The 107,970-nt window shown below is 45.7% G+C and overlaps 2 protein-coding genes across 2 annotated transcripts; both read left to right on the forward strand.

Moving 5' to 3' along the window:
- The first annotated feature begins 3,172 nt into the window (after positions 1-3,172).
- Positions 3,173-51,090, forward strand: LOC118836312 (Golgi integral membrane protein 4-like). The gene is made up of 16 exons (XM_036743642.1): positions 3,173-3,340; positions 31,001-31,121; positions 31,436-31,918; positions 37,823-37,897; positions 38,268-38,317; positions 39,413-39,466; positions 39,930-40,080; positions 40,613-40,695; positions 41,275-41,427; positions 44,077-44,313; positions 44,845-44,999; positions 45,930-46,114; positions 48,416-48,483; positions 48,573-48,713; positions 48,828-48,893; positions 49,576-51,090. The coding sequence occupies exons 1-16, from the start codon at positions 3,173-3,175 to the stop codon at positions 49,654-49,656; spliced, it is 2,271 nt and encodes a 756-aa protein (XP_036599537.1). The 3' UTR covers positions 49,657-51,090.
- A 4,252-nt stretch (positions 51,091-55,342) lies between these two features.
- FNDC10 (fibronectin type III domain containing 10) lies at positions 55,343-60,417 on the forward strand. The gene has a single exon (XM_036742881.1). It carries the CDS (start codon positions 55,685-55,687, stop codon positions 56,462-56,464), a length of 780 nt encoding a protein of 259 aa, XP_036598776.1. The 5' UTR covers positions 55,343-55,684; the 3' UTR covers positions 56,465-60,417.
- Positions 60,418-107,970: the final 47,553 nt, after the last annotated feature.

A 107,970-nucleotide genomic window follows, 5' to 3' on the forward strand; every position in this document is an offset into this window, starting at 1 on the left:
GTGGAATATTGCATACATTGTCACATCCTGCCCTCCACCCCAGTGTATTGATTAGTTTTGCCAAAAAAAATTTCATCTTCCTCTTTTTCTTTTCTTTTTTTAAAAAAATTATTTGTTCTTGGGGATGACTTTCTCTAAGGGAAAAGGGGATACAGGAGGAAATTTGAATGATATAAAACCGAAAGATAGCAATAAAAACTCATTTTAAAAAGAAAGAAGTACAAGTAGATACTCAGAAAAAAAATGACTTGGCCACAAGAACTCCAAGAATGACTGGGAAAAATGGAGTAAAAGACAAAAAATGGAATCATAAGTGATATAGGAGCTTTGGAGGAAAGAATTGAAAGGAGTATAGCTTAGACTTAGACTAAAAGTTGGAAAACTTTTTCCAGGTAGAAGACTCACTGAAAATTAGACTGGAACAATCAGAAGTCAGAGAGTCTAGGCAAGAACAAGAAATATTCCAACAAAATCAAGACTGAGAAAACACAAGAAAATGTAAGGTGTCTACTATCTAATTAACCTAGAAAATGGGTGAGAAAAAGGAGAATTTAGAAATCCTTAGCCTTGCCATCAGCCCTCCTGCACCACACTAAGGACCTACAGGCCTTTCCACCTGCCTCGAAGCTGACACTTTCTGCCCCGGATCATTCTAGGTTGGAGAGCATCAGTCTTCAGCCCTGCCTACCCCATCCCCCACCAATGTCCTCAGAATACTTCAGGCCCCCCTGGAACATCTTTGACATGAAGCTGTAGATTTCCACACCCTCCCGCCCCCTTGGATGGATTTCTATTGTGGTCAGGTCTCTGCCAACTTCTAGCTCCCCTGGAGCTTCCCCTTGAGAGCTGATTGGATGTCAGGGGTGAGAGAGGCTTCAAGTCTCTCTGGAGGGTCTTTCCCTAGACTGCCAATGGGCTCTTGGTTCCTGTTTTCTTTCTTGGTTGTCTTTTTGCACAGTCCTGGGCTGGATGAAGGCATTTAGTATTATTTTACTTTGACTGTCTTCCTTTCTAGTGTTCTTTTTATACCTTCCCTGGGGAAGTAACTTTTATGGAGAAGGAACCAGCTACCTCACCAACTACCACATATAGAGCAGGCAAATGAGCTTAGCTGAAGCAAGCACCTTGAAGGAGAGACAGGATGTTCCAGGCAAGTCAGACCATCCTCACCACCACCTTGACAACCATCTCCCTTAGCAGCCTGGTAGAGATAGCCCAGATCTAAACTTTCCCATTTGGATGGGGTCTGAACAAGACTGAGGAGAAAGATTGAAGAGGGTCATTATTACATCTATTCTTCAGATGTTGATTTGACCTAGTAGAGAATGAGGAAATAGGAAGGGAAAAAACTTTAGTACTAATTCAATAATTGGTTATTAATATAAGGCAGAAATAATAATTTCTCTCAGGTCTTGGGCACCATACCCCGAAGGTCATCCTGCCACTCAACATTCATTGCTATGGACTTGCTTTTACCCTCTATCAATCTAGGTTATGATTGGATAATGCATTTCTCATTAATAAACTTGCAATCTTGAGCCACTACTCCAGTTCATTAAATATTAATTATTTAATGAAATGGAGAAAACTTTCCCAGCAGTAAATATTCATCAACAATTAAATATTAAAATTGCTGAATAGATACAATTTATTTAACAGATATAGACACATATAACTCCACAACATTTGGGCCATGGCCAATATCACAACCTGCCTACCCTTGAACCCTCAATATCACAGAAGGTGACTCCTCTTCATTTACCTATAAACTCAGTCTCAAATATTCTGCTCACTCTAGACAGTAGTTCAAGTCTCAAGCCTCCTGTTTCTTCTCAGAATTAATCCTTTCTTTTTGAATTCACTGTAATGACTGCAGGGGGAAGAATTTCCAAAATATCCTATACTTGCCTCAGAGCCTTTTCAGAAAATTCAATTTGTTAGGTTTCTTTCTAACAGCATGTCAGTTACAACCATTCTGATGAAGATTACCTTCTGCCTCTCTGTGTCTTCCACAGACTTTTCAAGGAGCCTTGTGGATCACAGATAAAACACACACACACACACACACACACACACACACACACACACACACACCCTCTCCCTGACTCTAGAGGGGGAATTTCTTCATATCAAATCATTTTCCTACTGATTTTTTTTAAACTGCCATCATAAACTGCTTTTTGTGACATTCTATTTTTAGCTCTCATCTGGCTCTTAAAGCTACAATAGCAGTCTCTGAAGTCTCTGAGATAGACGCTAGAAGCAGGGGTCACATCAGTGCTTGGCACAGTGCATATAGTAAGGGCTTAATAAATGCTTTTCCGTTATGTTCCAGCCCACTCTCCTCCTGTTCATTTCTAGGTCCGGCTCATCCATAGGTGCCTTTATAGATGGGCCAGTTCAGTGGACTGTCCCTCAAGCTGTATAATCACAGTCTGGATGACGGGTATTTCGTACACTTGGTTTTTTGTGGGTGGATGATAGATCCAACTCCTTGGAGTCAAGTCAATAAGCATTTATTAAGTGCTTACTGTGTGCGGGGCCCTGTGCTATAAATTTGGGTAATTATGAATCACATTTAGGAGGTTCTCTAACATCGACACAGTTGGGCAGATGCCAGCCAAACAGCTGGCGTTTACCCGGAACTTTTAAGATTTACAAAGCCCTGTATAGACATTATCAGCTTGGACGATTAATTGATGGTCATTGCTGTTCTTTAGACATTTTATCTGCTCTCTAGCTCTTCGGAGGAGGGAAGATAAACCTGAATTGGACTCTTACGAATCTCTACATCTTAGACTCAGAGCTGGAAGAAATCCTTAGAGGCCGCCGCGCTTAAGACCCTCATTTTACACGGAAGGAAACTGAGGCACAGAGATTAAGAGACTTGCTCAGAGTCACACAGTGTTTGAAGTAGGATTTGAACCTCCGTCGAAGCTGCCTCTCACTGTGGGGTGAGTGAGGGTGGGGAGAAATGGAAAAACTGAGGTAGGGGGTGGCTTCTCCTACTCCACCGCGCCCCGCCCCATGGGCGGAGTCTAGAGCAATTCCCTGTAGGCTTCAGCGGGAACGCTTTTCTAGCTAAACCCCGCCCCCTGAGGCCTTTGGCCAATCATCCTCCAGGGGCCGGATACCATCCGGTGACGTCATCACAACGCTCTACTCCGCGGCGATGGTCTTTATTCCTGGCAGCCGGTATTTGAGGCCTGCGACGGTCCTTATGCATGAGTTGCTGTGCACGCAGCATGCCCAGCTCCGGCAGGGGACACCGTCCCCAATGCGAAAGACTATGGGAGCAAGCGGAGGGACGGTGGCGCAAGAGAACGCCCCGGAAGTGGGCGTACCGCCCAATTGAGGGGTGGGGCCAAGAGGCTGTTTACGACCGGCTGGTCGTTTTGCGCAGACTCTGTTTTGTTCTGGCGCATGCGTACTTAAGGCTTTCTAAGTCCCAACTCCGGGAGGGGGCGGGGACGTTGCTATGGTGACGGATGCGCTCTAAATTCCCTGGCGATCCGTGTGCTGGTCCCTGATGAAGCTCGTGGGCTCGACATTCAGGGAAGGATGGGCACAGGTAAGACAAATAAACGGACCGAGGAAAGTCAGGAAAGGAATAGGAAGCTCCCTCCCACCTGCCGGGAGTGGGTCGGATCCATCTGCATTAAAGTCCCCGGCTTATTTGCATATCATTTACATAGCGTTGGAAGTATTCCCAGGCTGCTGCGTGCGGGGGCTGCTCAGGCAGCGAGCTAGTGGGGACTGGCTTTGAGCCAGAATGCCCCTTTCCGCCTCGCCTAGCCTTGCACTGGCGTCGGTCTACATATAGTAGCTACTTAATCACCAGGCATTAATTAAGCGCTTACTGGTGCCTTGCATCATGCTAGGCACACAAAGAAACAAGAGAAAGGGAATGTGCGCATATGCAGTTCAGTTTGGGGAGGGGAGGTACTAGCTAGCCACTGAGGGCATCATGAAAGGCTTTGGGAAGAAACTTATTTGGGCTGAACTAGGGATTCTAAGAGGTAGGAATGATAAGAGAGAACATCGCAGGCATAGGGGCAAGCCAGTGCAAAGGTATGAAGACCTGAGATAGAATGTTGTATGTAACAGGCCGATTTGGAATATACAGCGTTTAAAGAGAAATAATGTATATAATAAGCCTGGAAAGGAAAGTTGGAGCCAGGTTGTAAAGAGTTTTAAATGCCAAACAAAGGAGTTTATATTTGATCCAAGAGGTAATAGGGTAATCAGAGGTAATGGTTTGTTGTTAAGATTCTGTGTGACCCCATTTGGGGTTTTCTTGGTAAAGATACTAGAGTGGTTTGCCATTTCCTTCTCCAGCTCATTTTACAGATGGGGAAACTGAGGCAAACTGGGTTAAGTGACTTGCTTAGGGACACATAGCTAGTAAGTATCTGAGGCTGGGTTTGATCTCAGATCTTCTTGACACCAGGCTCTGTGCTCTATCCACTGGACCACCTAGCTGTCCTTGAATAGGGAGCTCCTGTAATTTATTGAGGAGAGAAATGAGGCGGTCAGATCTGTGCTTTACAAATATCACTTTGGCTAGTGTGTGCAGAATGGATTGGAGAGAGTGAGAGATTTGAGGTATGGAGGCTGAGTAAGAAGTCATTGCAATAATCCACAGGAGAGAAGGTAAAAGCCTGATACATGGGGTAAAGGAGTGTGAGGGAGGAATCCACTGTGGAGAATGGGAATGACTGGAAAAATGGGAGTGTACTTGATAGAAATTGAGAGGTTGGGAGGAGGGGAAGGGTTGAGAGAAAAAGATACTAAGATCTACTTTGAATGGTCTAAATTTGGAGCAGCCCAGGCTCTGAGACTCCTCTTTCCCAATCCCGAGTGTGGCTGCTGTTAAAAGAGATCTCAAGAGAGACCCTGTGGCTGGATAGAGAGATCTTGATATCATCTCTAGAGATATTGAATCCATGGGAACTGACGAGCTCACCAAGACACTATAGAGGGAAAAGGGAAGAAGGTCCAGGACAAAGCCTTGGGGGACACCCCACGGTGGGGTAGATGATATGAGGAAATAGAAACCACATTTGGGAGGATGATGTCAGGAAGAGCAGCTGGATCTGACCGAAGATGAGAGCCACCTGTGCTAGAAGTGACACGGCGTGAAAGGCACTCTGACTTCAAGTGTCAACATGTGCCAAAAGAGCAAAGAGAGATCAGTGTTCTAAGAAAACAGACAAAAAAATGTGACTGAGAAATCCACCCTATATGCCAACTTTACCATCTCTCTAAAACCTTTTGGAAAATGGACTGCCCATATCCTTGTTGTGAACAAGGGAGGGGAAAAGGGAGGTTTTTGCAGATGCTTCTCCATGGTAAATCATGTCTTCACAGTGGCACAATGGATTATGCTATAGAGACAAGACCCCCTGGCCTCCTCTTCCAGCTGCTGGTATCCTCTTTCCCCAGACCACCTTGTGTTCGTCTTGTATATATTCTATGTTGTTCCTCCTATTAGAATGCAAGTTCCTTGAGGGGAGGTAATGTTTTATCTTTGTTATCACCAAGCATACAGTAGGCTCTTAATAAATGCTTGATGATTAACAGACTGACTTGATAACAAAAAAGTATTTGTATCGTAGCACAGCTGCACATTTAAAGGGCTTGCCTCCAGCTGGAAGGCTCCTGTGCAGATGTTAAGATCCAGAAGGTTCCATGATAGATGCTTGGCTTTGGCAAAGGGAAGGGCCATGACTTCATCTGAGACTGGAGTGCAGGAGATGGTGGGGGACGATGCCTGAATAACATGAGATGAGGAGGGAGGGAGAAGAGAGAACTCTTGGAGAAACGCCTCTGTTTTTTTCAATGAAATTTGAGGAAAGGTTCTTGGGTAAAAGGGTCTGGGGAGGGGGTGCCTTGAGAAACTTGAGGAAAGATGAGAGGGTTTGGAACAGTCCTTGTGGGGAGTGGGATAGCAAACTGATTAGGGAAGAACAGAATGTTTGTCCACTTGAGATTGGAGAATATAAATTTGCTGTTGGCTCAATCTGTGAACATTGGCTTTGTAATCACAAAATGTAAGGCTGAAGGGAGCGAGCAATCTCACATCACAGGATTTTGGGAATATAGATTCAGACCAGATTGGGACCTTCAAAGCACTTTCCAGGTGAGGCCAGTGAGGTCTGGGGAGCTTCTATCACTTGTCCAAGGTCACGAAGGTAGTAAGTGACCGAGCCAGGATTCAAACCCATCACTGAGCTGCTTGTTACTTTGCTTGCTTCTCATCTGGCTGGATCAATTTTAAGCCATTGGAGGATAGGAACCCTGGATGCCCCAAAGGACCCAGAACAGGAGTTCACATAGTTGTCCAGTGTTGAGCATTGGTGTTTGGTAAATTCTTGCTTATATAGCAGGAGCTGGGTCGGCTTGCACCCTATGGAGCCTACGTGGGAATGAGCTGCATGGTCTATCCCCTGGAATGTGTCCTGACAACCTTTGGGGGCATGCACAGCTCCACCCTGAAAGGATTGGCACCTTGGGGGGATGAAGTGAACCCTGCGTAGTCCCTTGGTCCTGCTGCTTCCCACCAGAGCAGCAGTTGGGTGGGGACTGAATCTGGTAAAAAGCTGATACAGCAGAAAGGAGATCATAGTCTCGCACTGTGCTCTTCCCTTTTGCTCAATGTATGGTCTCTTTAAGTTTCTCCCAGGGGGCAGGGCGTCAGTCTCCTGACTTCTAGCCCAGGTGTACCTAGGGTTGGGAATTCCTCTCCTCTTCTGTTTCTTTCCTGAGTATTGATGCCTGAGCCTGTGATCCTGAGCTGGTTGTTTTCAGCTTTGAAGGTTGCTTTGTGGGTTCTAAAGTTTGGGATCCTCCAGGTTCTCTTCAGGTGCTGGGTGCCCTTTGGGAGGAGCCTCTGGCATGTCTGTCCAGCCCTCCTTGGAGATGACCACCAGTGAGAGGTTTAGCCCTTTTCTTACTGGCTTGTCAAGAGATAGGGCCCTGAGGGGTTGGTTTTGGCAGAGAAATGCTGATTCATCCCACATCCCACAAAATGCTTCATGTTTTGAGTAACAGTCTCCTTGGAGAATATAACTGTGGTTATAAGTTCCTGATTTAAGGAGTTTTTTGTTTTGTTTTGTTTCTTGTTTTTTTTTTTTTGGTTAATGCTGGTTTGTGACCTTTTTGTATTCTTTAGCATTTCCTGTGCGTGCAGGAAATAAGTAACAGGTCTCATACCTGATGTACACTGGACATTAAGTACCTTTTACAAATTTTTATTTTTGATTTATGGAATAAAACAAGCATTTCCATAACATAGTATAATAAAAAGATGATTGTACATGAAACTGCAAATCTACTATGCACAATTTGCTATCCCATTCAAATATATAACAAAATTATCATGTAAACTTCTTTTTTCCTTCTCCCCTGAGATTGCTACCATTAGATATAAATATATACATATATATATATATAAAATTATTCTATACATATTTCTATTTATCAGTTCTTTCTCTGGATGTAGTTGGTGTCTTTCCTCATAGGTCCTTTATTGTTTCCCTCCCCCATAAAACTGTCATTGAATACCTTTCTAAATTCCCCTTTTTGGGAAGACCCTTAACATGAAGCAAATTTGATCTTAAATGATTTTATTTCTTCCCCTATGGCTCTGGGGTAGGGGTGTAAATGCAAGAAGAAAAGGGCCTTGATCACTCTCTTTGGGGGCCATGTCCCTCCGCCGTGGGACTGAACCTGGTCTGTGCATGTGTGGCCAGAGCTAAGAACTCCCCCTAGTGGAGAGGGAGAGGGTAAGTGTATGTGTATTAGCCCCTCTGGGTCTAGGAGTGGGCATGGGTGTCTTATGAGTCCCTCCTGCCCTGACTCTTGTCTAGGTTTCACTGTGTTTGGTTTTATACACTCTGGCTCTTTTCCTTCAATGGAATTGGTACAGTGGGAAAAGGACCCAGTTTGGAGTCAAAGGTCCTGGGTTCTAATCCAGGCTCTGCCACTTCTGTATTTGCATAAATCATTTCGCTTTTCTGAGCCTCATCTTTCAAATGAGGCTAATAAGTGAATAAGCTAAAAGGCCTTAGCCTAAGAGGGCCGGGGTCTCCCATCGCATCTCTAGTCATCCTGATGAATACCTAGTCACTGGACCCAGATGGCTCTGGAGGAGAAAGTGAGGCTGGTGACCTTGCACAGCCCTCTTTCACTCAAATCAAAGTCAGCTGCAAGTCACGTCATCATCTCTCTGACGTCACAGTCCTCTTTGAAAATGAAGGACAAACACAACAACAACAACACACAATAATATCCACAGTATCCACTTCACAGGACTTTTACAGGGATGAAATGAGATGTCTGACGTGAAATTAATGTATATGCTGAAGCAGCATGGTTGATAGGGTGCTGGATTAGAATTCTCCTTTTTCCATCTATTAACTATGTGACCTTGGGTAAGTCACTGGTGACCTCTCTGGGTCTCAGCTTCCTAATTCATAAAAGGGGAGGGGGTATGGACTCGACAGTCTCTGCTGCCCCTCCCAGCTCTTAAATATCAGTTCCTGTCTTCCTGTGATCTGTCATAATTTTTACATTTCAGCTCTCTATCCTGTCACCAGGTAGCCTGTCTGGAAAGCTGGGGGAGGTTGAGCCACCCCTTTCCTTCCCCTTATTGAATTTTCCCTGAGAAACCCAGGAGTTATTTGTATTCTAATCCTGGGCAAATGTTTCCTTGCATGTTTGGACAGGGTCATTTATCATTTTCCTGGCTGGAGAATAGAGACAGGCAAGCTGAAACTGGGATAAAGTTCCTTACTCCTCCTCATTGTCATTCTTCCCAGAACCTGCTCTCTTCATCTCCAAGTAGAAAGACAATATATTCCCTGTCACTGATTGTGCCCAGGGCAAACTGTCTTCATCTATTTCCACATCTCTTGTGGCAGTGAGATCACAGATTGATCATCTTGCCAATAGTCTCCCACTGTGCTTCCTGCGAATTGTTCGAGTTAAGAGGTGGGGTTCGGTGGGGGTGGGGGAGAGCTAGCTGGGCCCCGGCAGCGGCACACAAAGCTGGGGAGGGAATGTTCTGAATGGGTCCCCTCAGCAGCCTGTGTGGGCTCTGTTGGAGAAGCAAAGCCTTTAAATTATGCCCCGGGAGCAGAGGCTCTGCTGAACAGAGCAGCCACAAGCAGAATGCAGATGCTTGCAGCTGGGCCCTGTTGATTGTTCCTGCGTGAGAAAGAACTAGAGTCCTGTGAGCCGCCCTTTTGAGCAGACAGGCTGCTCTGCCAGGAGGATCAGTGTTCTGTCTACATAGCACAGAAGACTATTTTCTATGGTTGAGTTAGCAGGAAACACACAGGATCCAACCTGGAAATGTGTGTTCATTTCTAAGAGAAACATAAAAGGTCAGAGGATGCTGTGTCCTGCATCCAGCATTCCCATCCAACCTGCATTTATTTATCATAATCAATACTGTAAGTCACATGAGCTGTGTGAACCTTCACCCCTGTTTGTCTCAACTGTATCATGGGGATAATAATGGCCCCTCATTCCCATATCCCTCAAATGAGATAGCATGAAAAACCCTTTGCAAATTTTCAAACACCGTATAAACGCTAGTGATGGTGATGATAATGCACAAGTCATGTCCTTGGCTCTGTGCTAGGCTGTAAGGATAATAATGATGATGATAATAATGATAATTCATAATAATAATAGAAACAGCCCCTGTCCTGAAGAAGCTTATGTTCTACTGGCAGCGAGGAGACAGAGTGGATGGAGTGCTGGTCCTGGAGGCAGGAAGATCTGAGTTCAAATCCACCCTCAGATACTTACTAGCTGTGTGACCCTGGGCAAGTCATTTAACCTCTGTGTGCCTCAGTTTCTTCCACTGTAAAATACACATAATAGCAGCACCCCTCAGGGGTTGTTTTAAGGATGAAATGAGATAATATTTATAAAGTGCTTAGTAGAATGCCTGGCACGTAGTAGGTGCTAACAAGTGCTTATTCCCTTCCTCTCTCTTCTACTTTTTAACACTTTTAGTCTGGGATTTCTAATCCCAACTCCCTTTCCACTGGCAAGTTGGGTCCCCAGAGCTTGCCTACATCTCCCCCTCAGGGTTCTAGGGGTATCCTTGAGGGGCTTGGGTATTTCTTCTAATGCTCTTGGCTCAAGCCCCCATTCTGGTGTATCCTCTTCAATATCATTGTGATTGATTAGTGATAATTTAACCCATTGATGTCTTCTTCAGATTGATAGCTCATTAACATCAATTGGCTTTTAGAGAGGGTCATTTACTGCAAAGATATACCAAGAACCAAAGTCTAACACCCCTGAAACCAGGAGCACTTTCTCCGCTCCTCCCTCAGTTCTTGGGGAGGGTGGACTCAAATTCAGAGAGGAGCCTGGAAAACATTTCCACCAAGTCCATTCCTTGATGTTTGGATTTGATAAATTATATTTTGCTTGTATGACCCAGTCAATCCCCTGCTGGGTTGGGTCAGGCAGGTGACTTCTCAGGGCTCTCTGCTGCTGGACCTCTGGGATCTCTTCTAACTTCTCAAAGCTCACAAATTCACAACCAACACTGGAATACAAGAAAAATGAAATGGCAGAGAATAGTGGTGAAACCATGGTAAGGAAGCCACCAAGACCATCGATGTAAAGTTATATTTCTTTTGTGTTCTTGGTTTTATTACCATGTAACTATGCATGGTTGGTTCTGATAATTTTTTTATTTCTTCTGTTTTTATTATGATCTCACTTGATATTTGATGTTTGTTATTTGATTTTCTGCCCTCTTTTTAATCACACTGGTACAAAGTTTATCCATTTTATTAGTCTTTTTAAGGAAAAAGCTTTTAATTTCATTTATAATTTCTAGAGATTTTGGGGTGGGGGTTAATATCTCCTCTTTTGCGATTACTTTGTTGTTGTTCAGTCATGTCTGACTCTTCATGACACCATGGACCATAGCATGTCAGACCCTTCTATCCTCCATGGTCTCTCAAAGGCTGCCCAAGCTCATGTTCATTGCTTCTATGATGCTATTTATCCATCTCACCTTCTGCCATCCCCTTTTCCTTCTGCCTTCAATCTTTCCCCACATCAGAGTCTTTTCCAGTGAGTCCCATCTTCTCATTATGTGGCCAAAGGATTTAAGCTTCAGTATTTGTGAATAGCCTTAATTAATTTCTTTAAGTATTGACCGATTTGATCTCCTTGCTGTCCAAGGGCCTCCAAATGTCTTCTCTAGCATCACAATTTGAAAGTGTTGATTCTTCAGTGCTCAGCTTTCCTTATAGGCCAGTTCTCACAGCCACACATTACTACTAGAAAAACCATAACTTTCGACTATATGAACCTTTGGCAGCAAGGCGATAGAGCTCTTTTTTTTTTAGTATGTTGTCCAGATTTGCCATAGCATTCCTTCTAAGGAACAAACGTCTTTTAATTTCATGGCTGAAGTTGCTGTCTGCTGTGATCTTTGAACCCAAGAAAATAAAATCTGACACTGCTTCCATTTTTCCTCCTCTATTTGCCAGGAAGTGGTGGGACCAGTCGCAAGATATTAGGGTTTTTTGGTTTTTTATGTTAAACTTCAGGCCAGCTTTTACACTCTATTCTTTCACTGTCATCAAGAGGCTTTTAAAGTCTTCACTTTCTACCACCAGAGTGGTATCATTTCCATGTCAGAGATTGTGGGTATTTCTCCCAGCCACCATAATCCCAGCTTTTGATTCATCCAGCTTGACATTTCCCATGATGAACTCAGCATATAAGTTAAATAAGGTGACAATATACAGCTTTGTCATTCTCCTTTTTCAAACTTAAATCAGTAGTTGTTCCATGTTCAATTCTAATTGTTGCTTCTTGGCCTACACATAGGTTCCTCAGGAGACAAATGAGATGATTTGGTACTCCATTCTCTTTAAGGACTTGACACATTTTGTTGCGATCCACAGTCAAAGGCTTTACTGTAGTCAGTGAAGAGGTTTTTCTGGAACCCCCTTGCTTTCTCCATAATCCAGCAAATGCTGGCAATTTGGTCTCTAGTTCCTGGTCCTCTTTGAAAACCAGCCTGCTCGTCTGGTAATTCTGTTTATTTGTTGCAGAAGCCTGGCTTGCAGAATCTCAAGTTCAACCTCACATCATGTGAAATGAATGCAATTGTTTGGTAATTTGAACATTCCTTGGCATTGCCCTTCTTTAGGATTGGGATGTAAACCGATCCCTTCCAATCCAGTGGCCGCTGTTGAATATTCCAGATTTGCTGGCATACTGAGTGCGGCACTTGAACAGCATCGTGTTTTAGGATTTTAAATAGTTCAGCTGGAATTCCATCACCCCCACTAATCTTACTGTTAGCAGTGCTTCCTAAGGACCACTTGACTTCACTCCCCAGGATGTCTGGCTCACACCATGGTGGTTACTGGTAATGTTAACATCTTTCTTGTGTATTGTTATATTGTATAGTTCTTGTATCTTGTACAGTTCTTTTGTGCGTTCTTACCACCTCTTCTTAATCTCTTCTGCTTCTGTTAAGTCCCTACCATTTTTGTCTTTTTTTTCCTGAAGAGATCTCTTGTCTTTTCCACGCTATTGTTTTCTTGTATCTCTTTGCATTGCTCACTTAATAAAACCTCATCTCTCCTCCTATTCTCTGGAAATCTGCATTCAGTTGGGTATTTCATTCCCTTTCTCTTTTACCTTTCACTTTCCTTAGCTATTTGTAAAGCCTCATTAGACAGCCATTTTGCTTTCTTGCTCTTCTTTGTCTTTGGAATGTTTTTTGTTATTGTCTCCTGTATAATATTGCAAACCTCTGTCCGTATTTCCTCGGGCACCCCTGGTACCAGAGCTGAAGTCTATCTATCTATCTACCTTAAGTCTATCTATCACTTCCACTTCGTATTTGAGACATACCTGTGTGGTCTGATGATTTTCCCTCCTTTCTTCAATTTAAGCTGAGCCACAGTCAACTCCAGGTCTTGTTTTAATTGAGTATATAGAGGTTCTCCACCTTTGGCTGCAAAATATACAATTAATCTTATTTCTATATTGACCATCCTGTGATATCCATGTATAGTCATCTTTCGAGTTGTTGGAAGAGTGTTTGCTATGACCAGCGAGTAATCTTGACAAAACTCCATTAGTCTCTGCCCTGCTTCATTTTTGAGATTATACCCCAGTACTGCTTTTCTCCCCTTTTATTGACCATGAGGGCTACTCCATTTCTTCTAAGGGATTTTTGCCCTTAGTAGTATATGCAATGAACTCCTGAATTAAATTCACCCATTGCCATCCATTTAAGTTCAATGATACCCCGGATGTCGATGTTTAGTCTTTCCATCTCCTGTTTGACCATAGCCAGCGAACCTTGGTTCATAGATCTTATGTTCCAGGGTCTTATGCAATATTGACCTTCACAGCATCAGACTTTCCTTCTGTCACCAGGTGCATCTGTGGCTGAGCTTCCTTTCCTTTGGCCCAGTTGCTTCATTCTTTCTGGAGATACCTGTAGTTGTCCTCTGCTCTTCCCCAGTAGCATGTTGGACACCTTCCAATCTGAGGGGCTCATCTTCCAACATCATCTCTTTTATCATTTAATACTGCCCATGGGGTTTTTTTGGCAAAGATACTGGAGTGGTTGGCCATTTCCTTCTCCAGTGAATCACCTTTTGTCAGAACTCTTAACTGTGACCTCTCTGTCTTGGGTAACCCTGCATAGCATAGCTCATAGTTTCATTGAGCTACACAAGCCCCTCCACCATGACAAGGCATTGGTCTGGGTTGGGGGTGGGTGATTACATTATTAGATATGATTTCCTCTTTGCTTGTTGCTGTAGCTGCATTTCAAGAATTTAGATATGCAATTTCCTCATTATCATTTTCTTTCACATAATTATTGTTCCTATGATTTGTTCTTTCACTTGCTTACTGTTTTGAATTTCATTCTTAAACCTCCATTTGGGTGGATTTAGAGCTGGAAGAGTCTGTAGAGGTCATCTAGTCCAACCCCCTTATTTTACAAAAGAAGAAATTGAGTTCTGGAGAGGTCAAAGGGCTTACCCAGGTGTCAGAGACAGTATTCAAGCCCAGGTCCTATAACTCCTGAGATAGTACTGTCTCCACCAAACTCCAGTACTTGATCATGGCCGGTCCAATTAAATTAACATAAAAAGATAATTAGATCATGTCAGTGTCTCTGTTTTAGCAGCACCACCTTGGGCCAGTTTACCATCTCAGTTTACCACAAGCCCCTTTGGTATCTGCCTTGGCTTTCCAACCCTAAGTCTCTTTGTCTCTCTGGTCCCTTCCCCTGGTCACTGGTCCTCTCCCCCATAGCATCAGAGAGATTGGAGTTTTCATTTGGTCCAGAAGGATCTCATTTGGGCAGTGATAGCTGCTGGGTGAAGGGGTTGCCCTCTGGAATGGTGTTCCCAATGTGGGGGAAGATCATGTGTGTGGAAAGGCTCAGCTGCCATCTTGCCTTCTTCCAGGCTCCATGCTGCAGAAGTCAGTTCAGCTTTTTCCAATCCATGTATGCTCTCTTTGCTAGGCTCCTCACACATCTTGAACCTGCAGCTTCTGTAAAACACAAACATCTGGGAGGAAGGCCACTGTTCCTCTGAGAAGACAGCTGTGCTATTACCAAAGGATACCTGAGGGCCCTGAAAGTTGGTTGCTTTCTTGCTCATTCATTCTATGCCTACTGCATAGTACAATCCTGGTTAGACCTTGCCTCCCCACAGATTCTAAGTTGAAGATCCCTAGCCTGACCAATCCCCCAGATGGCTTGCAGTGCTAAGAGAATGTGGAAATTCTCTTTTCAAAACCAAAGCGGGATTATTGATATGAAACATGAGCTCAGTGTGAACTGCCTCTGGCTGAGCCTGTTAGGGAAGCTCAGACATCTCTTGCTCCGACTATTTGATGTGAGTGTCTCCCTGGGCCTCTGGCCATGGCCTTTACCAAACTGTTCTATCCCTCTTTCTCCTCCTCAGGCCCCAGGAACTGGCAGAGAATAGTGGTGAAACCATGGTAAGGAAGCCACAAGAACCGCCCTTCCCTGGCATGTGGGCCAAGCCTCCCCCCACCCCCCCACACCATGCTTTCAGCTTCCTCCCAGGAGGTCTGACTGCCCAGCCAAGTGAGATCCTTGTGGCTGGGGTTCATTCCTTCTCCTTATATCCTGTTCTCTCTCTGAAACCCAAAGACAGGTGCTCTGTCACGTGAAAACAGACCTCTTTACAGCCTCAAAAATGTTGGAGAACTGTCACCACACACTTGGGATAGTCTCGCTATAGTCTTCAACACATGTTATCTTTCAGAGATTCTTAGTGTTTTCAATGTAATTTTGATGCTAAATTTAAAAATACAAACAATTTCTGTATCACCTGCTGCTACTGAGTGACACGCTAATTTTTGTATGAATTATGCATTATGAATAAAGTTTGTTTAGTTGGTGGGGAGGGAAAAGGCATGGAAGTAAGAAGTCTCTAAATGGCTTATTCTTGTGTGCTGGGTGAAGCCTCAGCTTATGTGCTGTGTGGGAGGGTAGTCTGGGAGAAAGCATCTTCAATTAGGGACCTTAGAGGCCATCTGGTCCACACCCCTTATTTATAGATGAGGGAGATGAGGCCCATCGAGCTTCGGTGACATGCTGAGATCACACAGGCCACACTGTGCATTCACATATGTTCAGTCACACGGCCACACTGTCTTCTGATCTGTTGTGTGCAGGATGCCATTGGGCAAATGGTTACTAACTGTTTAGCTAAGTATTTGGTGCTTTGTAGATAGATGCTGCTCTTCCTTACCTCCCATCTCAGTATGCCTCCTAAGTGTGCCCCTCATCTGAGTGGTTTTCACTAGGTATTTGGTAAGCTCATTTTTAAGTCTCAGAGATGAAACGTTACTTCCATGGTGAGGCAAGCAGATGAATTCTAGTTTGAGTGCATAATAAGTGCTCAGTGTACGCCTTGGACCCCTCACTGATTTGTATTAGGCCACTAAATAGATGGCTGCATGGATCTTATCCTGTGCCAATTGTGGTTCCCAGGATTTGGAGAGAAAAGAATCGGCCATTCAACAGATTGCTATTTTTGTTTAACAAATATATCAAGGATTAACCTGAGGCTTGTGCAATATCCAAATCTTTCTACCAGGCAGAAAATTATCAAGAAATTGTTGGTGGTTTTTTCAAAACCAATAAAGATGGGGTATACTGGAGCCAGATACCAGAGAGCCTGTTGTTAAATTTTAGTGTGAACATTAATATTCAGGGCTTGATTTATTGTTTTGTTGATTGTCTACACTTAAAAAAGTGATGAAGAAAATGTTAATAATGCAGATTCCACTTAAAAGTATGTCCTGCGCACATTCCCCCTTACTCTCTGGAGAGCCACTTGTTAAATGTTTATCAGTAAGTCACTGTTGTAAAGTTATGAGATCTGACTCAAGATCCATTTCTTGGATTCACACATGGACTTTTTTTCTCAAAAAATCAAGGTAATACCAGTTCTGAGAAGGAGGAGCACTTCCTTCAAGATATATCCACAACGAAAAAGCAATGCCAGTTCTTCAGCTGATGACATTTCCACACAGAGGATGGATGTTCCGTGGGCAAAACACAAAAGGAAATCTCAAGTTGGTACATTTTAGGTAAGTTACACGAACACAATTTTGTTTTAGTTAGAAAAAGATTAAAGGTATGATTCCTATGAAAACAATGGGTGATGGACAAAAATCTGAGGCCATATGAAATCAGCACAAGTGATATTAGTAAGGTGTGATATGAAAAAAAAAACAACAAAAAGCCCAAACACTTGTCAGGCTCTCTTAATATCATAGACTTGGAGAGTCTAGTCCAGGGGAGGGGAACCTGCTGCCTCACAGGTTCCCCAGCCCTGGTCTAGTCCAATTTACATAGGAAAGGAATCCCTGCTTTTGCATACCCAACAACCACCTTTTGAGACAGACAGCACATTCCAGTTTGGAATAGCTCTCATAGTTTGGAGGTTTTTCCTAATATTGAGCCTAAATTTGCTTCTTTGCAGCTTTCTGCCATTGCTGCTGGTTCTTTGGCCCTTTGAGGCCAAATGGAATAAGTCTCCACATGACAGCCCTCCAGAGACTTGCAGACAGCTGTGCTATGACTTTGGAGTCCTTTCGTCTCCAGGCCAAACATTCCCATTTTCTTTAGCTACTCCTCATCTGATGGGAACTCCAGGCCCTTCATCAGCCTGGCTGCTCTCCTCTGACCATTCTTTACTTCATCAATTTTTGTCTTCAGGTTTGGTTGCCCAGAAGAGAACACAGTAGTGGAGAGAAGGTCTGACAAGGGCAGAGTACATTTCTCTCTTCCTAGAAGGCTGTGCACAGCCCTTCTTAATGCAGCCCAAAGGTCATTCGCTCTTTTGACTGCTGAATCCTAATAAGCTTCCAACTCACTAAGACCCTCAGATCTTTTTCAGAACAGCTGCTGACTAACCATCTCCCCCTGCCCCACCTCCTCCATCCTTGCTTGTGAAGTTGAGTGTTTGGGCCCAAGTAGAGGACTTGACATGTATCCCAACTGAATTTGATCTTGTTAGAATCAAACCAATTCTTTGGCATATGTAGATCCTCTTGGATCCTGGCTCTTGACTGAGTGTGTAGCCCACCCCTCCCAGCTTGGGGTCCTCTGCACATTTGGTTAGTGCACTACCTTTGTCTTTATCCAAGTCATTAACCAAAATGTGAAGCCCAGAGTCCTGCAGCACTCTACTGGAGCCCTCTGGCCTCACTGACATTGAACTCTTAACATTTACTCTTCAAATCCAGTCATCCAAACCCTCCTGAATCCATCCAATTGTCTTGCTGTCTCCTCCATTTCTCTCCATCTTCTCCATAAGAATAATAGGAGATACTTTATCAAAAGCTTTGGTAAAATCTAGACAAATTATACGCACGGCATTCCCCTCATCTACCAGCTCAGTAAACTTGTCTGAAAACAAGAGAGTTAGCTGGGATGACGCGTTATTTCTTAAAGTTTATTTGTTTATTTACAAGCAATGATCTCTCTCTCTTCTGTTGTTCCCCCTACCTGCCTAACTGACCAGTGAAACCAAACTCACATAGTCCAGTGGAGCCAATTCTCACATTGGTCGTGTCCAAAAATGTTTATCTCACTCTGGATTTCAAGCTCACCTTGTGGCCAGAAGTGGGAGGCAGCGGGAGAGGGGAAGAGGGGCTCTCGAGGCCTCTGGATTTGTGGTTTCGAATTCATTAATTAGAGTTCTAAAGTCTTTCCAAGCTGTCATCGGAGTTTTCCTCCAGTCAGAATCCATTCATAGAGGTCTTCTCAGCTTCCTCGGAAACTGCTCAAGGTTTGTTTGGGCGAAACTTTTCCAGTTTCATATAAATCCCCATTGCCATGACCTCTTCTGGAAGAGGCCCTGCTGCCTCTTGCTCACCACTGCCCCTCTTTCCGGGGATTCTCCAACCCTCTCTCTAATGACCTGGTCTAGAGTTTTCTCAGCATTGAAGTTGCCCATAGTTGGCAGCCTTGGTTCATTTTCCTTCTTTGAAAAGCAGGACAGCATTTGCCCTCCTCCAGTCTCGTGGTGCCTCCCACATTTTTTCATTATTTTTTGGAGATTATTGACAGTGGTTCAATCCTCACAGCTGCTAGGTCTTTCCGGGTCCAAGAATGTAGTTCACTGGGGGCAGGACAGGGGACTGGAAGTCACCAAGGGTAGCTGGTGCTCCCTGAATATCTCCTTACTGATTAATTCCCTGTTATTCACTTTTGTCTCATCCCTTCCAAAGTAAATAAAGGTCATTCTTCTTCACAGGGACACAGAAACAAGTAAGGACTGAGTGGCCTTGTCTTCTCTTTGCTATCACCTATTCACTCATCTACCCCAAGAAAAGGTCTTACATTTTCCTTGGTCCTCCCAATATGGCTCTATTGGTGAAGGATGGGTTTTTAAAATAAATGTTTGGGTTTTTTAGTCAGTTTTATAGGTACCTTTATTTTTCTGTCAATTAGAGAAAAAAGTGCAGTGCCTAACAAATACATCTAGAAAGTCTGACATTATACTTAGTGTTCCACACCCATTGTCTCCCCCTCCCCCACAAAGAAGCTGAGAGAGGTGCTTTCTTACATCCCATTGTTGGGACCAAGCTTGGTCACTACCCTTTGACAGCATCCATTTTCAATTATTTTGTGGTTTTTCCTTCCATTTACATTGTTGTGATTGTGTCTATTGTTTTACTGGTTCTGCTGCCTTCACTTTGTATCAGTTCATATAAGGCTTCCCACGATTCTCAAAATTCACATTGACGCAGAAATAAAATATAAGATGACAAAAAGTAGCTATGGATTCCAGGAGTTTTGGGAATGAATCAGTGTTTTACTAATCAAAACTGTGTCCCCACATATTTGAAAAATCATAATTCCAGAGAGATTGTTTATTAAGGCTACAGAAGGGATTGGGGGGCAGTAGAAAGAGGGCTGGATGGGGAGTGAGAGGGCCAGACTTTGAATTCTGTCTCTGCTGTTTGCTGCCTGTATGACTTTGGGCAGGTCACTCAACCTCACTGGGCCACAGTTTCCCTATCTGCAAAATGAGAAAATTGAACTACACAATCTCCTTAACCTGGGGCTCATGAATTTTCTGAAAACATATTTTAATAACTGTATTTTGATATAATCAGTTTCCTTTGTAATACTATGTATTTTATTTTATTTTACACATTTGAAAACATCATTCTGAGAAGGAGTCTAGAGGTTTTAGCAGATTGTCAGTTGGGTGGTTCAGCAGAGAAAGTGCTGGACTTGGAATCAGGAAGATCTAGATTCAAATGCCACCTCTGACAATCTGGAGGCAATCCCCAGCTGGCTGGCAGCACCCTCCTTCACAGGGCTTTGGCAAAGCTCATGTGATCGCACATGTCAGAAGCCTATTCCAAGGTCCTAAAAAGATGCTCCATGTTTTATGTGCTGTGGTCATTTGAGCCGATTTCACAGAAAGGAATGACCTCATTCCATCCCGCTCACTCCTGACTCTTCATGCTTAGAGATAAGGCTGGGGAGCAATCTGCAGCCTGTTGGTTAAGACGTTGACAGCTTATACCATACAAAGAAAGGCTTTCAAAATAGCCTTTGCTCTCAAGATGGTCACATTTTTGTGACCCTGACAATTCTAGGTTGTTTGGGTGGCTTTTTAAAACAAGGTTTTAGCAATATCTTTTATTTATTAATTTATCGATTCATTTATTTATTTATTGCCAAATCTGTCTTATAAGACTTTATCCATTCAATCTGGGCACTCCATGGCCGTTCTTTAAGAAATGTTGGGGAAAAAAGTCGTTGTTACGTGGAATGGCTCTCTGGGGGGAGGGGTGACGAGATGGGGAGGGGGGAGATTTAGTCAATGCGAAAACAAAAGATGTCAATTAACATTTATTTTATAAAAAGAGACTTTTGCTAATAGCCCACCCAAATTCTTCCAGTTATTAGGGCTCTGCTTCTGTAAAGGAATACCTTGTATTTACTTTTCTGTGTCCATATTGTATCTTGCTAGTAAAACATAAGCTCGCTGAGGGCAGAGACAGCCTCATTTTTCGTTCCTAACATGTGACGGGTGTTTGACAGAAAGTTGCCGAATTGAATCAACCTGGTCACCAAGACATATCCCCTGTGGTCAGAGACCAAGCCTTGCGTGGTCCTCCCTCCAACCAGACCTGGCTGAGGTCTTCCCTGGTGGAGTCGGTGGAGGAAATGCAGACCAGTCCAACAAACCCCAGCCTGTCCTTTGGCTCTTTCCTAGAAAGGGATGTTGCAGGGAATTGCTCAAGGGGGCAATGGGAGTGGGGTGGGGTGGGGGCGCGACGGAGAGCAGGTTAGGAAAAACTGGTGGCTTCCTTGCTGTCCTCAGGAAGAGCAGAGGGCCAGAACCAGAAACACTGGCACCTTTCCCAAGTGCATTGCCTTCCCATTGTCTCTGCCGCTTTAGAGGCTCACAAAGACCAAGACTTGAATCTTTGGGAGCTGCTCCTCAGGCACATTTGTCTTGTGGCTCCAGTATTTCATAGGCTAAGGGAAGAGGAGTAGCCTCAGGAGCCAGGGGACCATCCTGAGAAGTACAGCGTCAAGAGGTGTCAGTGAGACCCTCCAGTTACATCCTGGTGAGGAAGCATTGGGTAGAGAAGTATAGGATCATAGATCTGACCTGGTCATGGAGTCCAGGCTTCTTCATTTTTACAGATGAGGTAACTGAGGCCCAGAATGAGGCAGGGACTCAGATTGGTTATTGACATTTGTGTTGGCCCTTGTGTTTTGAGGGGTGTCCCCTGCATGTAGCATGGGTGTGTCTGTGTGGCTCAGGGGGAGGCAGAATAGACATCTCCAGCCTCTTCTCCCCCAATGTTTTTCCAAGGGAGACTTCAGTTCCTGCCAGGAGCAGAAGCAAAGGATTGGGGCCAGAAGACTGGCCACTCTGCTCTCCTCAGAGAGAGGAGTATTAGAATTATACCTTTCTGCTCCCTTAAATATTATTTGTATAGGGGATAAGTTTTTCAGGTTCAAGCTTTGTGGTCACTGTTCATTATTGGGGGGAAGTAGGACCCCAAGCTTTGTCCCCAAGGCTTGACCCCTTTCTCACCAAATACCAGTTCTGTAATGAATATACATAGCCCTTAGCCAAGAAACCCATTTATCCAAATCAGTAGCAAAATAGAAGTCAGAGAAAGTGCACCTATGAGGATATGGGCCAGACAATATATAGTGAAGGAGCTTTCCCATTGGGAGCAAGGTTACTTGGCCCGACCAACAGATGGAGTCCCAGAGCACAGCCAAGGGGAAGTTCCCACAAACCTTTGGTGTTGCAAGCTGAGGACAGAGACATGACGGAACCTGCTCACTCCTCTCATGTCAGCATCTTCTCATCAACCTGAAGAGAGATTGGCATCTTCTGTCTTCTGTCCAGAAGCCAGAAGCACCCAAAGTCTGAATAGATTCTGCCCCTGGAAGACAATTTGAAGAAGCCTTAAAGCCTCAAGAGATATGAAGGGCTCCCAGTCTTGACTATTCCTCCCAGCCCTCACACAGGGCAGGACATTCATCTCCACCAGTGAGAAGAAACTCCCATACCAATGGACTTTGGGACTCAGGTTACAGATTTTTTTATTTTATGAAGCTTTAAGGAGAGTTTTTCAGACCAGCATGGTGCCACCATGTCTTCTTTCCTTCATTCTTTCTTTCCTTTTCTTTCTTTCTCTCTCCTCCCTCCCTCTTTTCCTCCCTCTCTTTTTCATTCCTCCCTTTTTCCTTCCCTCCTTTCCTCCCTCCCTCCCTTTTTTTCCTTTTTGACCTCCCTTCTTCCCTCTTCTATTTCTTTCCTTTTTCATGCCCTCCCTCCTCCCTGTTTCCTTTCTTCCCTCCTTTCCCCCTCCCTTCTTCTCTCCTTTGCCCTGTGCATCCTCCCTATGATCCAGGCTGGAGATGCTTCAGCCAGTTCTAATTCTGACTAGCCCAGGAGCTTTGGTCTGCTTTCCCCCTGCCCCTTAGGCAGCCTAATGGTCCCTCCCCACCCCATGCCAACACCAATAAGCTTCAGCTCTCCTACAGCTCAGAACCCCCACGTTCAGTTGATCTCTCCCCCAGCTCAGCCTTCCTGGAAGCAGGGACTGCCCAAGTGCGCCATCCTGGCCAACACCATAGTCCAAGGCCGCCGAGCAGCTGACGTCTTCCAGTAGCGCCTGTACATTCCTGACTTTAATCCAGGAGGTTATTTCTGGCTAAATATGTACAATGTTACTGGGCAGGACATAACTGTTACCTCAAAGAGGTAAGCTCAAAGACCCCTTGTGGCGCAAACAGGAGGAGCATGGGCACAATGTTTCAACTTCCAGAAGAAATCACTTGGGTTCTTCTTGAATGTCTCCTTCCTTCTCTTTGGAGCGCGCCCCCTGCTGGAAAGTTGGGGGCCCTCTCCATGCACCTCAGCGATGGTTGTGCGTGAAGAAGACATGTGTATGTGTGTGTGTGTGTATGAAGGGTATGAAGGTTCTGGGATGCCACCTAATACCAGTTTGTTTTAAAGCACTAGGAGATAAGGTATACAGTATAACTTTCGGGGTGGGGGCAGCGATGTGCTGGCAAATGTTTAACAACTGGTAGGGATGACATACTTTTAAGGTGGACCTGAATTATTAACATTTTTGCCATCACTGCCTTAGGTCTAGACAATTAACAAATCAAACCCTGATTCTTAGCATTTGTGATTTCTGAGGGGTAAATGGCCACACTAAAAATTTAACACTCCGCCCAGTTTGACCTGGCTCCAGCATACCCCTGAGCGAGGACTGAGATAATCCTACTCCATGGGAGGGATCAATCAATCAATGGACAAACAATTATTAAGCCCCTTCTGTATGCTAGGCACTGGGTTAGGTGGTGCAGAGACAGAGAAAAAGTATAATGGACCTTGTCATCGAGGAATTGACGTTCCAGTATGGAGGCAAACAACAAATACATATGTGAGTAGATACAAAATGTATACTCAGTGAGTACAAAGTAATTTGGAGGCAGGAGGGCCAAGCAGCCACAGGGATCAGGGAGAGCCTCATGGAGGAGATGGCCCCTTAGCTGAGCTTTTAAGGAAGCGAGGAATTGGGAGAGGGAGAGCAGTGCAGGAGCAGGGGGCAGGAGGGCACTGCAGCTTCCGTGCCAGGCAGGATGAGGGACTTCCCAAAGTAGGCCTGGCTCACTGCCCTTGAGGGCATGCCCCATTGCCCACAGTGGCACTGATCACAGGGCCCCCTCGACTCCCACCCATACCCAATGCATGGAACTTGGGTTGTTTCAGAATGAAGGAATGAATGAAAGAGTAAACATTGGCAGTGGTGGATGATGGTCAGGGAACTGCGGGTGGTAGCCGGTATTACTGCTCTTTGGAGCCCAGGGCAGACCCTCTTCCCTTTCACGGGCTCCTCTGTCCCCATCAGACACATTAGTGCCTACTGTGTCCCTAAGGTTACTTTTAGCCACAGGCTCAAACAGCAGAACCAATTGTTAGGCCTATCCCCAGGATCCTTTCTTCCTTTCCCTTTTTATCTCCACTGCCTAGCATAAAGTCTGATGTAAATCAACCAATCAATAAACATTTATTAAGCACCTACTATGTGCCAGGCACCATGCTAAGTTCTGGGGATACAAAGAGGCAAAAGACAGTCCCTGCCCTCGAGGAGCTTCCAATCTAATGGACTGTCATCATCAAAACGATGATATGTAATAGGGGCTTAATAAATAATTGATGATTAACTGAATCTATTCAACAAAGCAAAAGGCCCGGCACATGGTAGGTGCTTAATGTAATCATTAAACGCTTATTATGTGCCAGGCAATTTGCTGGAGATACTATGACAAAATTAAGCTTACCTTGCCCTAAAACACCTTGCATTTTATTTGGGGAGAGGAAGAACAACATGTGCCCACATAAGGAAACTCAAAGTAATGGGGAGACACCTGTCAAACATGAAGGGCAGAGGGAAAGGTGATATAGGGACAAGGGAGGCTTGGAGCTGACAGTAGACAGGAAATGGAGGCCAGAGAAGGCAGCCTTTGACCCAGAATCAGAGGGATTTGGAGGGAAGTCACAGGCCAGCAGATCATCACAAAACTGACGGTAGCAAAAGTAATGTTGATTTAATGATCGGTCCCTGAGGAAAAGGTGGAAAGTAGGAGAACAGGAAAGGTCAGGGCAGGTGTCCATTCTCTGAGCCTTCCTAAAGGTAAAGGCAGGGGTGGTCAGTGGAGCCCAGTACTAGGCCTTTTAGAGAGGAGGGAGGCATGTTGGAGGTGTTCCCCTTCAGCCAGGGTGCCTCTGCCTAGGGACAGCAGATTATCCCCCACTCAGGTGCTTAGGTGAGTCTTTTCTCCTGGACTGGTGGCCTATGTGGAAGAGGAGGCAGGGCAGGGCAGCTGTCCAGCTTGCCAGCTAGTCAAGCTGAGGGTCAGTGGTATGCTGGGGTCAGCGAGGCGAATCCTCAACCTCATCCAGGGTACAAGCAGTATTTCCTACTTTACTTCATAAGATAATAGACCTGAAGTTACAAAGGACCTTTCTTAGATAGCATCTAGTTCAACCCCTGCCCTCCAAAGGTGAGGAAACTGAGGCCCAGATTATGTGATTTGGTGAAGATCACAGAAATGAGAACAAGGGCTGAACCTTGAGCCAGAATTGCAACTCTTCCTCCAAATTTAGCGCTCTCTCTAACATTGGTATGGCCAGGCCCTGTCCTTTCTAGACTGTAGGCTGGCCAAGTATCCATGGGCTGCCCCCTTCCCTACTGGAATGAAGCCCAGGGCAAGTTCCTCTCTGGTGTTCATCTCTTCTCAACTCCTCCAAATTCTCCTCCAAGAGAGTCAGTTCTCACCTCCACCTTAATCACAGAATGTCAGAGTTGGAAGGGACCTCCTCGGCCGTCTGGCTCAACCCATACCTGACACTCGCCACTTTAAAATTCTCATCAAATGCTCACCTGATCTTTGCTTGTTGTTTGTTGTTTAGGCATTTCCAACTCTTGGTGACCCTGTATGGGCACATATGTGGGCAAAGATACTGGAGTGATTTGTCATTTCCCTCTCCAGCTCATTTTACAGATGAGGAAACTGAGGCAAACAGGCTTAAGTGACTTGTCCAGGGTCACACAACTTCTGGGTGTTTGAGGCCACATTTGAACTTGGGTCTTTCAGACTTCAGGCCCAGGACTCTGTGCACTGTGGCGCCACCTAGTGCCCTCCGTTTCTTTGCTAGATTCCTCCAATGAGGAGGAATTTGCTTGCTCCTTTAGGGGCCTGCCCCAATTACCAGTAGCTCTGATTGTGAGGAAGTTTTTTCTTTACATCCTGACTGGATGCCGGAAACCCTCACAGAAGAGGCATCATGGGGAGCTCTTTCCTACATCCTCCCTGCCAGTGTCCCTTACACTTCTCCAGCTGGTTGCTAACCCTGCGTACCCTCATTCTTATGAGAGGTAACCCAAAGCCTGTACCCCACCACAACCTTCAATCCTCCTACCCCCTCACAACAGTTTATGGGCCAGGCCCTTTCAGGTGCTCCTTTGAGTCAAGCATGGCCACTCCCACTACTTAGATGAACAAGGAGTCACCAACTGTGGTCCTTCTAGTATGATGGAGGACCACTGTATCTCATTATATGCCCTGTCCTCCATGCCCTGGGCATTGCCATCCACCCTGCCGCTGAATTTACCTATATCTGTTGTTTCTCCCAGTTAGAATGGGAGCTTCACTTAATAAATACCCTTTTGATTCATTCATCAAGGCCAAATTTTCCCTTTTTTCCCCTTTTTTTTCAGCTTCCAGCTAGGAGGTTAGGGCTGACTTGAGCAGGTAGGCCCTGTTTCTGCCAGCACCTTCTTTTCTTCTCTAGGCCACAGCTGGGGCTTCTCTCAGGCTCAGTGAAAGGCAGGGAAGCAGAGAAAAAGAGGATGTGCCATTCCAGAGGAGGAGAGAAGAGGGCAGGACAGAGGATCTTAGGAAGAGAGGGAAGAGGCAGCAGACTTCCTCACTGCTTCCCCTGTAGTTTGTGATGCAGAACACGCCTCCCTGCCCATTTCTGCTGGTGTCTCATCTCCGGTGGAATAGAACTACCCAGGGAGATGACGGCCCTGGCGATGGAGATGCTGCTTGGCAAATACACTTTATCTAGCGGATGCCTTCTGGGAGGATGCCACACAGTAGATAAAAAGCTTTGGACACAGGCATGAGAATGAGTCAGAAAGGGAAAGGAGAGGGCTGGGGAGTGAGCCCAAAGGTGAGAGAAGACCCTTAAGGTGGGGATTTGGGCACAGGAGAGAAATGAAGGGAGATAGATCAAGGATTAGAGGAGAAGGTGGCAGGGTGATCTAAACTACAGGGACTGAATGGGGGGAGGGGCCAGAGCAGTCAAAGGTATTCTGGGCCCGGAACCTGGGAATGTGATTTGCATTCCTCCTCAGGCTTTTGTGACCCTTTAGTCTCCTGCTTGTCCTACCTGGCTGACTTCTTAGTCTCCTTGGCTGAGTCATCATCTGTCCTCTGCATTCAAAGTGTGGGTTTCTCCCCCTTCCAATGTCCCTCCCTCCCCAGCAAGGCGGGGTCGGTCCTGGATTCTGAAGATCTCTCTTATAAGGTTCCCATTGCCTTGATTATCTTCTCGATGCACATAACACCCAAATCCACATAGATAGCCTTATTCTCTCTCTTCTATTGCCCTACCCCCTCCAGTTATTCTGGATATTTCAACCATATAGGAATTTCAATTTCTCGTAGTGGAAAGAGCACCAGGTTTGGATTAAGAGGACCGGGGTTCAAATTCTGAATACCACTTCCTTACTTGACCTGCCTACCCATTTCTACCCTTTCCTGTCCACCCACACTGGCCTGCTTTCTGTTCCTGATCATCTTTATGCTTTTGCACTGGCTGTCCTGAATGCCTGGGATGCTCTCCCTCCTCATCTCTGTCCTGGCTTCCTTCATGGCTCAGCTCCAACCCCATCTTTTGCAGGAGGACTTTGCTTGTCTCCCCAGCACCTTCCCCTGAGGCTCTCTTCCACTTGAGAAGTCTCATGTGTGGCCATTCACATCTGTGTTGTCTCCCCAGTTAGAATGGAAGCTCCTCAAGGACAAGGATGAGTTTTCTTTATCCTGGCATATAGTTACTACTTAATAAATTCTTGTTGATTGTGTGACTCTTGGCAGTTAATTTCTCCAGACCTCAGTTTCCTTATCTGAAAGGTCCCTTCCAGTTCTGTAACTCTGATCCTATTATCTGTGTCTGTGTTATCTTCCTTCAGCAGAATGTAAGCTCTTTGAGGTCAGGGATTTTTTTTCCCCTTGTTTGTCTTTGTAATCCTAAGTGCTTAGCACATAACAAGTTGTTTAATGTTCATTGAGTTTAATTTCATTTTAATTTCTGTATGATTTGTCTAAACTGAGTCAGTCCTTCCCCACCCTCTAGCCCGCCCTGGACACAGCTACCAGAATGAGCTTCCTAAAGGACAGTTTGGGCCACGTCATTTAATTTTAGAACCCTTAGGTGGCTGTGACTCCCTATTGCCTCTGAGCTAAAATGCAAACTCCTCAGTCTGGCTGCACCCCATATTTATAGACTTCTTTGGCAGTGCTCTTTGTCCCAGTGATGCACCCTAGCCTGAATGGTATTCTCCAAACCTGGCCTTCCCCCTCTTATCTTTTCCAAAGCTGTTCCCTCATGCCTAGAAGGACCTTCTTCCTCATCTCTGCCTCTCAGCATCCCATACATATCCTTAACCTTTTGTGCATTTTGGATCTCTGGCAAAATTGAGGTTGCTTTTTTCTTTGGTCTTCATATCAGAGGTTTGCATGTAGTAGGTGCTTAATAAATGCTATTGGCCTGTATTATACACTCTCTCCCCCAGTGGAACTTGGCACCTAATAAATGTTTGTTGAGTTTAAGGGTCTTTGAAATTGTAGAATGTCTGGACTGACCCCTTGGTCATTTAAACCGATATCTGTTTGAAACCTGACCTTCCGCTCCATTCTCTGGAAGTGTTCTGCTTAGACACCTTAGGAGACTGAATTTCTGTGATCTGTCTGTTTCTAAGGGTCCGACAAAGTGCCCTGGAGAAGAGCAGCTTCTAGGAAGGTTTATGACTACTTTGTAGTTATGCAGAAGTACCAGAAGCACACAGTAGGCTCTTCATTCGTGCATGCTGGTTGATGGCTTGTCCAAGGTCACACACTGTGTTCAGTTCAGAGCCAGGAATCCCAGCTCCCTGTCCAGTCGAGAGCCTGGAGACCCAGACAGCGCTTCTGAGAGGGAGAAACAAACACAAAGTCTGGGAATTCAGAGGTTCTCTGAGCCTTTTCCACTGTAGCAGCCGCTGCTGCCTGATCCTTCCTAGGCTATGTGTCTGGCCCAGATCCATGGCAGGAAAGGAAAACCCCAGAAGGGACTGAGTTGCTCCCTGCTGTTCCCAGGCCAGAGAAAGGGGGGGGGGCGCGGCACTTGGAAGTAGACTGCTGAGCAGAGGGCCTTGGGCTAAAGGTATACAGGGGGAGGGGGAGGAGAAGCAGCCTTAGAATGGGCACTCTCTGGCCAGCCTCCCTCCTGCCTAGAGAAGGGGAGAGGAGGCCAGAGGGCCTGGGGCTCCTGGGCTGGCAGGAGCAGGTCTGGGAACCGGATGTCATCTTTGCCTGGTGAAAAAGGAAACAACCAAGTGGGGCTCTGGGGAGTGGAGAGCAGACCTCTGTGAGGGCTGGGCGGGGGGGGGGGGGGGGGGGGGGGGGGGGGGGGGGGGGGGGGGGGAATGACAGGGAATCTGATTGGTGGGAGCGGCTGCAGGGGGAGGGGCACGGGGAGTGCATTACTACTATTCTCTCTCCCCTTCCCTTGGACAAAATCAAGCTGGGCTTAAGTTGTGAGCTTTCTCCAGAGCTCTGGAGTGGACACATCTGTCTTCCACTGGGCACAGACCTGAGTCACTCATAATCTGGCTGACCCCTGGAAAGGATAAACAAGATCTCTCCTTTCTGAGGACCCCAAAGAGATAAGGGGGGAGGGCAGCTTCCTTCCTTCTGGTGTGGAAGGATGAAGGGAGAGAGACCTTTGTGACCCAAGGAAGCAGGAGTCTGCTCCTACCCCCACCCCAGCTGCTCATTTAACAATTGATTCAGAGAGGGAGGGGGAGTCTGAATCCAGGGCAGCTGCCTTGAACTGGCCAGAGACTTAGTGGAAAGAGCACTGGATTTGGATTTAGAGGATGTGGGTTCAAATGTCACCCTTGTGGGACTACCTGGGGGACCTTGGGCGAGTCCTTAACCTTTCTGGGCCTCAGTTTCCACATATGTAAAATCAGAGGGTTAGACTTAAACAGCTCTTCTAAGTTTGCAATCCTATGAATAGGAGGCAAGAAGAGACAAGGTCAGATGGAGTCTAGATTCTGCCACAAGCTTGTTTGATCTTGGAGAGGTCACTTTTCCTTTGCTAGGCTTCAGTTTGACTCATCTGTGCAACTGAGCAAGCATTTATTAAGCTACAGCTGTGGTCATGGCATGGGGCCAGGCACTGGGGAGAAAAAAGATAAAACAGTCCCTGTCTTCTGGGAGGAGGCAACCTTTAAACAGATAAATATTGGTGTAAAAACAAACAAAAAATGGGATTTTTGTTTCAGGAAGAAGCCAGAAGTCCATGAATGGTATGTGCATAAGATATATGCCTATGTGTGTATGTAATTCTGATGTATCAAATCTAAAGGTTGTCTGTAGAACTGAACAGGAGAGGACTGGACGGCGGAGGGACTTTCCAGCTTGGAATCACTGAGTCAACTGGACTAGATAACCGAGGACATAAAGGGCAGGACTTGGAGGCACAGAAGACCTGGGTTCAAATCCAGCTTCAGACACTTGGTAGCTGTATGATCCTGGGCAAGTCACTTCACCTCTGTCTACCTCAGTTTCCCCATCTGTAAAATGAGAATAAAAGCATCTACTTCCCAGGGTTGTTGTGAGGGTCAAATGAGATAAACTTTAAAATGTTAGTAAATGACCATAATCATCATCTCATCGGAGAGCCCTAACAACTCAGGCATATCTAGGAAAGGCCTTGTGTAGGAAGAGGTGGGGAAGAAGAGGATAGCATCTCCCACAAGCCTCTGAGATCACTCCCCCTTTCCCCGCTACCCTGCCATGATCCACCTCCAAAGTCAACGATCGTGAGTCATTTTCATAGGAACATAGAACGCTGGGACAGGACCCCAGAAATCCTCCAGACCAACTCTTCCATTTTACAGTGAAGAAGCGGAGGCTCACACAGTGTAAGTGACTTACCCAAGGGTCACTGGCCGACCTAGGGTTGAACTCCGAAGCCAAGGCTCTTTGCCTAGGCCTCCTAGGGCCTGTTTCTCGTTTTCTGACCAAATGGAAAGAACCACTCCCGGCCTGCCCCCCCCCAAAGGAATGAAAACCGTGACCACATAGGCTTGCTCGTCGGAGTTTAAGGACCCAGGAGATCCAGAGGCAGCCGATCTCGAGGCGGCAGAGAACCCAGCCATAGCCCTGGGCGAGCACAGCAGCATAGCCAGACCGGGAACCCGCAGAGGTATTTGCATGCCCACGTAGGAAATCTCTGGGGATCCCGGGAAAGGGTGCTAGATGAACACCCCGGGGCCATGCCGACCCCGGAACCTGACCTTAGAAGACGCCCCGCCCCGGCCCGCCCCTCCCCCTACACATTCACTCTGGGAGTGGCAGATGAGCACCCGACTGTGACACCGTGAAGGTGCCGGTGAAGGGGGGTGGGAGAGGGGTCGTGGCACCATCCCCTGGCCAGGCCCCTCGGGGCGCAGCCTCTCCCAGGCTCCTCCTAGGACCCTCGGCTAACTCCGCCCCGTCGGTCCCTCCCGCCCGGCTGAGGGCGGGGCCGGTCCCCGGTGCATTGGTCCGCCGCCGTGTCAGTTTCTCGTGGGGGGTGGCCCTGCCGGCCGCGAGGGGGCGGGACCCCCGAGGGACAGGACCCCGGAGTGCGGCGGGGCGAGGCCGCGCCGGGACTGCGAGAAGCCGCGGCAGCGGCCAAAGTTTGGCTGGAGCGGGGGCAGCGTGCTGCCCATCCCTCGGGGCGGCCGCCGGAGCCGGAACAGCGCGGACATGCCGCGCGAGGGGCACTGAGAGCCGGCCCGGCTGGGCAGGAGGAGGGGGGGAGCCCGGGGGCCATGGGCTCGGGCGGCTGCTCGCGGCGCCACAAGGGGCTGGTGCAGACGGGCTTCCTGCTGACCGCGGCGCTCGGCCTGCTCGGCGGGCTGCTGCTTTACGGCCACCTGGAGCAGAAGGCGCGGGCCGCCCAGGCGCTGGCCGCCACCTATCGCGGCCAGCAGGAGGCACTGTCGGCGCAGTTGCAGGGTGAGCTGGGGGCGGGGATGGGGGCAGCTGGGATGGGGGTGGGGAACCTGGGGACTGGGACGGGGCTGGGGGCTGCTGGGGGACCTGGGGACTGGGACGGGACTGGAGGTTGCCGGGGGGCCTGGGGACTGGGAGGAGGCTGGGGGTACCTGGGAAGTGAGACGGGACTGGGAGGAGGCTAGGGTACCTGGGAACTGGGACGGGGCCGGAGGTTGCCGTGGGACCTGGGGACTGGGAGGAGGTTGGGGGACCTGGGGACTGGGACGGGGCTGGGGGCTGCTGGGGGCCCTGGGACCGGGACGGGAACGGGGGCTGCGTGAGACTTAGGGAGTGGGGGGATGAAATTAGGGGTAAGATTAGGGTTACTATGGAGGTCTGTGCGGGACAGGGACCTGGGGGCTGAAGAGGGGCACTGAGATGCAGCTGGGGCTGCTGGGGGACCTTGGGGACTGGGAGGGGGTGTAGGCTGCTAGGGGCCCAGGGGAGTTATGATTACTAGGGAGATCTGGGCGGGTCAGGGACCTGGGGATTGCAGAGGGAAGCACCCAGAAGACTGGAAGTGAAGGGACCTGGGGAGTAGGGGCTAAAAACAGTGCAACCCCCCGGGATGCTGAGGGCAGCTAGAGAACCAGGGCAAGGGGGTAGCCACCAGGGGCCTGGTGGCTGCAGGGAGCCAGGCAGGTGCTGCAAGGAGGCAGATGAGGGGGTAGAAGCTGCCTGGGGACCATAGGGGACCAGGAAGATGGGGGCTATAGGGAGAAACTAAGGGACTTCAGGATTCCAGCTGCGTATGTTTGCGGGGTGGGAAGCAGAACCGGGTTTGTTTGGTGAATGGGAAGGGTAGGAGTCTGGCTTCCAGAGTCCCCCGAACCAGCTCTGTTTTCTGAGAGGGACCTGGAACCCTCAGCATTTTGTCAGTCAGGAGCTAAAAAGATGTCTTGCTTCAGGTCCCATGGCTGAATTTGGAGGGGAAGGACAAAAAGAGAATGGTTGTCCCAAGGAACTTTTCCTGCCCGGCCCAGTGGGCTGGGGGAGGGATTTGCTAAACTCTGACTCAACTGTGCCAACCCCATTCCTAACACTCCCCCCCCCCCCACCAATGACTCTTCTTCCTGTCCCCTCTAGGGCCTTGGGTAGGCCTGTGTAAGAGTTAGTGTGTGTGTATGTGAGTGTAAGTGGGGGGGGGGGGGCTGGCCAGGCTGGGCCGGGGAGAATGTAGGGAGGAGCCAGTGGTTCTTAGCATCCCTTAGGCAGAAACACTGAGCCTGTTTGGGAGAGTTTAGACCAAAGGTTATTGGGAGGTAGGGTCCTTGCCAAACCCATTGGTGTCTCTGTGCTTGGGCCCAGGGAGGTCCTGTCATCGCTGGGGACAGAGAGAACCAGGAAGGGGGGAGGGGGGGAGAAGGGCCATGTGAAGGGCTCACTGCCAGCTGGAGTAGTGTTGCTGCTCTCTACCCTGGGCCTGTTGGGGTTCGTAACACCCTCTCACTCACTTTAATCTTGAAAGACTCATCCCATAGAGGTCTTCTGGGTTGGGAGCCACAAAGAATTTGCCCAAGAAGGGATCTGGATCCTTCAAAGGTAGAGAAACTGAGGCTGGAAGTGGCCCAGTTGTTTGAAAGAGATTGCAAAGTGAGCCAGGCACTAGAGACCCAGGGAAGGCTTCCGTTCTTGTGTCCCCACAGCCCTCCTGCCCTCCCTCACCTCCTCCAGCTGACTCTTCCTGGACCAGGTCATTAGATTTGTCCTAGAAAGACTCACCTGAAAGAGCCTCTCTACCTACTGGCCCTATGCCCAGAGCAAGGTTACCTGGTCAGGGCTACACCAGCCCTCTCTCCTCCGGCCCCAACTGAAACACCTGAATAGAGAAGATCCCCAAGGGTACCCAACTTCAGAGTCTGTCCAACTTCTGCTCTTTCTGAAGAGTTAGTACTTTGGGATCTCTGACCTCCAGTCAACCCTGCTCCTCCTGTGTGCCCAGGTCTGTCTTAGGCAGTGAATGAAAAGACATTCCCTTACCTCAGAGAGCTTCCACTCCATGGGGCTTCTTGTCTCCCTAACCAGAGTGCTGCCCATGCAGTGAGAAGGGAGGGGCAATGAGGCTGGCTACTTGACAAACCAGGCAAAACTCGGCTGTCCAAATGAGTGCTGTCCTTCAGATAAGACTAAGTGTCTGTCCTGTTCTTCCTACCAGGCTGCCCTGGCTCCAGCTTCCTACAGAGGAACAGCTAGCCTTGGCATAGCAAGCTGGCATAGAGCACAATTCGAAACAAGGTGAACTGGAATGTTTTCCACCATAGCAGCCTTATTGGAATAAGTGCACCACTGCCCTGGGGACTACTTTGAAGGGCAGCACTCATCTGAGATGTGCTTTATTTAGTGAGCATTCGATCTCTATCACATGGCAATGATTTTGGGTAGGTGATCTATATCCTGGTAATCAGGAGGTGGATGAATGGAGGCAGGTAAGGTCATCCCACCCCCCACCCCTGAGGAAGCTAGACCTGCAGATGGGCCCTGAATGCCCCAACAGGCACCTGTCACTCCACTAGGCACTTGAGATGCAAAGACCTTGGCCACATCCTTTCTCTTCTCAGGGTCTCACTTTCCTTACCTGTCAGAAGGGTTGGAGCCAGCATGTTGAAATGAAGAGGCTTGGATTAGGAATCAGAGCATCTGGTTTGGATGTAGCCCTGGCTCTGCCTTTTCCTCAGCTGGGTGACCTTGGGCCTTGACCCTCTCTGAACCTCAGGTCCTTCATCTGTAAAGGAGGGATTTGGGCTAGGTTCTCTTCTCAGTCTTGTCGTCCCTTGTAGGGGAGCCAAACCCCATTCACTCCTAAACCTGCACTATCTCTGAAATCAGCCCAAGCCCCAGGTGTTTGTGTGTGTATGCGTGTGCATGTGTGCGTGTGTGTGCGTGTACGTGTGTGTGTGTGGTATGTGCACGTGTGTGTACCCATGGTGTTTGTGCAGTGTGTATGTGCGTGTGGTGTGTGCGTATGCAGCGTGTTTGTGCGTGCATGTGTGTGTGTGTGTATATGTGTGTGTGTTTCCCAAGGATTTTTCCTAGGTCCCAGAGAGGGAGGTTAAAAGTCCATCCTCAATAATATCTCCCTCCTGAGTTAAATCCCACTCAGCTGGCTCTTGGAGCCAGCCCTGGCCTGTCGGGACTTCCTGGGTAGTTGTTTGGGGTCACTGAGTCCCACCCAAACCCCATCTTTGACTGCTCCTGAACCTGTTTTCCATCCACTTCTGCCTCTTTCCTTGGCAGGGTTAGCGATCTGGGGGAGGCAAGGGGTGAAGTGTGCTGCCCTCAGGCTGTCTGAGGAAGAAAGAGGTGCTTGTGTTCATTTGTGAGCACAAAAGTAATTGACATTTCTGTGATGCCTAAGGTTTACAGAGTGCTTTAAGGACATTATCTCCTCTGATCCTTTACTACAAGCCTGGGAGTATGCTGAAGGTACGACAATATATCCATTTTACAGATGGGAAAATCAAGGTTCCAAGGGGTAAGGGACTTGTCCAGGGTCACACAGCTGGAGAGGCAAGATTCCTGTAGTGGGAATCAGGAAGGACTGAGTTATCTCAGAAACTCACTAGCCGTGTGAGCCTTGGCAAATTACTCTGGGCCTTGGTTTCCTCCTCTGCCAAATGAGAATCATTATAGTACTTTAGCTCTTAGCTTAGATGTGTGCATCAAGTGAAATAATATTTGTCAAGTGTTTTCCAAAACTTAAAGCAATACAAGGTGTATTTCTGTTATTAGCATTTTTCTTACAATTACTGCCATTATTCCTCATTCCCAAATCCAGCCCTGTATCTGTACAGTATCGTGTGTGTGCTTTGTATGAGCATATTCAATGTTTTCACATGTATTAGCGTATGTGAAACACATGTATGTATGTATGCATGTATTAACAGAACACAGGATGAGGGTGTGGGGAAAAGGGGCTGGTGGCCTCATAGAGTTGCCCCTTGTTTCTGGGGCTCTGAGCATAGACTGGCTGACAGGCTAGAGGCTGGGACAGGAAGCTCTCCACAGACTCTGTGTGTGTGTGTGTGTGTGTGTGTGTGTGTGTGTGTGTGTGTGTATGAAGTGCAGAATGATAAGATTTCAAGCTGGAAGGCTCTTTAGAGATCGTAGAGTCCAACAGTCTTGTTGTATAGAGGCCCAGGAAGGTCAGGAATTCCCCCCAAGGTTCCCATGGCAGTCAGTAACACAGCTGGGATGTGGACCCAGATTGCCTGACTCCAAAGCCGTGTTCCTTCCTCTTCCCCAGGCCTCGAAAATGAGAATGTTTTTCTGCCCATGCCCTTGGGAGTCTGGGAAAGAGCAGGTGACCCAAGCAGGCTGATGAAGCCATCTGGGGTTCTTGGCTGGGGCTCACGGTCCTTGTAGGGAGAGGCCTGGGCTCCCACAGACAGCTCTGTGTGAAGGGGCACATCCTCCTCCTTGTCCTAGATTCTTTGAAGCCATTTACTCATGACGGACGCTGTGTCCTTTTTCTGAAAAGGAGGCTGTTTGGGAGGCCAGCTGCCCTGTCTGTCCTTCCTGGAGGGTCCCAGCCCAGTATGTACTTCTCCCCAACAACAGCTGCAGGGCTTCCCTTGAAGAAGAGGGATTAATTATCCTTTGGGAAGCCTTCCCTGTTGACCTCTCCCTTTCACTCAGGTTAGGGATGAGACCTCTCTTCATCTCTCACTCATGGGGCCTTCTGAAAAGGGAGGGAGCCCATGGCCAGGGTCTCAGCCAGAACTGAGAGCTGGAAGGGATCTCTGAGGTCCACTAGTACAGCCAGTGAAGAAGCTGAGACCCAGAGGGCCTGGTGATTTGGCCAAGGCTACCCAAGCAGTAAGGGATTCAAGCTCAGTGAGTCCTCTGCCTCCAAACACAGAGCTCTTTCTTCCAGCTCCCTAGGGCTGCCTCAGTGGCTTGGGAAGAAAATCCATGTCACCTAGCATGCTTCACTCCTGGCTGAGGCCTCATTTGCAGAGTTGTTTTATTTCCCTGGTGCTTGCCAGAGAGGTTGGGCTCCTGTGTCCTGCCCCTCAAAAGCTCAGAGTCATAACTTAGGGTTTCCCCATCTGGGGTTTATGACTGGATTCCGTCCTTAGAAATCAGGCAGCAGCATCAGAGCAGAGGGCAAGGGCTGTGGCTGTCCCTACACCAAGTATTTTCCTCCTTCAGTTGAAGACTAGGAAACTTTGGCCTGGGGCCTACTCAGTGAGGTTGGAGTGGGGCAGGGCCTGGGAGTTTGGGGAGTATTCTGTTTCTGCCTCCTTTTGGGGCCCTAGGGAGTCCTTTGGCTGGGGACTGGGTAGGTGAGGGCCAGCCGTGATGAGAAACAAGCTGCATTCTGTCTCTGTTGGGAGCCAGGGTCTGGAAAGAGGAGGGAGAAGCTGGCCAATGAGCCTAGGAGGCAGTGCCGGGCCTAGTGAGGGGGGGGAGCTGGCTGTAATTTTCCAGATTCAGAGGTTTCCAAGCAAGAACAGAAGCTTTTTAGAGTTAGCAGTGTCTGTTTTCAGAATGCGTTTGTGGCCTGTGACTTGGCATGGGGAGGGAAACCAAGGGGGGGGGTAGGAAGGGAGGGAAAGGGTGAAGAGGAGGAGTCCTGTAAGTCTCTGGTATGTGTGTATATTCCCTCCCCCAGAATGCTTAGCTTACTTCCCACCCCCTCCATACCTCTAACTCCCCCTGGAAAATTGTGAGGTAGGAAAAAGTGTATAGCAGTGGTATCTGATGGGTAATAGGAAGCCAGACCAAGCCCTCAGTTTATCCATCTAAAAGATGGACACACTTCTCCCTTTTCACTTGTTCATCTTCACCTGGGCCGTTGGCCCTATCCCTTGCCTGAGAGTTGGAACAGATGTTCTCCCCAACCTTCTGGCCTCTTTCTCACAGTGGTATATGAGCATCGGTCCCGCCTGGAGCGGTCCCTGCAGAAGGAACGGGGGGAACACAAGAAGACCAAGGAAGGTAAGGTGCCTGCAGTAGCTCTGGGACTCCAGGCTGGGGTTCCCACCCCAGGGACTGTGAACATCCAGATTAGGGAGAGAATGCCCTCCATCCTGTAAGGAGCCAAGCCTGGCCTTGCCTTCAGTCTCCTTGGGTCCTTGACTAATATGATCATTGGATGAGATGGGATGGGTCTGTTGTCCGTGTCCTCCATGGATGACTTCTGGGCTCCTGACTACTCCCAGGCTGGAAGCTGTGAACCTAGACCTCCTTCTTGGGAGGGATTATGGTGACTCTGTCCAGGGTGATTCCTGAAACTCAGGGGGCCAGGGTGGGAAGAGACTGTCTTGGCAGTGGGATGGGGTGCATGCCAAGGCCCTCTCCTCTCCAGATTTCCTAGTGTACAAACTGGAGGCGCAGGAGGCTCTCAACAAGGAAAAGGTCAGTGGGGCTGAGGGGGGCGGGGCATTCTGTACTCTAAGAATAGGAAGGACCCCACCACTGCTGAGCTGTAGCTGGGGAGTGGAGAATCTCTGGGGTCATGTGCCTGCTATCACAGCATAGCATAGTAAGTATGTTTTGGCATCTTCTGGGGATATAAAGTATGTCTGACGGCTCCACGACCTGGGATTGATGGGGTCGGAAAGGAGGAATTAGTGAATTACAGTATGTGAAAATAAACGCAGTTGTGTTGCTTTTGCTATGATAATGGGCAGTGCTCTGGACTGGGAATCAGAATCCCTGGATTCTAGTCTTGATTTTGCCACTGACTAGCTGTGTGACCTTGGATAAATCGCTTCCACCCCCTAGTCCTCGGTGGGGGAGGAGGGGGGAACCTCTTCCACAGAATTAGGGGAGGAGAGGATTTGGACTCAGTAATCCTTAAGATACTTAAAACTGTAATATTCTCTATTCTGAAGCCAGCCAAACATAGCCAATTTGTGGGCCTTAGAAGACCTGGCTTAATGAACAGAAGAGAATGATTTGTAATTAGCATGATCACGGTTTATATGTGAATGGTGGCTTCCACGATTCTGGAGAAGACACAGAAAGATGGAGAATGACCTCAGTTTAAGCAGGTCCTGATAGCCATCAGATTTGGATGGGGCTGGGTCCTTCACTGTGACCAGCAGGCATGCTGGGAGTTCTTGGGACCGGTCAGCTGTCTGTGGAGTGAGTTGATGCTCCCTCCAGACAGTCCATGGTATAGACTCTACAGGCACCCTGGACTGTTTAGTGTGTCCTGGACCCTTGGGCAGTGAGGCTGATGAAGTCTATGGGCTCCTTCTCAGAATCATGTTTTTAAATCCTAAAATATATAGAATTACAAAGGAAACCAATTATATTTGGAATGAAGATGTAGTTTTTTTTCCTATCCAAGTTCACAGACCCTCTGAAATCTGTCCACAGACTCCTTGGGTGTCCATGGACCCCAAGGTTAAAAGCCCCTGGTGTAGAAAGGTGTTCCTACCTCCTTACCACTGTATGTAATGAAATGTCTGTTCTCTCTTCATGGACCTGGGGCCTGGGCTACAGCAAGACTCGATGAACCGCTATGGGGCCCTGAGCTCCCAGCACAGGATCCTCAAGGCAAGGAACCAGGGGAGAAGGGAAGGGGCTAGAGAGGGGACAGTGCCTTTCCCCACTGCTCTCTGGGACCCTGGCCTTGCCCCCTCCCCAGGGCTTGGGGGATGGGCATTGGCCAGGGTGCTTGAATGCCTGGTTCTAAGATGGCCCCTTATCCTGGCCAGCAGGGCTGCACTCAGGGAGGGGCCTTGTTGTGGCAACACAGGTGGCACCTGTCTGGGTCAGTGGCTTTCTCCAATGGGATGGAAGAGCCAAGGGGGTGGGGTGGAGGTGGGGACTTGGCCCAAGCCCAGAGAAAGGAGTAGGTCCTTGGTTGTAGGGAGACTTCTGTGCTCTGTCCTTTCTCTGAATCTCTCTGGGGTTTGAGGACCCTGAAGGAGTTGGCTCTGGGGGAGAAGAAAAGCCTGGGATGGGGTGAGGGGAGCTGGTGCTGAGCCTAATGTTGGGGGCCCCTTTCAATTCCCAGAACCAGCATGAGGATGTGAAGAAGCAGCTGCTGGACCTGCAGCTACAGCACAGCGGGCTGAGGCTGGAGCATCGCAAGGCCCTGGAGAGCCACGGACAGCGCTATGCCCAGCTGCAGCGGGAGAAGGACAGCGAGGTGGCCAATCTACAGGGTGAGGTCCAGGGGGCTGCAGCTGAGCTTTGGAAAGACAGGGCCCCCTGGCCTTGGGAAGCCCCAGTCTGAGGTGGGGTGGGGCCTCTGGCCTCAGGGAGCCCCAGTCTGAGGGGGTGGTAGGGCCTTTCCCCTTATGGAGCCCTCAGAATGAGGAGGAGGTGACATTGCCCAGCTTACATAGAACCCTTGGTCAAAAGGGAAGAGTGGGTCCCTTCCACAGGGAAGCTGTTGCTGGTCAGAGGGCAGAGATTGCCCAGTTTCCAGGGGACTGCTGATCTAACATGTCCTAGCCATGAGGGAGGATTTAAGGCAGGGGGACAAAATACATACATAGAAGAAACAGACCTTTGTCTCAAAGCAGGCTTCACCAGAGCGTCCAGCGAGCCAGCCTGAAGCCGCAGCCTCTGGAGAGCCCTGAGCCTGTGATTTATCTCCTTTGGGCCTGACAGGCCGTCAGGAGTCAGCAGAGGGATGGATGCAGGGGGGCTCCCCTCCCTGGCCTACTCAGCTCTTGATTGTCATACCCACAGACACAGTGTATAAACTTCGAGAGGAAAGCAAGCTCCTGAGGAAGGCGCACCAGGATATTCACACCCAGCTGCGGAATGCCCAGGTGAGAGGCAGGCCAGCTGTGTCCACCATCCCTGCCGCCCGAGGAGGCAATATGGCCCAGTGGGGAGAGGGCTGGGTTTGGAGTACAAACACCTGGAGTAAGACTCTGCTTTCTGTTACCTTCTACCTGTGTGATCCCTGGGCGAGTCACTTAACCTCTGTTGCCTTGGTGTCCTCAGCTGTAAAACGAGGGAGTTGGACTCTCAGTAGATAGAGCCCTGGGCCTGCAGTCTGGAAGATCTGGCTTCACATTTGGCCAGAGGCACTTCCTAGCTGTGTGAGCCTAAGTGAGTCACTTAACTTCTATGTGCCTCAGTTTCTTCAGCTGTAAAATGAGGATCATAATAGCACCTACCTCCCAGGGTTGTTGTGAGGATCAAATGAGAATATTATAAAGTGCTTAGCACACAGTAGGTGCTTAACATGTGCTTGTTCCATTCTCCTCCTCCCCCTTCCCTTCTAAGGTCCCTAAATCTCTGACCTTCTGACCCTCCAATGAGGGGAGAGAAGAGCTGGTTATTTGAGCGGTGAGGACATGGGCAGGTTAACCGTATCAGCCCCACTCTGTCCCCTGTTCTAGTCCCAGATGGAGGAGTTCCGCCAGCTCAAGGAAGCCTTGCAGAAGATGCCCAGCTTCCAGGAGCCTGGGGCTGGCCGGCGGCAGCAACAGCAGCGGCAGCAGCAGGAGGTTCTCCAGGCCCCAAGGCAGCAGGCTCAGCTCAGGAAGCCTCAGGTAGAGAAAGGCCAGGGCTTCTCTGAATTCCTGGAAGGGCATGGCATAACATGAGGGTCTCCCACTGGGAAAAAGCACAGTCTAGAATTGAGAACTCAGTACTAAAGATTCCTTATGCCTTACTTTGTTCAACGGATCCCCTCAGGGACCCCCAGGGACCATAACATTTTGTTGGTTTACTGGGGTCCTAACCATGAGTCCAGTACTACCCAAGGCAGCCCACCCCATTTTGAGACAGCCTGAATTATTAGGAAATTTTTCCAGACATCAAGCCAAAATTTGCCCTTTTGTACCTCCCACCTATTGGTCCTGGTTCTGCCCTCTGAGACCAAGCAGAAGGTGGCCACTCCTTCTACATGACAACTTTTCAAGTGTGACTAGACATCTATCATATCCTGACATGAGCCTTCTCTTCTCCACTAGAAACTAACCTAATTCCTTCTGCCAAAAGGCTTTTCGACAAAATCCAATACCTGCTTGTTAAAAACACTAGAAAATATAGGAATAAGTGGACTTACTCTTTTTTTAACTTAATAATATCTTGGACTTATTGTTAATATAATAAATGTTATTTATCTAAAGCCAAGAACAACCATTATATATAATGGAGAAGAATTAGAATTCTTTCCAGTAAGATCAAGCATAAAGCAAAGATGTCCATTACCAGCACTACTGTTTAACATATTACTATCTGCTGCAATAGGCTATAGATATCTATAAACTATCTATAGCAATAAAAGAAAGAGAAGTTGAAGGAATAAGCTTAGGCAAAGAAAAAAATAAAATGATGACTTTTGTATATGATATGATGATTTAGTCAGAAAACCCTAAAGAATCAACCAAAAAATTAATCAGAACAATAAATTCAGGAAGTTGCAGTACATAAAATCTGTATAAATCATCCGCATTCCTGCATATTTTCAACCAGTTCCTTCTGCAGACCCTCCTAAGGCATGGACTCAAGGCACCCTGTGTGACCTTGGGCCTCATGCACATCAGTTATCCTCATTGTACCTCAGTTTTCTCATTCGCAAAATGAGGGGGTCGGTTGAGCTTGGGGGCTTATAAGGTTTCTTCCAGCTCCAGATATATGGTCCTGTGTCCATCCTGGTCCCCCTACCTGGGACAGTCACTCTCCAGCTGTCAGTGGCCTTTCTTAATTATGGAACCCCAAACTAAACACAGTAGTCCAAACATGTTTGTACCCAAACAGTAGACATCAGGAATATTGCCCACTTATTCCTTTTTGGGAGTCTTCTGCCTGGAAGTCATAGTTGAAGCTTGACTGTAGGAAGAAGAGAGAGCCCAAAGGAGACCTTTGTTGAACAGCCACCTTAAGGGGTCCTGAAGTTAAGGATCTTCCAAAGAAGGGAGAAAAAGAGCTCTGACATTTCAAATATGCCTCATTTGACTGCAAACTCCCTGAAGGCAAGGACTGGCTCATTTTTTTTTCTTTGCATCCTCAGCCCCTAAGGCAGTGCCTGGTGCACAGTGCTGGAGAAGTAGCTTGATGGTTGGAGTGACACTGAAGAAGAGGGTTTCCAGTAGGGAGTGGGTGGTTAACAGTGTCAAATGCTACAGGAAATTCAGGAAGGATGAGAACTGAAAAGCATCCATTGGATGGAGAGGAGTATGGGGCGGGAGAAGGGGGGAAGACCAATTGCAAAGGATTGAGGAGACGGAGGCAATAGGGGTGCATGGAGTGAGGAGACGTTTATCAGTGAAGGCAGGGAGAGAGATGAGTTGGTAGCTAGGTGAGTTAGCAAGGTCAACAGAAGGGATTTTTTGGATTGGGGAGGTGGGAAAGGGAGAGATTGAAGGTGTAAGAGGTGGGGTGGGGAAGGGAGAGAGACAGAAGAGTAAGGGTGAGGCAGAGACACAGAGAAACACATAGAGGGAAGGAGGGAAAGGAAAGGAATAAGTATTGAGTGCCTACTATGCGCCAGCCACCATGCTAAGGAGACAATGAAAATAAATGAGATCTTTGTTAAGTGGTTAGCACAGTGCCTGGAACATAGTTGGCACTTAATAAATGCTTGTTCCCATCCCCTTTCCTTCCGTCCCACTCACTGTGGGCTACAAAGAAATTCCAAACCCTTTTCTCAGACCACTGATGGTCCTTCCTATCCTCTCAGCCCCTGGAAGATTATTTGTACTTGTATATATTTGGTGTGATCTGCTCTGGGTTCACATAGTTCCCCTTTGGGAGTATGTGAACACCCTAAGGGCAGGGATTCTTTTGGGTTTGGGGCCTTGTATTACCTTCCCAGTGGTTAGCACTGTTCCTGGCACTTTATTGGCACTAAATGAATGAATGAATAAATAGAGTAAAAGTCTAGGTCATCTGTATTTGGGAGATGTTGACAGGAAGAAGAGAGGGTTTGCAGCAGTTACTTTGGGGGAAGTGATAAGGAGCCTGTCAGAGTAGAGCAGAAATATTTCTTAGCAGGGAAGGCCTGACTGAGGTTATGTACTGGATTTCGTAGTGAGTAAAATCAGTTTGGTTTTGTAACTTCTTCCTGTGAAGCTCAGCTGCTCTGGGGAATAGAGTGGAGAAACTGGACCCGAACTAGTGGTCCTGGGTCCTGAGAGCCTGTGGTGGGATATCTCAGCTGGGCCCCAGCCTGTTCCCCTACCTTTCTCCTGCAGGTGTTTGTTGCCACAGGCTCCAGAGTGGCCCTAAGCCCCCAGGAGCCAGAGTTGGCCCCCCGCTGGAACCCTCAGGCTGCCCAGGCCCCAGGGACACGGGCCTTGCCCTCAGCTGGGCCACCTTTCCCAGACCTGAAGTTGCCTTCTTCTGGGCCCCCTGCCTGGCCCCAGAAATCCATTGAGGGCCATGTTCTCCGCTTCACCAGAACTGTTAACAGCCTGCCAGTCAGGCCCCCGGTATGTCTTTCTCCACCCATTGTATGCTCTGGGTGGTTCCCCCACTTGTGGATGTGGCTGTCAGGGTTGGAAGTCATTTAGACAATCACTTCTCACCAGCTGTTTCCTCCTCTTCCTCCCCAAGGCTGGAGGTGTTTTGTCCCATGGAGGGAAGGGAAGGCCTCAGGGGGTGGAGTCACGGGAGCTAGAGCTCTATAGAGCTTTCTTGGAGTTCCTGCATCACTTTGAAATGGGTGGTCTCTCAGAGACCAGAGCCTGGGTCTCTGGTTTGTCTCTGTGACTCCTAAATGCCAGGAACCAGCTAACCAGAGTTCTGGGCTAGGCATAAAGTGTATTGCTAGAAATCCTATAACTTCCCCCACCCTTCAGCCTTAAGGGTCTACTCTGTGTCCTCCCTCACCAGCTGATAACATTGACTGTGCCCTGGAGACCAGAATGAGAGCTGCTTAGTGAATAAAGAAGAGACTTTGGGGAAAGAGGGAGGGGGAGGATCTTTGGCCAGAAATGCTGAGCTCCCTCCACTGCCCACAGGTTCAGCAAGTAGTGGTGGTGGCAGCCCCTGTTTCTACCTCCCCTGAGAGACCCAGCCCATGGGGTTGGCCCCCTCAGCAGCAGCCTCCCACAGGGCTAGACAGAGGGCCCCAGGCCCTCCCGGCCCCTGGTAGCCCACAGGTACAGATGCAGAGGTGGGTGTCTGGGCTGGGGCCAGAGGTGGGGGGAAAAGAGGGAAACAGGGGGCTGAAGGGAGGAGCATCTCCCCCAGTTCCCTTTGGTAGGCCTGACCCCCAGCAGCTGAGAAGTCCTTCCTGGTACCTAATCCCAGTCCTTCCTGGTGCCTAACCCTAGTCCTTCTGGGTACCAGGATCCAAGATCTCTGCCATCTTTCACAGAAGAGTTGGGTGCTAGCTATGGTGCCTGAACAGCCTGGTCCTTCAATGTCAGAGTAGTTTCCAAAAGATCCATATAAGGCAGAACTGGGGGCTCTTTCCAGGAGAAAATGTTGAGACTTATTTTCTCCTATTATGTAGTAAATATACTTATGTCCAAAATGTTTATCGCACATGGAAGTTTTTGAATATATGTTGGCTTAAATTTGTTCTTGTTTTCTTCCCAATTCCAAGGGCTATATGTGGAACCAAAGAACCTAGATTTGAATCCTAGGGGGCCTCAGTTTCCTCATCTGGAAAATGAGGGGGTGAGACTAGATGGCCTCAAAAGTCAGCACCAGCTCTAAACCCCTAAGGCTTTCCCCCATCCCCCATCTGGGCTACATTTCAGGGCTCTTGGATCAGTATTTGTAGTTTTAGTCAGTATATACCAAGGGTGTCACACACCCCAAAAGTGCTTGGGAAATGCTGTTGAGACTCTGGCATGGTGGAGATAGTGATAGAGGGGGTCAGAGAAACCTGAGGTCAGGTGCTGTTTAGGAACTCCATGATTATGGGCAAGTAACATTCTCTCTAAGTATGTCACTGGTTTGCTAGAGAGAGCAGATGAGATCACGCCAATGGAGTGCTTTGCAAACTTAACAACGCTAGAATAGATGTTACTAGTAGGTCTCTTAACTGACGAGCCCTCCCTGAGATGTAGCCCTATCCCCCTTTCCCATCCCCCAGCTGGCAAGACATCGTCAACAAAGTGAATGCCCAAGAGAAGAGCCAACAGTATCCCCCAAGCAGCCAGCCCCAGGTGCAGGACCAGCCTCTTCCACCCGCCAACCCGGGAGAAGGGGTAGAGCATCCAGCACCCAACAAAGAAGACCCCAGAAGAGCAGCACCTGATGAGGAGGAGATAGAGATGGGTAAGTGTGCCAGCCCCAGCGTGTCAGCAGGGTACAGAAAGAGCCGTGAACCTGGATCAAAGGGCCCTGGCTCTTACTGTCTGTGATACTCTGGGCAAGTCACCCTCCTTCTCTGCCCTCAGTGGCCTTTGATTTCCGATGGATCTCCAAGGTCTTTTCCAGCTCTGTCCTATGAATCAGTGACCCCTGGTGCTCAGGTTCTCTGGGGCCAGATGGCTTTGTTTCCTCTCCTTGGTGAAATGGAATGACTGCCCTAATGATTCTATTCTGAGCCCTTTGCTGAAGGGGACACATCGTCACTAGTCAGGGGACATACATCGTTATGTATATATTGTCGGCCATATTAGTTGTCAGCAGGGGATACGTTGTTGCATCAGGAGACAGTTATATGCCAGGAGATATTTTTAATGTAAATAGTATTTTATTTTTTCCAATGCAAGTAAAGATAGTTTTCAGCATTCATTATTTGTAAGATTTTGAATTCCAAATTTTTCTCCCTCCCTCCCCAAGACAACAAGCAATCTGATACAGGTTATACATGTACAATTACGTTAAGCATTAGTCATGTTGTAAAAGAAGAAACAGAACAAAAGGAAAAAACTATGAAAAAAAAAAACCAAAGAGAAAATAGTCTGCTTTGATCTCCATTCGGACTCCATGGCTCTTTCTGTGGATGTGGATGGCATTTTCCATCGTGAGCCTTTTGGAATCATCTGAGATTATCGTAGTACTGAGAAGAGCCAAGTCAATGTTGTACAATGTCGCCATACTTTGTACAATGTTCAGGGGATCGTGTTCTAAGTTGGGACACGGAGCTATGGGCCAGGAGATGCATTGTCACAAGCCAGTGGGCCACACTGCTACATGTTGGGCTACGTTGTTGTTACTAGCCTTTGGGGCTAGGAGAAGGCTTATCAGGCTCAAGCTCTTGTCCTTCCCATAATTCCCTTTGTCCTTTTCTTGGGGAATCACAGGAATCAGCGCTGAGATTACTTCTATTAGATTGCCCTGCTGAGCCTATCTTTCACTTCAAGTCATCAAACACTTATTAAGCACCTACTATGTGCTAGGCATCAGGGACACAAAGACAAATGTGAACTAGCTCCTACCCTCAATGAGCTTCCATTCTACTGGAGGGAAGAACAGGTACCTTGAGAGGGAGAAGGATGCAAAGTAATTTGGGGGGGGGGGTAGAGAGCACCACCAGTTGCAGAGCTCAGGCCTTGGGTAAGAGGTGACGCTCGACCTGGGCTCTGAGGGACTCTACAAGGCAGAGGTAAAGAGGGACGGCATTCCAGGCATGGGGAACAGCCTGAGTTCAGAGGCCCATTAGGCGGGAAATTGAAATTCACGTACAAGGAACACTAAGTGGGCCAGAGTGCCTTCGGCATAGAGTATGAGGGAGTTCAGTCTGGAAAGATCTTATGATCAATCACCAGGCATTTATTAAGTACCAGCTGTATACCAGGCAGCTAGATGTTGTAGTAGATAGAGAATAGGGCTTGGAAGACCCAAATTCTAATCCTGCCCCAGATACATATTAACTGTGTGATCCTGGGCAAGTCACTTAGCTGCTCTCTGCCTTAGTTTACCCATCTGAAAATGGGGATAATAGCCCTTACCTCATAGGATTGTGAGAATCAAATGCATTACCATATGTAAAGTTTGCATAGAGTGCTACATAAATGCTAGCTAGCTATATCAAGCACTTTGCTAGGCACTAGGCTTGCAAAGATAAAAAGTTGCCGCCCTCAAGGGGCTGACATTCTCTCCAAGGACAGAATAAATGTAGATGATCCAGGTGCTGGCCGTCCAGACTGTGAAGGGCTTTGAATGCCAGGCTAAGGAGTTGCATTTTATCCTAGGTGTACTAGGGGGTAAGTGATACTTCCTGAGTGGGGGGTGGGGTGGGGTGACAGGGTTAGAGCCATGAACTAGAAAAAACCAAACCTGCTATGTGGGAAGACGGATTAGAAATAGAAGAGAGAGAAGCTGGATTGGCCAGGCACTCCTGGTCAGAGATTCTTCCTCAGCCCCCCACCCCCACCCCATGACTTCATCTAAGGCCCATTAAAAAGTCAGCCACATTTGTCAAAGGTTTGGAGCCCTGAATTGATGTTCTTTCTGGCTGGGCCCCTAGCATAATGGGGGACTAGGGGGAGGTGGCATTAGCTTCTCTCATACTCTGACTCCCTTTCTAGACATTGAATGGTGCAGACTGGGGCCTTTGGCTAGGTGGCCTCCCCACCACACCCAGTTAAGGTAATGAAGCTGATCCCTCTGCCCTTCCCCCCCACCCAGATGCTGGCATGATTGAGCGGGAGGAGAACATACGGCCTAGGAAGGAGGCAGAGGCCCAGGGCCCGGTGGTGAGTACAGGATCCTAGGGGCCTGAGTGCCTGGGGGTAGATCTGGGGGGCACCTGGAAGGCTCTACCCACTCTTGCTTCTCTCTCCAGGGGCCTGATGCCCTTGCAGACCCTGCCCACGATCCCAACAATCAGGGTGAGGATGAATTTGAAGAGGCAGAGGTAGAGCAACCAAGGTTGGAATTGGGGGCCCTGAGACTCCAGGAACAAGGGCCAGAACAGCAGGGCCAGGTGATGAATCAGATGAAGCCCAGGGCAGGGGGAGGTGGGCACCAGCTGTTCTGAGGGGCTGAGGCTTTTTGAAGCCCAACCTCATGACTTTTGCCCCTTGGTTTGGGACCACAGGCTGGAGCAGGACCCCACAGGACTGGCACAGAGCTACTGAATGACTACCAGGATAACCAGGAACTGGTAAGGCCTGAAGGAATGAGGGCATTGAGGGGCTTGGGCCACATAGGGCATTGGTCTGGGGGCTAGGGCAGTGGTTGGGATGATGGTGGGCTGTGAGGTGCTCCCCTCCTCAGTCTTTTTCTGGAGCCAGAGGTCTAGAGGTCTGGAGGTCATGACCAGGGCCCAGGAGAAAGGCACTGATCTTCTTTCTCCCTAGCTTCATAAGGAAAGATGGAAACCAGAATTTCTTAGTCACTTACAATGTGCTAGGCCCTGTGTTGTGTTAGAGTACAAATACAAGCACAAGACCATAATTTGGGAGCTGAAAGGGACCTCAGGGTTCACTTAGTCTGACCCTCTCATTTTACAGAGAAGGAAACCGAGGCCCAAAAGGTCCAGTGACCTGCCCAGGGTCACAGTGCTAGTAGGGAGCACACTGGCTTTGGAGTCAGAGACCTTGGGTTCAAGTTTATCCTATGACGTTTCCTGTGACCTTTGGCAAATCACTTGGCCTCTCTGCCTCATCTGTAAAATGAGGAGGTTGGACGGATGACCTCTGAGTGCCCTGCCAGCCCTAGACCCTGAAGTCTGTGATTCTAAGTGGCAGAGCCAGGATTTGAACCCAGGTCCTCCGACTAAATTCTTTGCTCCTTCCACCATCCTCAGTGATGTCTGATGTCTGTGTATCCCTCCTCTCCCCTAGGATGAGAACCCTGACTTGGAGCTGGCACCTGAGACCAAGAATCACCCAGAGACCCCTGGCCAGAAAGACAATTACTACTGACCCTTCCCTCCCCCTTCTCTTGAACCCCTATGCTTCCTGTCCTCCTGAAGGGACCCTGGAGATTAGAGAGAGCGTAGAAGGGTCAGAGCCTAGGCTTCTACATGAGAAGAATGGAGTCTATTCCACCTTCCCTCTGCCCTCCTGCCTCAGCACACACTACAGGGTACCCCACTTTCTGCCCCAGCACACACTCTGGGGCACCCCCTTCCCTGCCCTCTTACCCCAGCACACACCCAGGGTGCCCCCTTCCCACCCTCTTGCCCCAGCACACTCTGGGGTACCCCCTTTCCAGCCCTCCTATCCCAGCACACACTCCGGGGTACCCCCCTTCCAGCCTTCCTATCCCAGCACACACTCCGGGGTACCCCCCTTTCCAGCCCTCCTATCCCAGCACACACTCCGGGGTACCCCCCTTCCAGCCCTCCTATCCCAGCACACACTCCGGGGTACCCCCTTTCCAGCCCTCCTATCCCAGCACACACTCTGGGGTACCCCCTTTCCAGCCTTCCTATCCCAGCACACACTATGGGGATTATTCTACATTCTTTGCTGATTTCCCAGGACAGTCTGAGGCTGTGTGGGCCGTACAGCCTTTAAGGAGAACAGCTGAGCTAGGAAAGAGATCCTTGTGAGCCTGGGCATCACCCTCCTTCCCTGGCCCCACCCACATCCTACAAGTCCCCAACGTTGGGATTTGGGCTGCCCGCGGCCTCAAAGTCAAAGGCTTCTTTTAGAAGTAAAATAGGGCAGTGGTGCCGTGACTCTGGCCTCCTTTGGAGAGGAGGATGGGCTGAAAACCAGGAGCCATTGAGGGGAGGGTGATGATTTCAATTTCCAGCCTGTCAGCCTTGTCTTCAGACCGGGAGAGAGAGACAGACAGACAGACAGACTGCCTCGAGCACACACATGAAACATGGGGAAAGCAGCTTCTTTCCTCAGGCAACGAAGCTCATTGAAGCCCCAGCTGGAATGGACAGAGTTCTACAGGGCCAAGTCTGAGTTCTGTGACTAAGACAAATCCAGAACTCCAATGGGTGCTGGAGGTGAGAGCCTGGGAACCAGGCCCTGGTTCAGTCCTAGGAGCTAAAGGGGAAACCAAGGTGGCTCCTGAATATTACCCCATTTCCCTTCCCTGACATCTCTCCCCTCCAGTCACATTCTGGGGATTGGAGTCTAAGGGGTGGACTATCATTCTGCCCACCTCCAGGGGCCCAGCAGGATAGAGAGAATCAGACCCTAGGTGGGGGTGTCAGACTTTTAGCTAGATTCTCTGTGGCCAAGGTCCAGTAGGGTAGCGGGTCAGGCCTTGGATGGAGGCTCAGCCCTGACGTAGGACATTCTGAAGCTAGGTGGTCCAGAGCTTCTCTGTACATAATGTATAGTCAAGCCTTAATATCCATTTTGTACACACAGAAAATAAAATTTTGAGTTAAATTCACTGTCTTTAGGTGTTGCTGACCTGGGAGAAGGAGACAAGGCAGTGTGATGTGGGCACAAACACCATGCTTAGTCTCCACCATCACTAATAGGTCCAGAGCTTTCTTGGGAAAAAGAAAAAGATGGGAATTTTCCTTGTCCCCCATCGTGTGTGTGTGTGATTTTCATATAATAGAGAGAGGGACAAAAGTTTGAGGTCAGCCATATGGCAGCTGAGTTGGATAGATGGTGTGCCCAGCCTGCTTAGTTGCAGTGACCCTGCCCCACCGCCACACTCCCCAGGCTGCCTGGAGCTCTTCTTACCCTTAGCTCGCCCAGAGCAGCAAAGTGGGGTGGGACCCATGATCCAGTGTGGTCCAGGGACTATGGAGTCAGAGGATCCAGGCTCAGATTCCAACTCTAGTGCTCACCTGTGCAACCTTGGGCAAGTAACATAAACGCCATGAGCCTGTTTCCTCCTGTCATGAGGGTGGGCTGGATCGGATGACCTCCAAGGGCCCTTTCAGCTCCAGATCTCCTGTCCGCTCGTCATCCCCCAAGTCCTTCTCTGATGCTTCCGTGGAGTGTGAAGGTGACTGATCCCAGGATCATTCTGGAATAAGCTGGATTCATTTCCCTATGAGCCCCCAGTAATAATGACAGTGACATTTGCATAGGGAAAGTCCCCTGTAAATCCTTGGTCCTGTTACGTATTCCCCAAGGTAGACTGAGGTCATTTCCTCCTCTGGGCACCTCACAGGACAACAAAGCCATAGGGCTCTAAAACTAAGACATCTAGCCTCCTGGGATTGACCCAGTTAACCCCAGAACTCTATTTTGGCCGCACTTTTCTACCAAGGTCCTCTTCTCCAAGTTGGACAAGCCAACCTGCTTCCCAGAGATTCCATGGGCACTAGGGGATGGGGGGATGGGGGCCAATAAGAGGAGCTCACATTCCACCCTCCACACCTTTCTGTTTTGGGAAACTAAGAAGTGCATCGGCAACTGAGAGGGTCACTTCCTCCCCAGGGACTTTAAGGGCCCCACCCCAAAGCTCTGCAGAATCCACATGGGGCAGTGCTGCAGAGATGGTGGGAGTGGGCTTGGAGGGGGACCAAGACTGAGATCATTCAAACAGTGGAGCTCTCTCTGGAGAGCTCAAAGGACTTTTCAGATGCTTCTCAGCACTGGCGACTGGTTCATTTATTCATTCATTGTTTCCTGAGTATAAAATTTAGAGCCAATACCTTACTCTAGGTCCTATGGAGGACAAAACTTGTGGTAAGGTTCAGTCCGACAAATTATAGTCAGTAGGCTTTCATCAGATGCCTACTGAGTGCTGGAAACTATGCTATGGGCCAGGGATACAAAGAAAAACAATCCCGGCCCTCAAAGAGCTTTTTTCTACCCAGATAAGAGATAGATCAGAATGCTCTGGGACAATTTGAGGGGGGAAAGAGGTCTAAGAACTGGGGGCATTTTTAAAGGCTCAAGGGATGGGGGTGGTGTATCCTTGAAGGACAATCAGTTTAGTAGGGGGTTGGGGGAGGGGGAGGCACTGGGATCTCACTCCAGAGCTAAGTGCCTGAAATGCCAGTCATAAAGCTGGGCTTGGTGAATGAGCTAGTTATAAGGGGTAGTTTGGAATGATGCAAAGACCTCCAGACTTGGAGTCGAGAGGCCTGAGTTCTGGATCCGGCTCTGTTCCTTACTTACTATGTGACCTTGGACAGGTTACTCCCAGTGGACCTTCAGTTCTGCATATCTGTATGAATTGCACTGTCTCTAGTTCTGATACCCTGGAATCTCATGACTATGAGTTAACAAGGGAAGGGGATCCCAGTGGGCTAGAGCAGTCAAGGAAGACTTCTCGGAGGAGGCAGGTTCTGAAAGAACCCATTTGCCCCCTCCCCAAGTGTCTGGCTGGTTCTTTCCCAGCCCAGAATGCTTTAACTCCTGCTCTTGGGGATAGCTACTGGTCCCCTCACCATCCCCACCCACACAATACCTACCACCTTGTATCTCCAACCTTCGGGAAGTTTCTCTCGATGAAGAAAATGTAGTGTAATGGAAATTCAACCCAACCAACATGTCCAGGCACTAACAATACAAAGATAACAAGACAATCCCTGCCCTCAAAGGGCTTCCATTCCTCTGGAGATGTGCAGTCTTATGTACATGTTTAAGAAAAGGCAAAGGAATCTGAAGAGGGAAGGAAAACTGAGGGGTTAAGGACAGCCTTCATGGAGGAAGTGGCACCTGGCCCAGGGCTCAGAGCAATGAGAATGCATGCTGGGCGTTAGAAACAGCCAGTGAGAATGCCTGGGGTTGAGGGGGCAGGACAAGCTCAGTTATCCAATTGGATCAAAATCATTTTTGGAGGGGAATCATATGAGAGGCAGTGTGGTAGTTCAGGAAGACTATGATGAGCCCGGGATCACACAGCCAGTATGGATCAGTGTCACTCATGTCTTCCGTAGCCTGAGGACCGCTGGAGGCCAGCTTTCTTGACATACTACTCTAGTCCTGCCTCTCTGGGGGATAATAATCCAGCCATAAAATTTTAGTATTAGTCATGAAAGGTTGGAACTGGGAGAGATCTTGGGACCTCAATCTATCCCCCAGGAACCCCTTATCTTACAGGTGAGGTTCTGAAAGATAAGGGTCATGCCCAGGCTCACACAGCTAGTGTCTATTAGGCAATATCTGTGCCGCTGGACTAGCAGTCAGGAAGACCTGGGTTCAAATTCTGCTACTTCCTAGTGGCATGACCTTGGGCAAGTCAGTTCACCTCTCTGTGCCTCAGTTCCCTCATCTGTCAAATGGAGATAAGACAACTTGTCTCTCTAACTCACAGAAGTGATTTGAGACCCAGATGAAAGTGTGTGTAAAGCTGCCTAGTTTCCTTCAAAGCTCAGCTACTGGTGGCCAGGTCACTTTCCATCCACCACATCTGCTTCATGCAGGTGGTCTTCCATGCCTGAGATGCACTCCCTCCTCGTCTTCAACTCTTAGAAGGCCTAATTTCCTTCAAGGTCCTTGACAAGGCCTCTTCCCCTCCTCCCCTTCCCTCCTTTTTGTTTTGTATCGATTTTTGTGTGTACATGTTATTTCTCCCAGTACGATGTAAGCTTCCAAAGGGGCCCGAACTATATCAGGTCAGTACTTTAGACAATTCTCAATAAGCTGCTGACCTGTGTCAACAAGTATTCATTAAGTACCTTCTGTGCCAGGCACTGTGCTAAGCACAGGGGGATACAAAGAAAGGGAAGGGAAAAAAAAAACAACAAAGAAACATGAAAACACAAAACCCGGCCCTTGCTCTCAAGGAGTTAACAGGCTAATGGAGGGGGAGGGGGGACATGAAAATAATTGTGGACAGACAACCTAGAGATAGGATAAATTGGAGATAATCTCAGGGGGTGTCACTAGCATTAAGGGGGATGGGGAAAGGGAGAGGGAGTTTCTTCACCCTTTATGCCAAAAAATCCCAAAGTCCAGTCCCTATGCCTAGCCCCAGTACTCAGCACATAGTAGGCCCAGAATAAATATTTATGGGATTGACAGTCAGTTAACTCTCCAGCATTTTACCTGGGGAAAGCACATTTAAAACATCAGGACCCTCCCTACAATCGTCAGACTTTCCCAGGGACACACAGAGATGGGGAGGGGGAAGGGGGGGGAGAGGGAGAGAGGGGGGGAGGGGGAGAGAGAGGGGGGAAGGGAGAGAGGGAGGAGGGGGAGGGGGGAGGGGGAAAGAGAGGCAGGAGTAGAGAGAGAGGGAAAGGGGAGGGGGAGGGAGAGAGAGAGAGAGAGACAGAGACAGAGACAGAAAGACAGAGACAGAGACAGAAAGATAGAGAGAGACAGAGGGAGCTGTCCTGGGCCTGGGAGGAGACCGGCGGCGCCCTCTGGAGGTGTCCCTTTCCAGGTCCCTGTCCTCAAGGCATAGGGCGATGTCGAGGCGAGGGTTAATGTAGGCTCCGCCCCCACCGCGGCGGCGCGGCTCGGAATCCCGCACTGGGCGCGGGCGCGGGCGGGGGCGGGGAAGGCCAGCAAGGGGAGAGAAGAGAAGAAAAGGGGAGACTAAGGGAAAGGAGAAGAGACTAGAGGAGGGGAGGGGAGGGGAGCGGAGGGAAGGGGAAGGGAGTGGAGAGGAACGGGGGGGGAGAGAGGGGAGGGGGCGCGGGACAGGCTCGGCGGTCTGCCCTCCCGCCTCGCCAACGCGCTTGCCTCCCTGGCTCTGGCGGCGGCGGCGGGGGGCGGAGACGCGGGGAGGAGGGAGCCGGCTGGCCGCCGCAGCCGCAGCGAGCCGAGCGGAGCGCGGGGAGAGCAAGAGGACCACTCCGCTGCGGATGCAGGACCGTTGGAGCAGGGGCATTGACTGAGCGGAGCCGCCCCCCCCCCCCCCATTCTCCCGCCTGGGAGATGCCCCGGGGGCACGGAAGCTGCTGCCGCGGACCCGGGCCCGGAGACCGGCGCTGCAGCGGCTGCCCCGGCGCCGGCTGTCGCTGTCACTGCTGCCGCCACCGCCGCCCTCGTGACCTTGGCCCAGGGCGCGAGGCGCCGCCGCCTCGGGGGTCCCCCGCCTCCAGCTGAGCCCCCAGCCGCGATGAGCGCGCCCCGCCAGCCGGTGCCTTGGCCCTGGCTGCGACGGCGGCGGCTGCAGCCACTGCTGCTGCTGCTGCTGCTCCTGGCCCCGCGCCCCCGTGTCCGCGGCGACCCCGTGCCATCGGTGCCACCGCCGCCCAGCTCGGAGCCCGAGGCGGAGCCCGGCCCGGATCCCCCGTGGTGTCCCTACAAGGTGCTGAGCGAAGGCCAGGAGGCCGGCACTGGCCGCCTGTGCTTCCGCAGCCCGGAGCCCGATTTCCGCTGCCAGCAGCGCCTGTGCAAGGCGTACCGCTCGGCGGGGCGCACGCTGGTGGCCAACGTGCTCCGCAACAGCAGCGTCCTGCTGCAGTGGCGCCCGCCGCCCGCCGCGCCTGCCCGCGAGCTGCGGGGCTTCGCGCTCAACTGCTCCTGGGACGGCAGCTACACCCGCTTCCAGTGCGACCGCGTGCAGCTCGGCGCCTCTTGTCGCGACTACCTGGTCCCCGACGTGCACGACAGCGTGCGCTACCGCCTGTGCCTGCAGCCGCTGCTGCGCCGGCCTCGTCGGGAGCCCTCCCCCCCGGGCGCCCCGCCGTCCCCGACGCCGCCGCCGCCGCCGCCAGCAGAATGCGTGGAGTTCGCGGCCGAACCGGCTGGCATGAGGGACATAGTCATCGCCATGACGGCCGTCGGGGGCTCCATATGCGTTATGCTCGTGATCATCTGCCTGCTGGTGGCCTACATCACCGAGAACCTCATGCACCCTGCTTTCGGGCGCCCCAGAGGCCGGAGACAGCCCTGAAGACCTGGCCACGGGGTTGGGCGGCTGCTGCCCTGGGGACAGCGAGCCCAGGCCCAAACATCCTGCCGGGCAGGTGGGCAGAGACTGTGATTGTACTTGGCTCCTGAAGTGGGGGGAAAGTGGGGGACTCACCCTTATGCTGTTCCTCGGACTTAGCCCTGAGGGGGGCCCCCCCACGGGACTGGACTGGACTGGACTGGGTGATGTGGGAAAGGCATTATCAGAGAGCTGGGCAGGGAAAGCCTAAAGTCCAATTCTGGTTGCTGGGAGGGGGGATGCATTTGTCTGAACCCAAATCAAGCCCCTCTCCCCTCCCCCAAATCTCTCTAGTCACACACAACCCTACCCTGCTTCAGGACTCTGACCCAGCTCTCTCATTCCAGCCCCCAGAACTGGGGACTGCACTGGAAGGTGGAGTGCAGACTACCATGGGACCTAGGAGGGTTAGATGGGAAGTCTGAAGAGGCAAGACAGGGCCCTTTCCCCCTAGCTCCAGGTGACACTGGGCATGTGGACCCTGGCTGGGGGGGCCATCTGAGCTGAGGTTCAGGGAACTTCGAAAACACCAATCCTTTCCCCACTGGCCCTTCCTTTCCTATCAGTGTTCAGTGATTTTGACTACATTTCAAGCCTGGACTGCAGCTTCCAGGGCAGTATTTGGGATTGAGGGGAACCTGCCCCGAAGAGGGAGTGGGAGGAAGGCCCACAGTGCCTCCTTGGTATTTTGCAAAGTTAGAGGCCAAATTAGGAGACTTAGTTTACTGTCCAAAGTGTGAGTAGGGCCTGGGCTCTTAGGCTAGTCAGCACCAGCACACAGCCCTTTGGATTCAGCTCTAGAGACAAGAGGTGTTTATTCCCTCTGAGGCCATCTCCTCCTCTCCCCACACCACTCATCACCACATTAGAAATACCCCTTCTGAGCTGCTTCAAATCCCTGCCCATTCCCACTTTTCCCTTCTCAAATGGTCACTTCTCTCCTCTCTTTGCATCACCTAATCCACAGACTCCCAAACACCTGGCTGGGCAATACCTCAGGAGGCCCCTTGACGAGCGTTTGAGAATCACAAACCCAAATTCATCTGAATTTTAAAAATCCAAGCTGTGCCATCTGTGGGGGAGAGAAAAAAAAACCCACCCCCCAGAGGGTGGGGCCAGGTAGCCCTGAGTGCATTTTAAGGAAAGGATTCCCTTCCTGCCTTCTGTGCTATCTGCTTCTGGGTCAATTTTCCCTAGAGGTTTGAAGACCTGTTGAGAGACCCTCCCCAAAGTTCACCATCCTTGGACCCGGACTGGCTCCTTGCATCTAAAATTGCTTCCCAGGGATAATAGGGAGCAGCTGAGAGGTTGGTCTATGAGTGTGTTCCAGGAGTGAGAAGGGTAGATGCTTCCTCTGGTGGACCTTGGGGAGAAGGGTTTTGAGCAAAAAGTTGCCTCACAACCCACGCAACTGGTTATTGCCTGTGCCCATTATAAAAGATTGAGCCCAAGAGCCATGGTACAGGAAGGTGGGGCTCACACCAAGTGCCTGTGTGGACCAACTTCTTGTTTGCTGAGGGGAAAACAGTCCTGACTAGTGGGAGGGTGGACTGAAGGACTTCCTTACCAAGGGGAAGAAGTGTGGGAAGGGAGGAGGAGGAGGCTTTTTCTAGTTCCTCATCTGAACCACAATCCCCATTGCAGCCTCTTGGATGAGTCTAGAGACTTATCTAGATAACCACAACCTTGCCCCAGGGGGCACTCTGGGAGGCTATTCAGCCCCACTGTTGCCCTTTCCTCCCTCACCCACATCCAGCCTGTAGCGAGCTTGGGCTCTTAGCTGCATCACTCCAATACCTACTATCTTGTGCCTTAGGGTGGAAAGTTTACCCCGTGGAGACCCGCCCATTTGTCCATGTTAGGAGCTGTGTCCATCCAGGAGCTGTGTTCATTTGTGTTAGGAGCCAGTTGATCCTGATGGCCTTTGCTTTTGGCTAGACTAGTATAAAGAACAGCAGATTTGGAGCTGTAGAATCTGGGTTCAAATCCCTTGGCTGCCACTTGCCATGTGACTTTGGGCAAGTTACTTCATATGTTGGGGATTCCATTCCTTGTCTATACACTGAGGAGAATTATGGTAGCTTACCTACAAAGTCCTTTCCGTCTGAGTCTGTAGATGTACGATCTAGCTGGCTTTGGCTTCCTGGGACTGGCAGGTTGTGCTCTGTGGTGTGTGTGTCTCAGTCTGGTTGTTGCATGTCCCTCCCTCCTTACCTCCTCCCTTTTCCCCAATCAGATCTTGCCTGGTAGGATTATTAGCACTCCCTTGTTGTCCTGTTTTCCCACACACACACTAACTACACTGTGGTCATCTAGCTTCCATCCCTGTTTCTGCTTTTCCCCTCCCCCACCACTAGGAAGTGTGATGATTGACCACCTTCTGGACTAAAGTTCTGGCTAAATTTCCCCCAGAGGTTTGAGGGCCTGTTGAGAGAGGCAGATGGCGACACCCTCTATAGCTTTGTGTTTTTCCCTTGCTGTGAGTATCTTGTTACTGGTATTTCCCAGCTAGAGATTGGAGCTGGTTGCCAGGGAGAAAGCCCACAGCTCTCCTGGCTGGACAGCACAGGGGTGACTTGAGATCCAGAGAACAGACAGAAGGAAAAGCTGTCTGTGGATTCAGGGGAAGAGCCAATTCCCACATCACTGCTGGTTAGGAGTAGCTTTAAATAACTCTACAGCTGTGGCCAGTGCTGCCACCGGCTGGACTTAAGGGCTCCATTCTGAGGCTCAGCTAGCAGGCTACATCTGGATACTGAAACCCCAAACATCTGCCCGTGATTCAGTAGGGCCTGGGCCATTGGGGTATGGGAATTGTCCAAGAAGTCACCTGGACCCTTAAGTGCCAGGAACATGGGTTAACTAGGGGTATCCACAACACAACAGTTGCTTCTAGGCCAAAGAGGGACCTAGGAGGCTGTAGGTTGTAGAGGAGTAGAAGGGAAAGACTGAGCCCAAGAGAAAGTAATTCTCTTGTCTTTGGGGAGGCAGTATATGTGGACAGGGGAGCCCTGGGGATTCTGGCTTCTTCCCTGGCATCCCTCAGCATCCTAGACAAACCTTGTTCCTGGACCCAATTCTCAGGGGAAGCTTTTGGCCTACCCTGTGCTGCCAAGCATCCCATACAAGTGCTTGGTCTAAGCATCAAGGCTCAAGAGGGATTGGTCTCCAGGTCACAAGTTACTGTCAATAAGCCTGTCTAGCCCTATTCCCTCTTTCCTCCATTGAGGGAGAGGGGAAGAAGGGAGAAGGCTTCAGCCTCCTCCTTACCTAGAGACTCACTCCCTACCTCTTCCTTGCTAACTGCTCTGCCCCCACAGAAGTGGCTACATCATTTACTTGTGTAATGTTTGTTATTGGAAATGATCTTTGTTTTCCTGTCTAGATAGATTGAAGGAAATATTGCTGTGTAAATATTGGGGGTGGGATACTTATTTATTAAGGGATGGTATATTTGGGTTGGTTTGGGAGGACAATTCAGCCCAAGAGGATTCCCCTTTCTCCCTAGCTCTTTCTTAGATGTTCTGTGCCTCAGCTTCCCCAACTGTGAAATGGGACTGCCTGCCCTCCAGGGTTCTTGTTAATGGGGAGTATGAACAAGGACAGCTCCTTTCCTCCCCACCCTTGCTCCCCCAAAGGGCAATGTCTGCCCATCAGTAACCTTGGTATTGGGGTTTAGCCCCTTCCTGCTTTGCACTGTGTCCATGTGTCCAACTTGTCTAGTGTCCATGTGTAACTGCAGCCCTCTGGTAGGGGAGTGGGAGAGGGAGGAAAATATGATTTCCCGGGTGTGGTCTCCCTTCTCTGTGGACTGTGGGACCTCTCCGCTTTGCTGGGAGGGAGCGGGGAGGTTAGAGGTCCACTGCTCCTGTCCACATTGAGCCAGCCTGCAAATAAACTCGTGTTCTCAGTTCTGAGTGTTGGTTCCAGGTGCATATATGCTCTTCCCCATGCCCCCCACCCCACCTGCCAACCCAATAGACCCATTCAGGGAGAGTGAGGCCTCTGGGGATTCAAGCTGAAAGCTGGGTTGGGTGCAGGGCTAGGCAGTTCTGCTTGGTGGCATTGAGGGGGGCTGGGGGAGGACAGACAGCTCAGCGCCTGCTGCAGCTAGAAATAAACCAAACGTCTCTCTAATGACCCATATGAGCATGCTGGAGAAGGAAAGGTAGCAATTAAGGGCTCCCAGAATGGAAAGGGGAGGTGGGTCCCCAGCCCCCCCGACACGGCCTTCCCACAAGCTGCAGACTGAAGCCTAGGGCAGGTCAGAGACAGACCAGAAATGTGTCGAGCAGGCTCGAGCCCTGTCCTTGGTACTGATGGGTTGGAAAATGCTCAGAGTGCTATACGGCCTTCAGCCGTGCTCTGTCTGTCCTTGCCAACCACAGCTCTTGAGTAGACCGGCTCAGTCCCTTTTCTTCTCATTGTAGCAAATGGGAACAGGTGGAGTCCAGGCCAGAACCATAATAGCAGTTTTGGCATTTAGGGCCAACAGCATCAAATTAACTTTTAATTTTAATTCAGTTGAAGGGGCCAGAGGAGACCCTGGGACACTGTCCCATGGAGGAATGAGTATCAGGGCTGGATTGGATGTGGCACTCACCCAGGGTGGGGCGCTACTGTAGTGAGGAAGGAGTCCAACATCTGGTAGCTTCATTTTTTAAATCACTTTATTTTTAATGTGCTAAAATACTATAGAAAGAATACATAGGTGCTGTTGGTGCCTGGGTCCAAGCACCAATTATTCTACCTTTCTTTTGTCAATAGTCCAAGCCCCTAGAGAACATGGGTTGGCTTCAGGAGCTGGAAGATGCCACCAGCAGAACAGAGAAATTGGGAAGGGGGTATGATCGATGCTGATTAGAATTAACCATATGAATTCCTCGACTAATGAATATGCCATTGGGCATGAGGACCTGGGATTCAAATCCCAGTGCTACCATCTACTATTCATTGGTGGTATGACTTAGGTACAGGGATGGGGAATCTCAGTTTCTCCTCTCATAAAATGAGGGTGATCTCCATCGCCCTTTCTGTCTCTAAAATGTTTATTTCTTTAAGGTCTTGTCCTGCTCTGGCAGACTGCCTCTCACCTTTAATTAGGACAGCCCTGCAGAAGAAAAAAAAAGCATGGTGCAGACAGGAGAAAGCAAGAATTTTAATTACCTGTGGTCTGGGCTCCCAGATTTACTAGCTGTGTGACCATGGATAAACACTTAACTAGGCTAAGTGTAGGTTGGGCTAAATGAACTATAAAGGTCCATTCCAGTCCCAAATGTCATTTTTTCTACAGTCCTATGATAGGAGAGCAGAGGTGTAAGCAAGCTGTAAATATGAATAAGCGGGACACAGTTTTAATAAGCCAGAATTCAGGAATAAGAAAGGGATGGACAAGTTGCATCAAGACAGAGAAACAAACAGCTTCTTTGTTCAAAAGGCTCATAGGATCACAGCTTTAGAGCTAGCAGGGATCTGAGAGGTCCTTGAATCCAACTCCACATTTGAGAGAATCAGTGGCAGCTGCCAAGATGTGGTAGAGGGGAAGTCCATCCCAGCACACAAACACAGGTGGCATATGGAGGTGAAGCTGGTATCTACCCCCAGCTACCCTCTGGGTCTTTCTCCTCCTTTTCCTCTCTATCCTCCAGCTAAAGGGCCCAGCCAGGCAGGGGAATTACTCATCTCTGGCAAGTGGCAGATAAATTACAAGGGTTGGAGGGAGGGGAGCAGAAGAGAGACTGACATTTTCAGGGCAGTCTGGCTTTCTGCCCAGATGATTAGGGAATGGTCCAAAATCAGCAGATGTGGCAGGAGATAGAGGTGGGGGATGGGCTGAGGTGGGCCTGGCTTGACTTCAATATCACCTAGTCCTAGGGTGAAGAAACAAGGGAGAGAGACTAGAGAAGCACAGGGCCCTGTAGCCAGTAAGCACTTAATAAATGTTTAAATGAATCGAGCACCAGGCCGGTCTGTGCTATACCAACCAACCAATCCACAAATATTCATTAAGTACCTGCTACATACCAAGAATGGTGCTAGGTACCAAAATGAGCCAGGCAAGTCAAGAAGCATTTATAAAGCACCTACTATGTGCTAAGCACGGGGGATAAAAAAAAAGCAAAAACAGACTCTGTACCAAAGAAAGTAATTTTCAGTTTCCGTCCTCAAGAAATTTATATTTTATCAAGGGTGATGCATATGTAACAATAATGATAGTTAATATTTGGATAGTGCTTTAATGTTTGCAGGACACTTCAGGCATATTCTCATTTTGTCTTCCAAACAGCCCTGTGGGGTAGGTGCTATTATTGGCCCCACTTTATAGATGATGAAATTGAGGCTGAAAGCAGTTGTGACTTGGACATGATCAGATAACTAGAAAGTGTCTGGGGCAGGATTTGAATTCATATATTCCTGACCCCAAACCTGGGAATTCTTTCCAGGATACCACATTGCTTCAATTACATACAGGCATATTACTTTTTGTTGTTGTTTCTCGGTTGGGTCTGACTCCTCATGACCTCATTTGGGGTTTTCTTGGCAGAGATACTGGAGTGGTTTGCCATTTCCTTCTCCAGCTCATAAGCAAGGAAACTGAGGCAGATGGGGCTAGGTGACTTGCCCAGGATCACACAGCTAATAAGTGTTTGAGGTTGGGTTTGAACTAAGGTCTTCCTGAGTCCAGGCTCAATGCTCTATGCGCTATGGCATCACCTAGTTGCCCCAGGTATATTACAGTGGTGTGCTGATAATAACAACTGTTGGGGTTGGGGGGGTAGGTAGGATCTACGCAGGACACACTTTTAAGTTTACTCTGCCTTTTTTTAAAACATCTTTTCCATCACTTTCTTAAGACTACACAATCAAGAAAACAATAAATCAAGCCCTGATTTGTAGTGTTTGTCGATTTCTGAGGCATTGAAAATTTAATGATCAGCCCAAGATGCATATTAGCAAGCTTTAGCATAGCCCAGGATATAGGATAGATATATGGCAGGAAAGACTACATCCAGGAAGTGGCACTTCGAAGACACCTAGGGATTTTCCAACCATTCCTCCTTAAACTCCATTTCCCTTCAGCATATTTACCCTGGACTGAATCTGAAGCAAGTGGTAGAGGGGACGACACCTAGGTTCTCCTCCCACTTCCCCACCTGACTTACAAGTCAAATCACACACACACACACACACACACACACAGATGCATATATACATATGTAGAGATATACATATATACACATATACATATACTATACATATATAGATATCCCTTTTTAACACTGAAAGTCTTATAAAATGCTATCTATTATTATGAAATTGGCTACTGCTCCTTTTTTTCTTGACATACAATATTTTATTTTCCCCTAATTACATGTTAAAACAATTAACATTTGTTTTTTAAGTTTTGAGTTCCAAATTCTATCTCCTCCCCCTTCCTGAAGGTAGCAAGCAATCAGACATAGGTTATACATGCAAAATCATGTAAAACATCTCCATATTAGTCATATTGTAGAAGAAGACTAGAATAAAAGAAAAAGAAAGGGAAAATAGCATGGCTGTATTCAAACAATATCAGTTCTTTCTCTGGAGGGGGATAGTATGCTTCATCATTAGTCCTTTGGTGTTGTCTGGGATCATTGTATTGCTGAGAAGAGCTAAGTCATTCACAGTTTTTCATTGAACAATATTGCTGTTACTGCGTACAATGTCTCCTGGTTCTGCTCAATTCACTTTGCATCAGTTCATGTAAGTCTTTCCAGGTTTTTCTGAAATCATCCTGCTTGTCATTTCTTACAGCACAATAATATTCCATCACAATCATATACTACAGCTTGTTTAGCCATTCCCCAGTTGATGGGCACCCCCTTGACTTACGATTCTTAGCCACCACAAAAAGTACCGCTCCTCTTTTGACCTCAGTTTGTCCAGTAGGTCCACAAGCAAAATGGAAGATGTTGTTTTTACTGCACCCCATTAAGAAGGTTCATTTCAATTCAAAAGGATTTCTTGAGTATCTACTCCTTGCCCAGAACTTTGGAGACAAAGATAAAGTTGAAACGCTTCCTGCCTCCGAGAAACTAACATTTCATTGGGGAGAGGAGCACAGAGATAAGTACATATGAAGTATTTTCAGGATCAGGACAAGATGAACACTACCACCTGGGGAAATCAGTACACCAGTCGAGAAGCATTTATTTAGGTCCTAACACTGTACCAAGTGTTAGGGGAAAGAAAAGACAAAAAGCATACATTGCCTCCTTTCAAGGGATTTATTGAGTAAATATAATCTGTTGTTAAGATACACAGAATAAATATAAGATAGTTTTGAAGGAGGGTACTAGTAGATGAGATCAGGAGAGGCTTCGTGTTGAAGTTGGCACTTGAGCCAAGCACTGAAGGAAGTAAAGGAGGAGACGAGGAGGGGGCGCCTTCCAGGCAGAACAGCTAATGTAAAGGCACAGACATTGATGGAAAGTCATGTTAGAGGAACATCAAGAAGCTCTGTTTGGTTGGACCATAGCATATAGGAAAAGGGCTATACATTTCTGATGAGGCTGGAAAGATAGGCTGGGCCAGGTTGGGAAGGATTTGAAAAGTCAAAGTCATTTTATGTTTTCTACTGGGGGCAATAGGGGGCCACTGGATTGTACTGAATAGGAAAATGAGATAAGACCTTGGAGAAAATCACTTTGGCAGCTATGTGGATAAGAGATTAGAGCGGGGAAGAGACAAAGCAGGGAGATTGATTAGAAGACAATTGCAACAGATCATCAGGTTTTTCAATATATTGATTAGTTTTGCTAATTTGTTTTCTCTTCTTCTTCCTCTTTGTCCTAAAAATGCTTTGTTATAACAGGTGCCTCTGGAAGGGGGAGAAGAAGGATGTAATTTAGGTGATGTAAAAACAAAAGATATCAATAAAATTTATTTTTAAAAAAATATCAATTTTTTTTAAAAAAGCCATCGGTAATGAAGGCCCAAACTAGCTGGTGCTTATGGGAATGGTGAGAAGTAATCGGATGTAAGAAATGTTGTGAAGGTAGAAACGGTGAGATTTGACAGCTGAATGGATACAGGTTAAGGGACAGTGATAAGGCAAGTTTGCAACTGTGGTTGCAAACCCAGGAGACCAGAAGGAATGTAGTACCTTCAACCAGAATAGGGAAATGCAAAAGAGGGGAAAATTTTAGGGAAAAAAGGCAATGAGTTTTGTTTTAAACATGTTGAGTTTGAGACATTCGTGGGACTTGCAGTGACGTAGAACTCATAAGAGACTGAGGAATTAAGAGAGGGCTTTTGGGGAGGGGGCACTTGAGCAGATCCTCGACAGGAGCTGGCAATTCCAAAAGATGGATATGGAGGGGAGTGGAGGAGAGACAGAGACAGAGACTCCCTATTTCTTTTTTCAGATTTGTGTCCTACTCCTAAGCAGCGTGTATGTATGAGAGATCGGATATGTATGTGTGTGGGGGAGAGGGAGAGACAGAGAGAGAGAGACAGAGACAGAGACAGACAGAGAGAGAGACAGAGAGAGAGAGAGAGAAAGACAGAGACAAAGAGAGACATGGAGATGGAGGGGGTGGAGAGGGAGAGACAGAGAAAGGAGAGACAGAGGCAGAGAGAGATGGAGATGGAGGGGGAGAGAGGGGGAAGGGGGGGGGGAGAGAGAGTTCCTTCCAGACTGCTAACTAGTGAATATTTAACGCAGAAGGTAAAGTGCTTTTTACTCTGCCTCAGATCATTACTATTACTTAGGTTTCTGGTTGAAAGTAGTGAGCAGATTTGCCTTTGAATCCCCAGTTTTTTTAGGGATTTAAAGAGATTCATATTTAAACAAATTTATGTGTACATATAACGTGTGTACGCACATATATGTGTCAGCATTTATTGTTGTGAGGTTCAAATGAGATAATCATTTTAAAGCAATTAGCACAGTGGCTGGCATATAGTAATTACTATATAAATGTTGTGTTGCTGAGTTGTGTCCAACTGGTCATGACCCTGTGGACCATAGCACACTAAGGGGTTTCTTGGCAAAGATCCTGGTATGGTTTGCCATTTACTTCTCCAGTGGATTAAAGCAAACAGGGTTAAGTGACTTGCCCAGGGTCACATAACTAGTAAGTATCTGAAGCCAGATTTGAACTCAGGTCTTCCTGACTCCAGGCCCACTGTTCTATTCACTGAGCCTCGCTGTCTCCTATATTGGCTAATATTATTATTTATACAAATTTTCCGAAAAGCCTTGGTGCAACTTTAAGGTTTAATAGCTTAAGTATCATTATTTAGGTTAATAAGCTTTAATGGCTTCAAATCGCACTAGGACTTTGGGGACACCTTCCATAGTACTTTATAGTGTGCAAAGTACTTTACGTACATGATCTAATTTGATCTTCACAACAACCCTGCCAGGAAGGTGCTATTGTTATCATCACCATTTTACAGATGAGGAAACTGAGGCTGAGAGAACATACCACAAACTCATTTAGTCTACCCAATGCAGTCCATCTAGCTCAAGAATTATACAGTACCGAGAGAATCTTATAAGGACATTCTGTTATGAAATGAGCAGCAGTGCCAATCAACCCCCTTGAGATTACTTTCCATTTACACACTATACATTTTGTGCGCATAGTTATTTTCATGTTGTCTTTCTTGTTAGAATTTGAACTCCTTGTGGGGAGAGACCATGTTTTTGCCTTTCTTTGTATCCCTAGTGCCTAGCACAATGCCTGGCACATAGTAGGTGCTTGTTGGCTGACGGGGTGATTCTTATGCACACACATAAGCTTAGCCTTGTAACAAAGCTTAGTTATGAGGCTGCTAGCTGGTGCAATGGATGGGAGAGGTGGAGTTGGAGGCAGGGAGGCCCAAGTTCAAATCCTACCTCAGACACTTACTTAACCACATGTCCCTGCACAAGCTGCCTGATCTCTCTTAATCTACTTGTGAGGAAACCTGTAGTATCTGGTTTTCTGGGCCATTATGGCTGACTCCAGTGCAATTTTAAGCCACTGAAGTTTATTAACTTAATGCTATTTAATATGTTTTGCACGACTACACATGTATGACACATATGAAATTGCTTGTCTTCCCAATAAGGGGGGAAGTGAGAGAGAATTTGGAACTCAGTTTTAAAAACAAATGTTGAAAATTGTTTTTTACATGTACTTGGAGAAAAATAAAATACTAAAGAAAAAAATAATGCTATTTAAGCTAGTAAAGCTTTTGGGACCAATACCACTTCTAGGTCTGTATCCCAAGGAGATCATAAAAAAGGGAAAAGGACCCACATGTACAAAAAGTATTTATAGTAGCTCTTTTTGTGGTGGCAAAGAATTGGAAATTGAGGAGATGCCCATCAATTGGGGAATGGCTGAACAAATTGTGGTAGGTGAATGTAATGAATATTAATGTGCTATGAGAAATGATAAGCAGGTGGATTTCAGAAAAACCTGGAAAGACTAGCATGAACTGATGTTGAGTGAAGTGAGCAGAACCAGGAGAACATTGTGTACAGTAACAGTAACATTGTGCAATGATTAACTATAATAGACTTAGCTTTTCTTGGCAATACAATGATTCAAGACAATTCCAAAAGACTCAAGATGGAAAATGCAATCCACATCCAGAGAAAGAACTATGGAGTCTGAATGCAGATCAGAGCAGACTATTTCTTTCTTTCTTTCTCTCTCTCTCTCTCTCTCTCTCTCTCTCTCTCTCTCTCTCTCTTCTTTCTCATGGCTTTTCACTTTTGTTCTGATTCTTCTTTCACAACATGACTAATGTGGAAAAATGTTTAATATGATTGTACATGTATAACCTGTATCAGATTGCTTGCCATCTTGGGGAGGAAGGAGGGGAAGGAGGGAGAGAAAAAAGAATTTGGAATTCAAAATCTTATAAAAGTGAATGTTGAAAACTAAAACAAATAAATTAATTTTTAAAAAGACTTTTGGGATACTTTGTATAAATAATAACAGCCAAGATTTATATAGGAGGCAGCTAAGTGGCTCAGTGGATAGAGTGCTGGGCCTGGAGTCAGGAGTCATAGACTCCTGTGGTCTTCCTAGAGGCTCTGATTGGTCCTCTCAAATGCTCTTCTGTTGATATAGTCCAGTGCCATGTTTGTGAAATTCCCATACATGTACAAGGCTAATCTGATAACTCCTAGTGATGGAGCCTGGACAGGCAATCAGATAGCCCAGGAATGCCTAGTTGGTGTTAGCCATTGGCCAAATTGAATTAAAGAAAGTTATTATAAGCCCCTTAACAGCAAAGGATATGAGGTAAGCCCCTGAATATGGCAAATCTGTTTAGTTTATTTACCCACTATACAGTCCTATTACAGCTCTTGTGGTGTGCATGAAGTTTTGAAGTTTTGGCTTTGGTCATCTACTCTACCAGTAAAATGTGGCACAAAGGTGGCTCTCCTTGGGGCATTTGTGTCCTGAATCCCTCCTGGGAACTCTGAGCTGTGACAGTGATGGGGAGCCTAGTAAGCTGTCTTACAATTGAAATGTTCTAATACTTACGTCCTACTTGTGTCCTCTAAGAGGAGAGAGAGAGAGTGAGAGAGAGACAGAGACAGAGAAAGAGAGAGACAGAGAAAACAGAGAGAGGAGAGAGAGAGGAAGTGGGGAGAGAAAGGGGAGGCAGGTTCCTGGATAGAGGTTAAGGTGGGAGGGGGTTCTTGGACCTCCGAAAGGAAGGACCAGGCAGCATCAGTTCTCAATGTCCCTGTAATCATCAACAATTTAGAGCTAAAAAGAGACCATCTGATGGTCATTTATAGACCATCTAGACCAATTCCTTCATTTTGTAGATGAGGAAACTGAGATCCAGGGAGTTGCAGTGAATTGCCTAATGACACCCAGGTGGGAGGAATCAGAGGTAAGGTTCGAACCTGGGCCCTCGCACTCCAAAACTCATGGTTCTTTCCCCTATATCAGTGGTTCCCGATGTTTCTTGTTCTGCAAGTCTCTTCCAACAAAAAATGTGTTGTGAACTTTCAGGGTAATTCAGTATACTATCCATAGTGTTTTTTTTTTTTAGATTTATTCATTAGGTGTTTTCCGTAACTTCGTAACTTTTTTGCCTACAAAAGCTCCAAATGAAAATGAACATTATATAATTATAATTACAAAGTATAAAATTTTATTCTACCTCTAATTATGAAAATTCTAAATATGAAAGTGCAAAACTCTAGTCATAAAATAATTATTAATATTTTATGTGGAACATTCTGTAAGGACTAAAAGTAATCCAGCAAGACTTCGTATGCTCGCTAATATCTGTAAGACTTCATATTAAATTTCCTTATTTTAAAATTTTTGTTGAATAGGTGTGACATTTTTAATGAAGTGAGTTACAACTTGGAAGATGCTCAACATAATATAATAATCACATATAAACTAGATTTCCATGTTGGACTTTTTTATTTGAACAAAGTTTTGCGATATTTGGCTCAGCACCAGGCAAACACAGATTTTAAATCTAGTTCTGCTTTGAGCTTATTTCTGTATTTTGAATTAACAGAAGAATAAAGTGAAAATGCTTCTTTCTGTGACTATGCTGTAGGAAATGGTAGGAGACTTTTACAAGCTCTCATGATGAGAGATGGAAATTAATTTTTTACAAAAATTTTAGCTCCCTAACTAATCGATGAAAATGAATAGCTCTTTACAACATAAAATATTTACTTTTCTACTGACTGATAAGCACCTTATTAAATTATAAATGAACCTGAAGTTCGACTTCATAGATTGCTTCATCTTAAAACAATGTTTATATATGAACTAACCTCTGTAAGGAAAGAGTCTCTTCACAAGTGACTTTTTTCTCTTCTACCATCGGGACACCAGCTACATTTGCACAAAAACTCTGCTGAATGATTAACAGGGTTGCCAACTATTTCATTTGAAAAATTCACCAGATAGAAGAGTGACAACATAAGCAGAGCATAGGTTTAAATAGGAAAACAGCATCAATACTACAATAAGGGGTAACATCAAAGGTTGTTTCAGCAAAATGTGTGCAATGGTCCATGATGGTTTCAAGATGGCTTGTAATGTACATAGCTGGCAGCCATAGTTTTCACACTGCCTGACATACAAAATGTTATGGACATACAAATGTCCATAACACGTTGACCAAATGGTTACGTAGCTGATGAAGTATGATCACAGGGAAACAAAAAGGAATGAGGGAGCTACTCTGGTGCAGGGTACAGAATATAAATTAGGGTACGTGCACGAATCTAACCATCTGGTGGGAATCAGTTTGTGCTCGAATGTTGATCCCTTGTGGAGATTTGGAAACAATTTGATGACAGGTTGAGAAACTGCAAGGACATGTTTCACTTAGTTAAAAGTGGTCAGAGAAGGGAGGGCTGACTGGGGAATGGGGTAATCAGAATATATGCCATCTTGGAGTGGGGAGAGGGTAGAAATGGGGAGAAAATTTGTAATTCAAAATCTTGTGGAAATCAATGCTGAAAACTAAAAAGATTAAATTTTAAAAAAGACAAAAAAGTGGTCAGAGTTTGATGTAATCTCTACAAGAACACCAAAATCATTACGTACATAATCTCTGCAAAAGAAAACCTATAGTGCTTGAAACATGCATATGCTTGTTCTTACAGAGGAAAAATATATTTGTAACTTAATTGGGCAATCATTTGCTGCTTAAGGCCACCTTAAAGAATTTCTAGTGTGGACCATCATGGTGAACCCAATGGGAACCACTGCACTACATAACTCTGCCTCATACAGTAACTGACACTTAGTGCCTTAAATTTTACAATTTACATGATATTTACATGTATTATCTCCTTTGATCCCAATAACCTTATGAGGGAAGTGCTACAGGTCTTAGCCTTATTTTAGAGTTGAAGAAATTGAGACAGAGAAAAAACAAGTGACTTGCCCAGGGTCACACAAGATTCATGGCAAGATTCAAGACAAGCTCTCTTCTACTTTCAAATTGAGGGCCCTTTACACTCTATCAAGCTATTCCATATGCCTCCATACCAGACTGCCTCTCCCAAGCTGGTCAAAAGTCCTTCAGAAGCAGCCAGTATATGAGGCCCTGGCCCTGGCCTCCCTCTCTGGAACTTGAGGAACTGTTTCCCCCAGCCCTCACAATGTCCCATGCAGATGTAGGGAGTTAAAGATGGTCCTAGAGTAAAGGTGATGGAGTTGGCTATACCCCACCATGACAGGGCTCCTCCAAAACTATTCATGCTCAGCAGAAGTTTAGCATTAGCTGTCAAGAGGTTGTCTCCCTCTGAAAGGAATACCAGAACAACCCTGGTGACTGTCTTTATAAAGTAGCTCCCATGGCTATCTGTGAGCTTCCTCCTCTTGTTTCCTCACCGTAAAAGCCCTCTTCACTCATTCTCTCCTTGCACTCCCAGCTCCTTCCCTGACCACCCTATACTGAATTGCATTTAGCACTCATTCTCCACTCAGCATCATGTCCCAGTCACTGGACCCTCATCCCTCTCATTAAATGCCCTCTCCCATTCATTGAGTCTTTCTCTCTCTCCCCATCTCAGCATGCCATCCTGTCCATTGAGCCTTCATCCCTACGTTACTCAGAATACTGTCTTATTCATTGAAACTCCATCCTCCTCTCTGAACCCTCATTGAACGCCTATCCCCCTCACTAAGCCCCTATCCCCTTCAGTGAACATCCTGTCCCACTCATCAAACCCTCATTCCTCACTTGCTCAGCACACTGTCTCCTTTACTGAACCTTTATCCCACTCCCTGAACCTCACTTCTCCCTCTTTGAACTGCTCTTGCCCTCTCTGAAGTCCCATTTCCCTCACTGAACCCCCATTTCCTCTTGGTTCTCCCCTCCTGACCTCTTCAATCAGCATACTATCCCATTCCCTGAGCCTCCGTGCCCCTTGCAGAACTCCTCGCCACAGACTGCCCACTTACATCAGTGAGTCCCCATCCTCTCATTGAGCCCCATTCATTCATAAAGCCTTCATCCCCTCACTGAGCATCTGGCTTGCTTGGAGCTGTCCAGCCCCAGGTCCACTGCAGCAGCTTTCACCTTTCTCATTTTCATGAGGCTCCTGCCAGTGCTGTATCAGTGCCAGAGATGACTGGCTCCCTTTGTCCTTAACTGTCCTAGCGGGGGAGGAGAAGAGCCACTGGCAGAGAGCCCTTGTCATGACAGAGAAGAAGAATGGACCGTAATGTCTTCAGTCTCCTTCTGAATGTCAGGATCTAGACCTCAAACAAGCCCTGCCAGGGAAGCATTAAAGCTGCCAAAGCCCTTGGAGACCATCTTTTGGGTCCCTCCTCCTATGTTGAAGAACCTTGTCTTCTAGCTATTTGTATAATGCCACTGTCTGCTCCCTTCCCGAATCCCTCCCCCGCCCCGCTCCCCCATTAGACTGAAAGCTCTCTGATGGCAAGTACAACACCCTAACTAACTGAACCAGTTAATAGTGATTAACTATTTAACTCGGCCAATTAGAGTAGAAGGAGAAGGGGAGAGAGCGTGCTTTCATTGGTCTAGGGAACTCCTCCATGAAGATGCAAAGCGATCAGCCTCTTCTCTGTAACTTTCAGGCTTAGAAAGTTTCCCACGGCACTGGGCAGTTCCCAGACTTGCTCAGTCACACAGTCTATATTAGAAGGAAAACTTGAACCTTGGTCTTCTGGGCTTCAAGGCTGACTCAGTATCCCCTATCCCACACTGCCTCTAGTAGAAAGATTTTCACATTTCAAATCCCAGCCATGATATTTTTTTCTAGCATTTACATAATACTTTAAAATTTGCAAAGGACTTTAGAAATCTTATCTCATTTTATCCTCACAACAATCCTAGGAGGCAGGTGCTATTATTATCCCCACTTCACACATGAGGAACCTGAGGTTGGTAAAGGTTAAGTGACTTGCCCAGGGATACACAGCTAGTAAGCATCTGAGGTAGGATTTGAACTCAGTCTTCTTGATTCCAGGTCCCCTGTGTGACTGTGGACAAGCCTCTTTTTGTGCTACAAGCAATTGTCTTAAACAATAAAATTACAGAGTAGCCATACTGAATAGGCCTTAAAACACCAAGCTGGGGACTTGACATTTTATCCTAGAGGCAAGAAGAGGGAGCCATTGAGATGTTTGAGTGAGGGCATGGTGTGGTCAGATCTCTGTTTTTGGAATAAATATACATACATATACATACGCACGTGCATATATGTACTCGTGTGCACACACATATATTACGGTTGTGTGGAGGACTGGGCTGGAGAGGGGAGAGAGTAGAAACAAGGAAATCAATTAACTGGGAAGCTGTTACAATCCTGCCTGGTTGAATGTGAGAGCTGAGAGACAAGAAAGAGCAGATTATGACTCTAAGGCTGGTAACCTGGGTTACTAGACGGATATACTGGAGGCAGCTCTTACCAGCTTATGAGAGCTGATTGCTAAATTTTTAGTTTAAGCACTGACATTTAGAAATCTGGACATAATACAGATCAGGACTTGACTGATTGTAGTGTTGATTGTCTAGACTTAAGAAGGTGATGGAGAAAGTGCTGGTAATGCTTGTTAAACTTAAAAGGCAATACTGCATACACTTACTTCTGCATCCCCACCCCTGCCAAGGTGGTTGTTAAATATTTGCCAGTATACCTCTGGATGGGGATGCTCTCATCAGAATTAGGGAGGAGTGATAAGGGAAAGACTGGGGTGGGGAAAGTTCTGTTTTGGACATGTTGAGCCTGAGATATATACAGGCGGGATGCACCTCTCTTGGGAAGTCCCTATACCAATGGAATTATAGGTTAAGACTTTAAAAAAATACACTAGGCATTGTGCTAGACCTGGAGATGCAAAAGCCAAAGCCAAAATGGTCCCAACCTTCTTTTGGGGGGAATGTTGTATGAACTACATGAAAATGAACAACTGAATTTCAACCAACCTCCCCACTTTGCAACTAGAGAAACTGAGGCCAAGAGACCCAATAAGGAACTTTGCATTTGCTTGGCCCTGTGCTAGTTGCTGCCAGTATAAAGAACAAAATATCCCTGCCCTCCAGAAGCTTGCCTTCTCCCCGAATTAAAGTACATGCACACATATAAACAAATAAAAAATACACACAAAGTAAATACTAGGTAATTTTTACTTGCCCAGGTGACATTGGTTCGCCCAGTATTCTTTCTGAAATGTGCTCTCTCCCTCCAGCTCAGGGGTGATAGGACCACACCCTCCTGGAGGGTGGCTTCTTCCCAGGCCCAGAAAAGCTACCTCTCCCCCACATACTTCCCCCCGCCCCACCGCATTGGTCATACAAAGAAAGACAAAAGATAGTCCTTACCCTTAAGGAGCTCACAGACTAATGGAGGAGCCCAGACAGTGCAAACAAGATAACAGATAATTCCAAGGATGAGCGCTTGGGTTGGCTGGAGGCATGGTGGCACCATCATCAGAAATGGGGAGATTAAGGGGAGAGAGAACATCAGGAGTTCCCTTCAGGAAATGCTGAGTACTTTGGGTGCTAGTGGAACTGTTCTGTGTCTCTCCAAAGTCTGGTGTCTGCTGCCCTGCCCTCCCCTGGCCCAGCTGCTAGGAACAAAGATGAAAGGACCAGCACGGCTTCCAGATGCATCGACTAGATCGGCACTGATCATGGATGTTCTCAGTGACAATGACAAGACCCATCTTTAACCCTGGCCACATTGAGAGCTGCTGAATCCAGGGCCCTGTGTGCATGCATCCTCCCCTGACCTGACTGTGTGCAAACAGGACCATGGCGTAGAGAGAATATTCCTGAGGAAGGAAGGAAAGGCCCTGAATGATGACTTTAGGGAGTTACAGACACAAGGAATTTGTCATTGTAATGACTGTCTTTGAAGTCAAGGAACCCTGGGAACACAGAAGGGATAAAATCCTTTGACTCGTGTGTGTGTGTGTGTGTGTGTGTCTGTGTCTGTGTCTGTGTATGTGTGTTAGAGAGACAGAGAGAAGAGAGAGAAAGGAGACAGAGAAAGACAAACAAACCCTGGAGAAATCATGTGATCCTGGATCTCCAACTGTAGGAAACTGACATCCAGGGAGGGTAAGTGTCTGATCATGGTCATGGTCACACAGGTACTAAGGGTCAGAGGTGGAATCTGAATCCTGGTCATCTGGGTCCAGATTCACAGGACTACATTGCTTCACTGATGCTAAGGAGGGAACCCTATGGCCTTCTAGAATTGACCTATTCCACACCCTAGAGCAGCTCTATAGGACTGTCTGTAAAATGGTATCAGGCTTAATCTGCACAGCTGTTGACAGCTGGCATTCTCAGGAGCAGCCACTGACCCGTTGGATGGTTAGAAGGACATTGCTGCCCTCTAGTGGTGAATGTAGATCTCAGTGGGCCCTCTCTCGGGAAAATTGACTTGAACACAGAGGGATAGAAAAACAGGCTTTGAACATGTTGAGGGAATCTCAGGGGCTTCTTGGACAACTACCACTGCATACACCATTGTATGGCAGAATTAATATGTGAAAAGTCTTCAAAAAGTTGAAATGAGATGTAGAAATTAAAGGGGATAAAACTCCCTTGGAATAAATATAAAGTCTCTGTTTGGGTACAAAAAATAGTTTACTCAACTCCCAGATGGGGAAGAACTGACCAGACTAGAGTTTAGATGGAAAAGACTTGAAGGTTCTCTCGACCTCAAATGAAATATGAGTCAGCAGCATGATGTATGACGAGGCTGCTTACAAAGAAGTGTGAATGTAATCTTGAGCTGTAAGAATAAAAGTCTAGGGTCCAGAAAGGTGATAATGTGTACTGAGCGAACAGAGTGGGAACAAGCAATCTTAGTACTAGAGGAGCAGCCACCTCAGAGCAAGCAACAGCAACGGGGGCAGGTCACACCAAAGGAGTCCTTTCCTTCCGTTCAACTTTGTCATTCATGATGAGAAAATAATCCTTCAGGTACAACGTAGTGCAGTGGAAAGAGGGCAGGATTCGGAGTCAGAGGATGTGAGTCTGAATCCTGGAGTGACCATTTATTTACCTGTGTGGCCTTGGGCATATTACTTCCCCCCTCTGAGTCTCAGTTTCCTCTTCTGTCAAATGAAGGGGCTGGGCGATATGGCCTCTGAGATCCCTTCCAGTTTTGTCTATAATCCTTGGACCATGGAGATGTCCCTTTTCCTCTGAGGGCTTCAGTTTCCCCATCTGTCAAATGAAAGGGAGTATCAATTATCTCCCACTCTCAGCTATGTGAGCAGCCTATCCTTTTTACTGGCACATTTCTTTGATGATATCCTTACCCTCCTTTCCCTTCATGGTGAGTCCTTGTTTGTAATGTCTTGCAGTCTGTTCCCAACCACTGTGAGCCTAGCCATTACCCTTTGGGTAGGTTTTCATTTCAATTCTTTAAAATTGTAGGGCTTCATGACTCACAGCTGCCATTTGACTCTGTCAGAAGAATACTGGTGTTAAAAGATGGGCCTTGAGGAAGCAGTACAGTTGAACTCTCCTCTATAAAACTCCTCCAAACAGATCTAGAAAACATAAGGCAATCTTGATGGGGAAATCCAGGAAAAAAAATCACAGAGAGCCACTTGTCCAGCTAGCATACCATAGGGATAAGACTAAGGTGTCTGGAGATACAGGGATGGGTTCAGAGGCAGGAGCATTCCACAAAGAGCACTCTAGTGCCCAGGGAAAGGCTATACACCAAAGCAAGAGAGGTCTTGTACAGGGGCACCATGTACGGAGTTCAGGAATAGGTGCCAACTGGCAGCTTTGGTGCCCACCACCCAGTCCCAGGTCACAGATCCAGGACAGACTGAGAAGAGGGCCCATTTAGGGAGCATCTGGGCAGTGTACTGAAAATGGAGCTAGTTCATAAGTCAACCACAGCAGCAGTGTGGCTCAGACCCTGGAGCAGAGTAGTAGTTCTAGCCCAGCCTACATGTGGATAACCAAAGCAGGAAGCCCAGACCAAAGGGCAGCCAACAATTCTGATGGGGGTAGAGTCCAGTAGCATTTTTCTATTACTCAGAAGCTTACCTAGGTCAGGAACTTTCAGAACATGGGGGCAGAAATTAGACTTTTCACTTGATCAGACTACTTTGGGAGCACTAAAAGCTTGCTCATTCCCTAAAAAATCCCACCATAATGAGCTATTATATTGTTTGGAAAACTTAAGACACAAATGGAGAAGAGAATGACAAGCAATGCCTCAGAGAAAACCCAATTAGAATGCCTAGAAGAGATGAAGCAATGGAATGTTAAAAATGTTTTCGATAAATGGAATGAAAGCACTAAAAAAATGACAAAGAAATGAGAGCTATAGAAGAAAAAAATTGGAAAGGGAATTAATCATTTGGTGTAAGAGGTAACAAACCTGCCTATGCAAACAAACTTCTTGAAAATTAGAATGGAACACATAGAAGCCAATGAGTCCATGGAGCAACAAGAAATATTAAAACAAAGTTAAGACACCCCTAACCTATCCTTTTGTGGAAGGAGGAGGTCCATAGGTATTATAAATTGCACATTTAGGAGTTTTCTTTTTTTAATATTTATTGATCTATTTTTAGTTTTCAACATTCACTTTGGATTTTTTTCAATGTAAGGACCCATGGTGTTGATCTTTTTTTCTCTCTGAAAAAATACTATATTTCATATAGGATGGCTCTCTCAGAGGAAGAGGGGGAGGAATATTTGGGATAACTATCATGATGCAAGAAACAGAAAATATCAACAAAAATTTATGTACAAAAACAAAGTCAAGAGACTGAAAATATAGAAGAAAATGTAAGATATTCTATAGCAAAAACAACTGACCTGGAAATTGAGGAGAAACAATTTTAAAATGATTGAACTATCTGAAAGCTATGAATTAAAAAGAGCTTAGACATGCTATTTCAAGAAATCTTGAAAGAAAACTGCCCAGATCTCTAAGAACCGGAGGGCAAAATGGAAATAAAAAGAATCCACTGGCCACCTCCTGAAAATAAGCCAAAAAAGAAAACTCCCAGAAACATCAGAGCCCAAATCCAGAGCTTCCAAGTCAAAGGAAAAATACTGCTAGCAGCCAGAATTAAAGAGTTCACCTATCAAGGAGCCACATTTAGGATCACACACAATGTAATAGCTGCCCCTATAAAGGAGCAGGGAAATTGAAATTCAATATTCCAGAAGGCAAAGGATTTGGTAAGCAACTACTAATGACATATGTCTCCTAAATTTAGTGAACAATTGCTAATGATATGTGGATGTCCCCCAGATTTGGGAAACAACTATTAATGGTGTTCCTCAGATTTAGAAAACAAGTTAATGACGTGTCTCTCAAATTCCCTTCTAGAGAGAAGATTAAGGCTGGTCCTGTTACTGCTTTCTCGGGGTACTGAGTACCCCAAATTGAGTAAACAATGGACAGACACTTACTAATTATGTTAGCTTTGGCTGATCCTTTTACCATAAACTTAGGTCATCAATCACCAATCAAAACTTGGTCTGATTAGATCAGCTAAGGTCTAGAACTAGAACAGTAAGAAACCCATTGGAGATCCTTAACCTTCAGCCTGATCTTGGGTCTCCACTGAGGCTGGCTTCAGAGCCCCATGCCTGGGTAAGACCTAAGCATAGCTGTGTTCTCTTGAGGGCAGCACTGAAATGCCAATTTGTCAGGCAATCACCCCAGGAGACACAAGTGCTCCAGGCAGAGAGGGAACCTTGTGCGTTGGTGGTGGTGGTGGTAGCTAGGTGGCATAGTAGATAAAGCACTGGGCCTGAAATCAAGAAGACCTGAGTTCAAATCTAGCCTCAGAAACTTACTAGCTGTGTGAACCTGAGCAAGTCACTTAACCTTGTTTGCCTCAGTTTCCACATCTGTAAAATGAGCTGGGCAAGGAAATGGCAAACCATTCTAGTATCTTTGCTAAGAAAACCTCAAATGGCCATGATGGAACAACAAGAAATATGGTAGGAGATATGCTTACTGGGAAGTCCTAAGAAATCAGGGTGGCGATTTGTTCTTAATAGGGTTAATGTTTGTAATGTCTAATAGATAATAGAAAGTAATATTTGCATGCATTTGATTAATAGTTTGATTGCTAGTATTGATAAGCGTTAAATCTAATTAGTTGCTGCCTCTACCAATGGGAATCATCTCTCTGCAAGATTGGTCAATCCAGTAGACTTCCCACAGGGTCCTTGTTATACCAACTTCACAGAAAATCATTATTACTATCTTTTATATTTCTTTTAAAAATATTAACTTTTAGTTTTCAACATTCAACATTTTCTAAGATTTTGAGTACTAAATTTTCTTTCTCCCTTCCTTCTCCCTTCCTCAAGATGGGCTGCAATCTGATACAGGCTATACATGTACAATTATATTACACATATTTCCACATTAATGATATTGTGACAGAAGAATCAAAACAAAAGGGGGAAACCACTTATCTTCTACATTTCTAAAAAGTTTTTTAAACATATTTACATCAATCTTTTTTTAAGACTTTTTTTTAAGAGGGAGAAGGCAGGGCAATTGGGGTTAAGTGACTTGCCCAAAGTCATATGACTAGTAAGTGTGTCAAATGTCTGAGGCCAAATTTGAACTCAGGTCCTCCCAACTCCAGGGCTGGTGCTCTACTCACTGAACCACCTAGCTGCCCCTTACATCAGTCTTTTAACAATTAAATCCATAACCCAAAAGATTCAAAGAAGAGTATACTTTTCTAATAATATTTCTAATACAATGAACTATCAAATTAATATTAGGCATTGTCCTTATACACAGTACAAATCAAATAACCGGGGTAACTTAGCTTAAAACTACACAGCTAACAAGTTTCCTGATCCATATAATAAATTCTAGGAGGGACACATTTTGCTTAAAATGAGACCAGAATAAATTCAATTTAGAGGACGTTCAAGCTTTCTCAGTGAAAAGACCAGAATTGAATAGAAAATTTGACTTTCAAACACAAGAATCAAGAGAAGCATGAAAAGGTAATCAAGAAACAAAAATTGCAAGGGACTTACTAAAGTTGAACTGTTTTGTTTACATTCCTACATGGAAAGATGACATGTATGATTCATGAGATCTCAGTATTAGGGTAGCTGAAGGGAATATGCATATATATATATGTTTATGTATATCTACATAAGTGAATGTGCATGTATGTATATGTGTATACATATACATACATATATACATATACACACACATATATGTATATATACATATATACACATGTATATATACGTATATATACATATATATATCTATATATGAGAGAGAGCAGACACAGGGTGAGTTGAAGATGAAGGGAAGATATCTAAAAGAAATAAAATCAAATTAAGGGATGAGAGAGGAATATATTGAGAGAGGGAGATAGGGAGAAATAGAATGGGGTGGATTATCTCTCATAAAGGTGGCAAGAGGAAGCAGTTCTGTGGGAGGAGGGGAGAGGGCAGGTGAGGGGGAAATGAGTGAACCTTGCTCTCATCAGATTTGACCTGAGGAGGGAATACCATACATACCCAATTGGGTATCTTACCCCACATGAAAGAAGAGGGAGGAAGATAAAAAAGGGGGGGATGATGGAGGGGAGGGCAGATGGGGGTGGAGGTAATCAAAAACAAACACTTTGGAAAGGGGACAGGGTCAAGGGAGAAAATTCAATAAAGGGGGATGGGTTGGGAAGGAGAAAAATATAGTTAGTCTTTCACAACATGAATATTGTGGAAGGGTTATACATAATGATACACATGTGGCCTATGTTGAATTGCTTGACTTCTTAGAGAGGGTGGGTAGGAAGGGAAGAGGGGAGAGAATTTGGAACTCAAAGTTTTAAAAACAGATGTTCAAAAAACAAAACAAAAAAAAAGCTTTTGCATGCAACTAGAAAATAAGATACACAGGCAATGGGGCATAGAAATTTATCTTGCCCTACAAGAAAGGAAGGGAAAAGGGGATGGGAAGGGAGTGGGGTGATAGAGGGGAGGGCTGACTGGGGAACAGGGCAACCAGAATATATGCCATCTTGGAGTGGGGGGGGAGGGTAGAAATGGGGAGAAAATTTGTAATTCAAACTCTTTTGAAAATCAATGCTGAAAACTAAATATGTTAAATAAATTTAAATTAAAAATTAAAAAAAATCTATTCAAAAAAAAGAATAAATTCAATTGCACTTGGATCTATTTTCCAAATGGTATCATATAGAATTTCAATTTATAATTTCAATTATTTAATATTATATTTTATGCAAGGGCTATTTATTCTAGCCATTTCACATGATCAGATTCATTATTTCCAGCTAATTCATTGCCAAAGATTTTCAAAGTGACAGGAATCTATCCCAATTACCACACTTAGGAACCTATTACTTATCAAATTTCTCCTAACCTTCCTTCACTTTCTCTATTGGCTTTCTCTCACTCTTTCTACTTAAACAAAGTCAGCCTTCCTCTCAACATGCTTTATTTTTTAGACCTGTCATAACTTTAGTACACATTGTCCTTACCCTCTCTCAAGGTGTAGAGCTAGTTCATTTCAACCCAGGTGATTTTCTTTGTTAATTTACCTATCACAGTTATAACCTATTATTTGATTAGCTGCAATTCAGGCACCCTCTAGGAGACTGAATAGCTCCAAACATCTCTCATTCTCCCAAAAAGGAGATAGAATCTGTATGGCCTTCTGCTAGTCACAGAAGAAGTTTGTGGGACAAATCCTTTTTTAAAGAAGAAACCATTAAGATGTTTTTGGTAATTACAAAAACTCTTAGGAAGCACGTAGTGGTTTATATTCCTGTTGAAACACCAGAGTGGCGTTCTGCCTTCTCCTAACCTCACTGACAGCTTACTAAAAGCTTGGCTGTCTAATTAATGAGGAAGATATGTTATGTTGCCTACAGAGATCAACTCCAAGCAGTTTTCCAAGTTAAATCATATTTACTCTCTTTTCTGCTTGCTTAGTCTTCACTTTTCAGAATCTGAAGAGTTAATACTTTGTAATTCATAAGTTAAGAGTTGTATTTTTCAATTCTTACCAAAATTTTATATATAAACAGCTTTTACAATGGTAATAAACAGTTTAAACATAAATTGATGAAATTCTAAAGTGATTGCATTTAAGAATGGTATAGAAAAACTTTGACCAAAGTATCTTAAGGGACAAAAACTTTTTTTTGCAATTTTGAACACATTTCTCTGATGTCAGATAAATTGGGTGGTGTATCAGTAAGGCAAGATTCATGACCTCGAAGACAACCATGAACATGCTTGTTTAATTCAGAATTGCGAAGTTATTATAAGAGATTCTCTAGGTAGAAGGTAGGGGAAATATAACATTTATTTAGACACCAGAGGATCAAATCCCAGAACCAATAACCCCAATCTGACACAGCAATAATCGTATTCCAAAACCAGTAAGTTCACCTCAATGTAACAACAAGGAAATTATAACACAGTATTACAGCAAGGAACCAAGTCATCCTGGAACTTTTCCCCCTGCTGCCCCCCCACATAAACACTCAAAATCCCAACTGTCTGCTTGCCTGCATTCTGTCCTCCTTCAGTTCTCTGGTCTCTCTGGTCTCCACTCTTCCCTCTGCACTCTGCACTCTCTCTGCAGCTCTGTCCTCTTGGAGTTCTTACTTCTTCTTGGGCTGAATTCTGACCTTACAATGGCTACCTTCTGGGTATATATACTCTTTTTAGGACCTGAGGGTTTCACGTCCAATCAGCGAAGGGTGTAGGCCTGGGGTTTAGTACTTAGTAAGTAAAGAGTGTAGGCCTGCCTACCAACAAACCTCTAATCAAGCTTCCCTTAACTATCCCCACCTAAGGCCTATTGAATGGGTGTGTGTGGGGGGGGTGGGTGGGTGGGGGGAAATCTTTAATCACTGATTGGCATCACAAGGGTGTAGACCTGCCTCTAATCAAGCCTCCCTTAACTAGCCCCACCTGAGGCCTATTGAATGTCAGGTGGGTAAAGAAAGTTTCCCCAGATTTAAATTGAACATAATCTGCAAACTTTAGTTTGGGGATCCAATTTAACCTGAATATGTAAACTTTTTGTATTCATGATCATTTTCTAATTCAATGTTTTTAGCCTAAAGATCAGGAAGAGATCTTACCCTCTAGCTGCTTCTGAATTAAAACAAAATTTCTTTCCACACTTACCTTCAGTTAGTCCCTTAGTATTTAAGTTTCTACTGGATACCTTATTGATAGGAAGAATAGTTATTCAACCTTTAAAACTGGTGAAGGGGTCACCTGGAGAAAGGGTGTGGCTAGGATTTTGGAGTCTGATCTTTCTTCGCTTCCTACACCTCCTTTCCTTTCTCCTGCCTCATTAGACATAACTATACCAACCAGGGTATCTGTTGTAGAAATATTTTCAACAAATGGGTAGGATAAAGGGGTCTAGCCTTACCTATAGTTTAGCACTTTTGTATAGCCTATCGTAAAAATGTTTAAGATTTTCACTCTCTTCTTGTGGTATTTCTTGAAACTTCTTTACTGGGGCAGCTAGGTGGTGCAGTAGATAGAGCACTAGCTCTGGAGTCAGGAGGACCCAAGTCCAAATCTGGCCTCAGACACTTACTAGCTGTGTGATCCTAGCGGAGTGTGATAGACAATTAATTGAGTTCCTGTTTTATTCCAATCAGTTTGATATGATTCCATAAGTTTTGATAGTAGGCCTCAAATTGGTCAACTGCAGATTGTAAATTCACTTGCTTGATCATAGGAAGCAAAAGCAGAACTTCTTAAACTGTGGGTCGAGACCGCATATAGGGTAAAGGAAGTGCTGAAGGGGTCTTGAGTGGAAAAAGTTTAAGAAGCCCCAACCTTGTTGTTCCTCATTACGGTGACTGAGCCCAGTGTGGCAGAGCCACCCCCTCCTCCAGCTATTTTTGATGCCCCTCTGTCCCTTGTCATCCCTCTATTGCCTAACATGGGGAGATGACTATAAGCATTGTATCAGGAAGGCAATAATTACAATATAGATGATAATTGTCAAAATGCCTATGTGGTTCTGTATCACAAAATATATGAGACTCTCCACATATAAGGTGGAAGAAGTAAATCATTTATTCAGACACCAAATAACCAGATCCTGAAACCAATAAGTCTGTAACATCACAGCAGAGAATCACTCCATCCCTTGCCACCAGCAAGCAAACTTACAGCACAAGCACAGCTATCACACGTCTGCTCTCTTTTCCTCAGCTCTGTCGTAATTGCTCTCTCAGCATTTCCTGTGACACAATTTCCTTTTCCTCTCAGCAAGCTCCTCCCACTACATGTGACTTAGGCTTCCTGTGATGTAAGCAGGTCACATGGCCTATTAATGGGTGGGAAAGATCTTCAAATCTAAATTGCAATTATAAGCATTTGGCCAATGAGTGACTCTGGTTGCCAGACAGCTGGCTTGCCTGTTGACCCATGTAGATGTTTTGACATCCACTCATCAGCCCAACCCCATGAGCCTGTTCATCGACTTTGGTAGGACCTCCTGGAAAGTCAAGATAGGGCTGTTAAGGTCTGCTCAGTAGCCCATTTGTCAACCAGTGGGGTGCTTTATTTTGTGTAGACCCTACTGGAGGGTCAAGGGCAAGGTCTATCCACTAATCAGACTCTGTAATTTTGGCCTACTCCACCTGTATTGCCTAGGTATATAAATTGTTGTTGTTCACCCTTAGTTCTCCAAGAGGACCATGATGTCTTGACGTGCAAGTTAATTGCATTTAAGTGAGGCTGGGCTATGCAAAGTCATTAGCCTCATTCTTTCCTCCAGAGTCATGGAGTCCAGTGGCCAGATATAGATTAGGGTGACTGGTGAGGGCCCCAGATGAGGGAGACCTTGGCCTTTTTAAGCTAAAGTCTTTCCCAGGTCTCAGTTTGTCTGAGGCAACACCCCTTCAGTGATTCAGTGATTTAAGGTTAGGTAAGAGATGAGGCAAAAGATGGCCTAGTTTGCCTACTCAGAAAAAAATCAATCTGGGAGGGGAAGACCCTTAGGGTTCTGGCTCAAACAGAAACAATGGCTATTTACACTCACTATGAGCCATCAAAACCCAAACAATGACCAAGTGGGGTTTGGGCTGGGACCTGTTGTTGACCAATCAGTGAGAGCCAGAGTGATTTGGGTATAAGGCATAGTCAAGTAGCTCCACTTGGATACCAATGTTTTCCAGGGCTCTTATTTCAAGAAATCATAAATGAAACTATACGGGACAGAAAAGTTAATTGTCCCAGTTTTTCAGGAAAAAAATGATAGGGTAAATAAGTAGGGAAATTTATATTCCTTTGGGCAGAGCACCTGCATGTAAGGGTATGATTCCTCTTGTGAACAGAGGGAGAGGAAGGAAGGAAGGAAGTGTTATAAAATATATTTATGATGTCCAGGAATAAATAATATTCATTGGAAAGCCAGGAAGGTTTTAATTATATTTTACATTTATTCATTCTGAATAAATGGGTACATCCCCTGAATGGAGCACAGGAGAGAGAGTACAAGGACTTAGACAAACACCAGTGCTTTTATTGACTCCCAATTTGAAACTCCATTGGCCAGATGCAACCCTCTGACTGCCTCCTTAAGCATTCCTACAAGCTTCTACCTTTTCACAGGATCAGAAGTCAGGTTACTGCTAGCTCACAGCTCTGATTAGAACCAGTCACCTGACTTACGATTTGCTATCACTATCCTATAGAAACAAAACTACCACCATTTCTCAAGGAAGGTAGGAAGATTGGCTCCAGTGGAGCAGCTACTACTATTCATAAACACTATAAAACTAAGGCCCCAGAAGAAGTGGGCATCTAAGATCATGAGGAAGATCTGAGGTCCACTTCATTAGAGGGCCATGGCCCCTTCAATAAAGCATTATTGGCTCAGAGCTCTGCCTCAGTGGTTTTTCTTGCAGATTGGAGAATTTTGAAAATCCATACACAAGTTACTTAACCTCAATTGCCCCCTTGCCCCGCAAAAATAACTTTACTTCTCCAGGTGGAGATGTGTGGGACGAGTGAAGACCTCTCATAAAAGGGAACAAATTAGATAAATAGAAATAAGTAGGATAGTGAGTCCCATTTCTCTACTTAGATATTTTCCTTTCTGTAAAGCCATTTCTCTACTTAGATGTTTTCCCCTCCACAAGTTTAGCTAGTGACCGTAAGGCCCCTGAGGTTAAGAACAGGACACAGGATGCTCGCATCCTGTGTATTTACCTAATGGCGAGAGGCCTGAAAGAAAGAAGGGTTGAGGTGAATAAGTCAGCAACCATAAAATCCTCTGAAAGTAAGGATAGGACACAGGATGCTCACCCCCTGTTTTGTTGACCCCAGGATAAGGGACCCTCAGCTCAGCAGAAAAATGAATGAAAAGTCGGAAAGCCAGGTGCAATGTAGACGTGCAAGACCAGTCAGGTATGAATGATGGGAGACAAGGTGTAAGGGTGCTGGGGATATCCATCACAGATGTAAGGGTGATGGGAAAGGCTAGTTTGCCACAGATGTGAAGATGAGGTAGCCAACAACTGGCTTGTGCCTGTCACAGATAACCAAACCATTTGTTCATTGTTATTGTCATTAAGATAGATTTATCACTTCAGATTGATTGGAGAATGGGATAAGAATAGTGGGAAGGTTATGTCCGTCACCTGCTTGTCAAAAATAACCATACTGTTTGTTCCTTGCCATTGTCCCTGGGTAGATTTATCGCGTCCAGATTGTACCCTCAAAGCTTACGTCTGCAAGCTGAGAGGAAGGAGGTTGGGAGGGGGAATTGCGGTTAGGGACCTATATAAACACCCCAATTTTCCGTGTCCAGTGCGCTCTGACACTGAGAGGACCCCCAGTCCTTTCGATGTGCGGGTTGCCCTTTCCCCACGGGACCGTAATAAATTTTCCTTTCTACTTTCACCTTGAGATGCCTCTGTTTTTAATTCTTGGATTCGTAAAATCCATCTCACACAGAGAGATCAGAAGACAAGAAAGGTTTCATCTAATAAAAATCACATTAGCCTGGTCAGACAAAGGGAGGAAGTTTTTAGTAAATCTTTCAATTTAATTTAAATTTAGCTGAAAGTCCCGCCAAGTGGCTTAGATGGATGGGAGATTATCAATTAATCTCAATTAAGACTAAAAATTAAAGGTATGGGACACAAGGGCGGGGGGAGGTACTACATCTGAAGGTCCCCTTTCTCCTTGGCTATGAAATAAGAAATCTGAATCTGTTATAAAAATGAGCAGGAGTCTCATAAAATTTATGAGAAATTTCTAAGTTCAAAATACATACCAATTCAAAAGTTCTTCCTAAATTGATGCCTACTTCACTTTAATTTGCAAAACTCTCAAGTATATAATTAAAATTTCTAACACTTCTTTATAAGCTTACTTTTCTTTTGTCAATCCAATCTTTACATTTCCAAACTTGACCAGTTCAGGGAAGTAAAGGGAAAGGAAAGATCTTTTTGAAAGCTCAGAGTTTACCAGAGTGGTTAACAAGGGTACAGAGAATTACATTTCGCAGGCTCCTAGAACCACACAATCACAGAAAAAGCCACAAACAGACTGACAGCTTAATGGACAAACAAACAGAAAACATTCAAAGGTATATGATAGTGGCTTCAGGAAAAGGCTAGTTTGATTATGTGGAAAATATTATACTATTTTATATCATTTTTGTAATTTCAATAAGACTCAGGGCCTGAACTACTTAACCAAAAGAAAAGCCTGATCCTAACAGTCTCTTTGTTCTCTGAGTAAGCTCAGAGATATCTCTATCTTATATCAACAAAACCCAGATGGAGTATTCCTTGCTCTGTCCATGGCCATTAAGGGTGAAAACCTTGACCCCAGACACTATCTTGAATTATGTGACTTTTCCTTATCTTAATATTTGATGGGCATATACTATGTTGTGGAATGTTAATGGCAAATTAAACACAGAGATCCTGGGGTAGTAATTCCAATTGACACTCTGACAACTATCTAATTTGTTGTATTTACAATCTATTCCATTAAGGAAAATCCTCTTCTTGTATCATGGTTAAACATACATGGGGGTCATAAAAATGAGGTCATACAGGCTTGCTAGCTCTGCTAAAATAACGTATATAAGTTTTCTCATTGCTTTGTTCAGGCAGCCAGAGTTTATACTCTGACTCCTTGTACGTACAAGTAAGCTAGCTCCGCTATGCTTTAAGGGAAAATAATAAACAACATGGATTTTTCTATCACCTAGCTCTGTTGTTTCCTTCAACCAAATTTTCAGGTTTAACAATTATAAACACAGATGACATGACGAAATAACACTACACTCAACACCACAAAGACAGACAAAAGGCTATAGCTTCCTTAAAAACGAACTAGTGTGATGGGAAGCTAGGTGGTTCAGTGAGTAGAGCACTGGCCCTGGAATCGGGAGTACCTGAGTTCAAATCTGACCTCAGACACTTGACATACCTACTACCTGTGTGACCTTGGGCAAGTCACTTAACCCCAATTGCCCTTCCTTCCCCCCTCCCAAAAAAAATAAGTTAGTGTGTACACAAGAAAAATCCCTTTTAGGTCAAATTCTGGGACCCATATATACATATATATTAGGCTAATATAGAAGTTCTTGACTGTCTTTCTCAGGTCCTTTACATTGCTTGAGAGACTTTATTTTGGTTTTCATTTTCTTTCTTTTGAGGCTCCAATTGGCCTAATCCTTCCTGGAAGAGAAATATTTTAGATTCAGCCTCCATTTCAATTTTGAAAATTTTTAAATGTTTTCTTGGAGGAATGAAAGCCTCCAAGGCTTTCCCTCTTAATGACTTCTAACAGCCATTGAATGTCAAATGAATCCTATTCAGGGGTTTGATTTTTACCTCTGCCTTATCAAGGGGCATTTTTAAGTAACTAATTTTATCTCTATCAAAATGAACCTTTTTGGGGCCAGCAATTTCAGAGATCGGATTTTGCTAATGATTGCCAATGTTCCAAAAACTTACAAATATCCAAACCATACTTCAGAAGCCATTTGACTGACTGCAGTCCCTTTTTGGGAACTGTATTGGTAATTAAGGCTGGACTTTTTTTTTTTTACTGTTTTCTCTTTTATAAATGCTAAAATAATCAAATGCTTATGGTTAAGCCTTACTAGGTACAAAGCTACAGGCCCACACCCTTTTGCAAACTATGTACTAAACCCCAGGCTCATACCCTTTTTCTTATTAGGTGTGAATCCTTTGAGCCCTGAACAGAGTATAAAAGCTCAAAAGTTGGCATTCTGTCTGGGGCTGTCACTCCTGGAGGAGTGTTGATGTGGAGACTCTGGGCAGATGACTCCAAGAGCCTCCCAGCTTGTCAACCTAGATGTTGATGCTTTCTTGATAACTATGAATTGTATTTGGTCTGTTTATAATATATGTTTGTAATTTGTTTGTATTTGCTCTGTAGTTCAGGTTGCTGGCTTTTCCTCCTGAGCTAACTGAGTGATATTTGTATATCGGATTAAAGTAAGATTGTTAACTCCTTAAAGTTACTTTTCTTAGTAAAGCAGATCAAAAGAACCTGTGCTGGCAGCTCTTGTTGCTGGTCTTGTTGGGTCTTACACCCTACAACAGCTGTTGCTGGTGGAATTGTTGCTACAGGAGCCAGGCAAAGTAGACTCCAAATTGATTACCCATAGGTATTTTTTTTTTTTACCAATTCTCAGTTAAAGAGCCCACTCAAACTAAAAAGACAGGAATCCAGATTCTAGCGTGATTAAGTCCTTACTGATCCAATAGGGTTAAGGACTGGGCACAAGGGGCCCATGCTGGTACCAGAAGCTCCCTTCCGGGGATCATGTAAGATATAATCTTTGATGAATCCCACAACTGCCACTATTTAATGTCAAACTCTGAGATAAATTGTCAACATTATTTTAAAGATACGCTGTTTGCCAGAGCTAAGGCCCAGCAAGCAGGCTATGCCCTGAGCTTGGTATAACAATAATCCTTTGTGCTCAGGATGATATCACCCTCTGACAAAGTGTATTGCTTGGACCAGCTCTAGGTGTTCACTGAGGGATTTAGCTCCCTCTATTTCTCAGGCCCATCCATCACATATTCACAATTACTGTTCTTTGTAACTACCAGGTATAGCACTCCTGTTCCTGTCCCAGAACTCTGGCTCTGTACCCCACAGAGTAATAGTGATCCCCAAGACTTGAGACAGTGATTGTTCCCACAGGACCCAAGAACTCCTCTATTGTTTCATGAAATGCCAACCAGGAGAACAATAACTCAAGATTTAAAAATGATTATGTCATGATCCAGCCCACTTGTAATTTTTATCTATATAAGACCTGCCTTTAAGGATCCAGCATGTTAAACCCTCCTTCTTAGGAGGGGCAGCTTCCACCTGCAAGGTGTCTTCCTTACTCTCTTCCTTTCTCAATTTCTGCCTTCCTTCACTGCTCTAGAGCAATGAAGCCATTAGTCATGCCAATTGCTTTTAAAACTTTTGTAAGACTTAATCCTTATTTTTTCTTTAAAATGAATTCTACAGAGTGGAACCTCAAAACTTACTAAGATGTTTCAGAAGGGGGTGAGCTCCTGGAATTACTCCCATGAGTGTAGAGCATAATGGATCCCACCTCCCCCCCCTCCCCAAGAAACCCACGAAGAAGGTTTTTATACTTTTAGGAGGAGAGGTGGAAGAGGTAGTATGAGATAGTAAGACCTGGTCATAGGATACCAGCAAAGTTTGGTAGTCTGAGCAAGGAAAACTGCTTAATTGTGGCTGCTTTGCCCTTCATGCTATGAATCCCAAAGGAAGGGATAAGGACATCTGGGGCTGCTATTTGGCTCAAGCTGCCTTTGTTTCCTAGGAAAGGTTCTAGGGTGGAGACTTGAGATGTGGCTCAGCTCAACCTGATCTACATTATCAAGCAAGGGTGATAACACAAGGACATTACTGGGATGACTGAGAGATGGTGGCAGTTAATATTACATTTGGTACTGACAATTTTCTGTCATAGGAATGCATACAAGGATAGATTTCAGGGGGCCCTTGAACTTAAAAAGGAAAAAATAAATAAATCTTTATTTCCATTAACATTTGATTTTGCTTTGTGACCATGATCTTCCTAAAGAGCAGGTCAATCTCTCTCTCTCTCTCTCTCTCTCTCTCTCTCACACACACACACACACACACACACACACACCACACACACCCCATTTTAAAGACCTTCATAACCTGGCCCTCCCTTCCCTTCCCACTCTTCTTAGACCTTACTCTCTCTTCCACATACACCTGTGACATTGGCCTCCTTGCTGTACTTCTCACGTCACATACCATCTCTGACTCTGAGCATTTTCACTGCCTTTCCCTCATGCCTATAATGTTCTCCCTCATTGCATGGGGTGAAAGACCCTCACCGATTAAAAGTTAATAAAGAGCCATCTCAGGGTGGGAACAGAAATAAATTTTATTCAGTTCTGGAGAATTGGGCGTCCTCTGCTAGCACAGAGCAGAACCAGCAAAGGAGGCACTTTACAAGGAGCAAAGCACCAATAATTATACCTAACACAAGAGAATTCCCACCCACCTCTGACCCTTCTCACCATTGGCTGAGAGGGGGGCTTACAATCTGAACATGAAAGCTAGACAAAGAACAGGGAAATTGAGGCACAGAAACTCCAATTCCCTTAGTTAATGATTACACTCGAGGTGACATCCATAAATCTAAAGAAGGAGAATAGGATAAGGGGAGGGGGAGACCCTTCCCCATTCTTCTCCAGTAAAGGAAAGCAGGTCACGGTGACCCTATCCTTAGTGAGCAAATCTTTAAACCAGAACTAGAAGAAAGAACAAAAACTTTCAGGGTAAACTTTCCCAGAGGCTGAGCCATCAGACTCTCACAGCCTCAGAATTTTTCCACTTCTCTATTTCTTGATTTTTAAACATTTCTTAGTATAGATATAGATATAGATATAGATATTTATACATATCTTCCTTGTGAAGTCTTCACATTTTATTTACCTCATGTGCTCATCACCTCCACCTCCTGGCTTCCCTCAGATTTCAGGGCTAATGCCTTCCCTCTGGGATCATCTACAATTTATGCCATCTACATCTTGACGTATATACTAAGTTGTTTGCAGGTTGTAGACTGTGAGCTTCTTGAGAACAGGGGCTGTTTTGGGTTTGTTTTTTTTTTTTTGCTTTTCTTTGTAGTATTCAGTGGTTAGCACAGTACCTGATACCTAGTAGCTGCCATTTTATAAATGCTTGCTGATTTGTCTAGACTTGATCAATCCCATGTATTTTATTTTATGCATATAAAAGTTGAGAAGAGGTCCATAAGCTTTATCAGAGGAGTGACATAAAAAAAAAAGTTAAGAACTCCAGGTTTAGAATGATAAGTTTCAATTCAGTCATTTTTACCTCCCATACTCCTTAGGGGAATTTTACTTAGTTGAGTGAGTAGGGATCAAATATATGAAAACAGTCATTTTGCTAAAGGCAAATTTCATTGTCTCACTGGCTTCTTTATATGCAATTGAACTAATGTATGTGTATATGTGTGTGTGTATATATATTTACATATATACACACACACATACATACAGATGATAGTGTGTGTGTGTGTGTGTATTGCATTTGCATATTTCAATGTCTTTATCTTTTAATCTCCCCAGAGTAAGAACTTTAGCTAAAGACATTTGGGGAAACCACCCTTACATTAAGACACATATACAAGATGATTTCAACGTTTGCTTAGATTTATCAGCTGTGTTAAAATAAGAATTCTCTGCTTGTTCTTATAACAGTATAACAATAGCCCTGGGTTAGCCTAGAGGGGACATAGGGAATTCCCTCTGGAATCAGCTCTGGATCTGTTTCAGACCTGAGAGATGCTGGCCTCTAAAGACAGGAGTCAAGTTATTTTTCTTGTTATCTCTGGCTCCTTTTACCCCAGAGTCCACTTAGACTTGGCTCAGGTCTAGGGGCTCCCCAAAAGTGAGCAGAGAGGTATTTAAACAGATCATGCCTAGACTGCTAGATATTTCCTCCACACAAAAAAAAAATGGTTGAAACACAAAGGACTTAAAAGGATTCACTGATGAAGACTTAAAACAATAATCTGTAACTCCCAAAGTGCTCTCCCAGGAAGTGCTTATATAAAGTAGTAGAATATTACACATTTTATATGACCGTTGGACATCCTTTTCATTTTGACAATGGTCACTTCCCATCAACTCCCCCATAGTTTACGTCTTCTGATGATAAGCCAAGGGGTGGCTCAGGCTGATCCTTCTCTCCGGGGTAATATGGGACAACTCTCTCCCCTCTGAGTTCACGCAGTGGGTAATCGTTGCCAAATATGGATCTACCACAATGCAGAAATTATAGAAGTTAAAAACCTGGGTTTTATTATTAGGTTCAGGCCTCAGAGAAAACCTCCACCATCATTAGGATTCATTCTATCAAGGTGTTTTTGGTCCTCTTCTAGAACAAAGGATGAAGAACAACAATGTCTCTTATAGGCAAAATTAAGGCAGAACGACAAAGAAATAATTCACTTACATGTTGCAGTCTTGTACATTCTTCTTAAGGGCATAAATGTTAGAGAAAATTGATCCATAACCCCATACTTTCTTCAGTGGCATAAAAGTAATAACATCCCCTAAGGGAAAAAACAGAGCTTCATCAAATAAACTCTACAGGTAAACTAAGTCAGGTTGGGGGACGAGTGGGGCAGCTAGGTAGCACAGTAGATAGAGTGCTGATCCTGGAGTCAAGAAGTCAGATTTGGCCTCAGACAACTTACTGGCTCTGTGACCCTGAGCAAGTCACTTAAGCCTGTTTGCCTCAGTTTCCTTATCTATAAAATGAGCTGGGCAAGGACATGGCGAACCACTACAGTATCTCTGCCAAGAAAACCCTAAACGGAGTCACAGAAAGTCAGACACGATTGAACAACAATAACAAAGTCAGGTTAGAGATTTTTAATCTACATTTAGAGGATTCGTAAAGAGGCTGATTGAGGAGGAGAAGTTGCCAAGGAGCCAGGGACAGGCTGAGATTCTTCTTCTGGCTTCTTCATCTAAGGAATGTTTAAGGCTCTAAGTAAATTTTTGCATCCCGTGGGACAGGTTTTGGTAGGGTATCATTAATACTACAGGAGGAATGGCCTTGAGTCCCAATTATAAAAGAAAAATCAAAAATCCCCATAATCATGGTCACTCATCCTCTCCAAGAAGGATGGAGTTGCAAAAAATTCTCCAAGACTTCCTGACCTCTCAAACTCACAAGGTTACTTCCCAAGCTGGAACAATCCATTTCAGGATCCATGCTGTGTGGTTTGTCCTTTTTTCTCGAAGAGGACCATGACATCAGGAAGATGATGCCATAACTTGCAAGTGAATTGGATTTAAGTGAGGGAAGACTGTGCAAAGTCACCAGCCTCACTTTATTCTCTGGAGCCATCTGGGTCCAGTGGTCAGATACAGATCAGGATGACTGGAGATGGCCTGGACTTAATGCTCAGAAAAGGAGGAATGTGGGACCTTGAGGTCCAGGTTCAGGCCAGCATGTGATGTGCTATGCCATTGCTACTGCTAGGGTAGGGGGAGCAAGTATTCCTGCCACCATCAAGGGAAGCCCCAGAGGAAATCCCAAGCCACACATTCAAGAAAGAGGAAGAAGGGCAAGGGCCAGAAGGTGGAATCACTCTGTTTAAGACCTATTAAGTAGGATGGTGTTCCTGGCCCACTGGCCAATCTGCTTGAATACAGCCCCCTATATTCAGGTGGAGGCACACAGGGCTGCCCATGTCTTTTACTCCCCATGGGGCTAGGGAACCTTCTCTGGGGCATCACGAGGTGTATTACATGTGTAAACACACAGGAAGGATTTATGATTTAGTCAAACCCTCACACTCTCTTACCCCTCATACCCAATCAATCACCAAATCTTATCATCTGCACCTCCACATTTCTCTTCTATCCAACTCACTCTTTCTCCTGGTGTGGTCACCACTGGAATTGAGTCCCTCATCACCTGCAATGGCCCCCTCAAAGCGTTCTCCCTCCCTCAGGTCTCGCTCTAATTTAATCCAAGTAATTTTTCTTAAGGGCAGCTCTGATCATGTCCCTTCCTCAATAAACCCCAGGGAGTCCCTATTGCCTCTAGTGTAAAATGTAATCTCTGTTTGGTTTTGAGAGCCCAGTCCATCTTTCTAGCCTTGTGGTACCTTCCTTCCTGTCTTATACTCTTTGGTCAAACGCGGGAGTTTTCCAGCCTGGGTACGAGAGTCTAAGGAGAATCTCAACCACTCTGAGGGCTGCACTTGACATCTGGGTGTCAAGAAGTGAGTAGCCAGACAAAAAGCAATGCAGTAGGGCACCCAGGAAGACCGCTTGGGCTAATGCTTCCACTTTTTAGAGTACAGATTGGGTTTTTATAGTTTTTGAGGTTAGCTAGGAACACCAATCAATCAATCAACATACACCTAATCCATAGCATTTGGCTGCAGAATGTAATACAGGGGAAATGTGCAAGCCCTGGGGTCAGGGGAGTTGCTTAAGGTCAAGTTTGTTCCAATAGATCTCCAAAATAGTGGAGCCTTTCTTCAAGATAGAATGGTCAGGATCCTCCTGTTAATGCCAGTGAGGAGACAGCTGAGGGTCTACATTTACATAACCCTGGAAGTCAGTTTCCTTGGATGCTTTCCCCACACTCACATCACAAGGTTCATCCACTTCCTCCATGCAAGCCTGTCTTTCCCTCTGCTCTGTACAAACATGCTCTATCTCCCATTCCCATGTCTTTGCCTAGACTGAACCCCATATCTACTATGCACTCCTTCCTCACCTCTGCCTCATGGAATCCTTCACTTTGAGACACAAGTGAAGCACTATCTTCTACAGGAAGCCTCTTCTGATCTTGGCAATTGCTAGTGCCCTCCCTTTTCTAGCTAGAATTTTTTTTTTATGCTGTGCTGTAAGGGTCCACTGAGGTAGTTCAGGCCTGGAACTTGGCTTCTGGCCAATCAGGGAGCAAGGGCCCCTGAAACTGCTGAGGAAAGCATAAACACAACCTCCATTTCCATCGCTAGATGTCTCACATGTGCAGATGTTTGTAGAACATAACATCCACAGCAGGTGTCCTATCTTGACTGGTAGTCTGGACGGGTAAACAAAACTATTCCGGGACTGAACTATGTATCCCAGAAAAGATATAAAACAAGTATACTGCACTAATAAACAGTTTTGTTCACCAACATGGCTTGCCTGGCTAATTCTCTCTCCTCTCAGTTCATTGCCCAAGTCCCTCACCCACAACGGCTGTTGGCACTGTGCCAAAAAAAAGTCCAAGGATTCTCTAATAGGTACCGCTGCCAGTTATATAATCAATGACACAGAGATAGGATTAAATAAACCATTTTATTATGCTCAGAGGATACTCACTGTAAAGAAAAATCAATGAGTCCTGAGCAATAATTTTAGCAACCTTATATAGCTTATGGTTATAGTAGCAGGATGAGTACAATGAAACCAGTTAACCCAGGGACTAGAATTGATGTCTCAACTTGATTTTGTAGATTCTATCAAGTTAACATGACCTGCTCATCTTAAATAAATGGCAGTAACAAACCTGAGACAGAAATTCTCTTATCACAATGCACACACGTTATATGTGTATATGAATACATGGACATCTTGTCTCCTCAGTTACAATGTAAACTCCTTGAAAACAGGGACTGCTTCATTTTTTGTCTTTGTAAATCTAGTTCTTGGCCCAGTGCCTGACACACAGTCATTAGAGGTTTGTTGATTAATTGTTCTTTAGTTTTATGGAGTCACATTTAGACTCACCCAAGGTCACACAGCTAGCATCAGAGGCAGGATTTTAATCCAGGTCTTCCTGACTGGATTATCTACAGGCTGGTTATCTATCTATCACAGCTTAATGAACACCCTGTTAGAAAAATTATCTCATTTTAATGGCCGTTAAAGTCCTCTAGATTTCCTTCTCTTCACTTTAGGATGTTTATTTTAGCTGAAAAGTTCCAAGTTCACATGCCTAAAGGGCTATAAAACCGTACATATCCCTTGTTCCAGCAATACCACTGCTAGGTCTATATCCCAAAGACATCCAAAAAAAAGGGAAAGGGCCCTATTTGTACAAAAATATTTATAGCACCTCTTTTTGTGGTGGCTAAGAACTGGAAATTGAAGGGATGCCCATCAATTGGGGAATGGATGAACAAGTTCTGGTAAATGATTGCAATGGAATACTATTGTGCTATAAGAAATGATAAGCAGGATGATTTCAGAAAAACCTGAGAAGACTTACATGAACTGATGCAAAGTGAACAGATGCAGAACACTGTACACAGTAACTGTAATATGGTTCGATGAAGAATTGTGAACGGTCAGCTATTCTCAGCAATACAATGATTGAAGACAATCCCAAAGGACTAACGATGAAGCATAGTATCTGCCTCCAGAGAAAGAATTGATATGGTTTGAATACAGACTAATTGATGCTATTTTTCACTTTCTTATTCTTTTGTTCTTGTACAAAATGACTAATCTGGAAATGTTTTACATGATTGAACACGTAATATATGTATAACCTATATCTGGTTGTTTACCATCTGGGGGGGAAGAGAGAGGAGGAAAGGATAGAATTTGTAATTTAAAACTTTATAAAAAAGAAGCAAATGTTTAAAAATTGTTTTAGCATGTAATTGGGGAAAAATAAAATATTATATATCTGTAGTAAAAAAAAAAAAGTTCTGAGTTGAGTCACAATTGCTCTGTGCCTCCAGTGAGGAAAAACTGGAAACATCCAGGCAGATGTGGGGTTCTCTGCCAAACCTTACATTTATATCTGTCTCTAGTTAACTCCTGGCCTTGTCATGGCTGATTCATGAGGCAAAATTCACTTTATTGAAAATATCTGAGTGATGAGAGAGCGTATTATATTGTGATATCAATGCAGCCTCTGAGGCTGAGAAGTTACAAAGTATGGATTGGTTCTCTGCCTCTTCCACTAATTTTGGCCTAATAATTAACAGCAAGAAAACAGAGGTTCTCCACTGGCCAGGACTGCACCATCCATATGTGGAACTATCAGTTACAGCAAATGGAGAAATTTGGAATACTGTGGATAAGTTCACTTACCCTGGCCGTATACTTTTCAGGGATGTACACACAGATGGTGAGGCTGATGTACAGATTGCCAGAGCTAGGTCAGTGTTTGGGAGGCTCTTTAGAAAAGTGTAGGAGAAGAAAGGCATTAGGTTGCCTACCAAGCTGAAGGTCTACAGAGCCATTGTGCTGACCCCATCGTTGTATGCCTGTGAAACCTAGACAGTTTACTAGTGCCATTCCAGGAAAGTGAATCACTTCCATTTGAATTGTCTTAGGAAGACTCTGAAGATCACCTGGCAGGATAAGATACCAGACACTGAGGTCCTTACTTGAACTAAACTGCCAAGCATTCAAACGCTACTGCAGAGAGCGCAACTCCGATGGGTTGGCCATGTTGTTCAAATGGCAAGTGTACATTTGCCTAAAAGACTATTTTACAGAGACCTCACCTAACGCAAGAGCTCACATGGAGGTCTGAAGAAGTGATACAAGGACACTCTCAAGGTCCCTCTGAAGAACTTCGGAATAGATTGCATGACATGGGAGATGCTGGCACAGGATTGCCCAGCATGGTGTGCCTGCATCAAAGAAGGTGCTGTATTCTATGAGCAAAGCAGAACTGCAGTAGCTCGAAATGCGAGAGGTTCAAATGTAATTTAAATTTATTTATTAACATATTTAGTTTTCAGCATTGATTTTCACAATAGTTTGAATTACAAATTTTCTCCCCATTTCTACCCTCCCCCCCACTCCAAGATGGTGTATATTCTGGTTGCCCTGTTCCCCAGTCAGCCCTCCCCTCTATCACCCCCCTCCCCTCTCATCACCTTTTCCCTTCCTTTCTTGTAGGGCAAGATAAATTTCTATGCCCCATTGCCTGTGTATCTTATTTTCTAGTTGCATGCAAAAACTTTGTTTTTTGAACATCTGTTTTTAAAACTTTGAGTTCCAAATTCTCTCCCCTCTTCCCTTCTCACCCACCCTCTCTAAGAAGTCAAGCAATTCAACATAGGCCACGTGTATCATTATGTATAACCCTTCCACAATACTCATGTTGTGAAAGACTAACTGTATTTTGCTCCTTCCCAACCCATCCCGCTTTATTGAATTTTCTCCCTTGAACCTGTCCCCTTTCCAAAGTGTTTGTTTTTGATTACCTCCACCCCCATCTGCCCTCCCCTCCATCATCCCGCCCCTTTTATTTTTTTTATCTTCCTCCCTCTTCTTTCCTGTGGGGTAAGATACCCAATTGAGTATGTATGGTATTCCCTCCTCAGGCCAAATCTGATGAGAGCAAGGTTCACTCATTCCCCCCTCACCTGCCCTCTCCCCTCCTCCCACAGAACTGCTTCCTCTTGCCACCTCTATGTGAGATAATCCACCCCATTCTATCTCTCCCTATCTTCCTCTCTCAGTATGTTGCTCTCTCATCCCTTAATTTGATTTTATTTCTTTTAGATATCTCCCCTTCATCTTCAACTCACCCTGTGTCTGCTGTCTCTCTCTCTCCTATATATATATATATCTATATATATATATCTATATCTATCTATATATATATATATACACACACACACACATAAACACACAAATATATATACATATATATATACACACAGATATATACATACATACACACTCACTTATATATATATATACACATAAACATATATATATATATATATATATGCATATTCCCTTCAGCTACCCTAATACTGAGGTCTCATGAATCATACATGTCATCTTTCCATGGAGGAATGTAAACACAAGAGTTCAACTTTAGTAAGTCCCTTGCAATTTCTGTTTCTTGATTACCTTTTCATGCTTCTCTTGATTCTTGTGTTTGAAAGTCAAATTTTCTATTCAGTTCTGGTCTTTTCACTGAGAAAGCTTGAAAGTCCTCTATTTTATTGAAAATCCATATTTTGCCTTGGAGCATGATACTCAGTTTTGCTGGGTAGGTGATTCTAAGTTTTAATCCTAGCTCCACTGACCTCCGGAATATCGTATTCCAAGCCCTTCGATCTCTTAATGTAGAAGCTCCCAGATCTTGGATTATTCTGATTGGGTTTCCACAATACTCAAATTGTTTCTTTCTGGCTGCTTGCAGTATTTTCTCCTTGATCTGGGAGCTCTGGAATTTGGCGACAATATTCCTAGGAGATTTCTTTTTGGGATCTATTTGAGGAGGCGATCGATGGATTCTTTCAATTTCTATTTTGCCCTGTGGCTCTAGAATATCAGGGCCGTTCTCCTTGATAATTTCTTGAAAGATGATATCTAGGCTCTTTTTTTGATCATGGCTTTCAGGTAGTCCAATAATTTTAAAATTCTCTCTCCTGGATCTATTTTCCAGGTCAGTGGTTTTTCCAATGAGATATTTGACATTGTCTTCCATTTTTTCATTCCTTTGGTTCTGTTTTATAATATCTTGATTTCTCATAAAGTCACTAGCTTCCACTTGCTCCAATCTAATTTTTAAAGTAGTATTTTTTTCAGTGGTCTTTTGGACCTCCTTTTCCATTTGACTAATTCTGCCTTTCAAGGCATTCTTCTCCTCATTGGCTTTTTGGAGCTCTTTTGCCATTTGAGTTAGTCTGTTTTTTAAGGTGTTGTTTTCTTCAGTGTATTTTTCAGTATTTTTTGGGTCTCTTTTAGCAAGTCATTGACTTGTTTTTCATGGTTTTCTTGCATCCTTCTCATTTCTCTTCCCAATTTTTCCTCTACTTCTCTAACTTGCTTTTCCAAATCCTTTTTGAGCTCTTCCATGGCCTGGGACCAGTTCATGTTTTTCTTGGAGGCTTTTGTTGTAGGCTCTATGACTTTGTTGTCTTCTTTAGGCTGTATGTTTTGGTCTTCTTTGTCACCAAAGAAAGAATCCAAAGTCTGAGACTGAATCTGGGTGTGTTTTCGCTGCCTGGCCATATTCCCAACCAACTATCTTGACCCTTGAGTTTTTCAGTGGGGTATGACTGCTTGTAGACTAACGAGTTCTGTGTTCCACGTTTGGGGGGGAGGTGCCAGCTCTGTCACACCAGCACTACTCCTTCCCCAAGAACCCCCAACCCGGACTGGGCTTAGATCTTCAGCAGGCTGTGCACTCCTGCTCTGATCTGCCACTTGATTCCTCCCACCAGGTGGGCCTGGGGCTGGAAGCAACAACAGCTGTAGCTGCCACCTCTGCTGCCCCCGGGGCTGGAAGGCGAACAGTGAACTCCTTCCACTCCTGCAGCTTTTCCCACTAACCTTCTCCACAGTCTTTGGTGTTTGTGGTTTGAGAAGTCTGGTAACTGCCAAAACTCACTGATTCAGGGCGCTAGGGCCCCCTTCGCCCGGCTCCTGGTCTGGCCGGTCCACGCCGCTCAGGCTGGGCTCTGCTCCACTCCGTTCCCAGCTCCCAGCTCCTTGTGGGATAGACCTCACCCAGAGACCATCCAGGGTGTCCTGGGCTGGAGCCCTGCTTCCCTCTGCTGTTTTGTGGGTTCTGCCATTCTAGAATTGGTTCAGAGCCATTTTTTATAGGTTTTTGGAGGGACTCGGCAGGGAGCTCAAGCTGGTCCCTGCTTTCCAGCCACCATCTTGGCTCCGCCCCGAGAGGTTCAAATTTAAAGGCATCTCTACTCCAAATGTTCTTGTGGACTATTTATGCCTGACCTGTGGTTGAGCCTTCCAAGGTCATAGTGGTCTCATCAGCCACAGGCAGACACACTGTACCTTGACTCCAACGAAGGACAACAACCAATCAGTATCTATAATAGTATCGTGGGAGTTTTTGTTTTCCCTGTTGTCATTTGGGATCTAGCATTGCTACTTTAATTATGAGGAAAGTCCCAGAGGCAGCTGAGATTTTCCCAAGACTTTCAATTATTTCCATGGGAATAAGAAACCTGGGGAGGGGTGAGTGCTAAAAAAATTTATGATGCTTACTTGGTGGTAGTAAATCGTAGACTCTTCTCTTATTGGTGCTTTTTGTTAAAAACAGATCTGTTGTTATATCCTTCTGTAGTTATCTTTAAAATATAAACCTTATAAGCATAATTTGAAATGTTAATCTTTACTTTCACCTGTCTCAACTGTAAATTCCTTTCTCCTCTCGGTAGCTGTAATCAATCCATCAATAAACACTTAATAATCAATAAACATTTATTATGTACTAGACAGGCAGTGTGCTAAGAGCTGGGGATACAAAAAGAGACAAAAGATATAGAACAATCTAATGGGGGAGACAACATCCAAATATATACAAAGCAAGCTACATATGGAATAAATAGGAAATAATTAATAGAAGGAAGGCACTGAGATTAAGAGGGGTTAGGGAAGGCTTCTTGTAGAATCTGAGATTGTAACTGGAACTTAAAGGAAGCCAGAAAGGTCAGGATGATGAGTACAAGAGGAAAAGTGTTCCAGATAAGGAAGAGAGACAGAGAAAATGGCCAGAGCTAAGAGATGGAATGTCTTGTTTATAGAACCGGAGGCCAGTATCACTGGGTGGAAGAGTATGTATTGGGGAATAAGGTATAAGAAGACTGGAAAGGTAGGAGGTGGCCAGGTTATTAAGGGCTTTGAATGCCAAACAGAGCAATTTTTTTACCTGTTTGATTATAGCTAAGTTATATATATATATATATATATATATATATATATATATATATATATATATATATATATATATATATATATATATGCTTTATTTTCTGTATGTAGTTTCATTTTATTAATACTTTATTTGTGAATGCATTTTCTACTTATGTTAGCCACTTGGAATTCCTAAATCCTTTCAAAGTGCAGCCCAAGCACTTCCTTCCACAAAAAGGTCTTTCCTGATCCCAAATCCACCCCTCCTCCAAGTTGGTAGCATTTTTTCCCATTTGAAATTACTTTCTATAAATTTGAATATTATTTTGAATTTGCTTACCAGGTTACATTTTGTGTCATCCCTGTGGAATAAATACTCTTTAAGGACAGGAATTGTCTTTTTCTTCTCTTGTCTTTTTTTCTTTTAACCCTAGAAGCTGAAAGAGTGCCATTCACATTGCAAATACTTAGTAAAAACCTATTGAACTGATGAGATTGTCTAAATTTTAAAAAGATCAGAAATAGTAAACAGCAGCATGCAGGTATAAATAATGCTTCAGCAAAGTATGAATTTTACTGACTTGTTAACTACTGCAAACTGTTTAGAAGCTTGGGATTAAGGAATCATTATAAACATGACACAAAATTTCTTTTGAATCTTCTCAAGATAAAAACCCAAAACATGAGGTCAGATTATGGCATTAAAACTTCTAAATACTAACAAACTCCATATTACCCTCTAAAATCACAAACTGTTACTTATTTCCCACAAGGGCAAAACATCACTGAGCTACCTGCTCATGCTTTTCTATAGATATAGTGACATTTACTAGAAGATATGTGGAAAGTTTAACATAAAAAGTTATAAAAGGAATCATAAATAAAAAAGAGAATCTAAATACATTTTAATGTGAACTTACGTTGCTGGAGATAATTTATTCTCCTAATCTCAGTTTCCAGTATAGTTTACAATGGCTGATTTAGCGTTTTAAGAGATGTTTTTTATTTTTCCCGATAGATATTGTCATTTTTTTCTTTAACGTCTTTAATAAGGATGTAAACAACCTCCAAGAATGATATTCTTCAACTATAGGCTCTATCTAAGAAGAACAATAAAGTAATTTTGTCCTCAGCTACATTGTGATTTACTTTATATATTGGCTAGGGGACAAAAAAAAGACAAGGTCTAACCTAAAACTTTGCCTACATTTACAAGTTAGTCAAACACTATTTTTTCGTTTCTACTATTTTCAATGTCATATTACATCATTTGTATTTGTTTTCTTCCTGTTCCTAACTATTCCTTGAAGACAGGGAAAACAACTATACGTTCCGCACAATTCCTTGCAAATAACAGATGTTCAATACCTGTTTGTTGAGTTGAATTTGATAACTTAGAATATGTTACTATTTTTTGGGTCTTCCATATGGGATGGGTTAATATTTAGGGTACTTAAAAAACATGATCTGACCTTATTTTGTCATTAAGATTTCATGATGAGTTACTATGATTCCATAATAGTAAATTTACAAAGTTTTCAACAGTCATTAAGCTTGCAAAAATACTGGTCTATCTGCTATCAATATCAATATCTATATCTATCTATCTATATATTTCTACCTTTAATGTATATTTTTCTATTGAAATTTACTAATTCTAACTCCAATCTATTGCCCCAGAACATGGAATTGGAAGACAGAAGAGCTGAACTTGAATCTCACTTTGCTACTTGTTAGCTATAGCATCTCAATCAGAGCATTTTGTATTTGCTTCTGGAGGCAATAGTGAACCACTGGAGTTGTGTGTGTGTGTGTGACATGATTAGACCTGCACTTTAAGAAAGTTCACTTTAGTGGCTGAGTGGAGGATGGGCTACAGTGGGGAGAGACTTGGGGCAGACAGATCCACCAGCAGTTACTGCAACAGTCCAGGTGGGAGGTGATGAGGGCCTACACCAGAGTGATGGTTATAATCTAAAATTATACAGTTTTCCTTCCCCCCCTTTCTTTTTCTGTTGTAATTGGAGATTATATAAGCCTTAAAAAATCTGTTCATTGCCCAGAGTTATTCGAGAATTCTGGGCCTGAGCTTAAGTACATATAACATACCTGAGCTTTGCCTTCTAAATCTGTGTTGACAGCTTTGATCACCAGTAGCACCTAACAATGAATAATGATCTATAGTGGAAAGTATATAGTGGAAAGGCAGGCATCAGGAGGGGAAGATGGGAAAAGAGCCGATTACACTTATATACTCAGAAATATAGAAGGATTTATGTCTTCTGTCAAGTGATGGGGCATGTATGTCTATTACCTGCTGATGGTATGTGTCACATCCTTGAGTGAGTAAGCAGCAGTTTACTTGTCTGTCTGTATTCTGTGATGGCTTTTTTATTGGCAGTAGCTCATAAAGATCCTGAAATTTCTCAAAACGGAGAGCATGAGATGTCTTCTACTTTTCTTTTTCTGTCTCTTTCTTTGTATCTTCATCAATTAAGCGAGTACATGGCACACAGTAACCCTTAATAAATGTTTGGGGCAGCTAGGTGGTGCCATAGTGCATAGAGGTGGGGGCCTGGAGTCAGGAAGACTCCTCTTCTGAGTTCAAATTTGGCCTCAGACACCTACTAGCTATGTGACCCTGGGCAAGTCAAGTCACTTAACACTGTTTGCTTCAGTTTCACGACTGAAATGACTGGACAGCAAAAATAAGTGTTTATTGACTGAGTTCCCAGATAGTGTCTCTCTTTTATACAAAGTGCCTATTCTCTTACCCAATGGCTTTGAGTTATGGAGGCATACAGGTCCTGTTCAGTACCCTATTTTGATTGTCTGATTCAATTTAAAAAAAAAAAAGATTGCCCCTAGTTAAGGCACAAGAACCAAATGGATGGTTTTAACCCCACCCTTACAACAGCACTGGCTTCTATAATGTTTAATTTGTAGAAAGTTGTTTCAGTCCTCTGATTTTATCAGTGTGGAGAATTCCCAGTATGTAATCTTCTCCAGGGCAGCTGTGTGGCAAAGTGGATAATGTACTGGCCTTTGGAGTTAGAAGACCTGAGTTCAAATCTGACCTCAGATATTTCTTAGTTATGTGCCTGTTTGCTTCAGTTTCTTCATCTATAAACTCAGCTGAAGAAGGAAATGGGAAACCACTCCAGTAGGGTCATGAAGAGTCATACATACCTGAAACAACTCAAAAACAATCTTCTCTAAGGAAAATTTCAACTCATCTTTCTACAGTTACCTAGAATACTGAGAGGATGTGACTTGCTCAGAAAGGGTCATATAAGTAGTATGTGACCAGAGGAAGGACTTTGTGATTCTCTGGGACCAATCTATGCACTCTACCTCTCTAAATATTATGACACTGAATTTTTAAAATGAAAGATGTTCCAAAAATGGATCAGATTTGTTCATTAGTGAGGTAGCTGGGTGGCACTGGATCCAGGTAAATGACAGAGGCCAGATGCCAGACAGGAGGCCCTATCAACTTCTCCAACTTTGGTGACACTACCAGAAAAGTGTCTCTCCAGCTCCAAACCCAAACTAGAAGGTTGAGAAGGGGCCATCTACCATCTGCATTTCTATTGGCTCAATTCAATCTCCAGCCCACCTTTCTGCAACCTCTGGTCTCCAAGATTCCATAGGCCTTGATCACCTGGGACCTGGGACTGTGTCTGCCTTATCTCCTATTTGGATTAGACTCCCCCCAGGCAGACACTTCTCTATGCTCCCCTTATTAACTACAGAAGCAGCTGGCCTAGCAACCTATAGCGTGCTGAGCTTCGGAGTCAGGAAGGACCAAGTTCAAATCCAGCCTCAGATACCTAGGCAAGTGTGCCTCAGATTCCTCAACTACAATGGAGATATTAATATACTTCCCAGGGTTGTTATGAGAATCAAACGGCATAACATTTGCAAAAAGGGCCTGCCATAGAGTTTATTCCTAAAAGTACTGATTGGCTGAGGCAGAAAGACCCTTTACCGGGTAGATCTAGCACGGTCAGTTCCACTATGTTTTTCTGAGGATCCAACCGGGAATACTTTCTTGCAGAAGCCCTGGTCTGGGCTGGGTTTATCTAGATCCAGAGAAAACAGGTTTACTAGGACTGGGCCAGAGGTGGGAGAGCCCGGGGGTAAAACGGGTGGAGGGATGACCTAATAATCATTCCCATCGAGAAGACTCCCCAGGATGTCAGAAGCCCTGGAGGGTTTCTCACACCTGGCTTAGTCTGGAATAGCTCAGCCTCACCTTCCCCAGCTAGAACTCGAGATCAGGGGCCTTTTCATGTTAGGGTTATGACGGGAGGGCTCCCAGGCCAGCAGATCCTCCCGCCCCCCGCCCGGGAATGGATCTCCCTACTCGGATCCAGGACTTGTGGCCCCTTACACGTAAACCACTACCGGTCTTTAATAGACAATTATGGACTGGATGTGTTACTGGGGCTTATAACCTCACTTGGAGGTGTGTGTGTGTGGGGGGGGGGTCCCTGAACTGGTGCTGCAGGCCAGGCTGCAGTTTCACAGGGTGGGAAGCCAGTCTCCGGACACCACCCCGTCCTGGGCTAGGTCTAAGGCAGGATGGTCCCCCGCTCAGATCCGAGCCCAAGGTCTGGGCCGCCCCTCGGAATGAGCAGGGCGAGCCGGCTGAGGGCCGTCCACGCTCGGGTCACTGAGCCCTGGGGACCTGCACCCCCACCCCACCTGGGGTTCCCTCGGTGGGGTTATGGCAAGAAGCATTTATTAAGCGCC

Source organism: Trichosurus vulpecula, chromosome 2, assembly GCF_011100635.1.
Source record: "Trichosurus vulpecula isolate mTriVul1 chromosome 2, mTriVul1.pri, whole genome shotgun sequence".
Lineage (NCBI taxonomy): Eukaryota > Metazoa > Chordata > Mammalia > Diprotodontia > Phalangeridae > Trichosurus > Trichosurus vulpecula.

Coding starts and splice junctions, on each gene's coding strand:
- FNDC10 (XM_036742881.1), top strand. CDS start 55,685: ATGAGCGCGCCCCGCCAGCCGGTGCCTTGGCCCTGGCTGCGACGGCGG.
- LOC118836312 (XM_036743642.1), top strand. CDS start 3,173: ATGGTCTTTATTCCTGGCAGCCGGTATTTGAGGCCTGCGACGGTCCTT. Junction 38,318..39,412: donor AGGCTCTCAACAAGGAAAAG/GTCAGTGGGGCT, acceptor CCTGGGCTACAG/CAAGACTCGATGAACCGCTA. Junction 48,894..49,575: donor ACCAGGATAACCAGGAACTG/GTAAGGCCTGAA, acceptor CCTCTCCCCTAG/GATGAGAACCCTGACTTGGA.